The sequence below is a fragment of the Portunus trituberculatus genome, chromosome 50, assembly GCF_017591435.1.
Source record: "Portunus trituberculatus isolate SZX2019 chromosome 50, ASM1759143v1, whole genome shotgun sequence".
Taxonomy (NCBI): Eukaryota; Metazoa; Arthropoda; class Malacostraca; order Decapoda; family Portunidae; genus Portunus; species Portunus trituberculatus.
The window spans coordinates 21,694,402-21,838,580 of NC_059304.1; the positions used below are offsets into that span (position 1 = coordinate 21,694,402).

The window sequence follows — 144,179 nt, forward strand, 5'->3', positions numbered from 1 at the left end:
TCTTCTTCTTCTTCTTCTTCTTCATTATCATGTTTTGATTTTTTTTTCTTTTCTTTCTTTACGTCGATGCCTATAGCGCCTGTAGGCTCACTTGAAGAGTGTGTAGGAAGCGCTGTTCAGCTTCCGCCGATTAGTGGCGCAGGCAATTTTATTTATAGTGGTACCCATATCAGGGCCCATATCACCACCCATGTAGGTAACTTTAAACCACTCGACAAATGGCAAAGTGTTTAAGGCGGTACGTGGTGGGATTCGAACCTACGCGTGAACATCAGCCCGATCCCACGCTCACCACCTTATTCACTATCGGGAAGACAAAATTTATCGTGTTACTGCTACAAGCTTTTCAAATTTATAGACATTTACTTTTTTTTCTCCTTTTTTTCTACTGCAATAGTGAGACGGATTTTTACCTTCATTTTTAGGTGTGATTACGTGATTTTATTTGCATTAGGAAGGGTCTATGGAGGTCAGATGATTAATGGCCACACTTTTCACTATTTCATTTCCCCACATAAGTTTCTCAAGCTGTATCAAATCACCTAACAGTAACCAGAATGAATACAAAAACACGGCACTGTGCTGAAGGGGCAAGATATTCATGCACTGCTGTAACAATGAACAAATTTTCCTCCCCCTCCTAGACAGTTTTCATTATCACCTAGATGTTTTTTTAATACAACTACATATTGTCTTACTTTCTCTTTCTGTCTGTCTTTCTTTCCTTCCTTCTTTTTTTGTTAGTTCTGTGATTTTGGAAACAATTTATCCTCACACTGACAAACAATTCTTACCAACACCTACAGTACAACTTTTACACTCATTGTCTTTTGTTAGAGTTGGAACATTTACGTAGCCAGGTCAGTACTAAAGGGAGAACAATGAATAATGAGTTCAACCTTGGTGGAGTTACAATGACATAAAGAGATTGGAAGAAACTGGTCCTCAGGTAAAGTGGTAGATGAATGAAATAATCCCAGTGAGCAAGTTGTTAGTGCTGAGTCATTCCAGAGGCTTGAAAAGTAGAAGAAATTATGGCTTTTGATGGGAGGTAGAAGGAGATAAGCAAGTTTCGTGCAAGGACTGACACGTGTAGGTCTGTTGGGTTCTTGCACCTTCCCTTATTACCTTTTTCTTTTATTCATCTCTTTGCATGTTCTTTCATACGTTTCTCTGCTAAACTCTGGAACTCCCTGCCTGCTTCTGTATTTACAACTTCTTATGACTTGACTTCATTTAAGAGGGAGATTTCAAGATAGTTACCCCTTTTTTCTCTCTCTCTCTCTCTCTCTCTCTCTCTCTCTCTCTCTCTCTCTCTCTCTCTCTCTCTCTCTCTCTCTCTCTCTCTCTCTCTCTCTCTCTCTTTTCTCTGTGTCTACGCAAATATCGTCTCAATTTTTCCATGTTGTAATTGTAGGTCGAGGACAGTCACCTCATTGTAAGGGTAGAGATCGCAACGTTTCTCTCTCTCTTTCTCTAACACTTTCTCGTTTTCTGTGTCGACGCAAACATCTCTATTTTTAGTGTCGTAAGTGTTGGCCTCTCACTGTAAGGGTGAAGATTGCGGTCGAGGCAGACAAGTGATGCGTTGGAATACTATGTGAAGGAAAGCAGAGAATGTGATTGTGATAGAGAGGAGGAGTGTGTGTTGAATGATTAATTTTCCTTTTTTATTTCGCTGCATCTTTGAAATTAATATAGAGAAATGTGTGTTAGATATTTTCTTTTTTTTTTTCCTTTTCCATTTCAACTGCAACGTCTTTTAAATTTATTGTTTATTTATTTTATTTGGAAAGTGAGTTGGCTTGACTGATTCTTTGTCTGTTAGTCTCTTATTTGGTTAGTTTGTTGGGACGGTAGAAAGGTTGTCAGTTAGTTCATTAGTTGATTCGTGAGTTAGTTATTTGGTCTCTTCCTCTTCATCATTGATCTCCTCGTCCTTGTCCTCTTCCTCTTCGTCCTCCTTCTCTTCTTACTCCTCTTCCTCACGCTTCATGTTAAGACAATCTATTAATCCTCTCCTCTTCCTCATTCTCCCTTTTTCCTCCTCTCCTTCCTCCCACATTTTTCCCTTCCTCTTCCTCCTCATATCTAGAGTTACAACCTATCATTCCTCCTTTTCTCTCTCCTAACCTCCTCCTCCTCCTCCTCCTCCTCCTCCTCCTCCTCCTCCTCCTCCTCCTCCTCCTCCTCCTCCTCCTCGTAGTCATTCAGTGATGTGGGTTGGTAGGTGTCCAGTTAGCAATTTGATGAGTTCGTTACGTTGTTACTTGTGGAATGAATTGATTGTTTAGTTAAATAGTGAGTTCATTGATTAGGTAGTTGTTGCAATTGTTTAGTTTCTATGTATGTATTTCTCTTCAGATTTGATTATCTTATGCCATTATTTTGTATGTCTATTCACTATTCATACTTTACCTCTTATTTGTTCGTATTATTTCCCTATTAGATGTCCTTTTATTTTTGTTCTCCCTTCTTTGTTTTTATTAATCATTTTCTTCCTTACTACTAATCTACCTTCTTTATGACTCGCTGTTTGCCGCGTGGGAAAGTCATTATTTTATTACAACGTCATTATCTGCCTCCTCTTAAACTGCCTTTCCTTTCCATTCATCCATCCATCATTATTTCATTTATTCTTTTTTGTGTTAAGTATTTCCTTCCTTAATATTTATCTCTCCTCTCTTCTTGTGGAGGATGGGAGACAAATATGGAGAGGAAGAGGGGAAGAGATAGAGGAGAAAGGAAGAACGAAGGAAGAAATGAGACCAAAATGGAGGACGAAAGTTATTTGTCCTCCTCATATGCATCATTCCACCTTATCATCTTCACCACTTCATTCATAGCTGCATTTTCTCTCAGTCTTATTCGTCTTTCATTATTTTACTATTTAACATCTTCCTTTATCATTCATCTTTTGTATTACATTTATCTTACTCTATGCTAAGAAATAAGGCAACTTTTCGCTATAGTCTCCCTCATGAGGCTCAATCTTACTCGTCTAACATCAAGTACATTATTATTTAACTTTTTTTTTATTTTTCATCTCTTCATTTACTTTCATCTCACTCTATGCTAAGAAAAAAGGCAACTTCATAACTGCATTTTCTCTCAATCTTGTTTTGTCTTTCATTAATTATTGTACTATTTAACATTTTCCTTTAACATTCATCTTTTCCTTTCCTCTCATTTCACTCTATGCTAAAAAATATAATGACTTTTCACTATAATTTCCCTCACAAGCTAACTATACACCACTTCATTTTTTCTTAATCATATTCGTCTTTCATTAATTATTTTACTTTTTAACATTTTCCTTTACAATTCATCTTTTTTATTACTTTCATCTCACTCTTTGCTAAGAAATAACAGCTTTTCACTATAGTCTCCCTCACCATACACCACTTCATAACTGCATTTCCGCTCAGTCTTATTTGTCTTTCATTAATTATTGTACTATTTAACATTTTTCGTTATTATTCATCTTTTTTGTTACCTTCATCTCACTCAATGCTAAGAAATATAATGACTTTTCACTATAATCTCCCTCACAAGCTAACTATACACCACTTCATTTTTTCTCAATCTTTCATTAATTACTTTACTGTTCAACATTTTTCTCTATTATTCATCTCTTCTATTAATTTTCTATCACTCTGTGCTAAGAAATGTGATGACTTTTCACTACAGACTCCCTTACAATACGTGGTGAGATGCTATGCTACACCACACACATGAGCTCCTTGCCAACTACACCACCTTAACTCTTTCAATACTAGGACACATTTTACCCTGAGTTTTGGGTATGATTGGACGATTTTTATTTACATTAGGAAGGGTTTATGGAGGTCAGAAGATTAATGGCCTGAGTCTTCACTATTTTAAGCCCCACATGAGTTTCTGAAGCTGTATAGAATCATTAGATAGTAAGCAGAATGAATATGGAAACGTGTCATAGCACCTCCTCTCTCTCTCACTCCACCACTTGGGAGGCGAACGAAGCAGCAACCAAGTCTTTGTTTACACTCAGAGCGGCGGCGTGTACATGAAGTTCTCTGGCTCGTTCTCCTTTCCCTCCTCTTCCCGCCTCGCTCTCCTCCGCCTACACTCCCGTAATAATGACATAACAGCGTCTTTTTTGCATAACAAGGAGGAAAATGCAGTGTTGTAAAGAAGGTTCCAGCGTCGTGACTTTCCTGTGTTTCGTCATGTTTGTTTTGTTTTGTATTTAGTCTTGATTGTTATAATGAGAAGGTATTTGTGGTGTGTGTGTGTGTGTGTGTGTGTGTGTGTGTGTGTGTGTGTGTGTGTGTGTGTGTGTGTGTGTGTGTGTGTGTGAGAGAGAGAGAGAGAGAGAGAGAGAGAGAGAGAGAGAGATTAAATGACATAATAACAAAAGAATGCGAATAAAACAGAAAAAAAAAAAGTGCGAGGGATGAATAAAGGAAAAAGAGAACAAGAACAAGAAGAAGAAGAAGAAGAAGAAGAAGAAAAGATGATGATGATGAAGAAAATCAACAAAGAAAAGTTAAAGAAAAAAATACAGATTGTAAATTCCAGGAAGATAAAAAAAAAAAGGAAAGCAAAAAAAGATATAATGACACATCAACTAATACTTACTTTTTATTGCATTTTTTTTTCTTTCGTTTTTCCTCTTGTTACTTTCTCCTTTTTCCAGTTTTGGCGGGCCTCGAGGCTACATTGTATTCAGAAGCACCAACAAAAGAAGGAGGAAAAAATGAATAAAATGAGGAACAATACGTAAGAAATAAATGACACGGAGATGAAGAAAGGAAATTGGTGAAAGGAGAGGATTTTAAGAGATAATACATGATAAAAATGATGAAAGAAAAATTGTGGGAGAGAAGAGGGAAAGAAGGGAGAGGTGAAGGGAGAGAAAGGGAGGAAGGGGATGAAGAGGTAAGTTAAGAAGAGGAGAAAAGGAAGGAGGAAAAACAAACATGATGAAGAGAGAGGTGAGAACAGGAAACGAGATGAGACTGGTGGTAATAGTGGTGGTGGTGGTGGTGGTGGTGGTGATAGTGTTGGTGGGGGGGGATGGCAATGATAATGGTGAGAGTTGTGGTGAGTAAGTGGGAGAAGATAGAATAATAATGAAGTAGGAAAAGAAAATAATGACTGTCATCATGAGAGAGAGAGAGAGAGAGAGTGTGTGTGTGTGTGTGTGTGTGTGTGTGTGTGTGTGTGTGTGTGTGTGTGTGTGTGTGTGTGTGTGTGTTGCTGGTGCGGGCGGTGATGAGTAGGGTGTTGCGGCATTGGGCGGTGTAGGGAGGGAGGATAGCAACACAAGGCTTCAGGAGACATGTCTTTATTGGCGCCGCCTCCGTCAGGTGTGGTGGCGTGCTGCGCACACCGGCAGGACTGCAGACCCCAGCCCAGCCTTTCCCTCCCACATTCTGTCCCTGTGTGGGCTGCTTCCTCCACGGCACCATGTCCAGCCTCCACACAGACACACGCATGCACGCACGGCACGCCCTCGCCGCTGTAGCCACTCCCGCCAGTGTTGCGCTGCATGGTGGCGGCACGCGAGCACCATGGCGGCTCACTGGAGTGTGACTCGGACCATTATCTGCCGTGGAGTGGACCAGCGCCACTGTTTACCTGGCCAGTCCGACTGACCGCTGGCGGCTGCTGGTGACGTAAGGTGTGCTCACAAACAGGTTACAACACTTAGAGTGTACTCATACTCAAAACTAAAGGAAAGTATTGGAAAGTTGGTGGATGAGAGTGTGGCGGGCGTTGTGAGGCCTGCGAGGCGAGGCGCCAGGCCATGGTGGGAGGAGAAGTGTGGCCCGCCCACCGCCTCGCTCCTCAACAACACAAGTGCCCAGTGGTGAGCAGGAATGGACTCGCTAGTAGTACTCCACAACCCTCCGTCAGGCCGCCGCCGCCACCCCCGCACACGCCACGCGATGCATGCTACGAAATACTGACTGAAATACTGATTCGATACTTTGATTCTGTTTAGAAATACACGTAGCCACCACCACCACCACCACCACCACCACACCCAGAACAGAGTAGTAATGGCGTGCAGCCACGACGCTGGGTGGGCTCATGGGTAACCGCCGCGCCCCGTGATGCCCGGCGCCGTGTGAGTCTCGTAGAGGCAGGAGTAAAGGCCGAGGGTCCCCCATGGTGCGGGAGGCGAGGCATTGGAGTGAGTGGAGGGAAGCCTCAGCCGAGCAGTACTGATGTGCTCTTTTTTTGTCACTTACGGCTATTATTATTCTAATGCATCACCTATTTCCTATCGCGTCACACTCAGTGCTGACCTGACGCGCCGCCTTAACAGTAGACACAATGACTGATTCTCCGTGAGCCGCGCAATACCGCGCACCTTCCCGAGCGGCGACATCACGCGGGCCAGGGGGAATTGTGGCAGACTTGAGTGAAAGGCACCATACCTCACACAAACACTCACACACACACACACACACACACACACACACACACACACACACACACACACACACACACACACACACACACAGCTGCGTGCCGTCTCAGAGGCGCGGCAGCAGTGTGTGGTGAGGGTGTCGCCTGGCACACACTCCTTTTGGGATACTCCTCTATACCTAATCTTGATTATCACTAACTATTTCGATGAGCATTCTGGACCCACGTGCTCTGAGGGGCTAGGGGTTGGGTGGTGGTGGCGGTTTATGCACAGGGAAGAGGTGCGGCGGGTTTAAGGCGCGGGCGTGACTCATTCCTCAGCCGGGTTGTTGGCGAGGCACCGAGGGTTGTCTGTGTTAGTCACGCACGGGCCACGTTTGGAGGGTGAGACCCGGGAGCGAAGCGCAGGCGGGGACACAACGCTGCTCGTCTTAGGGTCACTGGCGCCGCCAGGCTGGTGCACCGGACGGGCGGCAGCATGACTGGGGGGAACTAATTTGCAGCAACGTGAATATTTGGGTAGCCTTGAAAACTGAAGCTTAGCAATCACGTGATGAGGAGAATTTGCTTTCTAACAACCAGGTAACGCTGCAGCAGTACGCGGTGGTGCGGTGCAGGCAGCCAGGCGTGAGCGGCACTGGCGTGGGCATCATGTCCAGGGCGGTAGTGTGGCGGGGGAGGGCGGGGCTGGACGGCGGGCAAGGCGGTGGGAGGCTGGCACGCCGCGCCACCCACGCGTGGCCCCCTGCCTGGCGCGTAGCTCCGGTGACTGGTTGGTTCTCTCTGGCCTTAATCTAAGTTACAAAAACCTCAGACACAAGCTTCATCATAAATATAACTAAGTTACATTTGATTGAACGTCTTAACTAAACAATTGTCGTATAAAAATATGAGCCATCAGGTGAGGCGAAGCAGAGCGTGGCCTGGCCCAGCCACACGCAAGGCGCCGGGCAGACCACAGGGCGCTGCTGGCGGCGCCTCCCTCTGTACAACGATGGCTCGGGATGCACGGCCTCCTCCTCCCTCACGTACTGGTTTGTGTGTCCGGGATACAATGTAAGGTGGTGCGCTATGGAGGTTACTGTTTGGGCGAGAGACAGGACATCAGGTTTGTGAAAGCATAACATACTAATCTGGCAGGCATGCAGGTCCTAGGCGCCTAGGAGCGTGGCGGCGTTATTCCTTGTACTGCGGCGACTCCTCTTGCATGGCCGCCAGGGCGTGGGCAGTGTTGAAAGCCGCCATGTTAGAGGCGAGGTGGGACTGTCCAGGGAAGCCGCCGTACGCCGCCCGGAACATTACGTCCGAGCTGTTGAAGAACTGCGACTTGGGCTGCGGGAAGACACAGAACGGCGATCAGTGCACCGCCAGTGATCCAGCCATGTACTGTACACACTACACACTACACACTACACACTCTCAGCAGCTGCATAACAGTTACGGAAAGTGTTGGCTAACCTCATGAATTGAAACATTAGAGTAAATTTTTTTTTTTTTTTTTTTACGGTAAAGTCTATAGCGCCTGTAGGCACACTTGAAGAGTGTATGGGAAGCGCTGTTCAGCTTCCGCCCATTAGTGGCGCAGGCAGTATTCAGCAAAACTGTCAAAACTAAAATCAATAGTGATGATCATAGAGCTGGTAATCCTGATAGGTTCTCGTCCACCATGTTTCGTGCACGAGTCTACAACTATTGCATATTTACAGCTTTGTGAAACATGGAGACTACAAGCTGGGTCAGTGAGGCGCGAGGCGGAGACACACAAACATTGATACAGATAACAATGACAAGAACAGTTTTGAGACAAGAAATAATAACCTGGATGCGAGAACTAACCCCCAATCGAAGACGACACGTGCAGGTAACACATGAGAAGAGATGAATGAGTGAGGTGCGTGTGAGAAGAGGAACAGATGACAGGCGGAGAGAAAAGCCGAGGAGACGCCGCAGCGGAGAACCGAACACTCGCCGACGAGAAGAAGGAAAGTTTGCCTGCTGAAGTTGGCACAGTGACGTGACTCAATAGGAGAACTTGGAAGGTCTTTGTGCTGCAGTGAACGAAGGAGGAGAAGGAAGAAGAAAAAGAGGAGAAGAAGGAGGAGAAGAAATAGACATAATCCCTTTTTAATCTATATATGACTCATTTTGATTTTTAATGTAAAATTAGAGACGTAGTAGGAGAAATAAAATGAAAAGCAGAAAAGAAAGAAAGAAAAGCATACATAGAAATTACCCTCAGTCACCAAAAGGAAAGAAAGGAAGACAGACAAAAAAAAATGAGGGAAACAGAGAACACTAATACTCATGGAGGTAATGAACATATATAGACAAACCCATTACCTGCCCCTGCCGGAGAGCCACTCAGCGTACAGATGGTGACGTGAGAGCATGTATAAAGTGACACCTTACGCACTTACCTGTCTGTTCGGGAGCAGCGTGGCCTTGGGGGGATGAAGCCTGAGAGAGAGTGTGGGAGGCAGGGAACAAGAGTAGGAGGCGAGGAAGGGACTATCACACGCCAGTTAGCAGGTGCGTCTATATACAAACAAGGTAAGCGTGGAAGCCAGATTGTCGTCACTCATTTATTACAACACAGGGAAGGGGAAGAAAAAAAAAACAATGTACACTTGAATGGTTGTAACTCACACGTAAGTATGTAAAAAATAAACTCAATTGCTCTTTGCCGTTGACTTTACTACACTTATTTACACTTTTGTTCATATTTTGTCGGGAAATTTAAAGGATATCGTAAAGGTTCAGTCTGGGGAAATTATCTTCTATTTTTTTTTACAAAGCTTTAGCCACAGTGAGGGGAAAGGTGGTGAGGTTATGTCAACTGAGGAGGAGGAGGAGGAGGAGGAGGAAGAAGAGGGCGAGGACGAGCAGGAGGAAGAGGAAAGTAAAAGAAGTCTAAACATTAGGTGACCTTGCTGGCCTTATAAGGAGGAGAAAGACAGGATGGAGGGAAGAGTAGGAAAAATTGTACAGTGGCGCAACAGAAAGAGAGAGAGAGAGAGAGAGAGAGAGAGAGAGAGAGAGAGAGAGAGAGAGAGAGAGAGAGAGAGAGACGTACAAACAGACACTGGTAGACAGACAGACAGACAAAAAGAAAGGAAAACAGAAAGAAATAAACAGAGAGACAGACAAGCAGATAGAAACAAACAGACAACACAAAAAAATCAATATATGAGAGAAAAATAGATAAAAAGGACATGAAAACCAAAGGAGAGGAAAACAGAGAGGAGGAAAGACCCGCCAAGATTTTCCCCCCATAAGAGAGGAAAAAAAAAGCCGTATTCTATGATGGGGCGAGGCAGGCTTTTCTTGGAGGAGGTGGGGTGGGGGGAGGAGGAGAGAGGAAGTGGTGGAGGCGGTGGTGGCGAATGGAAAGATGCTGCTGTGGCTGTGGCTTGGGTAGTGGTGGTGGTGGTGGTGGTGGCTGGGGTGGTCACTTATCACTGGTGCTGTGGGGGAAGACGTGCGCCACAACGTTATATTACTCCTGACGAAGTACTGGTTTGGTTTGGTTTAGTTAATGGTTCTTGTACTTCAGTTAACGCTCTCCTCCTTCAGATAAACCTTTCCGCCTTCAGATAAACCTTTCCTTCTTCAGATAAACCTTTCCTCCTTCAGATAAACCTTTCCTCCTTCAGATAAACCTTTCCCCCTTCAGATAAACCTTTTCTTTTTCATTTATCGCCTTCCTTCCTTCATTCATCGCATCCATTCTACAGTTAAGCTTTCCCTCCTTTAGCTAAGCTTTTCCTTCTTCATTTATCGCCTTCCTTCATTCATTCATTGCATCCATTCTTCAGTTAAGCTTTCTCTCCTTCAGTTAGGCTTTCCTTCCTTCAGTTAACGCCTTCCTTCCTTCAGTCAAGCCTTTCCGTCTTAACCCCTTCAGTAGTGAGACGCATTTTTACATTGATTTTTGGGTATGATTTTATTTGCATTAGGAAGGGTGTATGGAGGTCAAAAGATTACTGGCCAGAATCTTTGCTATTGTAATCCCAACATGTTTCTGAAGCTGTATGAAATCACCAAAATAGTAACTAAAATATGAAAACACATCACGGTACTGAAGAGATTAGTTTTTCGCTTCTCCTCCTCAGCTATCGCCTCCTTCCTTCAATTAATACTTCTACTCATCCTTCATACTACCTGTCTTACCTCCGTCACCTCGCTATACAACTCCTGACGAAGAGGAAAGAAGAGTGACTTGTTGTGTTTGATGCCCCGCCTTGCTTTTGTCACTTCATGGCGTTACTGATTCATAAGTAGCAATATTTATCTTATGGAATCTTCTTTTTCTTCTTTTTTTATTTCTTCAGTGCTTGTTATTCAGTTGGCTTTTTGTTCTACTCCTCTTTAGAAATTTTTTGATCAGTGTCTCTCTCTTACATTAAAACTTCCATTCTGTTATTCTAGTTAAAAAAAAAAGGAATATATATCTTATCTTTCTGTTTAATTTTACAAGACATCCCAATTAGAAAAGTGCATAACTCCTACTGATTCATTTTTTCTTATCATACTGTTATCAAAAGCAGGTCAAGTCAATTCATTCAAAAACCTTCGTGGCTTCGAATTGATTTTATCAGGTTATTATTTGAGAACCAGTGTAGTTATTCCTTCAAAAATCATTGCAACTTTCTCTATCAGCATGGCCTTGGTTTGTGAGACGTAGCAGTTAGAGTGAAGGGAGGCGCCGTGTCTGGTCTCGTAGGGGCGTCACGCGAGTCAGGTAGCGACAAACAAATAAAAGGATTAGTAAAAAATAGAGAGAAAAGGAAGGACGGGAGACGGCATTGCTCTCTTTGCTTTCACACGCAGAGGCACAGTGATGGTAATTGTGTTCTCACGAGTGGGTGGTAACAGGCACGATGGTAGCACACACACACACACACACACACACACACACACACACACACACACACACACACACACACACACACACACACACACACACACACACACACACACACACACACGTGACTCTGGGTGACTACAGTGAGGTTCAAATCTATCTTTTATCTCGATCACTGACACACAAAAAGAGAGAAAAAAAAAGATACAGATGAAAGTGAAGGAAGAAGAAAGACGTAGAAAAAAAAATGCCTCCTGAGATGCGTGTATGTGTGTTTGTGTGTGTGTCCGGCCGACTACTACTGCTGTGACGCTGATCTCTGCTGTGTCATTCCCTCCAATCACTTTTCTTATTCTTTCCCACCTCAATTATCTCTAAGATGAAGTAATGTCGGGGTCGGGGTCGGGGTAGGCACTGTGAGGGGACGTAGAGAGGCGGGAGGACGGAGGGGACGATGTTAGCTGGAGGTGGAATCAAGGCAGAAGAGAAAGCAGAAATCAGTGAGTCTTGTAGGAACAGGTTAAAGAAAAGCCAGGCTGTGTCTTCGTGGGATTATTATCATCGCTTCTCGTGACCTGGCAGCGGGGCGGGTGGCAGGGTGGGTGGCGGGACGGTGAGTGTTGGGTGTGGAAGCGTGAAAGGTCGCTCCCTGTGTACGTCTTATCATCATCTCCTCGCCACATTCCATAGGCTGAGTCCACCAGGTAAAGATGTTGGTAAGAAGGGAAGCTAGTCTGACGCTCGCTACTTCGCTTTTTCTTTCGTGTTTTTTCTCTGGTTTGTTGCGTTATGTGTTATGTTTTTCTTGTTTGTTTGCGTTGAATTTGATGTCTCGTTCTTCTCTCTCTCTCTCTCTCTCTCTCTCTCTCTCTCTCTCTCTCTCTCTCTCTCTCTCTCTCTCTCTCTCTCGTCCATTGACGCCTTCCTGCTTATTTCTTTTATTTCTCTTCCACGTGCCAAATATTCCAAGGCTTAAATCTGACGCCACGCTACCTTTTTCCTTCTTATTTTTTTTCATTCTTACTTTCTTTCTCTTGTTGCTTTATGTCGTCCTTACTTGCTATTATCTTTGTTTATTTGAGTCGACGCCTTTCATCGTGTGAGTGTGGCGAGTTTTAAGCCGTACTATTACTTATGTGTATTATTTCATAGTATATGGAGTACCTGGGTTTTTTTTTTATCATTTTCATTATTATTTAAGGTAGTTTCTTTCGCTGCGAATTGTGGGGATTTTCAGTGACGATAACTCCTTTCGATGTGCGAGTATTGTAAATCTTAAGTCACGTCGTTGTTGTTCTGTGTGTTGCGCAACGATAGCTATATGGGAAGTGCCTTTTCATTTACGCTAATGGGTGACTCGTAGTGACGATTATTTAACTTGTTACCTTTCCACGCGTGAGTTTAAGGAGCGTAAAAATATTCTACTTTTCTTCTTTTTTTTTTTTTTTGTGTGTGTGTGTGTATTACGTAAGGATATGTGTGGCCTCTGTATTCCCGGTAAGTGTTTTCTGACTTCCGCTGATTTGCAATGACGATATTTTGACTCGTTACCTTTCCACACACGAGGTTAAGGAGTGTAAAATCATCTTACTATTCTATTGTGTGTTACTGAGCGATATAATTTTACGGTAACTAGTCGTATTTTTTAACGTGTGTTGTGGAAATTTGCAATGACGATATTTTGGCTCGTTACCTTTCCTGCTATTCATTCTTTTGTGTATCAAGTAGCGATATCGTTAGATGTGGGGCCTCTTCATTTACAGTAACTATTGTCTGACTTGTGTTGTGGTGATTTATAACGACGATAATTTGAGTTCTCACTTTTCCACACGAGGTTGAGTATAAGACCATCCTAGTATTCTTTTGTATATTACGTAACGATATCCTTACATCGAGATCCTCTTAATTTTACGGTAAGTTTTCTAACGTGTGTTGTGGTGATTTGCAGTGACGGTAATTTGACTCTTTACCTTTCCACGCGTGAGGTTAAGGAGTGTTAAACCTTTCTACCATTCTTTTGTGCATTACGTAACGGTAGCCTTACTTGGAGACCCTCTTAATTTTACGGCAATGATTTTCTAACGTGTGTTGTGCTGATTTGCTATGACCAGAATTTGAGTTATTACCTTTTACATGTGAGTTTTAAGGGGTGTAAAGCCATCCTGCTATTCCATTCTGTATAGAGTAACGATATGTGGTGTCCTTTTTTCTACGGTAACTATTTTCTGTCTTGTCATGTGGTGATTTCCAATGACGATAAATCCTTTACAGCGACGATGACCACTTTACCGCAGGGATTACCGTCACACTCATCCCGCTGCTATTGTTGCGTGCAGTCGAGTGCATGAATCGCAATCACATTTCCTACCAGTATGATTAAGTCGAGGAGTGCGAGGCGGACTGACCGGAGAGGGCTGGAGGCAAAAACTGGCTCTTCCACTGTCACAACACCTGCTACTCCTGCTCCTGGTGGTTCTGATGGTGGTGGTGATGGTGATGCGCTTGTCTGGACTACTGTTTGTTTGTGTATTTGGTGTTGTTTTGTTCACAGCAACACGTGAAGGTTTAGAGGAGATGATTGGTTGCCTCGTCTAGTGTTTGGGTCAGGAAGTGTAGCAATTAATATGCCAAACTACACACACACACACACACACACACACACACACACACACACACACACACACACACACACACACACACACACACACACACACACACACACACACACACGTACATGAAGAGTGACATAAGTTAAAGAAGGCAGTCAAGATAACGTCACATTTACAAGGCGCCGTCCATGCACGTTTTTCCTCTCGTACTGATGGAAGATTTATCACTTTCTCTTTCTGTGGTTACGAGGAGGAGGAGGAGGAGGAGGAGGAGGAAGAGGAGGTATGCGTCTGGTAATGCCCCGCGACAAAAAACTCCCTCACTCTCACTTTCATCATCGTCATCATCTCTGTGCGCGGATTTATCTATCTACAAGCATCAAATAAGTGAATAACTCTCTCTTTCTCTCACTCCCTCATTCTTGCTCTTCATGTGTTTCATTATCACTGTATATACAAGGCCTACTATTTACAAGCAACAAGCAGGTCGCAGACACACACACACACACACACACACACACACACACACACACACACACACACACACACACACACACACACACACACACACACACACACACACACACACACACCATTAAAACTGTCTACAACCATCAAAATAAGCAACTCAGTCTTTCTTTCACACTCTGCTTCACGCACACTGCATATACAACACCTACTATATACAAGCAACAAGCATAATCCAACAACAACACTTAAAATCAAAGCACTACACAGCAACACATTTTCTGTCATACCTGCGGGGGAAGCGGGAACGGCTCACAACTTCCCATTTTCTGCCAATGTCGCTTCTTGGTACGGTAGAAGAAAACGAAGCCAGTGACGGTCGCGCAGAGAAGAACCAGCAGCGTTAGTACAGCGGCGATGACGGTAGAGGTGGGGGTGCACACGTAGTCGTCAGCCACGTATGTTTCTGCGGGGTTCGCGGTATATACGTGAGGGAGGGGCGAGGAGCGAGGGTGAAAGGGGAAGGAGGGGGGAGGGACGGGTATAGTGTGCAAGGATTAATGGTATTGGTGGATTTGTGAGTTTGTTTTGTTAGTTCTTAGGTTTGGTTAGTTCGTGGTGATGTGTGACTGACGGGATTGGATAAGTGTGTGTTTGTAGTAGTAACACGTACACACACACTTACGTACGTACACACACACACACACACACACACACACACACACACACACACACACACACACACACACACACACACACACACACACACACACACACACACACACACATTAAGCAACAGGTAATAAACGCAAACCAAAGTAACCATATAGCTCTTGTTTCTCTCTCTCTCTCTCTCTCTCTCTCTCTCTCTCTCTCTCTCTCTCTCTCTCTCTCTCTCTCTCTCTCTCTCTCTCTCTCTCTCTCTCTCTCTTTACACAACACTGGTTTTATTCCCCCATTCTTCTATAATGGCGAAAGACAAGAAATAACGGAGGATTTTTTTCCATAGTTCCTTTGTAACTTTTTCTTTGCCTCATTACCTAACTCTTGACCACGCCACGCCTCCCTCCAGTCCATAAAAAAAAGTAAATAAAGCTAAATGAAATACAAAAAACCCTCACACAACTATTTCAGATTACGAAATTTAAACGTTTTCTTTACGGATTAAAAACTCAAATGTACTTTTTTTTTTTTTTTTTTTATGTTAAATCAGTACCCTCTTAACCCCTTCAGTACTGGGACGCATTCTTACCTTGAGTTTTGGGTGTGATTAGATCATTTTATTGACATTAGGAAGGGTCTATGGAGGTCAGAAGATTAATGGCCACAGTCTTCACTATTTTAATCTCCGACATGAGTTTCTGAAGCTGTGTAAAATCACCAAATTGTAAGCAGAGTGAGTACGGAAACGCGTCCTGGTACAGAAGGGGTTAAATAAGTAAAAAAACACACACACAGGAAACACACACACACACACACACACACACACACACACACACACACACACACACACACACACACACACACACACACACACACACACACACACACACACACACACACACACGAACACAAACTACAACTCTATCATAATGCCCCCTCTTACTTAACAAAACGAAGCAAACAACACACAACACACAACACACACGTAAACACAATCCATTCCCTTCAGGAGCAGAACGCCCTTTGAGCACTCACCATCACGATACCGATGGCGTCCCCTCTCGTCCCATCCTTCTGGCATTGTGTCCTCTCCCACCACCAGCTGTAAGAGGAACCAGGGCGGGAATTAAGTGAAGGAGTGGGAGGCGAGAAGGAATGAGAGAGCGGACACTAGTGAAAGCATTGTGATGTTATGGAGAGGCATAAAAAAATGAAGAGATAAATAAAGGAGAGAGAATAAGGGAGAGAATAGGAGGCATAAAGACAAGGAGAATGAAGAGAGGATGAGGAAAGACAGGGATAAGATGCAAACAGAGAAAAAGGAATGAAGGGAGAGGAAACATAAAATAAGAGAGAATAAAGAGAGGAGGCAGAGGGAGAAAGAAAGTGATAGGGAGTATAAAAAGAGAGAGAATGAAGACAAATAGAAGCATGAAAAGGAGAAAGAAGAGAGAAGGAGAAAAAAAAGGGATATGGAAGAGAGGAAGAAGAGAATGAGAGAAAGAAAGGGCGTAAAAAAAGGAAAATGAAGAGAGAAGAGAGAAGAGAGAGAGAGAGAGAGAGAGAGAGAGAGAGAGAGAGAGAGAAGATAATTTGTTATTGAGGAGAGAACAGGTTTTGAAATGAAAGAAAAAAAATAAAAGTTAAGAAGGGCACAATGCTAGATTCTATTTTTGGAAGACATAATTGGGAGGTAGAAAGTGAAGAGGAGAGGAGAGGAAGGGAGAGGAGGGGAGAAGAGAGGAAGAAAGGGAAGAGGAGGAAGAATTAGAAGAAGCGGGTCACACACACACACACACACACACACACACATGGAAAGGAAAGGAACTGGAAAAGGAAGTGAAAGTTGTTGTTGTGCTTGCGTATATATTATAATTCATCTCTCTCTCTCTCTCTCTCTCTCTCTCTCTCTCTCTCTCTCTCTCTCTCTCTCTCTCTCTCTCTCTCTCTCTCTCTCTCTCTCTCTCTCTCTCTCTCTCTCTCTCTCTCTCTCTCTCTCTCTCTCTCTCTCTCTCTCTCTCATTCGTATACCTTCAGCGGCCGTCCTTGTGTTGGCTAGATTAAAAAGAGAGAGAAGGACAAGGAGCAAGAAATACATGGGTAGATTAAAAAGATTAATTAATTCACTACTTTTAGGGCTACTGACTCATTGGTATGCTATTGCGAGGCTTACAGTTAAGTTAGGTTAGGTTAGGTTGTATTAGGATGGGTTTAGCTATGTTGCGCTAGGTAAGGTAAGCTAAGGATAGGTTGGGTAAGGTAAGAGGAATATGTGGTTAGGTTAGGTTAGGTTAGGTTAGTTAAGATGTTGAAAAAAGTTTAGTTTCTTGGCAAATTCACGATTTTTATTAATTTATAGAAGAGATTGAATACTTCTAAAGAGAAAGTGTGCGTGTATTTGTGTGTGTGTGTGTGTGTGTGTGTGTGTGTGTGTGTGTGTGTGTGTGTGTGTGTGTGTGTGTGTGTGTGTGTGTGTGTGTGTGGACTACTTACAGACAAGGCCACAGGAATATCATCTGGCGTCTCCACATCAGGTTCCTTCTCGCTGGTGGAGTTTGTGGAGGCGGTGGAAGAGCTGGGACTGGGCGAGGTGGAGATGGTGGAGGCGCTGCTGCTGCTACTTCTGGATGTGGACTTGCCCGTGGTGGTGGTGGTGGTGGTCGTGGTTGTGGAGGTGGAAGAGGAAGATGAAACGGATCTCTTGGTGGTTCTGAAGTGGAGGAAGCGGTGTATTATATATATATATATATATATATATATATATATATATATATATATATATATATATATATATATATATATATATATATATATATATATAAGAGGGAAAATCGACCAAGAGCAAGAAAAACCGTGATTAAAAAAGAAAGGCCCACTCAGGTGCCAGTCCTCAAACAAGCTGAAAGAAATGTATTTAGTTGGGGACTCTGAGGATGGTATAGGAGGTGGTGGGGTGACATGTTAATAAGCAGAGTTTTGTTAATTGTGTGCGAAAAAATACACTAGAGATTAAATTGACGTATCAGTACTGGGACACATTTTTACCTTGAGATTTGTGTACGATTTAACCGTTTTATTGACGTTAGGAAGGATCTGTGGAGGTCAGAAGATTAATGGCCACAGTCTTCACTATTTTAATCCCCACATAAGTTTCTGAAGCTATTTAAAATCATCAAATATTAAGCAAAATGGATATGGTGATGCGTCATGGTACTGAAGAAATTAATAGTGAAGATTATGATAGTGATAATGAGGAAGGAAGTTTCAATGCAGGCACCACCACCACCACCACCACCACCACCACCGGAACGCAAGAAGGGCGGCGCGTGAGTGACAGGTAGCGGCAGTGAAAGTGACACGGTGGTAACAACACAGAGATAATGCACTTTGGGAAACAAGAAAGCGAGGGAGCGATGTGAGAAAAAAACTGGGGGAGAGAAATGAAAAGTTTATAACATAGGTAACGTTGTGGAGTTGATTTTACTTCTATGTTCCGGCCGAGTTTTTGCACAGCCAGACTTATTTATGTTGTTAACTTTAAGGGTGAATATAAGAGAGATAGAGTAGAGAAAACATTGAAACAACCGCCAGAAATAAAGCTTCACCCCTTTTACGCTGGGATACATTTTTACCTTGATATTTGTGTATGATTAGATTATTTTATTTGCATCATTAAAGGTCAATGGAGGTCAGGAGATTAATGGCCAAAGTCTTCACTATTCTAATCCCAGCATATATTTCTGAAGCTGTATAAAATCGCTAAAAATAGTAATAAGAATGAATATGAAAATGCGTCCTGGTACTGAAGAGATTAACATTAATTTTCATAAAGTTTTGCACCTCTCTTTTATTTCCTCAGCCGAAACACACTGTACGTTTCACCATAAAGAGAACCAGGTACGGAAATAGACTAGACTGTTTCAAATAAGAGAGAGAGAATAAAAAAAAGGTATGAAAAAGATCCACCGAAGTTAACCAATCCTTGAAGAACATTGTAAAAAAAAAAAAAAAAAAAAAAAAAAACTAACCATGAACATGAAAAAAGTCTTGAAACATCGCTTTTGAAAGACTGATCGACTGTTTACCTGCAATGTTGACTGACTAATTTTTGACACCACAACAAGAGATCCTAATGAATGAATCGGAGAGCAACATAAACACACAAACAGGAAGACAAAGAAGCAGAGATAGACAGACTGGCATACATAGAGAGGAACATAAACACATGAACAGGAAGACAGACAGATAGATAGAAAGGCATACATACTTGAGAGGCACGTCAACACTGCGAGGGGACGAGCCGAGGGTGAAGGTGAAGGAGCTGTCACTTGTACCGTCCGTTGACACCTCCACCACCATCTCCTGCTCATCCTGCTCCTGCTCCTCCTCCTCCTCCACCGTCATGTTGCCCACACTCCTCCGCCGACGCCCGTATGACACCACCCCGCCCCCGCACGGCACCTGTTGTTGGGGGGGTTGTTCTACGTTATATAAGGACACACACACACACACACACACACACACACACACACACACACACACACACACACACACACACACACACACACACTCTCTCTCTCTCTCTCTCTCTCTCTCTCTCTCTCTCTCTCTCTCTCTCTCTCTCTCTCTCTCTCTCTCTCTCTCTCTCTCTCTCTCTCTCTCTCTCTCTCTCGACCAATAATTGAGATATTTTTCCGTTTTATATTTATCTGTTGTATTTAATTTATATTCCATTCTTTTTACTTTCTTGTTAATTAGTTTTTTTCTCTATTTATTCACTTTTCACTCCATTTTTACTTTCTTTTTTTTGTGTATTATCATTACTATTTTCTCATATAACTACAATGTGTGTGTGTGTGTGTGTGTGTGTGTGTGTGTGTGTGTGTGTGTGTGTGTGTGTGTGTGTGTGTGTTTGCGTGTTTGTGCGATTCCCACCACGCACCGGCTCGCACGCGTCCTGGCAGAACCTGATGGTGGCCACGAAGTTGACGCGAGCTGTAGAGGGGAAGCGGAATGCCTTGAAGTCCCCGTAGAGGCTCTTGGTGCGCTCGTCCAGCTGCAGCTCCGGGAAGATGTTGGGGTAAGGCGGGCAGCTGCAGGGAGAGGGAAACCGTGACATTATCCCCTTCATTACTGGGACGCATTTTTATTAAGAGTTTTGGGTATGATTAGACGATTTTATTGACATTAGGAAGGGTCTATGGAGATCAGATTAATGGTCAAAGTCTTCACTATTTTAATCCCCACATAAGTTTCTGAAGCTGTATAAAATCACCAAATAGTAAGCAGAATAAGTATGAAAACGTGTCATGGTATTGAAGGGGTTAAGAACATGAGATTACAAGGGAAGCTGCAAAAAATGTGAGGTATAGACAGGTTCTTATTTGTTTCTATTTATCCACCCATTTTTTTTTTTTTTTTTATTCCTCTTCGGTTCTCGGTTTTCATTGGCAGTTTTGATTATTTAAGTCTACGTATGTAAATCTCCTGCTCTCAGGCATGTGTACGTTATTCCCATGTTTATTTATTGTTTTTCTTTTCTTCTCTACTTCTTTTATGTCGTTCACTTCCTTTCCTTCTTTATACTTCCCTATAATTTCATCTCCAGTCATCTCTATTCATATTCACTTACCTGTTTTCTGTCTTTTGTCCACTTTATACCTTCCCATTTACTTTCCACCTCTCCAATCCCTCCTTGCCCCGTCGCATCACCCGTATAGTCAGACACATCCCACGTTATTTCCTTCTTCCCCTTTCTTTCCTACTTCCCTTCATTCCGTCCCTCTCCCGTCCTTCTCTTCCCTTCTCTCCCTCGCTGTCATCCAATCCCCTTACACTCACAGACTTTATTGTTATTTTTCTTATCATTCACGAAACACTATGTACGAGAATCCAAAGTTTCGTTATGCAAATTCACAAACTCACCCAACGTTATCAATAAGCGTCATCAGCTCTCCGTTGTCCGTACGCGCCTCCAGGTTGCGGGCGAAGATAGCGAAGGCAGACGATTGTTCCATCTCGATCCTCAGTGTCAGCAGCTCGCCCAGGTCCACGTTGTTCGCCTCCTGCCCGTTGGCTCTATAGATGCGCATGCGAACTGTTGGAGTGGGCGCCGTGTTGCTAATGATGTCCGTCACGCCTCCAGGTCGGAACTGCGCGCTGGGGTGTGGTAGAGAGGGCGACAGGGTGAGTGATAGTGTCGTTGGTTGGTAAGGAAATAAGGCTAACATGCGGTAACAGACAGTCCACCAGTCACACCCTTGCAGACCATGATTGTGGCGACGAGCGATGCCTTACGATGTCAGGTGTGGGAAGAGTGACCGCCATGGTGTGTGAAGGGAGGCATGTTGTGTATGTGTGTGTGTGTGTGTGTGTGTGTGTGTGTGTGTGTGTGTGTGTGTGTGTATGTCCAAGAAAACCACGATACATCAAGGAAAAGGTAGAGGCAAGGAGAACATTTGAAATGCATGCACAAAACAAAACCGTAATAGTTATTTTGTGAGACGATAAGTGTGTGTGTGTGTGTGTGTGTGTGTGTGTGTGTGTGTGTGTGTGTGTGTGTGTGTGTGTGTGTGTGTGTGTGTGTGTGTGTGTTTCGTGAGGAAGAGGGAGGAGGAGGAGGAGCAAGGCAGGCCAGAGGAGGATCAGAAGGCGTCTCGGAGCCAACACAGCGGCGGACACTCGCTACAATAAAACCAAAAATTCAGGCTGGTCATGCGAGGAGAGGTGGGGCGAGTCCGCCTACCTGCTGTTGTTGGTGCCTCGCTTGTGGGCGCCCATGATGAAGTTGGTGACCACCTGGTGCTCCGCGCTGAGCAGCAGAGGAGACAAATTCAGAGTCAACTGGCGAATGTAACCTTTGGCGGGTCACGCGGTGCGCCACCCTACTCCCCCGTCAACCGGTCCCTTGTCACCCTGCCACCCATGTCTCCTGTGTTCCACCCCATGTCCAGCAGGTCTTCGTGGTCTTTTGGTGTTTGTCAAGCTTGTCATTACACTACCTGGTCATTATGTCTCATAATTATTAAAAAGTTATATTGCATTAAACTTTTAATTCTGAGTTCTACGACCACTGTCTGCCCACACTGCTATCACCCATTGTCACTGCCACTGCCATGGAGAGAAGGAAATGTTGTCTGGCCTTTGAGTCCCTCACTGTCAGGCTACAGAGCTTTGAGGAAGCAGAAAATAGTGAAAACAGAAGAGATAATCACCATCATTAGCAGCACAACATGTAGCAAACCAGCCTCAACCTTGTCAAGATGAAAACCAATCTGTACACAGCGAGTCACACCACCAGATGCAAGAGTTGTGGCTCATCACTACCACGGAATTAGGGTTGGAGCGCCAGGCCTCCCAGCCCCACACCACCACCCCTACCACTACTACCACCACTCACTTGATGTCGATGCCGCCACCTGTTCTGCTGTCGTCTGACCCCGGAGCGAAGCTGACGGTCTGGTCTCCTGCCTCGAAGGAGCACTCCACCTTGACGGTGCGGTCAGATTCCTGCATGATGAGCGGGTGTTGCTGCACCACCACCGTGTTCACGAACTTCCCGTCAGACTGCACAGCGAGACAAGAACAGAACAGTGAAATGGCAGTGGCACTGTTTGGCAGGCTGTGTACACTTCATGATCAGCGAGTAGGCACACACACACACACACACACACACACACACACACACACACACACACACACACACACACACACATATATATAAGAATTGAAGGCGACGCAAGTTAGTACATTGCACAAGGATGGTGAGGAGACCACGCTTGGCGTCTGTCCCGCGCAGCACACTCACCTCCTCTATGGTGCCACACGTGGAGCCCAGCGGCACCCTCAGGATCACCTGCGTCTGGCGGTTGCCCATCTCAAAGCACGCCTGGGCGTTACCCGTGGCGTACAAGCGACCCTTGAAAGGCGTGCCGAAGGAGAAGGTGACCAGCATGTCGGTGGGCGTGCAGTCTACCTTCACTGTGGGCGTGAGGGTCGCCATTAGTCATCAAGCACTTTCACATGTTTTTTTTTTCCTAAGCGGCTGTGGTAAAATCTAATTTCAAATTGATTTTTTGCCGCCCTGCCCTTGGCCCACCCACAAAAAAAGGCCAACATTTTTTTTGTAAAGTTTAAACGACGGTTCCGCTTCCCTACACTTTGGGCGTCATCAGGTGCCCAGCGCCGCACCACTTACCTGTCTTGCAGGCGCCCTTCTCGGAGTAAAAATAGTCCCTCTCGACCTGCAGGACGCCCTGGCCGCCGACGGTGAAAGTGTCGTCCGAGCTGAGCGAGCACTCCCTCCTGAAGGACTGAGGACAGAGAAAACATCACAGCCTGTCTGCAGCGCCCCACCCCTCCCCGCTCCGCCAGGCTTCCCTCTGCCGCCCTCACTGACTCACAACTCTTGCCTGCATCCTTCTCAGTGACTCACCTGGAAGTTAAAGCTGCGGCAGGTGAAGTCCCGCTCAGTGTCGCAGTACTTCTTGCACTCAGTGGTGTCGAACACGTTGGTGAAGTAGCGGTCGAAGTAAGGCAGGAAGCGACCCTCGTAGTTGGCGTAGTCACAGTTTGGCGGATCTACGGAGGAAAGGAGGAAGAGAATTGTTGGTTGCTTGACTCACTCACTCACTGAATGAATGGATGAATGAATTAACGAATGGATGAATGAATGGATGGATGAATAAATAAATAAATAAACAAGTGAGTGAACAACTAACCGACTGACTGACTGACTGATTGACTGATTGACTGAACCCCCACACACACACACCTGGAGCACACTGATTCTCAAGGAACTCCACATCGCGGGTCGCTGGATTGAAACTCTCCGGGTCAGTGCGTCTGGTCTCCGCCATCAGCCTGCACGTGCGCAGTCTGATGTTGTACGTGGCGGACCTGCGTGTGAGGGAACATTGGGGACTTAGTACTTAAGAGAGAGGGTGCATCTACCAGATATATATTCATCATTTTCCCGCGGACATCAAGGAAGGAGCAATGAGTCACCTGCAGGGGATGTTGGTGGCCCTGAGGCACTCCGCTTGGCACTCCTGGCGCGTGGGCACGTTGTTGAGGACCAGCCCGTTCACTTCTAGGTCGTAGCCCGGCACTCGCACAAACGCCCACGCCTTCCCGCAGGACCGCTCTGAGGGGAGGCACATGGAGACACTCTGAGGACACTTGTCATGACTCACTAAGGACACGAGGCACAGGAGAATTGTTCGTGTCTGGAGTCGCTGCTTCGGATGTTGAAATGGTTTGAGTTCTTTAAAATATGGCTGGTTTCTTCAAAATTATGCTCAAAACTTGCACCGAACAATTAACTTTAAAAGATTAGACACATCAAAAAATGGGAGGAAATACGTAAGCATTTCTTATAGTACAGGGAGACGTGGCAGCTTCTTGCAGTTTTCCATACATTCTTACATCCTTATCTTAACTTATAACTTTACAACCCGTAGCAATCTGATGGTTAATAAGCGACGCCGATGAAGTGAATATAGGTATTTCATATTCGTATAGGCCTAATGGCTTCTTGAAGACTGTTGTATTCTACGTCTTATGGTCTTGAGAATCCCAAGCAATCACATTACCATGGTGTCAGTAAGTGATAACAATGCAACCAGTGGAGGACAACTCACCCGGAATGCAGGTTTTCTCGAAGAAGGAGACGGTGGGCGCCGTGGTGAGCTTGTTGGGGTCGTTGTCAGTGCCGCGCTGGAGGGCGTAGCAGCGCTGGGCCGTGGAGGGCGATGTGTCTAGTGTGACGGCCAGGCAGCGGTCCCGGCGGCGGTCACACTCCTTCAAGCACTCGATGGTGATGCCCAGCTGGTCACGGGTGCGGATTTCTTCCCTGGGGGCGGGGGAGGAATGTTACAGCTGTGTGCGTTGCGAGGTGCAGGGTGGGCAGCGGGTGAGGAGCATGGCGCGTGGAGGCTATCCACTCACCGTGAAGCTCCTACCCCGCCCACACGCTGCTCAGGTCACATGTTCTCTGGTTCAGTGGCCTTGAGAGGAGAGTCAGGTCAATGGTTGGAGAGGACAATGTGTCTTGTTCCTCGCTCACTGGAGTCACTGGTGATGAGATGGCCTGATGCTGACTCTGTGTTAGTTGTGCTCCTCTCTACTTGATGGTGTTTACATGAGCTTGAAGTCAACTCTTTTTGAGGTTAACGGTTTTTGTTGTTCCTTAGTTTAATGGCGGCAGAAGTGTTTAAGCTACAAAATGCACTTTAGAGATGTGACCAGCAGTTTAAAGTAGCAAATTTAAGCCACGACGGAAGTAAATAATAAAAAAAACTGAAATTGAAGATTGATTTTGATATAATAGATTAAGTTTCTTTTCTTTCATTCTGATCGCACTCTGCTTCACGATCAGTTATCACTTTTACTTGGAAAATTTTATATAGAAGAAAACTGACTAAAAAAGACAATACCAAAACGTGATTTAATTTCCGTGTCCTGTAAGTGCCGATGGATGGCGTTAGTGTCGCCGCCTTACCTTACAAATCCAGGATATACCATTGCTTCTCTCTCTCTCTCTCTCTCTCTCTCTCTCTCTCTCTCTCTCTCTCTCTCTCTCTCTCTCTCTCTCTCTCTCTCTCTCTCTCTCTCTCTCTCTCTCTTCATTCGTGTTCATTTATTTATTTAGTGTTAGTAAAGCTCTTCAAGTTTCGTTCGAAGCCATGCCAGGAATTCTGTGTGGGTCGTGTTTGTCTTTCTCTTCCCACTCACTGGTTGTCTTCTCGGCGGTGGTGAGGCCGTTTGAGGATCGCTGGCATTGCTTTGTTAGTAGCCACGTATTTAATTTGTTTCATGGTTAAGGTTGTAAGGCTTTAGGAGGCTGACATGCAGTGGTACTAGGATGACTGCGCCGGCAGGGCTTTGGACTCAAGCAAGCACACACACACACACACACACACACACACACACACACACACACACACACACACACACACACACACACACACACACGAGATACGCGCCAAACAAAAAGCTGGAACATGCATTCATTTGCATAGTTGTAAAGTGTGTGTGTGTGTGTGTGTGTGTGTGTGTGTGTGTGTGTGTGTGTGTCGAGGTAAGTAAGTGGCAAGGATTTTCCTTTTGTAGTGAAGTGTATGTGGTAGGGTTCCACGTAACGTTGACATGTATACTTGCTGATCTTTCACAGTTCTGTTGAGTAAGAAAGTGTTTACTTTGCAGGATGAGGTGCGCCGCCGCGCCGCCAGGGTGAGTGTTGCAGGCTGTTCTCCATTGGGTTGTTGTGCTGTTGTCTTCCTCACTGTCTGGTGGAACTGTGACAATCTCAGTGTCGGCGTGAGTTTTGTGTCAATTGGTTCTTGAGAGTTCAAAGCGTCCCGCAGCGCAGACTGACGCCGGGCAGCCTGTGCTGGCAGGGCGCGGCATGCTGCACATCCCGTGACGGGACACTGTTAGTTGTTTGACTGACGCTGAGCCTCGCCGTCCTCACTGACCCATTACTCACTCTGGACCTTCACACCGGCGGTCTGATACAAGCACAGTACACTGGCCTACAGCTTGTTCACGACACCAGAGGGTACGTCTGATGTTGGGCGTGCATGATTAATTCAGCGTAACCATGTGTGAAGAATCACTTTGATATGATAATACCGGGAAGGAAACTCACTCGTAGACGAAGTGCGTTCCAGACAGTTTCCTTAACAATATCATGCAGTCTCAGCGGAAAGAAATAGCACCAAAGGCTGTTTCTTTCTCCACTGAGGGGAACACCGATCAACCCAACTGTTTGGAATGCACTTTATCTTCAAATGGTAGTTTTATCAGTCCAAGCACTTGTACACACGGGAGACTGTCAGCAGCCGGAAAGTTCATCCTGCTGGTACAGTTCTCCCAGCGGTGGGGAGGAGCGGGGCGGGGCGGGGCTCAGCGTCACGTGCAGGTTAGGTGAGTGAGGGGCGGCGAATGTGCCGAGGAGTCCTCCTACCCAGAGTGTGGTCGTGAGTCAGGCCGCGCCAAGACGTAGCTGGTGTAGGAACTCTCCCACGTGGCGGTGGCCTCAAAGGAAGCTTTCACGGTGCCGCGGCCGAAGAAGCCCACCACTGGGCCGGCTCCGGGGTGGCCGCCGCCCATCAAGTTGACGCCAGGCCTGTGAGGCACCACACACACACACACAAGGTTACTAACACACCCTGGCCAGTCAGTGAAATGTGATGGAGGGAGGTGGTGTGTCCCGTGGTGGTGTGCTGCCTCCGGTGTGTCAGGTGACGTGGCACGGGGTTAATGGAACGTTCCGCGCCACTCCGGGCCGGGAGGTGGACTTTAACCCTCACCTCCCTGGTGTTTGCTCGGAACACACCATATGACCAATTGTATATACTATAAAAAGGATGAACGCACACACACACACACACACACACACATACACACAGAGAGGTGTGCCCATTCTCAGTGGGCAAAAAATCCTGATAACAAAAAAAGAAAAAAAGATAAATAAAGGTGACCACCGCCCGCAACACAGGCTGCCTGGCGGCGGTGGTGGCGGCGGCTCCCAGGCCAACCAGTATACTCACCGCTGTCCTCGCAGGTCGACGCCCAGCACCTTGTCGTAGGTCGGGGTGAAGCGGCACTCGTTCACTGTCGGGGACACACTCATTAGTACACCTGCACATACATCTGGCTGCGCGCTGCCCGCCGCCTCCACTCAGCACTTCATCATGATTTGCTTGAAACTCAACTCAGAATTTCTCTTGTGTTTTAAATTTTGTTTGTTTCGATGAATGAGACGAGTTAAGAGTCCTGCAGTTGTGGAGGCGGCGGCAGTGTGGAAATATAGGGTCAAGATGGCGGCGGCGAGGCTGTGTTGCTTCACTATGACTAATAGACAGATTGTGGATGGCGATGATGAGTGAAAATAGGTAGGTAAGGTTCATGCAGGGACTGTTGCTATCCTTATTTTTTTATGTTTTTATCTTGTAGCAAGTCCGGCGCTGCAATGAACTTTGAGGCACTTCAAAGACATTTTCATCACGTAATCATGTATCGACTCGCTTCACACACTCGTCACGTACAACTCTAATGGCTGCGAGTAGTTTGGAAGATGAATTGAATTAACTGAAAGTTAGTATGTTTAATGCAACCTGAGCCAGAATGCCTTGGTTCAGCAGTGCCAACCTCGCCTCACCTGCCGCCACACGCCCACACCCACACACGCCAGCCGGAAGCTATACAAACATGTCATAGTTGTAATAGTTAGTGCGGTGCTGCAGACGCAGAGCGCGGCGTCACCTCAGGTGTTGTATGTACAGTTTGTTAACAGGTCAGCGTCTCACAAGCGTCACATTCATCTGTCTATTCATCTACGTGTTCATCTACGCGTTACCACTACAGCAGGAACATTGCGTCCACTACAGAGTCTCAAGCCTCCAGCGTGCCGTGAGTCTGGTCACACAGGTTGATGCGTTGGTGCAAGCTGTCAGCGGCTTCTGTGCAAGCCGTTTTTGGCTGAGTAAGCAGATAGAGCTGTTCAGTCAGGTGTCAGCGCGACAGGATGTCATAGCATTATAAGTAACAGATAAACGGCGACTTCTGCGAAGTGCCTGTACAGTAACTATTTTGTCCGTGATGGACAGTGGCTGCGTCATGCCAGTAGCAGCAGCAGCGGGATGCAGCTGCTGCGACCGTAGCGCGTCATCACAAGGCCTGGCGCGGGGCGATGCAGGGAACGAACTCATGACGCTCGTCGGGAAGAAGGGAGAAAAACACTAACTGTATCTAAAAAAAAAAAAAAAAAAAAAACTACTGGTAGTAAGATAAAAACTGGCGACGTGTGTACTACAACTAGCGAGCTGCACTGGCGGAAACGGCAGCCACGCTATCATGCGGGCCAGCGGCGTCGCGCAGGCTGACAAGCGGGTAGCACTGGCAGCAGCAGATAAAGGTCGTGCACAAGACAGTGCTGACCAACCTAAGGAAGGAGACTTAGTGTCCTCCTCGTCCTCAGGATCTGAAGTTAAAAATCTAAGATAAGAAAGTTGTTTTGAAAGATGGAGCTTGATATCACTAAGTGAGAGAGAGAGAGAGAGAGAGAGAGAGAGAGAGAGAGAGAGAGAGAGAGAGAGAGAGAGAAACAGCTGGCCTTAAGTGACATGTAGTGAGGTGAAGGGTGAGGCAGTGAGTGACTCGCTATCTACCACTTGTGTTGCCTGATACCAGACTGGTGCCTCGTCAGCCTCTCTGCCTGCAATGACACGCTTACAGAACTCAACACTACGTATTATTCAACAAAGCTCAAGTCTGCCTTGTGACGGGACTCGTGTGGTTGTCGCCGGTACACTCAGTAGCCAGTGAACACACTCCGTGGCTCCCCGTGGTGACCAGGGATCCGAGGCCCACCGTGTCTGTGTCCGGCAGCGCTTCAGGCTCACCAGGGGCAGGAGGGTCGCGGGGGCGGGCGATGGAAGGAGGACGCGCCTCGCCTACCACGTGTGGGTCGCACAGGAAAGCATGACGGCCTGAGCCCCGTGACGGATGGAAAAGCTCAATTATTCCTTCAACACTACGCGTCGTGGCGCTAGCGACAAACACACACTCTCTCTCACACGTCAACAGACAGATGTAACAAGGGGGAATCTACACCAATGCCTTAACAATTCCAGAACGTGAGTGGTGACGTGCGTGACCGTGACCGTGACAGTGATTGAGCTATATTGGCACTGAAATTTAAGGCTTATTAAGATCACATCGCGTCTGGAATTCCTAGGTGTCAGTGGACTACAAAACAGTCACTGTCATCTTGGTGTATGGAGACAGTCGTCATCCGCGTGACTCCTGAAGGCAACGAGGCCACGCTGGTGTAGCACAGAGACAAACAAAAGAGAAACGAGACGCGGCCGAGGTGGTCACATTTTAAACACAAAACTCGTCCGGCGACCAAGATGACAGTGTGGTACAGAACCTGCGTTGTGAACAAACCTCCTCCTGCACCAACACCACCACCACCACCACCAACGCTGCCTCCGCCGCTGTCTGTTGGAGAGACCGTAGGTGAGTCAGGGTGCCGCTGGGTGGGAAGTCTAGGGAGGGTGTCTAGGAATACGTGTGGGTGCTTACAGTGCAGTCAGTGTTAGTCATGTGTCACGGCGGACTGTAATGATCAGTCGTAGCACAAAGTCGCCCCAAAAATAATAACTTTGCACTATCAAAAATATTAAGAAAGCCCAGCCCAGTGTATCTTCAATTTGAATAATCTTTCTGGCACTTTTTCTTTAGGGGACTGGCACTTCAAGGGGACTCTTGTATACAAGCTAGTTGGCCTTAACCAGTCCCCTTATGTAAAAATAAAACGTTAGTGTGGGGACCAAGTGGGAGTGTCACGGTAGTGCTCCATGTGGGTCAACAAAGGTCAGATAGCACTATAGGTCATCTTAGGTCAGTGGTCAACAGAAACCAATTATTCTATATTAGGTGGTACCGCACGTAGGTCACTTCAGGGTCAGCAGGGTCAATAAGTGGCTATTCCTGGACAGCATTCCAGGTCGTGTCAGGGTCAGAGGTCAACAAGGGTCAATATAAGATAGATGAGTGACATGCACAGGTGGAAGTTTGCCTCCACATGACTCTTACTCACCTAGATCAGGCCCTGTTGCTCCACCGAAGTCTCTGTCACCTCCACCACCTCCTCCGAATCCAGTGCCAAAAACTCCACCACCTCCTCCACTTCCTCCACCAAACCCTGATCCACCTCCTGCTCCTCCACCGAACCCTGGCCTACCTGCTCCTCCACCAAAACCTGTTCCACTACCTCCACCGAAACCTGGTCTGCCTGCTCCTCCACCAAAGCCTGTTCCACTACCTCCACCGAACCCTGGTCTGCCTGCATCTCCTCCAAATCCACCTCCACTTCCTCCACCACCGAACCCTGGCCTACCTGCACCTCCACCAAAGCCTGATCCACCTCCTGTTCCACCGAATCCTGGCCTTCCTGCACCTCCACCAAAGTCTGTTCCACTACCTCCACCTCCGAACCCTGGTCTGCCTCCACTTCCTCCACCAAAGCCTGATCCACTACCTCCACCGAAACCTGGGCGACCAGCTCCTCCACTTCCTGTTCCACCAAAACCTGGTCTGCCTGCACCTCCACCGAAGCCTGATCCACTTCCTCCACTTCCAAAATCTGGTCTGCCTCCACTCCCGCCACCAAAGCCTGGTCCACTTCCTCCTCCACCGAAGCCTGGTCTGCCTCCACCAAAGCCTCCAAACCCTCCTCCACTTCCTCCACCAGTGCCTCCTATTCCTCCTCCACCTCCTCCAAAGCCAGACCCACCAACGCCACCACCACCACTGCCACCACCTCCGGATCCTCCCGCTCCACCAAAGCCACCTCCACCTCCACCTGCAGAGTAACAAAGCAGTCAGAAGCTTGCTCCTTGACACACTGAGCCGCTAATACCAATGCTACTTGTTTCTACTGAAGGCCTCTCCACACTGGGACACATTTGTAATACTTTGGAGAAATGCTTTGGAAATATTTGGTGATTTGGTGATATTTGAGAACATCCATCTGTTTACTCATCCACTCATCCACCTATCCATCCATCCACTCATTCACTCATTCGTAAATCCATGAAGCTTTTTTTTTATCGTTACCAGTTTGTTTTTGTTTTTTTCCTTTTTTCTTCATCTTCATGTGGAGAGGCCCTTGTGCTACTTAAGTCTGCTACTTTACTGTGTGGTGTAGTTCGTGGCTACTTACATCTGCTTACTTGCAATGATGTGAACCAAAAAACGTTACTTTACAGTGAGTTATGTTTTCTTTTTTTCTCCCAGTATTACTTCAATCACTCTTATCCCACACATCATCACTACCATACCATTACTGCTGCTGCTACTACTACTACTACTGCTGCTACTGCTACTACTACTACTGCTACTGCTACTGCTACTACTACTACTACTACTACTACTACTACTACTACTACTACTACTACCACTACTACTACTACTACTACTACCATTTCCGTGACCACACCACCACCACCACCACCACCACCACTGCCAACACTGAAAACCCTGATATAAGTAACCATCCCGTTCATGAAATGCAAATATGTGATGCAAATGAGGGCGATACGATGGCGTGCTTGGCCCCGTGTGTGTTTAGTTACTGCTGTTTATATGTACCGTTACTGAGTCCACTGTAGGCAAGGAAAGAGACCAGTGGGAAGGCAGAAGCTGACCAGTAAGCCCACAATACAGACCAGCAGACCCACACATTCCCCTTTACCCAAACCCCGCGGTCTCTGGAGTGAGGGGAGCAGCAAGGAACACAAAGGAATGCAAAGAAACGAAACAATAGCAGATTTGTTTCCCCTTACGAGGTTGTTGTGAGAAGTGTCCCCAGCTTCAGGAGGAACAGGAGGCTGCCACGTCACCCTCACAACACCCATGCTGCTTCTCTCACCCTCATCCTCACTCACTCTTATCTTTCCCTCTTCTGCTGCTGTCCCTTACTTGTCACCATCATCACCATCACTACCACCATTATCACTATCAAAATCAGTAACACGAAAAGCAAGAGATAGCAAGATATGAATGATAAGGTTGATGATAATATTAAGTGTTTCAAAATTGGGCCTTCTTTCAGTGGATCTTTTCTTTTTCTTTATATTTCTACTCATTTACCTTATGTCAGTGTCCCTCTTACATTAAATAAACATTGAAATTGCTGTTTATCTCCTTACCTAAGATTACTTCCTCTCTTCACCTCACATCATCTCACTAACCATTTTTCACCTCTGAACAATCCGCCACAAGTACTAATAATAATACTTACAGGACTACTCACTACCACTGGGACTTCTACAGCAACAGACAGACTCTTTTCAGTTCTCATCAACTCAACATTACCCTTCAGCATTTCAAACGTAGGATATCTCCCCATAAAAATAGTTCCCAATGATAAACAGCTTTAGATTTGTGTATTTGTGGAGGAATCTTTCGTGTTTACTAGATTGGAGTCTGTAGTAATCCCTCCTCCCCTCATCCCCTTCCCCCTCACACCTGTATCACCGTGTCAGCTCCCCATACCTGTGCTGAAGTCTCTGCACTGCTTCTCTGCAAACATGGCGCCTCGCATGAACTGGAAGGCGTTGTTTCCTGCGTCCGTGCCAGTGTCGCCGCTCAGGTAGCACTGGTTGGTCTGTGTGTTGCTCTGGGAAGGAAGGTGGGCAAGGTGGGCAGGTGATTATAGGGCAGGTGACTCAGTGGGTTAAGTGTCGACATGAATTATTGTTTTTTTCCTCCTTTTTTCTCCCTCACCTAAATTTCAATCACTCTATAATGGTTTGACTTTTCTCATTTTCTCCCTCGCATTCTTTCCTTCCTTTTTTATCTTTCCTTGCCTCTATTTTTTCACTTTATTCTCCTGTCTTCTCTTTTTTTCTTCATCTTTATCTTTATGCCTTCTTTCCTTCATTTCTTTTCCATCCTCGTGCTTTCTCACCCTCCCTATCTCTATCCCATCCTCCCTTCCTTCTTTCAGCCTTTCTTTCCATCACCCCATCTTCCCTTCCTTCCTTGCCTTCCCTCCTTTAGCTTTATTCTTAAGACCTTTCATTATCTCTATCCTTCTCTCTGTCTTTCCCTTCTTTCATTTCTTTTTTCCATCCTCATTCTTCACCCTTATTACCTCCCTCCCGTTTTCCCTTCCTTCAGCCTTTCCATCACTACATAATCCCTCTAAACCCTTCCTCTCTTCAGCCTCGTTTTCCCCCTCTGCACCCTGCCCCACCATCCCATTCCCTCACCATGCTCAGGAAGGAGTAGGAGCGACAGTTGAAGTCCTCCTCCAGATCACACGCCCTGCGGCAGGTGGCGTCTGTGAAGGCTGAGGTGGACTTGGTGGTGTAGATGAGGTAGCGGTCACGTTGGTTGTTGCCGTACACACAGTCGCGAGGCTCTGGCGGCGAGAGAAAGATCAGTGATGGCACAGACACGAACAGTCATGTTGAGAAAAGAAAATGGAGTAGGAATTGTGAGTTTGTGATGAGTTCGAGCAATGAATCTTTCAACGGGGAAATTTCAAGACGCTAGAAAAAGAAAGATGATGAGAGATAAAGAGTAGGAAATGTATGATTCGTAGAAATAAGAGATCTTTCAACACTGTGCTTTCAACTAACACGAGTCACTGTGTCATCTCGAACTTGCTTTTAAATGGTTGATACAGAATAGCCGTGTAAAAATTAAATAAATGAATAAACAGAAAATGAGAAAAGAGTAAAGATTGATAAGTACTGATAGGTTATAGTAAGAAAAATAAGACATAAGGAAAAAGAAATAAAGGAAAAAAGAATGGTTTAACCCCACGCACAACTCAGGAAAGTAACACCACGTACTGGGAGCGCACTGGTTCTCCATGTAGTCCACGTTGGGCGCGGCCTGGAAGGAGTTGCGAGCCGAGAACCGGTTGTGGATGGAGAGGCGACACACGCGGTTGGAGTACTCGTAACTGACGGAGCGACACACGAACCGCCGCTCCTCCAGACACCGCTCCATGCACTCCGACTTGCTGCGGGAGGAACAGATGGAGGCGCAGAGGGTGAGGCGGTGCGTGCTTATATTGCAAGGAAAAGAAGAAGATGGAGAAGGAAATAAAGGGAAAAAAATTGATAACGTGAAAAATTGGGAAAAATGTGTTTGAGATTCTGTAGGAAGGAAAGGAGAGGCAAAGGTGCAGTTGGTGTGTGTTTGTGTTATGAGTAAAAAACGAAAAAGAAAAAGAAGTAAAAATGATGTCAGAAGTAATGAAGTGTTGGGAAGAGTAATCTGAGAGGGCAAGACGATCTCTGCATATGAAAAATGTAAAAGATAAGGTTGAAATGAGTTTTAAAATGATAATATAAAAGAAGTGTATGCGCTTAGTTAGTTAGGTTTATCACATCTTTTAGCTTGGTTATTCAGAAATGTGTGTGTGAGTTGAATTATTGTGATTTTGAAAGGCTGACCAGTTAAATATAATGGCAGTTTGGAAATTAAACGTGATTGATAATAACTATGAATATTGTACGAGTAAATAACCATAGATTTCATAGACGAACTATGGAGGAATCACTTTCCTGCTTTTTTTTTTTTTGTGTGTGTGTGTGTGTGTGTGTGTGTGTGTGTGTGTGTGTGTGTGTGTGTGTGTGTGTGTGTGTGTGTGTGTTTCGGATGAGTGTGAACTGGTTATATATTATACAGCCTTTTGTTTTCTTTTTTTTCTAGCAGGAATTCAAAACAACGCTCCTGTTTGTCCTCTTACGTGATAAAAACTGCAAAAAAATGTGAACAACTGGCGGAAGTCCACGTATTAATAGGAAGGGAGAGAAAAAAAGACCTTGTCATCACACACACACACACACACACACACACGCGCGCGCGCGCGCCCGGTAGCTCAGTGGTTAGAGTGCTGGCTTAACAAGCCAGAGGACCGGGGTTCCATTCCCCGGCCGGGTGGAGATATTTGGGTGTGTCTCCTTTCACGTGTAGCCCATGTTCACCTAGCAGTGAGTAGGTACGGGATGTAAATCGAGGAGTTGTGACCTTGTTGTCCCGGTGTGTGGTGTGTGCCTGGTCTCAGGCCTATCCGAAGATCGGAAATAATGAGCTCTGAGCTCGTTCCGTAGGGTAACTCTGGCTGTCTCGTCAGAGACTGCAGCAGATTAAACAGTGAAACACACACACACACACACACACACACACACACACACACACACACACACACACACACACACACACACACACACACACACACCTGATGCCGTTCAATGTTTCTCGATCTCTGCCCACCAGCTCGAAGTTTGGTATCCTCTCGTAGGTCCACAGCAGGCCGCACCCGCCCCCTGGAGGAGAAAGGTAGCTTGAGCACAGCATACCATAGCATACCACAGCACGGCACAACACAGCACAACCAATAGCACAGCACAGAAAACCACAAAACAGCACAAACACCTCCAGCACCACCTTCACGAGCGCTGTAGCTTAATTCGGAAAACACAAAGGAACACAGAGGAAGGACAAACTTTAGATCTGTTTGGTGTTTTTTCCTTCACTACCTTACTTTTTTAATGTAAGGAGGGCACTGGTGTAGGGCAACAAAAAAAGGGAAGAAGTAAAAGCCCATTGAAAAGCTCCATGTCACTCACTTCTCAGACACATCCCTAACACCTTCAGTACCATGACGCGTTTTCATATTCATTGTGCTTACTATTTGGTGATTTTATACACTTCAGAAACTTATGTGGGAGTTTAAAGTAGTGATGGCTCTAGTCATTTATCTTCTGAACTCAATAAACCCTTCTTAACCCCTTCAGTACTGGGACACATTTTTACCTTTAGATTTGTGTACGATTAGACCATTCTATTGACATTAGAAGGGTCTATGGAGGTCAGAGGATTAATGGCCACAGTCTTCACTATTTTAATCCTCCACATGAGATTCTGAAGCTGCATAGAATTGCCAAATAATAAGGAGAATATATATGGAAACATGTCCTGGTACCGAAGGGGTTAAAGTAAATATAATTGTCTATTCGTATCCAAAAGTCATGGTAAAAATATGTCCAGGTACTAAAGGGGTTAAATGACACCTAAAGTTTGCCCTTCCACTACTACTACTACTACTTGTGTCTCAGTCGCTACATGAAGCTAGGAGGTGCGAGGGTCTGGCGTCACTCACTTCTCAGACACACAGCCTCGAAGTAGGCGGCGCCGCTGGACTGGCGAAGGTTCTGTGGTTTCTCAGAGGATCCCGTGTCCAGGGCATAGCATTCGAACCTGTTGTAGTCCAGATTGAAGGCCATGCAGCCGTCCGCGTTCTTGCAGGCGTCAGCACAGTTCTGGGTGATGCCTGTGGATAGATGACGATTGAGAGAGGCGAGGTAAGAGCCAGGTCTCATATTGCGTGTTATTGGTGGTCTTTTTTTTCCCATAATTCCCTGTATTTTTTTTTTTTTTTTTTTTTTGTAGGCTCGTATATTTATTCTTCTTTATGACAGTCTCCTTGGTAGCCTGGTAGCTTAGGAAAGATATACTGTTTAGCCTTCCTATCTCTCTTCTTTCATGTTGATCCGTGCAGAGAAGGTGGTGGTCTGAATGTTGGTTAAGAATGGCTGTGATGGTGAAGGAGTTAACAGGCGTGTTGGAGAAGTCATGTACATTATTAGAAGGTAAAAGGTTGCGTAGTTCTTCCTTTCTATTCTCTTTCATTTTTCTCTTTTGCATTTCTTTCTCCTTTTGTATCTCTTTTATTTTCACCATTTTCTTTATCTACCTACATTATTTTCATACATTTCTTCGTACTGTTTTATTTTATTCATTTATTTTACTCCTATTTTTTTATTACTTTACTTTGTAAGTAACTATTGAAGCGGGTACGAATCCCCGCCTGGCGCCAAACCTTATAGGAAGCGACGCCACACTCCACTACCTCTCTCACTCACTCACTCACTTACCTGGGACGAGGCTGGAGTTGAGGATGTTGGACTTGACCCCGGTAAGCTCGTAGCCCGTGACCTTCTCGTAGGTGAGGCTGCCTAGTCTGCACCGATCTACTGCGAAGGAAAATCCGCCTGGAGGAGGGTAGCACCAAACAGGCGGGACCCCCAAGGTCGGACCATTAGAGAGGTGGCGGTGCGTGGCGTGCGGGTGGGTGGGAGGGAAGCAAGGTGTTGAGGAAGGAGCTAAAAGGGGGAGTATTTCAGCCTCTCTGTCACCAGCATCAGCGCGCGAGGACCTTGAAGCGCACTACATATACACACAGCCTGCCACAGCTCAACTCTTACTGAAGCAGACGCGAGGTAGCGGCACGAGGTGTTAATGCAGCTGTTCTATTGATACTGCGATCCTCCCCCAAAAGCGACAACACTACGACTACTGCTGTTGTTACTGCTACTGCTACTACTCCTACTACTGCTACTAATCGTTAGCTTTTTTTCATTATTATTAATGGCAACTATTTTCTTTTTTTCCTACTGCAACTACTGAAGGTGGCTTAGTCTCTGCTACTCGTATGTCAAAGCAGTTCTAGTTTTCTTGTTTTTTTCAGATACTTTTTACGTTTGATCTTGTGGCTTTTCTTTGTTACAGTCGATGGTGTGTGTGTGTGTGTGTGTGTGTGTGTGTGTGTGTGTGTGTGTGTGTGTGTGTGTGTGTGTGTGTGTGTTTCAGTTCCTCTTCAATCAAACAGGAAAGTTACAATGAGTTCTTGAGGGTTCGTTGTTGTGTATGCGACGCTGTGATGTGATGTACTGATGGCTATATTATGAAAGCAGCGGTTATGTAGATAGAGCGGGAGCTATTTGTCTACGAGGGAGTGCTTGTAGTGGTGATGGTAGTGATAGTGGTGGTGGTGGTGGTGGTGGTGGTAAGCGGTGTGGTCTACGTCTCAAGTCCGACCCAAGAGTCATCACAGGGCCACACGGGCCGCCTCACCTCACTGCCCTCTAGGAGATAACACAGTCACTGCACTGGTGTCTCCCGCTACTCTCTATCCCAGCCAAGCCTGTGACAAAGTCTGGCTTTGCGAACACATACTGAATTTGAAACTCAGAAGTAAATTCAAACAAATAAAAAGTCAAATAATAAATCTCCATGTATACACACTACTTATTAAATGCTGAAGTTAAAATAACAATGAAGGAATGTGTGTAGTGACGTAAAGGTTTGCCAAGGAGAAAAGGAACATTGGTTTCTACGGCTGAATTTTTGGCGTCCTTGAAAATGTATAATTTTGACAAGAAGTAGAGACAAGGCAGCATCAAGATGGCCTAACGTACCTCCGCCAGGGCGAGGCCGCGGCCGCGGCCTGAAGGTGGTGGGGCGTATCGGGGGTAGCAGGTTCAACGTGGTGCCATCGGTTCCTCCCGTAGTACCATCGTCTTTACCACTACCGCTGCCGCCTCCGATGCTGCCACCGCCGTCACCTCCGCCACCGCCACCGCCACCGCTACCACCCCTGCAGTCTCTCTCAAAGTAGGTGGTGCCGGGTCTGTTTTGCAGGGCTGCAGTGCCTCCTCCGGACACTGGCCAGGGAAACATCACAGGAAGGATTTAATATCAACAAACAAGAACAAATCCCACACTAGTAAATTTAATTCTACCTAAATTGCATTCCTGAGACATTAAACTGTGAAATATGACATTAAATTTTGCTTTTATGTTCCCTTAGCGACCTTCAGTGAGCCAGCGTGCCGGCTGCCAGCAGCGCCGCAGGCCGTGGTGCTGCTTACCCTTATCGTCGCCGGAGATGAAGCACTGCGAGCCGGCGGGGTAGAAGGACAGCGAGCGACAGTTGAACTTGCGGTAGTTGGTGCAGGACCGCTGGCACTGCTGCTCCGACAGCACACTGCCGATGGTGTCGTCCAGGTAAACAGGGTAGGCGCCCTCTGTTTTGCGGTAAGGGCACCTGTCGTCCACTGCACAGAGGAGAAGGACACTTCCATTAATGGCAACATTTCTTGCTTCATTCACTCCATGCGGGGCACGTGAGACCATCTAGGCACGATGGAAAAGGCTGACGTCTTCACACACACACACACACACACACACACACACACACACACACACACACACACACACACACACACACACACACACACACACACACACACACACTTTAAGCCTGCTAGCATAGTGGCCCCGCCCCGCCACGTACCAGGAATGCACTGGTTCTCCAGGTACTCTGTGCTGGGAGAGGCAGCCTCCACGTAGCTGTCGGGGTTGGTGCGTCGGTCGCTGCGGCTTATGCGACACACTAGCTGCACTGAGTCGTACTCAGCAGACCTGCACAAAAAGCTAGTCTCCTGGAGGCACGCCTGCAGGAGGAGAGGTGTCAGCGTGTGTGACAATAAGGGTGTTGCTCCTGAGTTGCAGTTGTTACAGGAATTTTCATCCATGAAAAGGACAGATTATTCTGGGACATGCACGCACCCCAGTAATGGGTGGAAACCTCACCTCTATACAGTCGCGGCGACTCTGTACGAGAGTCTGCTGGCGGTCGTCGAGGCCCCTCAGCTCCATACCCGGCGCGCGTTCGAAGTGCCACACTCGGTCGATGCACTGCGGCGGCAACTTGGCTGAAGGAGAACACCAGCGTGAAAGACTCGCCATAAATGAATGTACAGGAATGTGCAGCAGGCAGCGCTCATGGACACAGTCATGGAGCAGCTTACATGAACGAATACTGTGTGTACTGTACAGTAACCACTATGTATGTACTATTGGGAAAACTGTAACCTGGTACAAGAAATGCATGAAAAAATTATTGAAAACTTTAGTATTTTGACAGTGTAGAAAAATCATAATTCTCAGGAGAAAAGATGACACAGTTTTGCGTTTTCATCACTTAGGCTTGCACCAGAGTACGGTTTTGTCAATAGTACAGTGCTTCAATCTCATAACAAAAGGTGGATCCACGGCTGGGGGCCCGGCTTATCTAGCAGACCCCTCACCTCGCACACATATCTTCTCGAAGTAACTCTTGCCCGGTGTGCTGATGATGTCCGTGTTGCGTCCCTGCGTGTTGCGGTCCAGCTGGAAGCACCGCCCCAGCACGTAGTCCACGGCGAAGGCTGGACACTCGCCGGAGTCTTCGCGGCAGCGGCTGGCGCACTTCTGTTGGTGCGAGAGGAAGGAAAGGAACGTCAAACAACTAAACACATCACTAAGCAGCACGAGCCTGGGGAAGATTGTCGTATGGAAAACCGTGCCATTTATTCAGATAATCATTGCGGCGATTGTTCATTGCAGATCATTCATTGCAGAGTGTGACTGGAGGAGGAGAAATTTTCTTGATGATGTGATCCTTAGTGCCTATTGCACCACATTACTCACAATCTCACCACGAGCATGTGTATTTGTACTTGAATTCATCTGTTCCTACCGTCACCATGCGAACATAACGCAAGTCACGATAAGCTCAGTGATGTCAGGCAGGCAAGCACTCATTCATACTTTCAGCGTCAAGGTTGCTAAGTGCTGACCTGATAAACTGTACTGACCTCGCTTAGTCCGCCGGGGCTCGTGTCAAGCTGGTAGGCTGATTCTCGCGCCGTCCGCACAGTCTGGCCCGTGATCTTCTCGTAGATGATGGTGCCCTGGTCCTGCTCGCACTGACCTGTGTGTGGCACGGAGAGAAGTGCGGTGTGAGTGGCGGGAGTGGCTGGGCGTACTCGTCTCAGCACCATACTCTAAAAACCCTTTGCGCCACAACTCCATTACATTCACAAGCCTCTAGGAGTCTAGTTGAAGTTTTCGAATGGTATATTTACGGTTCTAACGAAAGATTAACAAGATTTCTGCATTATTAACAAGAGAAACACTAAGTTCATAATTTCTATGGCCTTTCAAAATCCTCGAAATCGGAATAAGAGAGCAAAGCGTTTCTGAATTCCTGCCTCGGTCACATCTAGAGGCGAGTGTGGGAGAAAGACAAGGGCGCTGAGTGAAGACAGTGCGGAGTTGAGGCGTGAGTGATGGGTCATTGTCTTGTTAGTGGCTGGAATTAGATCTTGATGCTAAAAAAAAAAATAAATAAATAAACAAAAGGAAGGAAAGAAATGATAGTATAGTGGTATGACCTTGTGTGTGTGTGTGTGTGTGTGTGTGTGTGTGTGTGTGTGTGTGTGTGTGTGTGTGTGTGTGTGTGTGTGCATGTGCGTGTGCGTGTGTGTGTGAGTATACTCACTGACGGTGCACTGTTTCTCGCCGGTCAGCACGCCAGCCTTGAGCGGCAGCACCGTCTGATTGAGGGACACCGAGTCGTCCCCGGAGAGATAACACCTGCGGGAGGACACACCTGTTATTGTACTGTTCCTGAGAGAGAGAGAGAGAGAGAGAGAGAGAGAGAGAGAGAGAGAGAGAGAGAGATGGGGTTATTGGAAGGTGGTAGTAGTAGTAATAGTAGTGGTAGTAGTGGTAGTAGTAGTAGTAGTAGTAGTAGTAGTAGTAGTAGTAGTAGTAGTAGTAGTAGTAGTGGTAGTAGTAGCAATAACAGTGGTAGTGGTGGCAAAAGACGCACCTCTTCTCCTGTGGGTCGAAGGTGTAGGCGCGGCAGTTCATGATGCGCGTCGTGTCACACAGACTCTCACAGTCACTCTGGATGTTGGCGAACTCGAGGGCGTCCATGGACACCACCATCACCTCGTTCTGGACCACGTAGCGGCAGTCTGGCAGCGCTGAGGGAGGCACGGAGCAAAGTGTCAGGATGGCAATAACACTGCACCAGCAATCTAACAACGCTAAATACCACGCTTAATACATCTCTTCCAACTGCAGCCGCCTCTACTCACGCATCACACACTGGTTCTCCATGTAGTCGACGAAGGATCCTGGCGATGAAACAAAGTCCGCTGGTTTGGTCCTGCGGTCCTCGCGGCTCAGGCGGCACACCTTCTGCGTGATGTCGTACTCACAGGACCTGGTGGGGGGGAGGAGGTGAGGGAAGACAAAGAAATGAAGACAAGGGACGGAGGGAAGGATGTGTGTTGTGCCGGGTTGCGTAAATGGAAGGGGTATCGCGGCAGGGGAAGGGTTGCCATGGAAGGGACTTGCTAGGACGATGATCTGATGTTAAATACACCTGATGGAATTAAAAGATTATGACCGCTGGTAAGTGAGCGACAAACCGAGAAACACCTTTACGAATTTGCTTTATTATTCTTATCTAATACTTTCAGTTCAGTTAATTAATACTGCAGTCCGTCCTGCAAAAGTAACTACAAGGGAAAACCAGTCAAGATTTCCCAATCGACCACTATATTACTGAGACAAGCACACGTAGCATCAGATCCTTATAGCAACTTCAAACTGACTAACGCTACAGTTCACTCTGCGAAGGAAACTACAAGGCAAGACCAGCCAAGATTACCCAGTTCACCATTATATTACTGAGACAAGCACATGTGGCACCAGACCCTAACAGTAACCACAAACTGACTAACGCTACAGTCTACCCTGTAAAGGAAACTTCAAGGCAAGACTAGCCAAGATCATCCAGTAAAACACAGGGTCACTTCACAGAGACAAGCACACGTGTTATATCTTTGCAGCGCCACACACCTGCACACGAACTCCGTCTCGGCCAGGCACAGCTTGAGGCAGTCGGCGCGCTTGTCCACGTTCGGGAAGGTCTTGTTGTCGTGACCTTCAAGGAAGGAGTCCAACACTCGCTCGAAGGACCACAGCCTCTCCTGGCCACACAGCTGGTTGTAGTCCAGCTGCGGTGACCCTTCATGGAAGAATTAACATTATCATTGGTATTGTCTTCCACATGCGAAGGGCACTGGATGTGTTGTGTGGTGTGCCAGCCTTGTGTTGCTGCGATGGCAGTGTGGTGGTGGTGGAAATGAACCGACCAGCGTGCTGTAATTGTGTTGTTGTTACTTATTCAGCAGTCTTTGTGTGTGTGTGTGTGTGTGTGTGTGTGTGTGTGTGTGTGTGTGTGTGTGTGTGTGTGTGTGTGTGTGTAGTCCGTAGCGCGGGGCAACGCAGCTGCCATCTGCGGGCCCCATTAGTTGCCGTGAGGCCCACTATAAATCATGTTTTATATCCATATGTATAAATAGTAAAGTTAATTTGCCTGATTGAATGCCTGTGTATGTGCTTGTACGCATGTCAGTATGAAAGTGCGTGTGTGTGTGTGTGTGTGTGTGTGTGTGTGTGTGTGTGTGTGTGTGTGTGTGTGTAATTCACTGTTTGATCTGCTGCAGTCTCTGACGAGACAGCCAGACGTTACCCTACGGAACGAGCTCAGAGCTCATTATTTCCGATCTTGGGATAGGCCTGAGACCAGGCACACACCACACACCGGGACAACAAGGTCACAACTCCTCGATTTACATCCCGTACCTACTCACTGCTAGGTGAACAGGGGCTACACGTGAAAGGAGACACACCCAAATATCTCCACCCGGCCGGGGAATCGAACCCCGGTCATCTGTGTGAAGCCAGCGCTCTAACCACTGAGCTGTGTGTGTATGTGTGTGTGTGTGTGTGTGTGTGCGTGTGTGTGTGTGTGCGTGTGTATCAGTGAATGATTAATCACTGTATGGGAGATACATAGCAATGCATGTCAAAGAAGCCACCTCCACCAGGCCCGTGTCCCGAGACGCCACTCACCCCCCGTTAGGCAGATCTTCTCGAAGTAGTTGAACCCCGGCTTGGCCACCAGCGAGGAGCGGCGCCCCGAGGAACTCCGGTCATAGGCGACACACGTAGACTTTTCATATTCTGCGGAGGATGAGAGCACTGTGTTAGGAGAGACTGGAAGGAAGGAAGGGGCCACTCAGTCAACCAGATATAAACGCAACACTCTCTTTGAGCTCCACACACTGGCTTGCACCTCCGCTCACTAACACGTATTCAATCAGCTGTCCCTTTTCATAATCTGCGTGGGGTGAAGGTACTGAGATTGGCGGAGATGGTCATTACTCAGAACCAAAACTCTTCCTTCTTGAGCTCTACACGCGGCCTTGCATCCCAACACCTCCACCTCAACCAAAATGTCCCTTTTTTCCCCGTCCCTCGTCACCTTGCACGCGCCGCATCACCTCGCCCGCGTCCCCTCCCGTCACTCACGTCACTCACGTCACCAAGGAAGTTTTGCTCTGGTTTTTCGTTCCAGTTCGTCTCGCGTGGAGTGTGAGGAACGTCCCTATTTCCGGCCAGTCCCTAGTTGCCTCTTAGACTAAAGGGTGCGACACAGAACTGGCCTCAAATGAACTCAAATTGGTACTGCAACACATCAGCGACACGTTTTTCTTATTTTTTTGTATATGTGTGTGTGTGTGGCCTGTGTTGCTCTGAGATCTTAAGGAAGTAAAAGAAAGAGATCTTGTCTAATATTGAGAGAGAGAGAGAGAGAGAGAGAGAGAGAGAGAGAGAGAGAGAGAGAGAGAGACTTCTATGAATATCCCTTTCTGATAAAACTTCTCGCTCCAGAATAAATTAACTTTTTTTTACGCTATCACATCGTAATCGTACATATTTGTAAGATCCAGCCATGCCATCCACTCTAAAAGCTCACATCACTGTTATAAAAGAAGAGAAAACATATGCACAACTGCCCTTCCCTGACAAACACCTCGGTAAACACACGGCACATCAAACACCTCAAATCCACATCACTCTGTATATGAAAAGAAACACCCATACAACTCTCCCTTCTCTGACAAGTGCACCAAGTAAAAGAACTATGAATACAGACGCCTCTGGTCACGGAAGGGCGTAGCAAGCAGTCCCAATCTCACTTACCCACACTGAAGCCTTGACACTGCGGACTATCCTTGCAGAACCCGTTGCAGTCGCTCGTGATGGCAGCGTCCAGGTTGTTGAAGAGCGGCGTGGAGGGCTCATTGAAGGTCACCCCCACTGTCTTCTCCATCGTCAGAGTCCCGCCGAAACATTGGCCTAGAAAGAGTAGGGAAAGAGGGAACTGTTAACGCCAAGGCCAGTCATATATGTAAGTATTTCCTCTTGTTAGTGTTTTTATGTGTCCTGAAGGTTCTTATCAGCTAGTGTGTGTGTGTGTGTGTGTGTGTGTGTGTGTGTGTGTGTGTGTGTGTGTGTGTGTGTGTGTGTCGTGAAATGTAGCTAGCTAGTTGTCAAGGATTAGGTGTTTGAAAATTGCAGTGTTCGTGATGGAAAAATTGGAGTGAGAGGAGGACGAAGAGGAGGAGGAGGAGGAGGAGGAGGAGGAGAAAGAGAAGGAGGAGGAGGAGGAGGAGGAGGAGGAGAAATAGTAATAGTATTAGTTGTTGTAATAGCAGTAGTAATAAGGGTAGTGGTACTAACCGTAGTAAACACACACACACACACACACACACACACACACACACACACACACACACACACACACACACACACACACACACACACACACACACACAAACGGATGGGACACTCAGGCATTACGGAAGACAGAGCAGAACACAACAGGAATTGCCTTCACCCTCGACCCTCCTGCTGACGTTACAAGGACGCGGTGTTTTTATTTCAGGATGTCTCAGTAACGTGTCTTTTTAGTGACTCTCCCGTCCCCATCCCCCTCTTGACGCTACATCAGTGAGCTAAGCAAGGCACAAGGGCGTTTGGTGCAAAAGTGTTTGGTGCGTCACAGAATAGCGTCTCTTTTCGCCTCTAACTTACTTGCTAGTGAGAATGTTAACTAGAAATTGCTGTGTGATTGTTGTAGTGTTGATCTCTTTAGTGTGTTAAGTGTATCTCTACCTGTCTATGTATTATGTTGTCTATCTGTAACTGGCTCTATTTTGAACTGTCTGTCTGTGCATTACGCTCCTGTATGTTATGCTTGCTCCTGTGAACTGAACCAAAGGCTACACCAGTAACACATTAGCTGCTCCCTCAGGCCTCGATTACCCATCCGTTTGTCCTGGTCTTCATCAACTATTTTTCTTTTACCTATATATTCTCTCGGCTTGAAAGATTGTAATATAACTCTTTCACGCAAGAATTCACATCACTAAAAGCATCGGAAAAAAAATATACAAACACTTAATCCTTCCAGTACCATGACGCATTTTCATATTCATTCTGCTGACTATTTAGTGATTTTATACAGCTTCAGGAACCTATGTGGGGATTAAAATAGTGAAGATTCCAGCCATTAATCTTTTTACCTGCATTAGCCATTCTTAAGGTAAACAGAATAGTCTAATAATGGTAAAAATGCGTCCCAGTACTGAAAGAGTTAAAAGGAAGAATGAATGGATAAGAGAAACAGAATGAGTCGTTGTCAGTATGTATGGGAATGGGTGCAGAACAAAAAGGACTGTCTGAGAGTGATGTTTGAGTGAGGGAAGCAGAGATAAAAAGAACAAGATGTGCGTCAGCTTCTCCCCTCCCCCCAACACTCACCCGAGACGAGGGAAGGCAGCCCCACCAGCAGCAGCGGCAGCAGCGGCGGCGGCAGGAACTGTGAAGAGGAGAATAACATTAGTCAGACACAAACATATACCCTTATCACATCCTGCAATTCCTGACACACCAACGGAAGCTGCAGTAATTAAAAACCCTCAGCATAGTGCACCACCTTGCCTGAGCCTCACACCGGAACACTGCCATCACCACTACCACCACCACCACCGACTCACCGGAAGTCACCTGTGTACTGCAATTTAGTACTCTAATTATGCTTTTATTGGGGGAGATATGGGCATAACTATTCCATTACGTTGTAGATGTGGTCATGACTACTGAGTTACGCAGTCTGGCATCGCGGTGTTTGTGTCCAGCGTGCACTCACACCGCTATACTAACCGATGTGTGAGCAAAGATGTGTAGGCAAATGATTTTAACCATTCTGGCGGTGATTTTTACTCAGTGATCCATATGAAAGTCTAAAGAAATTACAAGCAATACATATGAAAAAAAAACTATCACTTCTTGAAACAGAGTAAATATTATTAGAAGAATGTAAACGTTACCAACCATCAGGATATTATTAAAAGATGATAAATGCTACTGTGTGGATGTTTGTTTGTTTTTTCTTTTAGTCGCCCCCATGAAATTGCAAACAAAATACATACATTACGACTAAAAGAACATTAATCGAGTCTCGAAACAGAATGGAATGTTAACGCCATCACATATCAAAGTACTTGCAGATTTTCACTATTCCGACGTGAAATTTACATACCAACATTGTTCTTTTTGTATATAGAAGCAAATTAAATGCAAAAAATAAAATAATCTTCTTGAAACAGGTAACTCTGAATCTTCACACGTGGGACTCAAAACGTTTCCAAAACCTTGAATTTCAGGATCATATCGTGTCAGCTCTTGGGCCCTGAAGCTTTCCTCCGTCACCAGCACCTGCAACGCCCTCACTCTCCCTCTTCCTCCACTGCCGCCGAACACACTTTCCACACTACAAAATTTCAAGTATTTAATGGGGCGTGGAAGTGAAACCATCCCAGGCAGCTCCCTTCTGTCATGTCCGCGCACCCCGCCCCGCTGCACAGCCCATATGCCGCCCCCGTTCCACCCGACAACCTCCCTGACCACGCCCTCCCCCCCAAACAGGACTCCCCCCAAACTCTCTATCTCAGATCTGCAGGAGTGTCAGAAAATAATAACTACTACTACTACTACTACTACTACTACTAATGGTGGTGGTGATGATAACACCTTACTACTTCTGCTACTGCTACTATACTGCTACTGTTATCCCTCCTCCTCCTCCTCCTCCTCCTCCTCCTAGTACTAGTACTAGTACTAGTACTAGTACCACCACCACCACCACCACCACTACTACTACTACTACTACTACTACTACTACTACTACTACTACTACTACTACTACTACTACTACTACTACTACCATCACCACCACCACCACTACGAGGACGCCTAACATCACCAATCCACCAGCAATGCATGATTAGCTTCGGTGCTTCAGCAGACCGAGACCGCGGCTTCGGAACATCGAGCACGGAGCATAGACGGCACTGGGAGGGGCGAGAGAGGAGCGGGAAGGGCGGATGGGGTTCTCTCAGTACGTTCACCCCTGCAGTAGTAACCTCGTGAGTGTGGGCAGCGTGTGTTGACCTCTGGGACCAAAAGTGTGCCCGTGGTGTCGCTTGAAGAGGAGGAGGAGGAGCTGTGGGTTCGAGTGTTGCCTGGCGAGTCTTTCCTCTGAGTATTCCTTCTCCTGAGTTTCAATGTACGTGGTTGTGATGAATATGTCATTCTAGATTTTTCTCAGGTACTTACATGTAGTGGAAACTTTAGTTATTTTGGGGATCAGTTTTCTTTTTTTCTTTTTCCTCTTCTAATTCTCAAAGTACGTGATTGTGATTCATTTATTTTTCTATTCTCAATTTTTGTCTTGGCTTTATTTTTTTTTTTTCAAGTGTTTGTATTTAGTGGATAGTTGTTTAGTTATGTTTTGTGCACAGTTTTCTACTTTATATTTTTTGTCTTCATGTCACGTTTGTCATTTGTTGTCTATATTTTTCTGTTGTCACAATGTTGTTTGGTTTTGGCTCTATCTCGTGGATGTGCTGATGGGTCAATGATCGTTCAAATTCCTCCCTTCCCTTCCCCTTCTTATTTTGGTGGTGATGGTAAGGGAGGCGCAACTCAATAAAATAAACTCGTTTTTAGAGATTAACTCAGTGAGGCACTCTGGAGGACACATGCAAGCTAGAATATAGTTTGAAAACACACCACTCGTAACTGATGAAGGAAATTATCAAATGAGGCGTTTTCTTTGTTATATTTCTCATTAAGATTGTCTAAAAACCACTCAAGCTTAAAAGAAACACAGTACCACATGAACACTTAAGAAATTTAAGAAAGCAGAATATCGAGGGAAGGACTGATCAATGTAGCGTTTCATGTTGCAACGATCACCACCTGCCCTTCCTTTCCCTCCCCTCCCTGCCAGCCTCTCACCCCCTCACCCGTTCAGTAACCAGGCTCCCTATCTCGAGGCCTCCGTGGTCAAGCTTTTTGGACTATGAAACCAGAAAAGGTGATTAAACACAACACATCCCCTGTTAGTCCCTCATCCACCTCTCTCTGTCTCTCCCATACACACCTCCCTTCCTTCCCTCTCCCTTCATCTCTCGTGCGGGCAGCCAGCGGACCCGAACATGCTGAGGTGACCCACTGCTCCCTATTGACTCACTATGTTATGAGGCTTACAAATTGATGGGTGTGTTCACGATTACTTAGCAATATGAAAGCCACTTGTGTGTGTTCATTAAGTGTTATTGTTATTTGAGATTGGGGAGAGGCTGTGTGTGTGTGTGTGTGTGTGTGTGTGTGTGTGTGTGTGTGTGTGTGTGTGTGTGTTTGTGGTTTTATTACTTTATTGCCACCACATCCGTCTCTACATACTACCGCCTCCTCCTCCTCCTCCTCAGTCAGACAATCACAGCCGTCATTAATCTTATTCCTCGCCATTAGACAGTGTGAGAGATACATGTCTTGTCATTGATCCCTCCTTCCCTCCCTCGCTTATTGTCTTCACTCCTTTCCCCTCCCCTCCTCTCTCTCTCTCTCTCTCTCTCTCTCTCTCTCTCTCTCTCTCTCTCTCTCTCTCTCTCTCTCTCTCTCTCTCTCTCTCTCTCTCTCTCTCTCTCTCTCTCTCTCTCTCTCTCTCTCTCTCTCTCTCTCTCTCTCTCTCTCTCTCTCTCTCTCTCTCTCTCTCTCTCTCTCTCTCTCTCTCTCTCCCTCTTCCTTCCTCTCCATCCTCTCTACTTTTCTATTTCCTTCTCTCTTTCACTACCATTTCCTTCTCCGTCTTGCTCAGTCTTTCCCTTCCTCCCTCTCCTCTTCCTCCTTTCCACTCTCCCTCTCTCCCTCTCTCCCCTCCCTAGCAATCAGCAGACGAACAGGTGTGTTATTGACTTCTCACCTGGCCTTATCAACTTCCTTCCTCTTTATCATAGTCCTCCCTTTGCTTCGTTCATTGTCACGTTTTCTTTCATTCGTTTTCGCTCTTGTTTTCTTTGGTTTTATTGATTATTTTTGCGTTATTTTTTTTTTTTTTTTAGTTTATTAATCTTTTTATATTATATTTTCATTTTTTTGTCTTTTTTTCTTTTTTTTTTTCTTTTTTATTCATTTATCATTTTATTCCTTTCATTTATTGTTTTTTTTTTACGTGTGTCATAGTCTTTGTTCTTCGCTTTTTTTTCCGTTTTGTTTTCTATTTTTTCTTTTCTTATGGACCACAGGATGCATAGAAATAATTATCGTGTGTGTGTGTGTGTGTGTGTGTGTGTTCGTTCGTTCCTACCTGAAATTATGTTTTACTGCGTGTTAAATTGTCCCTCCTCTTCATCTTCCTCTTCCTCTTCCTCTTCCTCCTTCTCCTCTGCCTCCTCCTCCACTACCACCTCCTCCACCTCCACGCCCCTTACTCATCTTCCTTCCCCCCCCATTTCCTTTTATAGCTCCTCCTCCTCCTCCTCCTCCTCCTCCATGTCACTTCGTATATTCTTCCTTGTCTTTGTTCTCTCTTTTCATGTATTTCCTGCTCTTTCTTATACCTCTGGCACGTGTGTGTGTGTGTGTGTGTGTGTGTGTGTGTGTGTGTGTGAAGCTGAACACTCACTCTTTCACAGATTACAAAAAAGTCTCATCGGAATTCACAAGTCTTCTGTTTTGGTGGACATATTTTTGTGAGAGTAAAGTAAAAAAATGTATAATATTAGTAATAACATTGCAGTCAGTCAGCCAGTAAGTTAAAAAAGGGAATAATACAAGAGTACTCAGTAAAGATAGGTAGGTTATAATAGTAGTAATGATAAATGCGCAGTCAGTTAGTTGTAAGAAAAATTATACAAAAAATTCAGGTGGCAGTGTTCCATAACTGTGTGAAATATACCAACTTACTTCCACCTATCATACCCGTCCATGAATTTGTCCTATCTTTTTCAAACCTCCCTAATGGCCACACTAACAGCCTGATTGCTGAGTCCGTTCCATTCATCTACCACTCTGAGAATCGATATCCTCCTGTCTCTTCCTTGAACCTAAATATTTGAAGCTTGAAGACAGGAGGGATGACAATAATGAATGTAGTAAAGAGAAGAAGCCTAATTTTTTAAAGCTTGAGGGCAGGAGGAATGATAAGAATATATTAATAAAGACAAAACGAAATTTAAGATATCTGAAGCTTAACCCGTTCAGTAACATGACACGTTTCCATATTCCTTCCTTGGCGATTGTATATAGGTTCAGAAACTCGTATGAGGATCAGAATATTGAAGACTGTGCCCACTAATCTTCTGACCTCCATATATCCTTCCTAATGTCAATAAAAAAAAATAATGCCAACAAAATCAAGATAAAAATGCTTCCCAGTACTGAAGGAGTTAAAGACAGGAGGAAAAATAAGAAAGCACGTAGTAAAGACCAAACGAAACCATAATTCTTGAAGCTTGAAGACAGGAAGGATGATGAGAATATATTAGTAGAGGCAAAACGAAACTAATACTACGCAAGAGTCTGCCGGGTTGACTGGGTGCGTGAGGGAGGAGCGCCAAGTGAGGAGCTGCAAGCCGCCCTTCCTGCTGGCGCGAATAAGACCTGTCCTGAAGACTCTAATTATACAGCCCCACCCACACATTCCTCGCTACCACCTGCAGGGACGTGTGTGTGTGCGTAGCTACAGGTCCCCGCCACACACGCATGCAGGCTTAGTGAGGGTCAGTGTTCGCCAGATCACCATAAGTCGTGATTTGTGAGCCTCTTGTCCCTCAGCACCACCTCTGTTTGCTCCCCTCATGGCTCGCCTTTCACCGTGATTTGACAGAAGGTTGAGCTGAGGCGAGTAGACTTTTGAACCTTTCCTTCATTCATTAGGCAAGGAAAACTCATTTGGTTGTGTATGAAGATGGGTGTTAAGTAAATTTCTTACCTTTCCATTATCAATATTTTTATGTAAGAAGAAATAACTGGCCAAAGGTAACATGATAAAAAGTCCACCAATTTGCCAGTCCCCTTGCAGGTCCGAATGTTAGCCAAAAAAAAAAAAAAAAGGGGGGATAAATGTCTTGAAATCTCCCTCTTAAATTAAGTCTAGTCATAAGAAGTTGGAAATACAGAAGCAGGCAGGGAGTTCCACAGCTTACTAGAGAAAGGAAGTTATTATGTAGGGCGTTAATGAGTTCAGGTGAGTGAGCTTAATGTCTCCCTTAACCCTTCCACTCACGATATGCAGGAAACACTCGTCACTAACCTTATCACTTACTGGCACTTGCTCATATCTAAATAACCCGAGTGAACTTTACTACGCATGAATAGATAAAGTAGATAAGTGAAGAGATAAACTACGTGTATTATAAAACTTCACTAAATATTCAATCACGCCTTTATTTGCATGTTGCCTTAGCCAATACGAGGGTTTCTGAGTCATTCACAAGGCTTCGCTACGGCAAGAATGATTCATCTCAAACTATTGTCATTGCCATCCCTAGTTGTCTCCCGTAACTGACTTGGCTTTATCAATGACGTATTTCTTTCCGCTGTCCGGGAGAATGAATGGATTGAATCGTGAACCAGTATTTCCTCCTCTTCCTTCTACACCACCACCACCACAAAGTTCTTTACCACCTCCTCCTCCATTTCCTCCCCCTCCTTCGACACCACCACCACCACAACCTTGCTTATCTCCTCCTCCTCTTCCTCCTCCTCATTCATCATTGTCTCCCTTTCAAACCAGTAAGAAAGCGAAGAGAATCACTAAACCTCACAATGCTCTCCTTTTTCCAGCCTTCACTTTTCTTTCCCCGCCGCGGTGAGGGGAGAGACGCGACCAGACAGGAAGATAGGGAGGAAATCTGCCCATAGCTCCTTTAATGGCTCATTCACGCCCCGCTGGTGATGGAGGGGAGGAAAGTATGGAGGAGAGGGGCTATTTAATCACCTTATGCTTATGTAGAGGAGAAAGAAGGTGGTGGTGGTGGTGGTGGTGGTGGTGTAGGTGGTAACATGTGCGCTCCCCTTATTGTAAAACACGCAGAGGGGAAAGAATCTAGATCTTCTCCATTACTTAAGTCTAATTAGATGACTCCGTTCTCATTTTCCCCTTCTCTTCCCCCTAACACTTTTCCCCCACCTCTTTCTCCTCCCTACCAAACATACACACACACACACACACACACACACACACACACACACACACACACACACACACACACACACACACACACACACAGCATATATATTTATGAAACTAGTTCTGTTCTCAACCTTTTATCCTGAGCTGTCACTTGTCATGCCTTCCCGGAGATATATTGTAGGAGGTGGAGGAAAAGGAGGAGGAGGAGGAGGAGGAGAAGGAGGAGGAGGAGGAGGAGGAGGAGGAGGAGGAGGAGGAGGAGGAGGAGGAGGAGGAAGAGGAAGAAGAAGAAGAGAGTAAAGTAAGCATTCTCAATCTTGACCTCTCCCTTGCTATCCTTTCTTGGACATAAACAGCAGAAGAATGAAAGACAAGGAGGAGGAAGAAGAGGAGGTAAAGGAGGCGTTCTCAATCATAACCTCTCCTTGCTATCCTTTCTTGGACATAAACACCGGGAGAATGAGAGACAAGGAGGAGGAGGAGGAGGAGGTGGCGTATAAAAGGCGTCTGACGGAGTAACACAGGCGTCGGCAAGCGAGTGAGTGACGGTGATTGCGCTATTGTGGCCGATACACGCAGGAACAGAGTAACTACAGGACGTGGTCTGTAGCCTTTGTCTTTTTTACGAGGCGTCATTAGCATCCGCCAACAAGCCATTCATTTTGCAAAGTTTTTTAAAGAGGCGGGTGAATGTACTGGCGGGATGAGTACTGGAGTGGGTGAGGTCTGGGCGAGGGCAGCGAGGAGGAGAGGATAAGGTAAGAGTAGGATGGGGCAATGACAGGGAGGGAGTGAGACCAGGAGGAGAGCAGAGCAGAGCGAGGGCAGGGTGTGGGTCGAGGACTGGGCGGTTCTGTTCTCGCTCATGATTTATGGAGGCAATTTCAGTGTGGTGCTTGTTCTTGTGCGTCGCGGCTACAGTGCGGTGACGACTCTCCTGATTTTAGTATTTTCGTTCTTCCTTCCTGCATCCTCTACGCTGTTTTTTTTTTTTTTCTCTCTCTATTTTCAACCTGCCTGTTACTGCTTTTCTTTGCCTTCTCATGAATCAGTTCCCACGTGTTTTTTTTTTTTTTTTTTTTTCGTATCGTTGTCATAATTTTGTTTATTTGCGCATCCTTCGTATTTTTCTCATGTCTGGTACAGGAAGCTTAGCAAGATGGTGGCAATGAGCTCAGTAGGAAGGAATATTATAACCAATCCAAACAGTACTAATTCAAATTGTTCGTATCCTGAATGTGATCTTTTAAATTCACCTGTATATACTTTTTGGTTAAAGGAGGCGGTTAGAGTTGAGGCGCCACTCCAAGCACCTGTCAGTCAGTTGTGGTGAATGAGCGGTTCTGTTCCTCACCTTCCTCTCGAGCGGAAACATTCACACTCACTTATTTCTACCATCCAGCCTCCACAGGACAGACTAGCCTGGGTGATGTCGATGGCAGATGATCCTCGATCGCCTACTCACCACCACCACCACCACCACCACGTCGCTGGTAAAGGTGACTCACGTTATGGGACACGAGGGTTGCTGCTGCTGCTTAATGACTTAAGTATTTTTGCAATTCAAGGGAACCAAGACTCTAGGGCAGTGCTCCTTTTATATATAGAAAGAATAAATGCGCTACCGGTTTGAGAGAGAGTTTTTAAAATTAGATAAAGAAATAAATGAATGTAAATCCCCATAATCCCACACACACACACACACACACACACACACACACACACACACACACACACACACACACACACACACACACACACACACACACACACACAGAGGGTGGGGTGCACGACCGAGGCGAGGCAGGCAATCAGTCACGCCCTGTCCTGCTGTGCACTGTGACACTCTCTTGCATGATTGAATGACGCTCAGACTCGCGCGCCGATGAGCTGCATTGTACATCGCCACCACGCCTGAATCACCACACACACACTCACACCCACACACCCACACACACATACCCTCCCTCCACACACACACACACCAAAGGACTCTACTCTGTCTCCGTGCAAAGCTATCCACGCGTGAAATGAAAGTTATGAGTTAATCCGTACTTTGTATTCACGTTCGCCCAGTCGTGTTATTATTTCCTGATGCCTTGAAAGTGGAATGTGTGTGTGTGTGTGTGTGTGTGTGTGTGTGTGTGTGTGTGTGTGTGTGTGTGTGTGTGTGTGTGTGTGTAGGGGGGGAGGGGTAACTGTTTGTGACACCTGTATGGTTGTGTTGAGCTGCGTACAGGTGTGTGTGTGTGTGTGTGTGTGTGTGTGTGTGTGTGTGTGTTTGTGTTTGTGTTTGTGTGTGTGTGTGTGCTTGTAATTATCTTGTGGCGTGTATAGGTGTGTATATGAATTGCACAATATATTAGATGGATAGATAGAGAGATAAATTTACTGACCACAGAATTGAATATCGAAAAAAAAAAATACTGCACACACACACACACACACACACACACACACACACACACACACACACACACACACACACACACACACACAAGCTATGGTGATTGACACGCAAGCCTTCTAGATTATAACGTAGCTTGTTTTTACTCCTTTTTGTTCAGTTTGAGATTATATGCATTCAAACCTGATGACGTTTATTTTACACAGGCGCATTTTGTACCGTCCTTAATTTGCAAGTGTCGCTCTTTCTACTTCAGTCACGCACAGGATTCACTGAACTTATGTATATGAACTGACTTAATCTTCTCTACGTTAATATTTACAACTCTACCAGTGGAGAGAGAGAGAGAGAGAGAGAGAGAGAGAGAGAGAGAGAGAGAGAGAGAAATTAACTTAGGGAGGAGGACACACAAGAGAGAGAGGGAGGGAAAGGGGAAGGGTGGAGAGAAAGGGGGTAGGGGGAGGAGAGGGAGGATTACTGAAGGCCGATGAACCTCACGGCGGGGATCGAGATAATAATGTTCCGAGAGAGAGAGAGAGAGAGAGAGAGAGAGAGAGAGAGAGAGAGAGAGACAGACAGACAGACAGACAGACAGCAGACAGATAGACAAAGAGGCGGACAGAGACAGGGAGAGACAGACAACGAGAGAAGAAAGAGAAAAAGAGAGAAATAGAGAGAAAAAAAAAAGCGGATACATGAGACAGGAAAAGGCTCGATACTAAAATAAACAAAACAAACAAACAAACAAACACACTGACACACAAATGAGCAAATACAGACAAACAGACAGAGAAAAAGACAAACATGCATACAAACTAACAAACACACACACACCGACAGAAAAAGACAGACAGACAACAAATAGACACACACAAACAGGAAGACACACAGACAGACAAGCAGAGAGAGAGAGAGAGAGAGAGAGAGAGAGAGAGGAGAGAGAGAAAAATGGACAGACAAACATAAACAGATAGGGAGTGAGATAAAGGAGGGAGAAGGATGAGGAAGAGAGAGGTAGGGAGGGAAAAATGATAAGTGAGGAAAAGAGAATAGAAGGAGGAGTAGGAAAAGGAGGGAAAGAAAGGTAAAGAAATAAGAATTGTGAAGATGATAATTGAGGAGAGGGAAGGAGGAAGGGAATGAGGAGGGAGGGAAGGAAGGAATGTAGAGAAGGAGGGAAAGGAGAGAAGAAGGGAAAGGAGGTGTGAAGCCACTAAGGCTGTCACACTAGCACTTTTCCGTCGATTAATGCGATTTCCGTCTATTTTTCACCGTTCCACATGAACTTATTGCATGAATTTGTCAGACGATAGGGATCGTTTCCGTCTGCAAATTTTCCGCCTTTGTTTACATACCAAGACCAAGACCACAAGATTTGCCGCGTCTCCTCAACCTGCTTCTACGTGCATTGGTTCTACCACTAACCATGAACGCATCCATGGACGCTTTTTGGCTTGTTTCATAATACACAGTAATACGTTCAGAGAGGCATATCTTTGCGCAGCGTGGCCTCCATGTTTGTGTTTACATTGTGTTGGCGGGAAAAAACTACGGAAAGTGACGACGAAACACCGTTTGTGTGTGACAGGCCGCAGCCAAAATATTGTCGATTTTTAAAACGACGGAAAAAGTTCTAGTGTGACACCGCCTTTACTGTAATGCTCGATGGAGGTGCTAAGAATAAAAAAAAAATTGTCACGGGGAAAAAGCAAAAACGAGAAATGGAAGAAAGATTAAGAAACTGATAATAAACATGAAGACACTCTCTCTCTCTCTCTCTCTCTCTCTCTCTCTCTCTCTCTCTCTCTCTCTCTCTCTCTCTCTCTCTCTCTCTCTCTCTCTCTCTCTCTCTCTCGTTTGTGTTTAATTTTCTTTTATTTTCATCTTCCTTCTTTATTTTTTTCTTTCGGCTTCTTATCTTTCTTACGTCACTTGCATTGTTCTGCCTTCTTATTATTCATCTTCATTATCTCTTCTTTATTAACACATTGTCCGTCAAAATCTCTCTCTCTCTCTCTCTCTCTCTCTCTCTCTCTCTCTCTCTCTCTCTCTCTCTCTCTCTCTCTCTCTCTCTCTCTCTCTCTCTCTCTCTCTCTCTCTCTCTCTCTCTCTCTCTCTCTCTCTCTCTCCCATCCCTCTATCCCATTACTTCAACCCATTTCCCTTTCCCCTCTCTACCCTCTCCCCTCCCTTCCCTTCCCCTACCCTCTTCTCCTTCCCTCTCTCCCCCAGGTCACCTACCAGGGCGGGAGCAACACGGAGTAACAAATGGATCCGCTTGCACAACTGATTCCTGTACTAATCCACTAATCTCAACTCTTTACCTGTCACGGCTCTCTTGTTTTGCTCACCCTGTACTTATTACTGAGTCACGGGAAGGCGCAGTGCATTAACAAGCCTATCCGCGCCTGTCATGTCATCCGGTACTCTTTTTATCGTCCTCTGGGTTCTCTATAGGTTGGAAATGGAGTGGAGTTATTAGGGATGCTGTGTTTTGGGTACTTTTCTTCCCCTTTGTTCTATATGGGTTGGAATTGGAGAGGAGTGTGAGGAAGGATGCTGTATTTTCGGTACTTTTCATGTGGTACTAGTCTTTGTTTATATCTTGCTTGATTGTGTTTGTTGCCATGTATTTTTATTTACTTTTTTGTGTGTATAGATTTGTCTTGTCCTCATTTTAAAGATTCCTATTGATCTGGTCTTTTTTTCGGGTCTCGTGGTCCTAAATGCATTGTGCTGTTATGGAAAGAGTACAAGGGTTAGTGCAGTTAGCCATCAGGCCTTCACGTGGTAATTCCTGCATGAAACGTTCTTGTCTATTCATATTTATCACCCCCCGTACATAAATTTATCCTTCAAAGCTTCAGGTTGACTGGAAACTAACGACCTGATTAAGAAGTAAGATCTATTTGTCTTCTTTTAAAGTTTTTAGCTGGGGGATGGACAGGTTGGTGGGAAAAACGAGGCAAGTTAGAGGGAAGAGAAGAGGAGGCCTGATGGAGGATGGGGGGAAGATTGGAGGAAAATAAAAAAAAAAGTAGATGTAATACCCGGCCAGTGGGACCCTCCAGCAGCTGAGTACAGGAACACTAGCAGCGCACCACAAGATTAGGTAGAGTCTTGTGTAGAGGCAGAGTGTAGAAAACAAGATAAAAAGAAAGGAAAGTAGGAGAGAAGAGTTAACCATCTTAAACAGTTGGATTTCTGTTTGCTACACCTTTCCTTAGTTAATAATCATCCTGAGCAATCTTTACTTGTTATTTCTCCATTTTTAATTTTAACGCCTTCAGTGTCATTATACGTTTTCATGTTTTCTTTTTACTACCTGGTGATTTTATACAGCTTCATAAACCTATGTGGCTATTAATTGTCTGTCCTCCATAGACACTTTCTAACGTCAATGAAATCGTCAAATCATATCCAAACCTCACGGTAAAAATGCATCCCAGTAAGGAAGGGGTTAAACTGTGTAGGAATTGTTGTATGTATTCTTTTAATGCTCTCCTTTTTGGTAGATGCTCAGAAAGAATCATTGATTAATTGTGGTGTTATTAATTGGATCGTATCGCAGTGAAACGGTTAAACTACCATATATATGCACCACCAATTTGTGTTTACCGACTGAATACAAAACACAACAAGATCCTGCTAAGTCCTGCGTAGAGGCGAGCTGGATGAAGAAATAATGGCAACTAGAACATTAGAGTGGAGAGCCTATGAAAATTCTGTACTTACACACCATCACTGAGTCCCCTTAGCAAATAAACATAGAAGAAACACAAGAGACACAGCGCCAGATCACGTAAAGAGCGTTGTGTTGCGATGCACTTCAGTTATTTAGCGACAGAAGCATCCAGGCCATCCATTCACCCGACATGACCTTTCATAAGTCCTAAAAAATCATATGTGTAATGAAACTCAAACGTCATTTCCTCATCCTCCACCAACCCAGATTTTTTTCGGAGCATGTAAGCACTAAGCAGTATTTGGAAAGTCATAAATAAGGTAATGTTATAGTATTGAGTTGGCGTGTTTCAAAGTGTGTGTGCCTTACATGACACAACGCCCAGGTACAGCCAGGTGACAAGTGAGCTGTGGGCGTGCAGGTGTACGGGCGGTGTAGGGTGGTGGGAGGAGATTAGCAAGGCCAGGGTGGGACAGGGGACGCATGAAGGGAGCGGTTTGTCCTTGGTAGAAGTGACTCCCGCCCACACACACCCTCTCTCTCCCTCACACCCACACCCGCCGTCCGCCTGTGTCCACTCTTGTTCCTGTGACCCTTTAACTCACTTTTTCCACTGTCATTTGTGTCGCCAGTGTTTACGATGTGCTTGTGGCCTTGAAAAGCAGCCAGTCACGCCGCGCCGAGGTCACCAAATTACGGACTTCTCGGGGAGTGGAGTGCCCGGGCGTGTGAGTAAGAGAGGGAGTAAGCGAGGCAGGCGGTCATGTACCCCTGTCACTAGCACTATAAATTCCCTGCCTTCTTCCGGTGCCCTTTTGCCTTTCAGACTTTTCCTCCCTTTTATGGTCTTACCTCAGCCTCCCGTCTTTTTTTTTTTCACTCTCCCTCTCTTAATTTTAATATCCTCATTCTCCCTTCCTGTATCCTCTCCGCCTTTTTTTTTTTTTTCTCTCTATTTTTAGCCTTCCTGTCACTGCTTTTCTATGCCTTCTCATATTTCAGTCAACACGTGTTTATATATATATATATATATATATATATATATATATATATATATATATATATATATATATATATATATATATATATCATTGTCATCATATCATTTATTTCATGCATCCTTTGTATTTTTTTCTCATAAGTCTCCGTTCCTTACATATCTTTATCATGCCTCCTTCTGCATTCCCTGTCTCGTCTGTCTCATCATCACAACCCTCTTACCTCCTTGCTCTTTTCCTCCCTATCTCCCATTACCTCACCTGTTCTTTCCCCCTTTTGTCTTATTATCCAGTTCTCTGAACTGCCTTTCCCAACTTCTATTTTTGCTCCTCATGACTGTGTTCTCTTCTACTTTTGTCCTTGATTCTTTACGTCACTTCATCTCTATACTTCTTTGACTTGCTCTCGTCTACCACTAAATAGCTGGGGGGGTTTTTTTCTCATTATCTCTTCGAATTACCAATTTTCCAGGTTCTAAGATACGCGCTAGCTCCTACACTACCTTATCGCCCTTTCCCTAGTTTTCATTACCGGTAAATTGTTTTCCTTCTTACTAATTCAGAAACAGAATTGGATAATCCCACTGTGTTTTTATCGAGGTGTTATCCATATTTCTTTCTGCTATTTTATTTTCCTTTCCTTTTCTTGTTATGTTTTGTTTTGTTTTATTATCACTGTATTATTGCCTTTTTTTTTATTAACTTCCATCTTCTGACCTACTTTCTTAGATATCCCTATTTTTTTTTTTTTTTTTTTTTTTTGTGTATTAATGGCGTATCTTCCTTTCGTCTTCACTATCCCATCTTAAACTCGCTTAGATTCCTAAATTAGACATCCACAATGTTCCTCACACTCCCAGACACTCACTGGCTCACCACTTCCATTTTTTTTTTTTTTTTTAACCTGTGACTCATTGTCTTTTCACTAAGAGACATGAAGACTCGCACAGATGCAGACTTAAAGATTCTGAGTGTGGTTGATGAATGGAACTGACTCAATTATCATGTTAGTGCTGAGTCAATAGTGATATTTAAAAGAAGATTAGACAAACTTATGGATGGGAATGATGGATGGAATTAAGTAACTTTGCTCATACAGGGACTGCCACGTGTAAGCCTGACAGCCTCTTGCAGCTTTCCTTGTTTTCTTATTTTCATAAGTTCAAACACTCGGACACTTACATTGCCTCTTCACCTTCATTCTTCCTACTTTTCCTGCCTTTTTATTAAACTGAGACACCCTGAACTGCTCATATTAGCTCCAAGTACCTACACTGATCATCACTCACTTGTTTTTCCCTTACTTGTAAAACCTTTTTATTAACTGAGACAATTGGAACTACTCAGACACCTACACTGCCTCATCACCCTCATTTTTCCTTACTTTTACTGTTTTCTACTGAGATATACAGAACTATTCGTATTCTAAGCTCCTCAGACACTTATTTTCCCTCCTCATCCTCGCCCGCCCGCCCCGACACGCACCACAACAGCACAACCTAACTCAGCCAAACCTCCGTAACAAACACACATATTCCACTGGACACTCCTCTTTTTTTCAACTCTTTTTCTCTCCATAGATCCTCGTGTTGCTTAATTCAGGAAGTGTGTGAGTCAACTGTCCCGCGGCCTCAAGGTTGGCATAACGGGACACACCTAAGGAACCACCTGCCGATAAATGGGATTGCTCGATTTATGTGCAGCGGTCATGCTTTCCAGGGTGGGGTTTGATTGCGTGGTGGTGGTGGTGGTGGTGGTGGTGGTGGTGGTGGTGGGTGAGTGTGTTAAAAAGCTGCTTAGTAAATTTCATCCAAGTTTGCTCCACCTATAAAGATTTCTCAGTAAAAGCAATGATAGTTTTCTACGATGAACTTTCACAACCCAGCTTAACTTTACTTGATAGTAAACTGACCTAATCTTAACCTAACCTAACCTGAACTAACTTAATCTAACCTGACCTAGCTTAACCAAACCATCGTGCTGTGGTGATCATTATGTAGATAGATGGTGAGTGAGTAATCCAACACTACCATCTCATCACTACCATCATCCATACTGACACTCACCATAACCACACCACACTCACCACCACCACCACCACCCATATGATCTCACCATTACACTCTGTCACCTAGCATTGCATCACCGCGGGGCTCTTACAGAAAGTGAGGCGGGAGACACAAGGCGGAAGCATATGATAAGATGAGAAAGATGAGACGCTTGTTATTTCTTTCGTGGTGGGGTCAAGGGCGCGGCCTCTGACGAACACCAGGGGAGAGTGAAGACGAGGAAGGGGGAAGGGGAGGGCAGGGCAGGGCGGACAGGTGGCTCACGAGGGGAATACCCGGAGCCCTGTGGTGGAGTATGGAGGAGGTGCGGAGGTGGGTGGGAGATACGAGAGGTGAGGGGCGGGGCGTGAGTGAGGGACGAGACCATCACTCGCTTAGCTTCCTGCTGGTGTCATTCGCGCTTCCTGTACCTTTGTTGTTTTTACGCCTGCATTTCAATATGTGGTATTTTAGCGCTTAGTACATTAAGGCCGAATGTTGCTTTATGGCCAGAGCGAGGCGGGAGTGATACGGGCGAGTTGGCACCTCTGGCATCCTCTGGTATCCTCTGGTATCCTCTGGCACCCTCCCCTCTCCTCTATCTCCCTCCCTTCCTCCCTCCTCCCTCCCGGCCATCGCTCCTGAGGCAGACGGGACAGGTGCAGGGAGGGGAGCAAGACGACTAACGAACCTGTCACTTCCCGTCCATGGAACAAAGTGCGTGAGGTGTTGAGTGGGTGTTGGTCGTAACGCCGAGACCAACAGCCACCACCACCACCACCACCACCACCACCACCACTGCAGCACCGCCTCTCCGCTGCTATGATACCTGGGTGTTTGACTGATTAAGACTCCCCTCCAGCTTAATGACGTGACCTTGTGTGTAGCTTGAAAACTGGCTGGTGAATGAGTGGTGTCTTTCGCGTGGTCACTCACTTATCCAGTCAACCAGTCAGTCAGAAAGTCACTAAGTCAGTCAGTCATTCACTCAGTCTTTCGATAGATCAGTCTTTATGCCAACTGGTTAGTCAGGAAATCGCGTAAGTAACTAATTAAAAAGTCAGTCAGTCAGTCACCCGTGCAGTGGTACCAGTCACATGTAGCAGATGAGGCGGGAGTGGAGTGTGTACTGTTTGTGTTACGTCTCTTCCTCACTACCCCTATCCTCCCCTCTCCCTCACATTCATTCCCATCCTTCCCTCCCCTTCCTCTCACCCCTTCCCCTCCCCCACCAGGCCTCTTCATGTTCTCATTATAACTTGCACTAATGAGCGGGATGGAATTTGCTCATTGTTTCTCTCTCTCTCTCTCTCTCTCTCTCTCTCTCTCTCTCTCTCTCTCTCTCTCTCTCTCTCTCTCTCTCTCTCTCTCTCTCTCTCTCTCTCTCTCTCTCTCTCTCTCTCTCTCTCTCTCTCTCTCTTGCAGTAGTAACAACGCGTAGTGGTTTCATTAATATCAAATCATGAGCACGAAAGAAATATTTTTTTGTTACTTTTTTTTCTTAGCGTCGCCACAATCATGAGATCCTGACGTACGTGATCTGGCTTCACGTGTCAATAATTCTACCTACTTACTGGTCACAATTAATTAGCATAATGACGCTGCTGTTTGCGGAAATTTCGTTGGCAGCAATAAAGCGATCCACACCTTCAATACGTCAATATTAAGCTTGATAAGAGGAAGTAGGAGCGATGTGGAACTAAAATATTCCTATTACTATATGGAAAATCATCTTGTCACTATCATTTCTGTTTCAATGCTAATATCAAACTAATCCACAAAAATCAATCTCGTTTTACAGAGATTTTGATGCTAACGTGTAAAATCCACAGAAAAAAAATAATTAATTGTATGGAGATTTCAATACTACTATAAAAACTATCCACGTTATCAACACATCAGTGATAAAAACGATAGACAGAAGGAAGATAACAGGAAAACAATGTCACAAAGATTATTTACATGACAGATTTCGAAGAGGTTCAAAAGAAATTTCAATGCAACTATAGAAAGTAATCTTCATAAATAGTTATTGTCAAAAGTTTGCCTTGCCTCAATGCTTTCAAGGGTGGTGAGGAGAGGCAGGAGGGCAGAGGGTGTCCAAGGCAGAGCTATGAGGGACGGAGCGGGGTGGAGGGAGGTTGAATTAATGCACCTGATACCAAAGGGAGGCAGGCGGGGAAAGGTCTGGCCATAACCTTTGATTTGTGGCGCATTGTGGCTCCGCGCGTAGCTTTTCATGAGAGAGAGAGAGAGAGAGAGAGAGAGAGAAATTTCACATTTGCTTTTCACTTTACAATTATAATTTAACTACTTTTCAATCTCTCTCTCTCTCTCTCTCTCTCTCTCTCTCTCTCTCTCTCTCTCTCTCTCTCTCTCTCGGGTGTGTGTGTGTGTGTGTGTTAGAGGGGGAGCTGGAGGATAAAGGGTGGGGGGAGACACAGCGCAGCATAATGTACAGAACCACCCGCCGCTGCTGAGGCCGTGACGAGCAGGAGGGGAAAGCGAAACTAACTGTACCATACACCGTCAGTACCTCAACACGAACACTATACTCCCGTACCACCCCACACCCAAACACCCATCCCTCCCACCCTCCCACCACCTCTACATGCGTCCATACACTCCCTAATCCCCTTCTTTCCTCACCCTACACGTTTCCCTACCAGCATGACTCCCCTACAAGTTCATTACGTTCATCTGTCATTCGTGTTCTGTCTCCCCTTCTTTCCATGCACGTCACTGCGCATTCCACCGCTCCCTCTCTCAGCGCATTGCCTCACCGCACTTCCTACGCCAGCTTTTTGTAATATCGGAAATGCGCATGCTCGTAAAACCCGCCCAGTGTGTTGCTATATATAACACACTTTCCACATCGCCAATAACTCGTAACCTGCAGCTTTGCATTTGTCTTAGGGAAGTCTAGGGTCCCGCCAAGCCTTGTTAGATGACTCCCAGGAACCCAAGAAGCCTCGTGTATCCTCGTGGTCAGCAGGGAAGGAATGTGTGTCTGTGTGTCAGTGTGCGTGTCAATGATTTCCACTGTGGTCTGGGTTTCCTCACTCGGTCTGAAGCCATTGATCTGCTGATAACCACTAAGGTGTAAGTTTGTCAGTATACCAGAACACTTATAGACTACTGTTGAGGGTTGGAGTAAACGAAACACAGGGGAAGCGAATGCAGTCTATTCTACGGACTTTTCGCTCATTCTTTTTTTTTACTATGTTTAGCCAATGGACTGAAATAATGAACATCTTAGGTAAAAAAGAAATACACAAGCAAGGTTTTGATGTTTTAGTTTTCTTTCACTTATCTCAGACTTAAAATGCGCGTGGTGTTTTTGCATCGTGTATCTGCTTCCTCTTCCCACGCTCTCTCTTCCTCTCCCACCACTTCCTTCTCTTCCTCCTCCTGGCAGCCTCACGCCCTGGTGCGATGAGCCACCCCGCATCCACGCCCCTCCGCTCCAGGCCCGTCACTCGGCATCCCTCCCACACCTCCCCTCTCACCCCATCTCGCCCCATCCTGTGCTCCTCGCCTCTCATGCTGGTCCATCTTGCCGTCCATCACGGACATGTCCTTTGAACCTGAGTCGCCCGCCTGCCCGTACTCTCGGCTCTCCTTCACCTCACTGGAGGTAGCGGGATGAAAATGATGCGCCCCGTAATTGGAGTGTCGTCTGGCCGCCCAGTCTGCGTACGTAGAGGCGCCTCAAAAAATGTCGGTAAGTAGTACAGTTACCCGAGGAAAGGAAAAACTTGTACTTAATTATGCTGGGAAATAGTTCACAAAAAGCGGCACGCAGCGACACCAGTCCAGTGACGTCACGGCGCGGGTGTCCGATTGCTCTCCGGAGCGAGCCTGATGATGGCACTGCTGCGTGCCTGGCTCATGTACACGTGGAATTGAGGCGCTGACTCTCAGGTGTGCAAAGGACGCAGCAGCACAAGTCCTTACCAGCGTCCTGCGAGGCTGAGCGTCTCGGATCGGCTCCTAACAGCGGCGCCTCACCGCGGAGTAAAGGAATCGGACGTGGCGTCCCTCGGGGCGGGGTTCCGGATACTTCCGTTGTTGAATCAGCGCTATGCTTTTATAGTGAGTTCCGGTGGTGTGTCGAGGGCCGCGCGGGGCGTGAGGTGTCCGCCGAGTGTGGCACCTTACGTGGCGGTGCCGCTCAGCCACGCTGCTCCTCGCCCTGCGTAACCAAAGTGGCAGCGGCAAGCAGCGGGGGCAGCCTGGGAGGAGGCGGCGTGTTAAGTACAGTGAAGCCCCTGACGCGGCGGGAAGACATGGGAGGGAGGAGCGCGCTGGGCCGCACGGCACGTCCGACATGGGAGGGTTTGACCTCAATCTGCCAGGCCGCGTCACACGTAATGATGACCCTCCGCGTCAGGTCCCTGGCCGCCGCTCTTAATTATCTGACGACATCCAATTTGTCTCCGCCTCTCACCTTCCCAGCGCAGCGAGGCGGCGCGGCGAACACTGAACGTAATCCAATTCTTATGCGAGTGACCGCCATACCTGTGTGTGTGCGTGTGTACATCCCAAGCCGCTGCCCCGCTCCATGTATGGCGTCATGGTGATCACCCGCTTGTTTCTCAGACAGTTTAGTTTTTAAGCGAGAACCTTGAGAGAGAGTGAGAGTAACGGCGCCGCCCCTTCACCACCGCGTCAGCCCTCCACTCTGCTGACCCAAGAGTTAGCTATGCAAAGGACACACAGACACGTCCAACTAAGAGAAAAAAATAGATAAACACTAAAGCAATTCATCACCCTTGATAAAACAATTTGCTGTCTGCGTGGTTAGTTGATGCAAATGCCGCTCACGAAACGAGCTGAAGCCGAGACGGACACAGCGAGGTGGAGGTGAATAGCAAACACCAACACGTCTTGACCCACGAACAAGATGTAACAAAACTGTCCCAACAAAGAATTAGAGAGAAACAAATCTTGATTTAAACGAAGAAAAAACTAAAAAGCAAAGCGACTAACACGAGAATAGTGAGGAGAAAGAAGCTACATTAGACTCAACAGGAGGCACACCAACCGACCATGATCGAAACTGAAAAACTACAATAGATAAATAAAACGAATACCTACAGAATGAACAAAACAACGGCAATAGAAAGCAATTAACTACAGAATAAGAAAAAAAAAAAAAAAGGTGCTTCATTAGACTCACCATGAAGCACAACAACCAACCACAATCTAAATCAAAGAGCTACAATAAAAAATAAAAAAATACCTACAGAATAAACAAAACAACGGCAATGGAAAACAATTAACTACAGAATAAAGATAAAAACAGATGCTTCATTGAACCCAACATGAAGCACAACACCTCAACACTAGCGCCCTTTATGAAACACAATGACTCACACTTCCGGCGGGGCAGCGATGGTGGGCGGGCGTGCAGGTCCTCATGTCATTGCGAAAGTGTGTATATGTGTGTGTGAATGTGTAGTGACCCCGCTAGCCCGCCTTTGTCCCAGATCCAGGGCTTGCCTCTACTCCAACCCGAGGCCGTGCAGTGTGGCGGCTCGCGGATATGAAAGTCTCGTTACTCTCGCGGGTTTACGTTTTCTGTTGTAGTATGAGAGTGAAGAAGATGGAGGAGGGTGAATATATTGGTGTGTACTCCGCTTAGTGCTGTGGAGAAAGTGGATTATGTGGTGGATTATGTTCTTGTTTTGTGGAGTTTTGTTTAGGTGGATTTTAATGTTTTTTTCTCTCTATTTATCTCTCAATTCTCTCTTTCTCTCTCTATATTTCTCCTCTCTCTATTATCTCTCTCTCTTCTTTCTCTCTCTATTCTCTCTCTCTCTCTCTCTCTCTCTCTCTCTCTCTCTCTCTCTCTCTCTCTCTCTCTCTCTCTCTCTCTCTCTCTCTCTCTCTCTCTCTCTCTCTCTCTCTCTCTCTCCTCAAATAAACAGGTTTGGTTTTCGAATACCACACTTTTTATCATGTGCTTGTACAGTAAATACGAGACCAAAAATAAATAGATGAATAAAAACTTCGTAAAAAAAAAAATTAAATATCTAGAACACACTCCACCACCCTCACCACCACTACTAACTACCTTCCACCTTTAACAACCTTCGTGAGTCGTGACAAGACCGGCATTGTGTTTTCCCGCCAGGTGTGTGAATAATGCAAGAGTAGTACCGGGGCGTTTGAATGATATCGTCCTGTGGTTCTGTTGCTATTGTACTGCCTGCTCCTATTGTTACGTCTGTCATCACTAGTACTGCTGCTGGCGTTCACTTGCTGGTGCTGTCATTAGTGTTGTCCTTGTCGTTGTTGTTTTTGACGTATAGGAAAGGTAAGAAAAAGAAGGGATTGAAAGATGTAGATGGAAAAGGAAAGAAAAGTGTTTGTTTTTCCTGTTGTATAAGTAAAAAGTTAAAGATTGGATGAAGGAGTAGGAATGAAAGTGAAAAAGGAAAGAAAAAGATAGGAAAGAAGATGTGCTTTTCATGATTCAGGAAAGGTAGAAAGTAGAAAAGAAAAGGGAAAGAAATGAGAGTAAAGGTGGAAAGAAAAGATAGAGAATCAAGATATAGAAGTAAAATTAGATAAGAAAGGTAGAGATAAATTATGAAGAAAAAGGAATGAAGGAAAATATGTAAATAAAGGGTTAGGTAGAGGAGATGAAGGAGGATTAAGGAAAGATGAGAAGGATGGGTGGAGTTGTGGGGATGGGAAATTATGAGAGGATGGTAGAAAATGATGAAGGGGAGGGAATAGTGTCAATTTAGAAAGGAAATGAGTGATATGGAAAAGAAAGGGAGGGAATTTAATGGAAGAGGAAGGGTGTGGATGGGAAGGAGAGAAAAGGGAAGAGAGAGAAAGAAAGGGAGGAGGATGAGAGAGAGGGAGAGGGAAAGGGAGGGAGAGGAAGGGTGTAAAGGGAAGCTGTAATGAGGTATCGCTCCATCTTTTTCCATCATACACTCACAGTCATCCATACCGTCACATCACCATCACTATCACCATCACCACTGAATAGACCCATACATTTTATACCCTCACACTATCACCATCACCACCATCACCATTATTTTCCCTCACTTTCTCCCTCACAGTCACCAAATACCTTTTAATCCATCTTTACTTCTTTTTAACCCAGTTCTTTGAATACTAATAGATACAACACACAGCGTCTCCTCGGCCCTCTGTCTGACACTGGCGAAGGTCGATGAGGACGCTGGCAAAAGAAAGGGAGAGGCTGACACACTAAAATGCTCGACCCGGTCAGTTTTTGGCCGCAGCGGAGACGAGGACGGTGAATTGTGACTGACAGGCGGACTTTTTGCTCCCGACACTCTGGGTTCATTGAAATCATAGTTAATAAATGTCACTTTTTGTGCAGCGTGTTGTGGCGGCGCGGTGAAGGTCGGCAGCAGGGGAAGTGTGGGAGAGGAAGAGTCGGAGGGGCAGCAGGGGCAGGGCTCAGAAAGGTTAGGATACGGCAAGGTTAGGAAATATGGAGTAGCAACAACAGTTAAGGGTTTACAAGTGGTGAATGTAGAAGAAAGAGGATCAGAGGCAAGGAACAGAAGGTGAACAGTGGATAAGAGTGTTAGGAAGGAGTGTTACGAAGGACATTTGTTAGAATTTGTATTATAGTGAATGTGGAGGGAGAAGATTCAGCAGGCAAGGAACAGAAGGTGGAAAATACTTTGAGTTTGGCAGTGAGAGTCTTAGGAAGGTGGAGTGCTACGAATGACATTAGTTAGGAAAATAGTGTGTGGATGGGAGATTCAGCAGGCGAGGAACAGAAGGTGGAGAGCAATACGAGTCTGGTAGTGAGAGTGTTAGGAAGGTATGAGGTAAAATGGGAGGTGAGTGGATAAGGAAACAGAAGGTGAAAAGCAGTATTATCCCTTTCTCCTATCTTTCTTTTGTCTCCATACTCTTTCTCTCGCTCCTTTTTTTTCTCCCCCATCTACACCTTCATCTTCCACTAAAAGTCCCTCCCATTCTTTTCCATATCACTCATTCCCTTCCAAATGAGTGCCAGGAATCCTATAGATGAAGCGACTGGATTAACATTTCTTAAATAACAAAGTTTAATGCAGAGATATGGAAATGCATTATGTTATAGTCAGCCATACGAAATTTGACTATGAGAAACCTCATTCACCATAAACCATTCAGAAAATCTTTTATTCAATCCCCATAACATTTTATAACACTGAATAGCTACAATAGAAAAAAGAAAATGGGAGAGAGACTTCATGTTTATACACCAGGATGAGGACACTGACTGACTGGCTGGCTGGGAGGGAGTGGGACGGGGAGGCACAGGCGAAATAGAGGCGGCCCTAGCACCATGACAAGCTTACTATAGCACGTCACGCCATCCTTTCCATCCTCTCGCGCTGTAAGGCAGCCACGTCACCCTGTTCCCCTCACGCTGTGCTGCGCCTCTGTGGCCCACCTGCCATTCTCCCATTCAGTCTCTTTCATTATGTCGTTCTACCTTCCATAGCACCGCCGTGTTTCTATTAATAAGGGTTAAATGATACAGTCTGACAGATAAACTAAGATCTAATCGTCAGTTTATCTCTGGCACTCATTGTAGCTTCTGTCATTTCACATATGTGCTTCTCCGTGAGTCACTTATTTAAGAACTCATTCACTTGTTTTAGTCATCTGTGTTTGCGTACACGTTTGGTGGTGCGTGGCGGCTGTGGTGTTGTGTGAGTGTCATGGTGGTGTACGTGGTGGCTGCTGTGATGCATGGGGTGACGTGTGATTGTATTTGTGGTGTAGTTATTCATAAGGTGTCACTGATACGATACTTCAGGTTGTTATTGGTTAAAGGCTTGATATAGATTGTGTTGGCTTTTCGTTGCTCACACTTGGCTCCTGTATTCACACACACACACACACACACACACACACACACACACACACACACACACACACACACACACACACACACACACACACACACACACACACGACAACCTCCAGCAGCGGAAACTCTTTACCGTTTACCTTGACGAGCAGGGAAGCTAAAAAAAATAATATATACATGAAAAGAGAGAGAGAGAGAGAGAGAGAGAGAGAGAGAGAGAACTACAAAAAAATAAATATATAACTGTAGCAGCAGGAACAAGAGCAGTAGTGACAGTGGCGTTAACGACGAGCACGACTAAACACACACACACACACACACACACACACACACACACACACACACACACACACACACACACACACGAATCGACATCGCTGTACTATTAATGGAGGCGTCACGTGGAGGGTCGGAATGCGCTGCCGCTGTCCTGTACTGCCATTCTGAACCATCTCGCTGTGGTCAATAAAACACACATGTCTGAGTCAATGGCCGCGCTGGTGAGGGGGCGGCAGACACACGCGTGAATAGCCAATAGGGTAATTAATTTTTTTGGTGAAATAAGGTGATTCCCCGCCATCAGTGTGTGTGTGTGTGTGTGTGTGTGTGTGTGTGTGTGTGTGTGTGTGTGTGTGTGTGTGTGTGTGTGTGTGTGTGTGTGTGTGTGTGTGTGTGTGTTCATCCGCCATTGCGTTACGGTGCATTTTACGAAAGACAAAGCGAGATAATACAAGATGAACGAGCGAGTTTCCTTCAAAATAACCTTCAATAAAACACACACACAGAGACAGACATTGACATTCACACTACTCCTACACATGATTAACGAGAGAGAATTTCCTACACATGATTAACGAGAGATTTCCCTCTTAAATAACCCTCACATAAAGAAAAACCACAACCACACACACACACACACACACACACACACACACACACACACACACACACACACACACACACACACACACACACACACACAAGCACACACAAGCACGCGTACATTAACATTGACATCACTCACACCATTCGTCTGTGTAGGCCATCAGAGCCACGCCATGACTCTAAACCATTACGCACTGACACTGACGAACACACGACCTCACACCCGCCACTCCGTCACAGGAACAACGAGAAAAGCGATATTTACCACGCAGCAAGTGACATGCTTAGACAGACAGACAGACAGGCAGGCAGATAGATAGATAAATAGATGAATAGATAAATAGATCAGAAATATACATTATGGATACAAAGCATAATACGTAAATCTGATGTTATTGATGATATTTGTTAGTTACCTTAAGGAGTTCAGTCGAATCTTTATGAAATTACTCTTAATCCCTTCAGTGCCATGACGCGTTTCCTTATTACTTCTGCTTACTATTTGATGATTTTATACAGCTTCAGAAACTCATTGGGAAACTAAAATACTGAAGACCTGGCCATTAATCTTCTGGCCTCCATAGATTCTTCCCACTATTAGTAAAATGGTCTAATCGTACACAAACCTCAAGGTAAAAATGTGTCCCAGTACTGAAGTGGTTAAAAGAAAAGCTTAAAACAGAGAAGATAATAATGCGTGCTTCTACAGTGTTAACAATGGCGCTACACCCTCCTCCCCACTGTACCGTGCGCTGAGGAGAGAGTGAGAGGGGCCAATAATCACCACGAAATCACAGGAAAGAGAGTACAGGGACATGAACGAGGCAGCACAACCTTACATACATACACACTCACACACACTTCAGGGAAACACAATAGGGTCTTTCACGCCGGGACCCAGATCCAAGACACGTTAAAACCTGCAAGAACCTCCTCATTATTTTTCTCTGCTCCTCCTTGTGGTTTCAGAAGGCATTAAAGTCAGGGAGAGAAGGGAGAGTTAAGTGACGAGGAAGGAAGGGGTAACGAGAAGGGAAGCGGCAGGGAATGAGAGATAGTGAGTTGGTTCCAGAAAAAATTGCCTGTTTTTCTCCTTTCTTTCCCTGACTCTAAGGAAGTGTTAAGGTGAAGGAACGGGAAGGAAAGTACCAAAAAAGTCCTCCCTATTGTCCTTTTTCATAATCTAAGGAAGCAGGGGAAGGAAGGAAGGAAGGAAGGTATTATCAAAGAAAGACTCCCCTTCTCTTTTCTTTTTCCTCTCATATTTTAACCCCTTAAGTACCATGACACGTTTCCATATTCATTCTGCTTACTATTTGGTGATTTTATACAGCTTCAGAAACTTAATTGGGTGACTAAAATAGTAAATACTGTGGCCATTGATCTTCTGACCTCCATACACCCTTGCTAATGTCAATAAAATGGTCTAATCGTATAGAAATCTTCAGGTAAAAATGTATTCCACTACTGAAGGGGTGAAGGGGAATGCACTTGAGGCGAGGAGAAGGAAAAGAAAATACTCAGAAACCTCCTCCATCCTTCCCTTCCTCCCCTCGCACTTTGAGGAAGCAGTGAAGGGATGGAAAAAAAAAGAGAGAAGGACAGGAAGGAAAGTGCGTGATGTGTGGCAGTGGCTTTCCCCTTCCCTTTCCCTCGCAGGTCAAGGAAACAGTGAGGGGAAGGAAAGGAAGAAAAGTGCGTGCTGTACTGTGTTGGTCTCTTGCGTCTCTAGGAATTCCAATCGTAGGAACACTTGCCTCTCTTCGTCCTTGTCCTTGTTCGTCATTGCCGCCTGTCACGCCTCTCCTTCCCTCCTTCTGTGATACTCCGTGATTTCTTTATTAAACTAGCAGACAGTTACCTATGCTCGCTGAAAAACGTTACCCCTTCGACTTTCTATGGCTGATTGACACTTGTTGCTCCGTGTGAGTCAACCAGGGTGACTTTAATGTGTGAGAGTAGTTATGTAGGCACTGAAAGGTTTGGATTTGTCAGTCTCTCCTTTCACTGTTACTAATATCTGTCGAATTATTCTGTAAACGTTTGTGTGTTCTCTTTACTTAAGGTTAGAGAGGAGCGGTAGCAGTGAAACGATGAAATATACGTCACTAAGATTTCTCTCTCTCTCTCTCTCTCTCTCTCTCTCTCTCTCTCTCTCTTTCTTCTCTCTCTCTCTCTCTCTCTCTCTCTCTCTCTCTCTCTCTCTCTCTCTCTCTCTCTCTCTCTCTCTCTCTCTCTCTCTCTCTCTCTCTCTCTCTCTCTCTCTCTCTCTCTCTCTCTCTCTCTCTCTCTCTCTCCTCCCTCCTTCTTTCCCTCACGTCACGTAAACACTCCCCAGAAGTCGGATCGATACAGCAGCGTTCCGCGGGGCGAGTGGTCATCCCCGCGGAACAAGCTGGTGGGCGGCGCCTCTGGTGACGCCTGCGGAACTCCCAAGATGACGGCTCTTCCGGCGCAGGGAGGGAGGCGAGTTGGAAGAGGAAGAAAGAGAGGGAAGATAGCAGGAAGAAAGGGATTTAAAGAGGAACTGAGAGAAAGTAGGAAGTTAAGGAGTTTTAGAAGGGATAAGAAATGAGAAGAGGGAATAGAAGAGGAAGAGAGTTATAGAGTGATTGAAAACACTAGTAGTAGGAAATATAGATGAAAGACAGGGCAAGAGAGAGAGAGAGAGAGAGGTGGTAAAGTCGCAAAAGAAAAAAGAGAAAGAGAAAAAAGAAAAAATGTGAGGAAAGAAAGAGATGATAAGAAAGGTAGGGAAGAGGAAGAAAAACAGGAAAAATACAATAGAAGAGAGGAAAGGTGAAGGAAATGAAGGAGGGTGAAAGATGAATGAAAGTGAGTGAGATTAGAAAAAAAAAAGTCAAGATGGAAAGAGGAAAGAGAATTCAAGAAAGTTAAGAACTGGAACAGGTGAGAAGAGCAAAGTTACTAAGGAAAGACTGAGTGAGCGAGTGAGAGAAGGGGAAGACGTAAACGGTGGAGAGGAGAGGAAGGAAGAAATAAGAGACGAAAAGAGTGAAATTATATAGAGTGAGGGAACAAAAGGGAAGAATAAAGTAAGAGAGAGAGAGAGAGAGAGAGAGAGAGAGAGAGAGAGACGAGCAAGGAGCAACGTAAGAACAAATGAGTGAGCGAAGGGAAAAGAGAGAAAGTAAGCGAGAGAAGAGACTATGAAGGCGAGGAAGGAACATTGAGCGTGAGTGAATGAGTGATGGAAGGGAAGTAGAGAAAGGGAGCGAGAGGAGAAAATAAGACCATAAGATGGATTGAAGCGAGGGAGGAACATTGGGTGAGAGAGTGAGTGAGGGACGAGGCCACGGCGATGCATTGTGTTCAGGAGTCAAGTTCAGGACCACAGAGAGTCATTACCAGAGGATCGATGTCTTGTGAATGCAGTACACGCTTTGCTCTCTCGCCACGACTGTATTCCAAGGCCAGAGATGATTAGCGGGGTTTTCAAGAGTGTTTCTCCAGTTAATAATGCAGAAATCTTGTCACTCTGCCTCTAGAACCGTAAAAACACCTTAAAATCGCTCTTCTCTCTCACCACGACTGTATTCCAAGGCCAGAGATGATTAGCGGGGTTTTCAAGAGTGTTTCTCCAGTTAATGATGTAGAAATCTTGTCACTGCTTCTAGAATCATAAAAACACCTTAAAATTCAAATTCAAATAAACCCTCTTGAAATAGTGGAGGTGAAGCACACAAGTGTTTGAGAATACGAGCTTTGGACTCGCGTTTGTAGTGTCGGTAGTGGTGGTGGTGGTTGTGGTGGTGGCGGTGATGGTGGTATTAGCAGTTATAGTCGTTTTTTTTCTCTTAACTCTCTATTTTTCTTCTTTTTTCGCTGCCTCATTGTTGTAGTTATTGTTGATGGCAGAGGCTGTGTTGTGGTTCTCTCCTAATCCAGCCGTACCCCGTTTTTCCAGGCGTGTTTTGCGAGGGTGCGTGGTGGGCGTGCGCGGCGAGGCGTGGCTGCATTGGCTCCATCAGGGAAGACCTTGAGCCTCGCCTGTTATTTCTCTGTGCAGCATTCAATTTGCTTTTCCCGCTATCAGCATGCGCCCCGCCCTCCATCCCTCCCCTTCCCCCTAGCCGCCCCGACCCACTTACTGCACGCTGCGTCCTTAACTAACAAACTATGATCACCCACTCATCCACTCCGCCCTGCACGTGCTCACCTCACTAACACACCAAACTGTTACTATCTACACCCTCCCGACGTGTCCCAATGCACCCGTGTCCCTGTCACATGTCCTAGAGCTCATGTGTCCTGTGATGGAGTGACAATTCCCCAACAAGTATTTCAAGACTCCCCTCACTCGCTCACTCACTCGCCTCACACTTCCTGCCTCTCCACGGACCATGACTCACGATCTTGTTCTTTAATTATTTGCATCATTGAGTAACGGTGATGTGTTGACGGTGCGTGGTCTGGTGGTGGTGTGGTGATGAGTGGCCACGATACATTGGTTAATCGTCTCATTTTTCTCTAATCCTGTGCATCATTGAATACCGTTGTGAAGTGGTGTTGCGCTCCTTTGGTAGTGAAGCAGTCAAAGGGAATGCGAAGTCTAACAGCGGGATGATGAGGTGAGGTTGTGATTTACTGATTTCATTACTGACTCACTGATATTGACAACGGAATAGCGATCATGCGGTGCTGCATATGAAATAGTTAGATATCACAATGTAACGGAGATTTGGAAATAAAGTGTTGGGAAAAAAGATTCGTGAGAGAGGTTGATTGTTGGAAAATGCGTGGGATCTTGTAGTAATGATGGAGGGACGCCGGGAGACCTTGCAGTGATGACGGAGGGAAGAAGAGCGACAAAGTGGAGGGGTCATGGCGTCCTGTGTCGCAACAAGGGTGGAGAGGAACCTTGGCTGGAGCACACGCAGGTGGCCAAGTGTGACGCCAAGTGAGCCTTTACGTAAGCCACAGTTTCCTCCGAGCGTCCCTCACTGGTACCATCACCACCACCACCACTGGCCGCTGGGTCTCGGTTTGGGACGAAAGTGCCTGTTGTCATATCTTGATGAAAACAATAGTCTATCCTTTCGCTGATTGTGCTGATTAAAAAAATAAGTTTAATACACAAAAAATTCATTATAGTATCAATAAGCTACACTTGGTTTTGAACTGTAACCCAAGTGTCCACTTCCTCAGACCGAGACCCAGCGGACGGTTTAGATTAGACGGACTATAGCAGCTCCGCAACACAAACAGCAAGTAGTTTATCTGCGGACTTTAATGAGTACTCTATTTAATCAAGGTGTTTCAAATCGACCTCCAATTCGGATTCTCTTTTATGATAAAGTTCCCGCAAAAATATTGGGGGTTTTTTTCTTCATTTTGTGAACTCTTGTGTCGGCTTCCACTTAAACCAAATGCGAAATAAAAAATACAAATAAAAGTGTGGTTATCTCTAACAGAAGTAAACAATGCGTAACTTATAGCCGAGAAAGAATGTGTATTGTTATATATGAACAGCGTTACCAAACATTCAAGCGTCCTGTCTCCGCTGCTTCTGACAGGCTCCAGTGGCAGTTATTGTGGCTTTCAAGGATGTTTTCGTGACTCTAGTGACAGTCTAAGGAGGATTCTACGCTGTCGATGAGGGAAACAAGAACATCGCTAACCATATTCGTAGCATCAGAAAAAAAAAACACTAATGAAACGTTTAGAAATACTACTATAAAGAAAACGATAGAGAAATACGGTCTTCATCCTGTGCGTTATCACCTCTCTCTCTCTCTCTCTCTCTCTCTCTCTCTCTCTCTCTCTCTCTCTCTCTCTCTCTCTCTCTCTCCTCTCCTCTCCTCTATTCTGCAATACTGTGACTCTCGACCTCTAGTTTTCTGATAGGCTTTGGTGGAAGTTGCAAAGATTTCCAGTGGCGTTTTCGCGACTCCAGGTATGCATGAACATACATACATTATCGATCGGAAACCCGATTTGTCATTTCCTTGGCCTTTGAAAATTGTCCTAATGAGAAAACGAAGTGAATTATGAGATTAATTATTCAGTGATGCTTTGCTCTCTCACCACGACCTATTTTCTAAGACCACAGAGATGATTGGCGGGGTTTTCAGGAGTGTTTCTCCAGTTAACAATGTAGAATCTTGTCACTCTGCCTCCAGAACTGTAAAACATGGTAAAAAAAAATCTCGTGTACATTTACAGAAACACTCTTGAAATAGTGGAGGTGAAGCACAGAGGTGTTGAGAATACGAGCATCAGTCAATCTCACACACACACACACACACACACACACACACACACACACACACACACACACACACACACACACACACATGACTCTCCACTCCTCGTCCCCGTGTTCCGTGCTGTCCTCGCCTTGATCCTTGTTTGATGGGCGTGAGGGAGTCAGGGTCGCGGTGCAGTCCTCCATGCGTGCTGCCCTGATTGGCTCGTCAGGGAAGCATACGCACCAGCCAGCAGGAAGAGTGGTATTATGGTATAGTTTAATGCATTATCGCCCCGCTATGTGTATTTGTGTGTATGAAATTGTGTGCTTGCGTGAATTTGGTGCGCTATTTTTTTTCTTTCACTCTTTTTTTCGATTTAAGCACTTTTCGCGTGAAGGTCATTGGTGTGAACGCTGGGAAAAAGTGATAGTGAAAAATAAATATTGTAGTGTGTGTGTGTGTGTGTGTGTGTGTGTGTGTGTGTGTGTGTGTGTGTGTGTGTGGGTGGTCGGGGACAGTGACTCCGGTGCAGAGAAGGGAAGGGCAGAAGCAGGCCATTAGTTTGGCCAGCCAGGCGTCATCCTTTCCCCTGACGCCCCTGCACCTCGTCCCGCCCCGCCCCACTCCGCCCAGACCAACCCCTTATCAATCATCCTGACTCTACAAGATAACAGTCACTCCCATCACCACACGTACAGAAAACGCCACTTCCTCCTCCTCCTCCTCCTCTTCCTCCTCCCCCTCGGCTGGAGGGATGGGTGGGTGGGGAGGAGCCTCCTGCTTTGCTGTCCTGTCTCTATCACTGGTAGTTAGGAAATAGCTTCAACAAACAGCCTAGTAAGGACCTTAGGGTCTGTTGCTGTTTGTCCTCCTTTGTATTTGTATATATTCCTTCTCCTACTCCTCCATAACATCAATCACCTATACCCACAGCCCTCTTCAGTTGACTGGCACCTCACCAACTATTGTTTCCTCAGGTTGCTATGTTGATATCCTTAAAACGGAAATAATTGGGAAGGAATATGAGCTCGTAAACAGTAGCAGACTGGAGTAGACTCAATAACGTCGCTGTTCATTCATTATTTTCTTCTCTTCTTCTTTTTGTTACAGTAGGTCAGTTTCTCTCTCTTACCTTAGAAAAAGAGAGATAAATGACATCAATGCTAACACACCCACCACACCACTCATCACTTTCCAACATATTCCCTTCCCATCTCCACCACACCTACTTCTTCAGATCACCGAAGATTAGAACAAGCAGTCTCAATAAATCTACTACTATTACTGTTATTTATCCTTCTTCTCGCATCCCAACCTCGTATCCTCCCACACCACCAAACATTCTGATACATTCCCTTTCACCTTTACTTTCTTTTAACCCCTTCAGTACTGGGACACATTTTCACCTTGAGAATTGTGTACGATTAGACCATATTATTAACATTAGGAAGGGTCTGTTGAGGTCACACGATTAATGGCCACAGTCTTCTCTATTTCAATATCCTACATAAACATTTGAAGCTGTATAATATCACTAAATAGTCAGTAGAATGAATATGGAAACGCGTCATGGTACTCAAGGGATTAATCCATGTGTTCTGTCACTGTTATCCTTACTCTCTCTTCCTGATGCGAATAACGAAGATGAAGGAACAATAACGTAAGACGGTAAGACTGGTGACGGTGATTCCCTCTCCCTCTTTCTCTTCCTCCACCACACTTGTACTTCATCCCGTGAATACCATGACGCATTTCCATTTCCATTCAGCTTACTATTTGGTGATTTTATACAGCTTCAGGAACTTATGGAGGGGATTAGAATAGTGAAGACTGTGGCCATTAATCTTCTGACCTCCATAGACCCTTCCTAATGTCAACGAAATGGTCTAATCGTACACAAATCTCAAGGTAAAAATGCGTCCCATTATTGAAGGGTTAAGATCACTATAACATGTGATAATCAACCTCATGAAGGACAATTGATCTGCTTCTGTTTGTTCTTTCCAGTCGTTATCGTATGCTTGTCGTTCTCCACTGTTAACTGCCATCATATATTCCTTTCCATCCCGCCGCTTCCCCAGGTGTATTGCCCGCCCACCGCTCCTCATACATGACTGGACGAGGCGCCTCCACCTTGCGACACCCTGAAGCTCATCGACCCGCCGTGATTGGCTCGGAAAGGGGAAGGGAGGGCGAGGTAGCGAGGGTTGGTGGCAGAGACAAGGGGAAGAGGAAGAAAAGAAGCTTCTATTAAACACTTCCGTCTCTCATTAAGATTATTTTCAAGGGGCGCTGAGGTGAATAGTCGCATTCTTATTGATGTTTTCCTCGGTGATTAAACAGGATATTTGTTAAACCATCACTGTAATCATAGGAGCTGCCTTGAAAACCACCATCACTGCCTCTAGACCTTTTTAGAGTAGTTGAAATGTGACGAAACGATTAAGAAGACCATTAGAGAGGGAGAGAACACTGAAAAAAAGATGAATTGAGCTGATTGAGGACAGGATGGGGAGTGGGAAGGAACAGTGGTGATGAAGGAAAGAGAGTAAAGGAAGGCATAATGGATGAAAGAAGGTTAGAGAATAGATAAATGAGTAAAGATGGAAATTAGGAGGAAAGAGAATAACAGGTAACTTTTCATTTCTTGTCCTCCTCCTCCTCCTCCTCCTCCTCCTCCTCCTCCTCCTCCTCCTCCTCCTCCTCCTCCTCTTCTCTTAATCTTATCTGTTTTATATCAGTAATCCAATATATTCTTGTTTATTCTTCCTCCTCCTCCTCCTATCAGTTTAATCTCCAAGTATCTGTCAATCATTCATATCCTCCTTTCCTGCTCCTCCTTTCTTTTATATCAGTAATCCTTTTTCTTCTTCCTGTTCCTGCTCCCACTCATCCCTCGTCCTCCACCCCAGCCCCTCACCATCCCTCCACTCTCAAGGCCGCTGGTGTTCCGGGAAGGTGGCGCGTCGTCCTTTCATTAACGCCTTCAGGAGTGTGGCCTCTTCTGGGAACACTGGACCACACGCTAAGACGTTCCGATACCTTACCTTGATTTTTCACAGGATCGAGAGGACGTCATCGGTGTTTGCAAGTGTGTTTATGGCTCCATTAATGGTAGCTTAACATGTATTCTGTTCTGTCGGTGAGGGAAAACGTGCCTAGTCGTTGATGTGGCATTTGAAAGTGGTGTTTTGTTAGAGTTTAAGCGTTTTGATGTAGAAAAGTTTGTTTATGTCTGTTTGACGTGAATGTTGTGTTCTGTTGTGGATAGGAAGGATATTCAATTGAGTAGCGGTTCTCATATGCCAAAACCAAGGCCATCGTCAGGAGGCAACGTGCTAGCCTTAATGAAATAGAGAAACGATATAGAAACAAGAGAAAATTAATAAAGGAAATGGTTAAGAGAGCGTGACTAATTTCCTCTCTGGCGTTTAAAATGATGTTGAATGAGAGGTTGTTAAGAGTTTTGATATTCATAAGCTTGTATCTCTGTTTAACTTGAATTGTGTGCTGTAAATATGAGAAAGGCTCATGAGAAGGCCCTTTATCATCTCAGTGGCCTTTGGAAATAGTTTAATTCAATGAGATCGTTTTGATGTAAGAGTGGCTCTGGTCTGGTAAGACAAAAAAAAAAAGTCTCTCTAAACATGACAATCCCTAAAAGAAAAGCATTATTAGAAATTCGAGAAGTTTATTAGTGTTTCGAAGTGCAGAGGCTTTTGTCTCGATGTGTGGTGGTGGTGGTGGTGGTGGTGGTGGTGGTGTGGTGGTGGTGGTGGCCTGTCGTGTGTAGAGAGGGACGCTCCACGCTTTGTTAAATGTCGGGTGGAGTCACAAGCTGTTCATCCCGTCAGCTCTCCCTCTCTCACTGGCTCTCATCTCTCTCTCTCTCTCTCTCTCTCTCTCTCTCTCTCTCTCTCTCTCTCTCTCTCTCTCTGTTCTGTTCATTATACCCAATCTAAATCTTTAAAGTCTTATTTTTTCCGTAAATTTCTTCATTTCCTCTATTTCTTGCCATTTATTTTACAGTTTGTTCTGGATCGCTTGAAAAATGAGGTTTACTTTATTAGTTGTCATTCTTTAATTTGTTGTTCTATATTGAATTGTTGTTATTTCACTTTTTTCAACCAAATTTTGTTTTTCTCGTTATGTCTCTTTATTCAACATTTCGTCTTCGCTTCAATAAAAAAAAAGCGGTAATTGGTCTGTAATATTTTTCTTCCTTTTTAGAAATCCATTATTTGAGAGAGAGAGAGAGAGAGAGAGAGAGAGAGAGAGAGAGAGAGAGAGAGAGAGAGAGAGAGAGAGAGAGGATATAACAGGACGATAGACAGGGATTGTGTTTCAGACATATGTACATACAGAAAGAATTTTAGTTCTAGACAGTTGTAAACCGAGACAGGCAGGTAAATGAACAAATCCAGACCATGACAAACAGACATACATACAGACAGACAGACAGACAGATGGGAAGACTGGCGACAGAGGAAGTGTTTAGTAAGGAGGAGAGAAAGACAAGACGAGACGAGAGTGTGAAGTAGATCATCAGGAAAAAAAAGACTATTCCCCCAACACACACACACACACACACACACACACACACACACACACACACACACACACACACACACTGCGATAATGGATGACTTAATTATTTCTTTCACGTCAGTGGGTGGAGAGAGAGAGAGAGAGAGAGAGAGAGAGAGAGAGAGAGAGAGAGAGAGAGAGAGAGAGAGAGAGAGAGAGAGACGGAAGTCATAAATAAAAGTCAGCATACCTTTAATCGAGAGAGAGCAATATTCGTGTTTTCAGCTCATCACTGTTCACTTTTCTCTCTCTCAACTTGGAAAATACGAACATTGAATTCCAAGACACGGATGAGAGCTTGGAAAGTCTAAAGACATGCTTGGAAATAAGAAAAATAAATAAATAAATAATTACTCTTCTTTCCATGCCCTTGTGGAATTATTACGAGCCACAGATACGTACTGACATTTCTTCGTCAGGCTGGTGGTCCTCGTCTTTAAGTTCCACCATGTCTCTTTCGTCGCTTTGATATTTTTGACCCCTCTAGTACTGGGACGCATTTTTACCTTGAGTTTTGGGTGTGATTAGACGATTTTGTTTATATTAGGAAGAGTCTATGGAAGTCAGAAGATTAATAGCCAGTCTTCACTATTTAGATCCCTCCACATAAATTTCTGAGGCTGTATAAAATCATTAAATAGTAAAGCAGAATAGATGTGAAAACGAGTCATAGTACTGAAGGGGATTAATAGTTTGAATCTGGTTAAGTTACATAAAGTTAAGGCTATGTTATGTTATGTTATGTTATGTTAGCTTGTGTAAGTAGAGGTTGGGTTAGTTTAAAGTAGGGTGTTTTTTCTATAATGTTTAATAAAAATAATAGATAGTTTGAAATTGGGTTAAGTCACGTAAAGTTAAGGCTATGTTATGTTATGTTATGTTATGTTTGTTAGCTTGTATAAGTAGAAGTTGGGTTAGTCTAAAGTAGGGTGTTTTTGTATAATGTCTAAAGCGAATATGTTCAGAAAATGACAAACATAGAACATTTAAAGATGTCTAAATTATTTAACTACTAACGAGAATATAACTCTTACCCGTAGGTTATATCAGGTTTAGTGAGGCTTGGTTAGGTTAATGGGTCAACGAGATGAGAAGGATGGAACATATGCAGGAGACTAAATTATTTAACTAGCAATGAGATTATGAGAGTTTCAGTAACACCTGACGATTTTACAGGCCAAGAGTGAAACTGTAGGCATTGGAAAGCCGGAACAGCACCATCACCCCAAGTGCCAGTGGTGTCCCTTAGTGCTCTAAATCTACACCAGTATTAGATATATTGAACAAGAGAGCTAGATTATAAAGGACTGAGATGGTATAAAAGATCATAAGAGATAGAATACGAAGGCTTGAGATAGCATAGAAGATTAGAAGAAGTAGATTACATAGGATTAGAATGGTATAGGAGATTAGAAGTAGATTAAGAAGGATTAGGATGCCACACAAGATTAATCTCTTCAGTACCAGGACGCGTTTTGATATTCATTTTAGTTACTATATGGTGATTTTATGCAGCTTCAGAAATATATGTTAGGATTAGAAAGTAAAGACTCTAGTTATTAATCTTGACCTCCATAAATCCTTCCTAATACAAATAAAATCGTCTAATCATACCCAAAAGTCAAGGTAAAAATGCGTCTCAGTATTGAAGGGGTTAAAGAGGCTTGATATTGGATAGAAGATTAGAAGTAGTAGTTTACAAAAGATAAGGATGGGAGTGGATATACGAAGATGAGGCATGAGATGTATAGGGAAAAATATTAGCGTGATTCACTTAACTTGAGGCGCCACAGTAGCAGATACAGTTAAAACATTGATGATTAACTCTACGCTGTGTTTGCCGCGGCTTTCGTTGCGCGGTGGCTGAGCGAGAGTGGGAGGGACAGTGAGTTAGCAGGCAAGGTGATTATGTAGGAAAACTCAGGAAATCATCGTCTTTGCATCTACTCTCCATATCGAAAAACGTAATTGCTATCGAGAACTTACTTTCCCGCCCACTTCTCTTTAGATAAACACAAAACAGGACTGGAAAACATGACTTACCTTTAACCTCGTCTTCATCTCGCCTCCAGCACGGTCACTCCCCTCCTCCTTCTCCTCTCTCTCTTTATCTCACACTTCTCGTTATCTTCTCCGGTGTTCCTCGCGCTCACGGAATCCCTCTCATGAAGGAGCCCCGCCGGCAGCACCACCACAACGCACACTGCAAAGTTCTACCGCCCTTCAGGTTCGTGCTAGAGAGCTGCGCGGGGTCAGCACATCCTCCCTCACCCGCTCGGTTCGAAATCTGGCGGGCGTGTGAGTGCTTCCCCTGAACGCCTCGGGGTAGAACTGGCGGCGCTGTCCCTCCCTCTCGCCTTTCACTTGTTGACGCGGCGCTGCACCCTCCCTCGTTGTCATGGAGACGCGCCCGCCAATCACGGCCCACACCTGCTGGCCTATGAACGGACACGGACAGTGGAGGTGGTGGTGGTGGTGGTGATGCGGTGTGGTGGGTTACGCCATGATGTGTGTACGTAGACAGAATGAGATTGCAGGAGAGAGAGAGAGAGAGAGAGAGAGAGAGAGAGAGAGAGAGACAACGATAGACGGAAATATTGTTTCAGACAGATGTACAGAAAGACAGAATTTGAGTTTTAGACAGTTGTAAATCGAGACAGGCAGATAAATTAACAAATCCAGACCATGACAGACAGACAGACAGAGAAACAGACAGACAGACAGACAGATGGAAAAACTGACGACAGAGGATTGAATTAATGAGAGAGAGAGAGAGAGAGAGAGAGAGAGAGGCAAGACGAGACGAGAGAGTGAAGTAGATCATCAAGAAAAAAACTACCCCTCCTCCCTCACACACACACACGCATACACACACACACACACACACACACACACACACACACACACACACACACACACACACACACACACACACACACACACACACACACACACACACACATCTAGGCATGAACAAAACAAACCTCTTCCTCAGTTTTTCTTCGTCCCTGAATTGATATGCTATTATACCACCGCAGGAATGAGCCCTCCTCCTCCTCCTCCTCCTCCTCCTCCTCCTCCTCCTCCTCCTCCTCCTCCTCCTCCTTGCTACTCGATGAACTTCATTGGGCGTGCAGGGCGGCGAGGGGGCGTCGAGGGGCGTACCAAGGGATGAGGATGGCGGCGGAAGCTTTACTGTGAGGTCACCGTTATGGGTTGTTATGTAAAACCACAGGTATTCTCTCTCTCTCTCTCTCTCTCTCTCTCTCTCTCTCTCTCTCTCTCTCTCTCTCTCTCTCTCTCTCATAAACACAATATCCAGTTTGAAGAGGACGGGAAATATGGGAGTGGGTGATGGATGATACTGATACATTTATTGGGCCTTTATGGGTACATTAAAATCAGTATGGTACAAAATGTGAGGAATTCCCTCGGTCCGTTGAGCTTAAGCTCTTTTACAGACCTATTTGAAATTCATGTTAGGCCGACGCGGTTAGTTGTGGAGGCCTAATTACTATACATATATTTACAAACAAGTAAATTTCTAAGATTTCCTAACTTAATTCCACTTCTACAACCAAATATACATCTACATAACACATATGTAATAAATGCAGTAATAAATACAGTAGTGGATGATAATGACAAATAGAATAATAGTAATAGAAACAATAGATAATGATAATAAATGATAACAAATAATAGTAAAAAAATAAATACAGTAACAGAGCAATGAAATATTAAAAAATGATATAATATAATAATAATAGTAATAATAATAATGATAATAGTAAACGTACAATAATAATAAAACAATTTACAATGAAACATTAATAATAATAATACATTAATAGATAATGAAATTATAATAATAATGAAAATTATACAAATAATAACAATCACATATTACAATAATAATAATAAATAATATAATATAATAATAATAATAATAATAATAATAATAATATTATAATAATAATAATAATAATAATAATACAGAGCAATAAATAAAAAGTCCCTAATATTTACTAAGGAAAATTTTTTTTATCCTATTCTTAAAAATTTGAGGTGATTTGATGTTTGTAAGTTGTTGTGGTAGCTGGTTCCACTCTTTGACACCTCTGGTTGTGACATATTGCTGTGCGTGGGATGTTCGACACAGCGGGAGCTTTAAATCATATGGTCTGCGGGTATTAGGGTTGTTAGACATGAAGTGGAATGTGTCGTCTGACTGTCGTGAATATAGCGACTTGTGAACAAAGATGTTAGTCTAGAGAGATATTATGTCGCTTAGTTTTAGTAATCTAAGGTCAATAAATAATGGGTTAGTATGGGCTGAACGATGACTAAATGACATGACTCGCAGTAGCTTCTTTTTTGCGACAAAAATATTGTCCATGATGGTACTGCCTGCTCCCCCACCAAATGGCACAACAATGAGAGAGAGAGAGAGAGAGAGAGAGAGAGAGAGAGAGAGAGAGAGAGAAAGATTCCACATAATGTCCTATCTCCATTTCTCTGCTTAGTTCGCCAATCGTTCATCCCTCACAGTAATTTTATTCCCCTTGACATTAATTCAGTGTTCCCGAGGTTATGCTCCCGCTTATCACCATGATGAGCCCTGGCTGCCTACTCTGATGCTGCTGGCTGGCTTAATTAGACAGCACCACGTTATTTGAGTCCTTCATCGTTTGGGTTAGTAAGTTACAGACACACAGACAGACAAATGGACAGGTAAAATAGGCAGACAGACTCGTAAAAAAGAAGGAAAAAAATGTCAGTACATAGTCTTTCCTTGTGTAGATTAGTAACTTACGGACAGACAGACAGACATACAGATGGACAGATGGACGAATAAATGTACTAAAAAAAAAAGGAGCATTTTGCCATCAAACACTGAAAATTCAAACAGATACACAGACAGACATACAGACACAAATTTAGATATACAAGCCATCAGGCAAACAAACAGACACACACACTGACAAGCCAAGCGGATAAACAAACATTTAGATAGAAAGACCATTAGACAACCAAACACACACACACACACACACACACACACACACACACACACACACACACACACACACACACACACACACACACACACACACACACACAGAGAGAGAGAGAGAGAGAGAGAGAGAGAGAGAGAGAGAGAGAGAGAGACAAAGACAGAGACAGAGACAGAGACGAGACAGACAGACAGACAATAGAAAAGACACACATAAACACACACAGACCAACAAAACTTTCAGACATCACAATAACCAAAAACCAACAAACTCTCACAACGTACCTATTCACCTGTACAACCTCTCACCTTCACCGTCTCCGTCGTGAGCTGCCTGGGCCGCTACGCTCCCCGCAGCCTGATTACAGCTAATGTGATTATACCTGCCGTGATTATAGGACCTGATGAAACACTTGGTGGGTCCTGCGGCGGCGTGGTGAGGGGAGAAGCCGAGGGACGCCAGTGGAGAGAGAAACACAGCTGCCCCTCGCAAGGTCTTCACAAGGGGAAACTCTGAAGGGGAAGCACGAGGAAGGGAGAACTCATAAGGGAGGAAGAGAGACACAAAGGGGGAAATTCAGAGGCTGGGAACGCGTGGGGTGGTGATATGGGTGGTGGTGGTGGTGGTGTTGGTGACTTCCTGGTGTGGGTGGGGATGTGGGTGTGGTATGTGGTTTGGTGTGGTCGTTGTGGTGGTGGTGGTGGTGGTAATGGTAGTGTTTTATAGTTACAGGAGTGTGAATGAGTAATGTTGATTGTCGTGGTGGTGGTGGTGATGATGGTAATGGTGGTAATGGTGTTTCTTCAACATATATGTAGATTTTCTAACCTAATCTACTAACCAAAACCAAACTGAACTAAACTAAAACTAAACCAACCAAACCTTCCTTCAACACATATCTCTTCTAACTTACCCTAACCAAACCTAACCTAATCAAACTAAACCAAACCAAGCTATATTTTTTCTAACCTAACATTGCCTTCCTTATCTAGCTCACCAAGCCAGCCAAACCTAACCCCACATAACATTCAGATCACTCCTTCAAAACTAACATATAGACAGATTAATTTCTTCTAACCTAACCTAACCTAACCAAATCTAACCTAACATTACCTTACCTTATCTAACTGACCAAGCTAGCCAAACCTAACCCAACATTCAGATCACTCCTTCAAAACTTACATATAACCAGATTAATTTTGGGTTTTGTTCGTCCCTGAGACTTTCCTGTAATTGGAAACCCTTTGTTGTCTCATTAGGGCGATCTTTATTATCCTCTGTAGCAAAGGGAAGCCACACTCACTTACCTTCGAATCTTCATTACCTAATAGACGATTATAACTCATCAATTAACGTAATATTACTCTTTATTTACGTCTTCATTCATCTGTTTCTCTACCATTACGTCTCACTGTGATGTATTTCAATAGGGCATTACGCTATATTATCAAATGCTTGTGATATTTTCAACTAAGGGACTGACGTGTGTGTGTTTCGTTACTTATGTTCTATTTAACGAGTCACTGTTGTTAGTGTAGTTTGTATGACTTCTGAAGGGCTGAATTTATACTCATTGTTTCATTTGGTCTTTGAATTAATGTGGTCTAAGGAAATTTATCTATCTATCTATTTGTCCATCCATCAATCCATCCATCGGTCTGTCTGTCTATCTATCTATTTTTTTTCTATTTATTTATCTATCTTTCTATTCATGTGTGTCTGTGTCTATCTATCTATCTATCTATCTATCTATCTATCTATCTGTGTCTATCTTTGTTTGTAAATATCTGTCTATCTGTCTATTTTGTCCGTCTATCTATCTATCTATCTATCTATCTCTGTCTATATGTCTATTTATCTATCTATCTATTTATCTATCTTTCTATCTATCCCTGTCTATGTGTGTGTGTGTGTGTGTGTGTGTGTGTGTGTGTGTGTGTGTGTAAGTAAGTAAAGCTTTATTGCTCATTAAAGTAAAGTTACATATGAGAATAAGTGTGTGTGTGTGTGTGTGTGTGTGTGTGTGTGTGTGTGTGTGTGTGTGTGTGTGTGTGTGTGTGTGTGTGTGTGTGTGTCCTTCATCAAGGCAGTGTCAAATTTGCTATGTATACAAAAAAATAAATAATGCTATACTTGTCTATATATTTTTGAAGGTTTAGTTGATGTTTTTTTTTTATTTACATATTTTTTTACAGATATATTTTATTTGTTATCATTACCACTATTATTACTCTTTTTACAGTATATATCCACACGTGATGTCAAACGATCGCTGCATATCCTCCCTGCCACGTTTTCCCCATTCAACTACGATTTTTTCTCTCTCTCTCTCCTTTTTTCTTACTATTATTATTCCTGAAGGTTATCGTCAGTTTATTTGCCTTTTTCCCTTGCATTCTCTCTCTCTCTCTCTCTCTCTCTCTCTCTCTCTCTCTCTCTCTCTCTCTCTCTCTCTCTCTCTCTCTCTCTCTCTCTCTCTTTCCTTTTTTTTAATCGTATTGTTTGTTCTTTGGTTCGTTTGGTTTGGGAATGTTTGTTTTTCTCCTTTGAATATTTTAATTTTAGTTTTTTCATTTTTTTGTTGTTTGATTTAAGTGCTCATAAAATTGGGATGTTACTTGTCTTGTCTTTATTTTTCTTTTCTTCTCTTCCTTAGTGAGAGAGAGAGAGAGAGAGAGAGAGAGAGAGAGAGAGAGAGAGAGAGAGATGGATAGCTAGATATACAGATTAAGAAAAAAAGCTGACAAATATGTAGAAATACTCGTAAATATTGTGTGTGTGTGTGTGTGTGTGTGTGTGTGTGTGTGTGTGTGTGTGTGTGTGTGTTATTACCTTTTTTTTCGTGTTTATTTATGAAGTTAAGGTGCAGTCTCTTTTTTACATTTCTATAAATATTCTCTTTTTTATTATTAATTGTTACTATTTTTCACTCATTTTCTCTCCTTTTATTTTCATTTACTTTATATTCTCATTGTCATCATCCTTTCTTTCGTTCTTTTTTCTCTCTCTCATACTTTATCTCTTTTGGATCTCTCTCTCTCTCTCTCTCTCTCTCTCTCTCTCTCTCTCTCTCTCTCTCTCTCTCTCTCTCTCTCTCTCTCTCTCTCTCTCTCTCTCTCTCTCTCTCTCTCTCTCTCTCTTGTTTGTTTGTTTGTTTGTTTTCACACTCTTCCCCTCCCCATTCATCAAATCCTCCCTGTCATTAGCACTCCCTCTTCCTCTCCCTTTCTTTTTGTCTCTTTCGTCCTCACACCCCATTCGTCCTGTTCCTCCTCTCCCCCCCCCGCCCTCCTGTGTCATCGCCTTCCGTCCCTCCCTTTTTCCATCCCTTTCTCTGTTCTCCTTCTCTTCTCTTTTCTCTTCTTTAATCTTCTGCTCTCATTTTTCTATCCCTTTTCTTTCATTACTTTTCTATTTTTTCTTCTCTTCGTTTCTCTTCTCATCGCTACTTTCCTCCTTCCTCTCCTTCATCCTCTTCTCTCTCCTCTCTCCTTTGTTCCCCTCCCACGCAGGAAGGACAAAGGAAGTGGGAGGGAAGAGAGGTAGGGAAGAGAGGGAGGAGAGGAGAGTCGCTTTGTTTTCATGTTTTCCATTTCCGTAGGTGAGGCTGAGAGTTCGCTAATTAATCCACAGGTGTTGTCAGGTAATTGCCCCGTGATGCGTCTGTGTGTCTGTGTGTTTGTCGCGTGACGCCTCTCGTGCCGTGGTCGATGCGCTGTCCTTTTCACTCCCCACCGCTCTAATGACATAACTGAGCGGCATTTAGCGGGTTTTCTTTCCCTCTCCTCCTCCTCCCTTCCTCCTGATCCCTTTCCTCCTCCAGTGTTTAGATTAATTTTGGTTTTTGGTTCTTTCTCTTCCTTCCTTCTTTCTTGTTCATTACCATCTTTGCTCCTTACATTCAATCTCTTTTCTGTCTCTCTTTCTCTCTTTGAGTTTATAATTAAGGCTAGTTTTTTTTTTAAATGTTCTGCCTTCTCACCACAACTATTTTCAAAGACTACGGAGATGTTTGTCAGTGTTTTGAAGACAGTTTCTCTTTTTGATAGTGTAGAAATGTTGATATATTACTGAAATTGTAAAAAAAAAACACCTAAAAAAAACAGTGCAGATTCAATTACAGCCTTTTGAACTAGAGAAGGCGCGGCGTATGAGTGTTTAGAGGTTGACAGTTATGCGTAGCTGCGCCTCAGGTTGTGTAACGCGGCACGAGTAAACGAAAAAAAACAACAGGAGCTAAAAAGAGACAAACTGTTAGATGGGTGAGTCAGTGGATGTAGTACTACTGTCCTTACACGCACGCATTTTTTGTAGACTAAATGTGTATCTGTAGATCTATTTGTTTGTCTTTTTTTCCACCTCTTTCGCTCTCTTAATTGCGTGTGTCATCCTCACTTCCTGCCCCGCCACTCAACGCCGCCACACGCACGCCCAGTATGAGTACGTACTTGTCTGCACGTGATGATTTTGTAGTACGTAGGTGTGTGGTGGTGGTGGTAGTGGTGAGATTGGTGTAGGTCATTGTGTGTATGTGTGTGTGTGTGTGTGTGTGTGTGTGTGTGTGTGTGTGTGTGTGTGTGTGTGTGTCCTTCTCATTACTCAGTGCAATCTTACCTAAATCTTGGTTGGGGGAGGGAGGAGCAAGGATTGTTTTTCTATCGCTGGACCTCCGAGGCTTACGTGGAGGTGGAGTCTACAGTATAGTCAGCCTGGTGCAGGACTATGTGGTGCAAACAACTCTGTGTCTGGGAAAGTGCCAGAAGTTGGTAGACTGTAAAGAAATCGTAAATATAAAGTTATCTAGTACTCTCACGCACTCCTTCTCTAAGATCTTCCCTTATATCTTATTAGTTTTCATAGATCTTTATCATTCCATTTGTTATCATATACGTTGCGTCTTACGATTTTCCAAAGAGATATATTACAATTGTCCAACGTTTGCCTTTTGAAATAGTTGAGTGTCCCGGGAGGGTTATTCTTCTCAGGGTTGTCTCACTGTCATCTTTCTGTTATCTCCCTGGTCTCCCCGAACAAGGCACGCCTCCAGGCTGGGGTTGACTAGGTGTCATTGTGGCGGTCTGCATTGCCCTGGCTTGGTGGAGTTGATATGCACAGCAGTTAAGCTCATTTGAGGCACATACCGCAGCGCTGGACAGGTGTGCGTCATGTTGTCTTGCACTGAATGGTGTTCTTCTCCATTTCCTCTCATGTAGGAAGTGTGTAATGTTTGGGCGTCTGGAAAAAAATATATAATCAAAAATGGAATATTAGATCTGCATTGCGACCAGCCTCTTCACACGCAAACAGTTTGTCACACGCAAATTATATGAGTGATGAACATTTTGGGGACAGATTGGAGTGATGACGGTGTGACGCGCTGCACCAAATTTTTTTGGGGACGGCGTCATTGAGGGACAACATCCGCGGTGCGTGGCGGCGACCTTGTGGTCCTCGGCGACGCTTTGTTTCTGGCAAAGCAGCGTGATGGGCGGGTCCTTGCCGCCTCCCCTCACCCTTCCTCCGCGGCACTCCGGAACTTAGGTGTGAGGACCCGCACTCTATTCCGCCGCCCTCTTCCGGTATATATACTTATTTATATTTTTCATATCATTTATAACTCCATTTTGTGCATGTATATGTGCATTACAGTCTGGGTGGAGCGCAGCAGATGAGTAGCAATCTATGCCTCCATTAACACAGTGGCGGTCTTGCCCAACACAGCAAGGACAGTCCCAGGCTCCCAGCACAGCCACTCCCGCCATGCTAGCCCATGGCGATGCTCTGCCCGGAAAAAAGCACGCGTGTCCTAATTCTTTGGTCAATCAGAGCCTCCTTGCTTCCTGACCACCGCCTGAAGCCATTACCCACAGCAGCCAGTCTTGATGTGCGTGAGCGCCTGCGTGACATGTGTGGTTATGTCTTACATAACTCCAGGATAATGACAGCTGATGTCATGTAGTGGTCACAGTGTAACACCACTGAACATTCAGGAACCGCGATCAGTGAGTCGCGGGCCGCGGCGGGTGAGTGCTGCGGTGACCCTGGCGGCGCCGGGCCAGTGAGCGGCGGCCTTGTGGGGCAGGCCAAGGCGCGCTGGTGCCGAGGAGCAGACTGCCAGGAGGGAAAATTACCGCAAAAAAATATTCACAAAATGAGTGGGAATGCTAACAGCAGTTCATGAGACTGACGTGACGTAATGGGGAAAAAATCAAGACAGGGAGTCACTGAGACCAACTAATGACATGAGCGGTAACGGGAAGCGAAAAAAAAAATAACAAAAAATTCTATAAACCAGATAATGACCTTAAAACTTTCCCTGTGGTTGAGGAAAGGGACGCTTCTCACGCAGGCCTCGTCGGTGTAAGGGGAGGCCGAGAATTGCACCACCAGGGGCGTGTGTTGTGTGGCGGCGAGGGGAAAGTTGGTCCACGCGCACGACACAGCCAAGCGACCGGCTCCTGATCAGATGAGATGAGGTGCGTTACGTTGTCTGCCACTAATTACCCCACGCCAAAAGCTACACCTGGGCACCGCTATCCACACAAGAGAGGAGACAGGAGGTGATATGGGGAAGAAAACAAAGAAAGACATGAAAGACTTGAAAGACAATTTGTCGAACAGCTGCATTAACAAACCTTAACAAACCTGACGCAATACACAAAGAAGAAAGAAAAACATGAAAATAAACACCCATCCAAAGTATATGTGTCGAAACAGTAGAGAGAGAGAGAGAGAGAGAGAGAGAGAGAGACATAAGGCGTACGCGTGGCATAATCTTTACAATAATAGTAGTAGTAGTAGTAGTAGTAGTAGTAGTAGTAGTAGTAGTAGTAGTAGTAGTAGTAGTAGTAGTAGTAGTAGTAGTAGTAGTAGTAGTAGTAGTAGTAATAGCAGTAGTAGCAGCAGTAGTACTAGCCGCAACAGCAGCAGCAACAACAACAGCATAAATAGTAAAATTGGAGAAGGAATATAGAACAAAAACATGCGGGCTAATATCAACGAATGTATGTAGTAGTTCTCCACCAGGCAGTGAAAAGTCTACGGCAAGAGCGTGCTACGTTTCACTAACTCTGCGGCAAACAATTCCCAGTTTTAAGAGTTGCTTTTCATGAATGCAGCGATATTATGTAATGTTTGCGTTACTTTCAATAACGTTTGCGGTTTATAAGATTATATCGAGGGTGTACATTGGTGTTTCAATGGATTACAAGAGTTTTTAAGGGTTTACATCGGTGTTTTAGAGGTTTTCAGGCGTGTTTTCATGATTTCAACGGCAGAGTATGAAGTTTGCTTTACTTATAAGAATGTTCAAGGGTATGCAAGGGTTTGCAGAGCTATTTGAAAAATTTGCAATGTCTGACATGAATTTATATCGCTGTTTACAGAGTTTTCAAAGAAAATTAAATAATTAAATTATTATTATCATTATTATTGTTGTTTTTATTATTATTATTATTATTGTTATTATTATTACCATTATTATCATTACTACTACTACTACTACTACTACTACTACTACTACTACTACTACTACTACTACTACTACCACTACTACCACTACTACTACTACTACTACTACTACTACTACTACTACTACTACTACTACTACTACTACTACTACTACTACTACTACTACTACTACTACTACTACTACTACTACTATTATTACCCACTTCTTCGCTTCTTCTGTCAGCCCCTCGCCCCTCCCTTGCAATCCTCGAGGTCACTTCTGAATTCCCCGCTGCCGGATGTTCAGTAAATAATCCCAGCACGTACCGCTTCGTGCTCGCATCGGACACCGTGGAGATGAGGACGGTCATTAGAGGAGTAATTACCGTGTCAGTCCTCGTTGCGCAGAGTCATCACCAATTATTCAAATCTGGGAGGTATTGCGGCGTGGTGGAGGCGGGAGTGATGCGTCCTTTCAGCGTGGGTGACGGGGAAGAGGCCAGGGGAACTCATTATGAAAGGAATCGTAGGAAATGCTTGAAATTTTTATTGAAAGCAGAGGGATTGTAATGGCAGGGATGACTTAAAGATAAGTCAAATTTGGTTGTTTTCACAGTGTATTGGTTGTTGTATGTTGATCCTTTCCTCTTGTGTTTTTCTTTTTTTCTCCATTTCCTTTTTTCCTCCGTTTCCTCCACTTTTCCTCCCCATCTTAGGGTATCAGAAAAACACATTAGGTTTCTTTTTTACGTTCATCTGATTGGTATACATACATCTACACGCCTTGCCGAGATTAAAAAGAAATGCAACTAGCCATAAAACACTACGCGTAGTAAACATTCATACAAGACTATCAGTGACAGACAATGGACATGAAAACGTAAGAAAACTGCAAAATAAGAGAACCTGTCACTTTTTTTTCAAACTTAACTACCTCTAAACTCAAACTTATTATTTCTTGTTCTGTCTAAGTAGTTTTGGTGTACTGAATATACCAAACTCAGTCTTCATCTCAGCGAATTTTCTGTATAGAGCAGGAGGGAGGAGAGGAGGAGAGAAGGCAGGACATAAACACGAAAGCCAATACAGACAAACCCCAACGTAAGATGAGGAGGTTGAGCTGTTTTGTAATCTTTGTGTGTCTTTGTCGTCTTGGGGAGGTTAGGAATCGTATTGTCATCAGCTTTGTTTATACTGGGCAGGTGAACTGTGTGATGGTAATGAGAGGAAGGATGAGGACAAGAACAGGAAGAATTAGGGTGATGGTGGTGGTAGTAGTAGTAGTAGTAGTAGTGGTGGTGGTGGTGGTGGTGGTGGTGATGGTGGCGGTGGTGGTAGTAGTAGCAGTGATAGAGGCAGCAATAGCAATAGTAGTTGTAGCATTAGTACAGCGTTTCCCAGCCTTTCCCGACCATAGCACCCCCTGTTGTCATGTCTAAGCAGTTCAGCACCCTAACTAATACCTTGTTATTAGAAGGATAAAAGAAAGTGAAGTGTGTGCATCACTTTCCAGCACTCCTTATAATTGATTGCAGCACCCCAGGTTGGGAAACGCTGCATTAGTAGGAGGAGTAGTCGTGGTAGTCATGATAACAATGATAATGATAATAATAATAATAATAATGATGATAATAATAATAATAATCAACAGTACACATTTCAGGGGTGACTTTTTTTTACCATAATTCTTTTTTGTGAGTTGTAATTCCGTTCTTTTTACCTCGTTGTTAAGATTCCACCTCGTCATTTCCTTCAAGTAATTCACGGACAGCACCAGCAGCACCAGCAGCAGATTTTCCTCCCCCCTGTCCTCTTTTTACCTCTTCTTTTTTCCTCCTTTTTTTCTCGTTTTTAATTCTTCCCGAAAACACTTCCTTTGCGCACCACCACCACTACCACCACCACCACTACCACCACCACTATTTCCTCCTCTTCTCCCTTCTTCTCCCATCCACCTTCACCATCATTCCTGTTCTATCTTTTCTTTCTCATCCGATATTTTGTCTCCTTCAGTCGTGTCTCCTTCCTCTTTCGCTATTGTTCCTTCCTTACATATCTCCTTTTATTTCCCTCTCTCTTTCTCTTTCTCTCTCTTGGTCCTTTCTCTCTCTCTCTATTACCATTATTCCTTCCTTAGATTATTCCCTCTCTCCTTTGTTTTCCTTCTCTTTTACTATCTATTATCACCATCTCTCTATCTCTCTATCTCTCTCTCTCTCTCTCTCTCTCTCTCTCTCTCTCTCTCTCTCTCTCTCTCTCTCTCTCTCTCTCTCTCTCTCTCTCTCTCTCTCTCTCTCTCTCTCTCTCTCTCTCACTACTATTATTATCATCATTCCCTCCTTACGTCATCCCTATTTCTCTCCCTTTCCCATCTCTTGTTTCTGTCCATTATTACTTATGTTCCATCCTTACAACTTTCCTCTCTTCCTCTCCCTTTCTTTCCTCCTCCCACAGTTTCGTTACGCTAATGTTTCCGCGCCTCACTAACCTTTTTTCCACTTCTTTTTCTCTTCCCCCCGTCAGAGGTGAGCGGGTGCCACGACCTTGACTGCCACAGGTGGAGGCGCTCACAGCTCGTCCTCCAGGTGATGGGCAACACCCGTCATTACACAAGAGACCAAAGAAAAAGAGGAGGACGAGAAAAAAAAAGATATTGAATTCCTGAAGAAGTAGATGACGAAGGGAAGACAACGCCTGCACCTCGCATTCCTCCTTGTAAATGTCCTGTGACGATGCTGCCTCCCTTCTTTTCTCTCTCTCTCTCTCTCTCTCTCTCTCTCTCTCTCTCTCTCTCTCTCTCTCTCTCTCTCTCTCTCTCTCTCTCTCTCTCTCTCTCTCTCTCTCTCTCTCTCTCTCTCTCTCTCTCTCTCTCTCTCTCTCTCTCCTTGTCTTCATTCCTTTCATTTCCATTTCGTAACTTTTTTGTCTCCTTTGTTATATCTCTCGGTTTTCTCTCGTTTTATTCTTCTTTTTCCTCTTCCTCCTTTTCTTCCTTGTTTTCCTTCTATTGTTTTTTTTTTCTTTTTATGTAAGATGGGTAATCGGCCAAGAGCAACAAAATAAAAAAAAAGTCCCACTGAGGTGCCGGGCCTTCAATAAAGCAAAAGGAGAGGGGAGTCCTTGGCTGGTATAGGAGTCTTTCTTTCAAATTCTAAAGCTTGAGTGGAGAATGGATGTGTGGAGAATGCATGTAATTTTGTCTGGAGGAAGATCACCCCCTGAACCAATGCTATTACACCTCACAGGGAGTAATTATCGTTTCAGCAGGTGTCTACTGCCTCCTCCTCTTTGCCTTTTTTACTTAGCATTTCTTAACTTCCTCCTATTCTCCTCTCGTCAACGATCTCCTCCTCTTCCTCTTTCTTCTCCTCCTTCTCGTCACCGTCCACTCATCTTCTTCCTCTCCTGTTCACTTTATCTTCCCGGATCTCCTCCTCTTCCTTTACATCATCGCCTTGAACTCTTCCTTTGTCTCCTCTTCCCTTGTTTCCTTAGATTTATTACCCTAAGTTCTCTGAAATTTACAACGCTCCTCCCTCCTCCTCCTCCTCCTCCTCCTCCTCCTCCTCCTCCTCCTCTTATTCCACCTTATTCTGTCAATCATGCCGTGTGTATGTGTGTGTGTGTGTGTGTGTGTGTGTGTGTGTGTGTGTGTGTGTGTGTGTGTGTGTGTGTGTGTGTAATTCACCTCGGTCGTCTGCTGGTCACCCAGCCAGTCTTCCCCATTACGGAGCGAGCTCAGAACTCATAGACCGATCTTCGGGTAGGACTGAGACCACAACACACTCCACACACCGAGAAAGCGAGGCCACAACCCCTCGAGTTATATCCGTACCTATTTACTGCTAGGTGAACAGGGGCCACACATTAAGAGGCTTGCCCATTTGCCTCGCCGCACCGGGACTCGAACCCGGCCCTCTCGATTGTGAGTCGAGCGTGCTAACCACTACACTAAGCGGTGTGTGTGTGTGTGTGTGTGTGTGTGTGTGTGTGTGTGTGTGTGTGTGTGTGTGTGTGTTATGGAAGGGGGGCCTGGGGGGTCGTCTTAAACATACTCTGCGCACCAGTTATGCTTCTAATCGTTATCTTTACCCTAATGGCTTCCCCCAATGACTGTTCTGCAAGTTTTTACCTCGGGAAATTGTATACGGCTCAGTCTTTACAACGGGGCGTCTTCTTTTTAGCTGTTATTTATGGTGGAGCATTGAAAGTGACTCGCGACTTACTTGATCATTCTTTCCTTTTTTCGTTGAGATGTGCGTGGTGGAGGTAGGGAGGAGCGTTTACGTATATAAGTGTGCGTTTTCTTCTTTATTATCTTTATTATTTTTCATTAGTGTTTTGTGACTGTAGTTTCTGTTCTTCTCACTAAAAAGTTCTTTATCTTTTTTTTCTCTTTCTCATTCTCTTCTTTACCCTCTCAAATGTGTTGGCGCATGTTTCTTCTCATTCTCTTCATTAAACAGTTCCTTTTTTTTTATTTAAGTGTGTGTGTAGTTATCTGTAGTTTTCCTGTTTTCTTCTTCTAACAGCGCCTCTATGTTTTTTATTCTCAGTGATACTACTTGTCTTGTCGTTCACTGTGGTCCATTGTTCTTCATCGTCTCGGGTTCTCGTGACGGGTGTCTTCAAGAGCCACAGAGATGGTCAGTCGAGTTGCCTTTTATCCCTTCGCAGCCAACCACAGAAAATTCTAGTCAAACTATTACTAGATTCATAGAAAAACACCCATGAACACTCCCGTAACTTCCACTGCATGCCGCCTGTTACGTGCAGTCAAGATAAAAAAAAAATAAACATAAATAAGCAGGCAAGGTCGCGTTAGACGTGATGCACCCTTGAAAATTCCGACTTCCACCACAGCCTGTCAAGTGCAAGCAAACTCAGGTAATGAAACTTGAAGCATGCGAAACCACAAGAGATGCATTCGTAAGCGAGAGTGTGAAGGCACCACCACCACCACCACTACCACCCCCACCACCGCCTCCGCCCTTGAACACCGACCATGGGAGGACCTTCACCGCGCAGTTTAAGGCGTGACTGCGCAATTCACGAGTTTCCTAAAGCCATTTGATCACTGCGGGAGCGATAGACACGTGCTGGACGCTATTCTTCCGATCCGGTGTGGCGCGGTTATGTCCTGTGTCCTGAGAGGCTTTGCTCTCTTCACTGTGACTGTTATTAAAGGCCACTGAGATATGAGTCACGTTCTCAAAAGTGGTTGTCCTGTTGATGATATGGCAATCTTTGTCATCTATCACTTGAATATCAAAATGTCTTTAGAAACCCGTGTCACTGTTGATAATGTAGAGAGCTATGTTGTCTGTCACTGGACTATTGAAAAATACTCTAAAATCCGATGTCACTGTTTTAACAATGTTGCAATCTTGTTAATCTGTCATTAGAATCATAAATAGACCCTGTTGATAATGTAGATATCTCCCTCATATTTCACTAGAACATTGAAAACACACCATCATAACTTTTAGCAATGTGGAAATCTTGTCAATCTGTCACTAGAATATCAAAAACACCCTGAAAAATAATCGTGTAATTTCAACTCAAGCCTTTCCAATTTGGTGGCGGTGCTGGCAGAAGTGTTTTAGAATACAGCCTACTGTCCTCGCCGTGTCAGGAAGCTGTATTCAATCCCCGCCAATGCACCGATCCTCCAGCAAGACCTTGGGGGATGCTGCGAGGGATTCCTGCACCGCTGTGGCTCTGTGGCTGCGTGGAGCGTGAGTAGAGCGTTCAGCAGGCCATGAAGAGGGTTCCACTTTCATGTTTCGTCCCATGTGTGTGTTTGAGGCTTCGTGGAGGCCTTCTTGTGTGGTGGTGGTGGTGGTGGTAGTAGTGGTGGTAGTGGTGGTAGTTGGAAGGGGAAGGAAGAGGATGGTGGTAATAGTATGAGCAGGAGGAGGACGAGGATAATAGTAGTAGTAGTAATAGTAGTAGTAATAGTAGTAGTAGTAGTAGTAGTAGTAGTAGTAGTAGTAGTAGATTATAGTAGTAGTAGTAGCAGTTCAAAGTGATTCGGTATAAGTCTTGTCGTTCTTAATTAAGCTTTATTGTTTCTTCTTTTCTTTCTTTTTTTTCTCAAGGACACCAGGAGTTTTTTTTTCTTTTCTTACACTGAAGAAAATAACGTAAAGAAAGTAATGTATTCATCCCCTCTCAGCCAGCCAGCCTTCCTTCCTCCTTCCCTCCACTCCACTCACTGCCACTCACTCAGCGTCCGTGTCCTTGCCGCCTCGCACTCCCACCACCCACGTACACCAATAAAGTCACATCAACGAACACAGCTTCATTTCACGTCCTTGTCAATGCAGCAACCCCAACACGCCTTGGCCCAGCGTCCTCTCTACCCCCACAGCCCGTCCCCCACTCCCCGCCTCATCACGGAGTCTGACATCGATAACTGGAAACAGGCTGCAGTGAAAGTTATTGGTGTTTTCAAGCTTTTTATAATTCTGGTGACAGTTAAACAAGAATTTTTTAACCGATAACTTAAAGCAAATTACAATAGAAGTTTTTTGGTGTTTTTTCAAGTTTGTTTCCTAATCTTTGCTAATAGTTTAACAAGGAGTATATATTTTTTACAGGCTGCAGTGAAAGTTTTTGACATTTTGAAGCGTGTTTCCGTCATTCAGTTTTAGATATAGAAGACGGGGTCAGGCCAAGTACTAAAAATAGGGTTGAAAAATGGCCCACTAAGTATGTCAATCGCTAAAGAAAGCAGAAAAATAACCAATATCAAAGAAATGTCTCGAAATATGAGAAAGCAAATCAGTGTAGAAGACAGAATTCCAACCTACTCCTAACACCTCCCTCCCACCTCTCCCATCCTCCTATTCGTGTGGCAGGAGGAGTGTTGTCTGCATGTTCTTTAAATAAGGTGTTCAGAGGAAGTCTTCCAGCGTAACATAACTCGTATCCTGTGGCCTTCCCTCCTCCTGGCTCCTCCCCCTCGCCGCCTTATCCATCACCTCCTCCCTCCCGACACCTGCTCTCGGTGATTATTATATGGCCGGAACTCGCGTCACGTAAGTATTCCTGTGTGTTCGCCTGTTGTCTCGACTTGGGCACATCAAACCATTAAACCCTTCAATAGTGAGAGACATTTTTACCTTCATTTTTGGGTATAATTAGGCGGTTTTATTTACATTTGGAAGGGTCTATGAAGGTCAGAAGATTAATAGCCAAAGTCTTCATTATTTTAATCCCCACTTAAGTTTCTGAAGCTGTATGAAATCACCAAATAGTAAGCAAAATGAATATAAAAACGTGCCCTGGTACTGAAGGGTTTAATTCTTGTTCCCCCATCATTTCACTCTGTTCAGCGTTCTCTGTGGCCAACTCTCCGTCACGGCAGCAGTATTGGAGTGAAAGTTGTCCTGATGAGTTCGTGAGTTTGTGTTAAATGTTTAGGACTTTATTGTATCCATCCACTTTATTGTTTAATGATTGATTGATTCTTAGTATTTTGCTTACTTATTCTTGCCTGTGTTGCATTACATTTTGATATCACCTTGTTTACCTTTCTTTTAACCAATTGAAAACGAAGATAGATAAATAAAGATATGAATAGGAATAGAGAAGTAGATGGATAGATAGACAGATAACACGCACAAACTACATCTCTATAGATACTTCATCATTAACAGTCCATCTTATCTCACATTCTCCTCTCTCTCTCTCCTCTCCCCTCTCCTTAACGCTCACAGCACCACGTGATCTACCTCATCAAAAATAACGTGGAAGAAGCGAACATGAAGACACCCAAACATACCAACACCTCGAAGTGCCTCTGCCTCCTCTCGCCCACCTCACTCACAGATTCCTCGCTTCGCCCTCCCTCCCCACGCTCGCCTCGCCCTTCCTCCATCTCAGGGAGGAAAACAAGTGATGGATTCCTGCAGGTGTGGCTTGACTAACTTCATCTTCTTGCTGCAGGTGAGGATGTGTATTTTGCTTCCAGTGCGAGTTATTGCCAGCTATCACCCACTCCATCCACCCAACGACCCAGCCACTCCACCCCCGCCGCCCACCAGCCACCCACCCACCCACACACCAAGGACGAGGGCACATATCCACGTCCAGTGTTTATTGTTGTGCCTCCATGCGAACGTCCTTGGATTTGTAAAGTGGAGTGTGTCATAAATATGCATGCACAAAAATGTAATAAAAACATCTTATAAGACCGCGCACACACACACACACACACACACACACACACACACACACACACACACACACACACACACACACACACACACACACCACTTCGCTCTAGAAAGAAGGAAGACAGATGTGGCTCTCTTAATTACGATAAATAGCAATAAATACCATCTCACAGGTATTAAAGTATTTGTCTGTCAGTTCAGAAGTGGTGGTAGTGGTGGTGGTGAAAGGATACACGAACATAAAGGAAGAGAACAGAATTTCAGTGAACTAGTGAGTTTGGAAAAAAGAATAGGTAAATAAGTCATAGGACACAATAGGAGGAGTATCGAGGGTCACAGAGATACGAGTGTATGAAATCATCTTGTTTATTACTGTAAGCTTGTGTGGTATATGGGAGCGCAAGATGGAGGAAACTGATACGTTAAAAGATGATGATAAATAAAACAGTAAAAATAACTAAAAACAATCACAAATCACTACATCGCCCCTTATCACGTCGGTAGTGTGTGTGTGTGTGTGTGTGTGTGTGTGTGTGTGTGTGTGTGTGTGTGTGTGTGTGTGTGTGTGTGTGTGTGTGTGTGTGTGTGTGTGTGTGTGTGTGTGTGTGTGTGTGTGTGTGTGTGTGTGTGTGTGTGTGTTGGTGACTGTGTGTGCACTGGTATACTGATGTGAGGACGGTGAGGTGATGATACCGCACCGTTTAGATGACGCATGTGACTTAATAGAGTGATATTAGGGGGTGAGAGAGACTGCCTGGGGCCATAATGGTGGTGTGTCAGGCGTACTGCGGTGACTGTGGTGGTGATGGTGACGGGAACTTAACCGCAACAAAGGGCACCTCGCAAATCGCCGACTTGTCGAGTCCCGTAAGCCTCAGCTCGTCACTCACACACACACACACACACACACACACACACACACACACACACACACATGCCCGGTAACTCAGTGGTTAGAGCGCTGGCTTCACAAGCCAGAGGACCGGGGTTCGATTCCCCGGCCGGGTGGAGATATTTGGGTGTGTCTCCTTTCACGTGTAGCCCCTGTTCACCTAGCAGTGACTAGGTACGGGATGTAAATCGAGGAGTTGTGACCTTGTTGTCCCGGTGTGTGGTGTGTGCCTGGTCTCAGGACCTATCCGAAGATCGGAAATAATGAGCTCTGAGCTCGTTCCGTAGGGTAACGTCTGGCTGTCTCGTCAGAGACTGCAGCAGCTCAAACAGTGAAACACACACACCGTGTCCTCCTGCATCTGACTCCGCGGCACGCTGGCCGGCTTGGCCCGGAGCGGCAAGCCAGTGGGAGCGGGGCTGAGGGGTGTTCCTGGGGCTGCAGCAGGCGGGCCGCGGGAAGAGGATAAGCCGAATGTTGCAACTGAACTGTTGTGGTCGAGTCACCGTGATCCAGGTCAGGACCCGCGACACGCCCTGGGTTGTGGTCACGGGATAATCACTTTGGCCGGACGTTCCCCCGCGGCCTCCCCTGCGACCCTAAAAAATACGTTCTGAAATCGAGTTCATTAAAATCTGATGGAAGAGTGAATGTTGCGGTGGTGACCTGTTGTGGCCAGCCTGCTGCTGCTTTGTTAGGTGGTACATGTACAAACCACAGCCTGGACCACAGCCTCTCACTAAGCCATGCGTCACTCTCCCTCAATTAATGGTCGACAGCAGAAAGCAGCCAATAATTCCGTCGCAGTTCTTTGATGCGTGTTGTAGCAGCCACGACTACCGGGCTGCCCTCACTTCTCCTCGTGGTACTCTAATCACCGGACGTGCTCGCGATATGAATACTTCAACAGTGTAGCCTATGCTACCACATCGATGAAGCTCAGTGTGTTGGTCCGGTGGTCCCTGCGACTCAGTTGAATGTTTGTTCTAGTTGACATAATCATCTCTGGAGGTCAATCTGCTGACTGAAAATAGTCACCTAATCACCTAGTTTTCTCCCTCACTTCCCTTCACTTCTAATTTCCCCTCATATATATATATATATATATATATATATATATATATATATATATATATATATATATATATATATATATATATATATATATATTGCATTTAATGTTTTTGTGTTAAGATTTTTTCCTCCACATGAGCAGCCTTGTGGTTGCCGTGAACCACTTCAGTGCATGAATGGGTCCACAGCCTTGCTTCTCTATGTTGTCCTATATTTGCTATGAATCCATGAACTCAAAGAGCATATCCTGTCAGGTATTATCCTACACCTGTGCCACAGCCAACACCTGGTGTTGAGCCACAGTGCTTACTGTCACCAATCTTTCTTTATGTACATATCATTATCCTCTACATCATTTCTTTATCTGATATGATAAAGAAAACATAACCAAAAAATAATGTTAAACAAAATAAACTTGCAAAATCACAGGGATTGTATAAAGATTTTTAATAAAACACATCAGTTTTCCACCAGTTTTAATAAAAATGGACAAGAACATTAAAGCACTCAAATTTTGTAGCTGTTTCAGTACAAGCAATGAGATGAGTTTAAATGGGCAAGCTAAAGTTTCTAAGCTGTCACATCGAAACTTTAAAACATGTACATATACAAAACACCTAATTAACAGCTCTCAAGTTCTGGCACCTAAAGAAAATGAAGAACAGATCCATTTGTTTGTTGCTATGATAGAAAATTCATAACATGTATTGTAAAAAAATATAGTAATGAAAGAGTGCATTGGTAATCTAGTTGAAGCTCAGTCCATGGCTGAATGGACTGACCTAATCTACAGAAAGTCATTCTTAGTGCCAACAATCTCAGAATCTTAATCATTCACACAACTCTCAAGACTGTGGTAAATGTACTATCCCAGAAATTCAAACTCCCACCCAGAGCCAATAAACCTATACAGATAAATATGTCAATAAATTACCATTGATTTTGAATGTGAGAAACACAAGTGAAACACAACAACAAGAAGTAATAAAACTCAACAATATACAAAGGAATCCTTGCTCTCTCTTTCTCCTTTTTAAAACGATCATAAAGAAACAAGCACAGAAAATCCGGGGAACTTATGATTAGTTCGGAAGAATTTAATACACCCAAGTTTAACCAGACAACTACACTTATACAACTCTCCGTACTTCAAAGAACTGCTTGAGGTAATACACTTGTCCAATGGTCATGGCCACCAGCACCAAGGCCTCAAACACCGACCACATCACCACCCGCGAGTTAGTGTTGTCATTGATGGAGCGGTGGATGCGTTCCCTCACCTCCATGTAGTCCTGCTCATGCTTCACCCCAGAGAGTGCCGCCGACAGCTCCTTGATCATGTCCTCCATCTTGTTCCCTCCAGCCTGCTCACCTGTGGATGGTTCCATTACAGTCTTAGTGCTTGGAAATGTATGGAGTGGACTTCTCATGGTTGCACTGTCTTGTTCTGAATCAAATATCTAAACTCATCTAAAGACTTCACAGTTATGTATGTGTGTGTGTGTGTGTTATTCTCCACTGTTGCCTCACCTGTGTTTTGTGTGTGTGTGTGTGTGTGTGTGTGTGTGTGTGTGTGTGTGTGTGTGTGTGTGTGTGTGTGTGTGTGTGTGTGTGTGTGTGTGTGTGTGTGTGTGTGTGTGTGTGTTTATAATTTGAAAGATGCATTCACCTACATGTTGGGTTTGGACTTAAACACAGTATCATAAGGTCTGCCATGGGGGTTATATAATCCTTTATGTGCCTCACATAGGAATTTGTACATGCTACATCAGTTTAATAAAATATTGCTTGAAGTAGCTCCCCACTTTCTACTTTTGCCAGAAGTAGCTATAGAACAGGAATAAGTGTTGATAGTAAGTTTTGCAAAGGCATACAGCTGGCAAATTCAGAAGAGCAGTAACCATGGAAATGGCATTAGAAGATCACATGAGCAATCAACCCACTTTACACATAAGAAAGGTGTATGGAAAGGGACTAAATGAGGATAGAAAGTCTTGTGCAAGGCTACAGAAAAAGAAAAGCAATATTTAGCAAATTCAAAAGAGTAGTCACTATGATAATGGCATTGGAAAAAATAAGATCTACAGAAGTACCATTATATACCAAAGAAGCTCAGTGCAACCCAGACCGTGAACAGCAGCAGCTGCAGTGGACCTCCTTCCAACATTGCTCACCTTCCTCAGCGTTGGGTGCATGGTGCTCAGCCTTGGTGTCATCGCCCACCTCCATCGTGAACATGACAATTTTGGGCGTCATAGTGGACATCTTGTTGGAGAAACAGTAGGTGTAGACGCCATCCATGCTGGCAGGGAAGGTGTACCTCCCATTGGACTCGCGCTCACCCTCATGGATGGTCTTCCCCTCGGGGTTGTAGATCTTGATGTCTATGTCAAGGAAGCCTCCCTCAGCAACCTCAAATGCCAGACCTGCAATGGTTGGAGAGTGTCACTGCTACAGAGCTGTGTCCAACTCACTATCAATGAAACCTGTGTGCTAAACAAGCTTCTCTTTCAGATATGGATGTCACAGATTTTCTGTTGCAAATCAGCCAGTGTTAAGGTTCTTCAAGTTATGTTAGCCTGTTTTGATTAAGTTTCTTTACATTAAATAATTTTGGTTCTTTGAGGGTTTTTTTTCCTTTCAGCCAATAATCATTTCTAATATGTTAAGAATGATAATCACAAATAAATCCAATAGAAAATGGGTCATTCTACAAGAAAAAAAATACACTGCCCTCAGCAGAGACTAACAGTTTAAAAATTTTAAACTCCAACTCCTTCATATTAATCAGTGTTTTGCTCCTATTAGTTTTAAATACTAATGTGGCAGCTTTATATTCTATTTCTCACAGAAAAATTATGACTCAGAAGTGGAGAGTGGGCTGGTTTGTTTCCATCTGACTCTACATTCTTCAATCGAACCAGATGCATGAACCTCTTAAATGTCAATGCCCTCGTGATGCTCTCCTCTTAGTACCGCATTTTTCACAAAGAACTCCTTTACTGGTTTACACCACCATTATTTTTTAAACCTTCTTATTTTGTCAATCTCAATTTTCTGTACTACTTCAGCTGTGGGAGAAGTGAGGGCTGCGGACACCGGTGGGAGAAAAAATAAAATCCGGTGGAAATACTTCGCAGATTTAGTGGAAACACACCATACCTCATCAGATAAGACTAAATAAAGTCATCCAGTGGAAAGAATCGTGCCTGTTTCAATAAATGCCTGGCATACAGTGGTGAGAGGGGTAGCCAACCCTCGCCAGCTGGCCCCACATGCCCCTCCCTGCCGTCCTGCCCACTACTTACCTAATTTTGTGCCCGCCGTCACCTTCTCGAAGAAACATTCTTCTGCATGGGCGTCCACGGTGATAAAATAGCCGTGTGCCCCAGTCAGGAGGGAGAGGCAGCCCAGCACGGCCAACAGGCACCCGGTCGTCATTTTGTTGTTGTTGTGAAGAGACACGTCGACCACTCGCCTATTTTACTATTTCTAATTTTCGTTATTCCTCCTTTATAAGTGTTTATACTTGCAAAATAATATATTTCTTGTTTTTTGATACTTAAATCACATGTATTAGTTTGTTATTGGTGAGAAATAAGGAAATAGGTGTATCTCTACTTTTTGTTTTCTGAATGCTTGTATTTTGCCATTTTCCAGCAAGAAGTGTGTAATATAAAAGTTCATTACTCATTTTAGAACTATACGGAAAATGCTGCTGATAACATTGCTCCATGGAAAAAGAGAACAAAAAATTTATATAGCAATATCTACTTCTGATATCTGCAATTATCACTAGTATTGATTTAAATATTTACAATAAAAAAATTAGATTACTTTTTTTCTTGTATCACTGCATATTCACCGATATGAACCTCACAATAATGACAAAATAGGCGAAATAAGAGAATAGCGCCGTCGCCCCCGCATCATGATGGCGGCCCCGGCAGTGTCCAGTCACTCTGCAATGAAGTCCTCCCACCTCGCCGCTCTCACCCCGGACTGGATGAACAATGAAGTCCTCACCGGTGTAAGTATTTCTATCCCACGTTCTTTCTCTTCAGTTAATGAGGCTGGCTAGTGGCGTAGTGTTGTGGGTGGAGAGAGTTGTTACATTGGCCTCGTCATCCCCGTCAGGCAGTGTTTGTGTTAGGCAGTGGTCTCCTCCTCGCTAGCTATGAAGTGCTGCTATAATATGTTGTAGTGACAGGTAGTGCGGCGGAGGTGTGGGTTCCAGGTGTGTTAGAGGTTTGTTGTGTGGAGCAAGGGAGGAGTGGGGAATGTCAAGGCACTGTCAACACAACCTGAATGAGTTGCCATTAGGATTCGCGGAATTATCATCTGTGTACTTGTGTTTGTCATATCTGGTCGTAAATAGTACTGCGGTTGTAGTCTCTCTCTCTCTCTCTCTCTCTCTCTCTCTCTCTCTCTCTCTCTCTCTCTCTCTCTCTCTCTCTCTCTCTCTCTCTCTCTCTCTCTCTCTTCTATATACGACATGAGACTTCTGCATATCTTCTCTCTTAGTTACAGGGCTGTTCTTGAGGAGGTTAGCTACGGCCAAACCATAAGCAGTCTTGAAAAGAATATAAAACCTTGCTAAGATATAGAGAAAATACCTTGAAGAAAATAATAACTACAGAGCTTGCCATCACTTTTAATGATATATATATATATATATATATATATATATATATATATATATATATATATATATATATATATATTTGTAATTTGTATGGATTAAGGAGTACCGCCCAAGAGCAACAAAGTCAATGAGAAAAGGTAATGGCCTTGTATTATTCCGTCACCTTATTTTCCAATAGTTTTCTTTACAAAAACCCATTGTACACATTCAATACAGCTGTGTAAAGGGACAGAAAAATGCCACCAACTTTCTGGGGAGCAGGCAGCCACACTGATCGGACGTGTGTCTCCTCCGTCTTCCCTGGTGCGCCCCTCAGCTTCTCATGGCTCGTGGTGGTGGTTCTCAGCCACCACCTTCCACTGTTGTAAACCCATCTACTGGTGCTGTAGGTCGGGGTGGTGCTACTGGTGACGCAGTTGGTGTTAATAACCAATTATGTGATGGTGGTTCTACCTCGTATACTAAGCCCCAAACCACTGCGCTCCCTAGCGGTACCTCAGGTGATGTTATGTGCTGGTTCTACCTGTCAGAGTTCACTTGATGATTCTTGTATTGGCTATGATAGGAATTGTAACAACTGGTTTTGTTCTACCTCCATGTGTCTCAGTATTCCTGAGCCTCTTGTAGCCAGTATCAAACAGTATGGCTGTGATTCTATTGCTTATATTTGTACTGACTGTCGTTCATCCAGTCGTAGTAATGGTGCTGGTGGCCAAAACAACACTGCCTTTAGTTAACTCCTACAAACAGTTAAGAAACTATGTGAAACAGTACAAACACTTTCCTCCCAAGTATCATCCATGCAACAACACACTTGTACATCCTACTCCACACAATCAACAGAACAAACAAACAGACAGATAATAAGAGAGGAGATCAGAGAAATGAGGGAGAGAGAAAAAAGAGTAACATCAATTATTGTTAGAGGCATAGATGCCACCACTGATGATGACTTTGGGGCAGCCTTTGACCCCATAGTTAACCACCTTATTGGCAGATCACTAACCTTATCAAGTGTTGACTGTATAAACAGAGAGAAGAAACTATTCCGTATTAAGATTGACGACAATACAGCACGAAGGACTCTATTACAGAATGCTAAAGACCTCAAAAACTCAAGGTACAGTCACATTTACATAAACAGAGACTTGACATACGTGCAACGCAAAGAATTAGCAGAACGTAGAGCTCAAGCAGCCTCAGCCAACACCACCGCAGCTGCTAATTTAAACTAGTGTTTCCCAGTCCAGCTTCAAGTCCAGTTCATGTCTGCTATAAGTCACTAATTATTTGTTTATTAATGTTAACAATCTACCAAACAAACTTAATTACATAACTAACATACTGACTAACCACAATGTAGACATATTTGCTGTTACAGAGACCTGGTTACTTCCTTCAATTACAAATGCCACACTTTCTGTTCAAGGCTACAACATAGTTCGCACAGACACTACAGGTACAATACATAAACATGGTGTAGCATTCCATGTAAGGAACACACTTGAGTTTGTCTCCATACCAGTTGTCTGTTCAAATGTACACGTTATTTACCTCATATCCCTTAAATTACACGTCATAGTTGTCTACAGACCACCTTCTTATTCACACTTAGAAAATGACCTCCTGGTTAACTTTCTTATGGCGTATTGTTTGAACAAAGATGTGGTTATCTTGGGGGATTTTAACCTACCAGCTGTTGACTGGACTTTGAAGGAAGCAATGTACAAAAATTATAACATTTCTACTCAACATTTTATGAATTGTTTCATATCTCTTGGCCTTAAGCAATGGGTTAATTTCTCAACTTTTTACCCATCGGGTAACACACTAGATTTAGTATTTACATCTGAGCTTGATAGAGTGGGAACTATTACCTCACTCTGCCCTATGCCTGGATGTGGTCATGTTCCTATATTACTTGACTATTTCTTTTCTACTAACTCTGACTCTGCTACAGTTCCCACTAAGAGAGCATGGAACAAAGCAAAATATAATAAAATCAACACTTACCTTTCCAATGTTGACTGGGATTTTGAACTTGCTTATCTTTCATCTGATCTAATGTATGAAAAGTTTCTTGACATTGTCACACCTCTTATAGATTTCTATGTACCACTAAAGCCTTCCAAACCCACTTTTAAAACCTTCAAGCCTCCCCACCAGTTAAAAAGAGAGCGAAACAGATTATGGTCATCATACAAATTACAAAGGGCTACACATGGTCGTCGCTCCCCTCAAGCTCAAATTGCTTTAAATAATTTCAATCATGTTAATTCTCAATTCAGAAACTTCCACATTATTTCCCAAAAGAACATGAAGAGGCTCTTGTAAAAACTTGTGTCATAACCCTAAAGCTCTGCACCAGTATGTGCAAGAAAAAGTTTGTGCCCGACAGTAGGTCCTTTAAAGTTAACAGATGGATCATTAACTACTGACTGTTATCAGATGGCTGAGTTATTTGCTGACAGTTTTGCCTCTGTTTTTGAGAACAAAAACTTGTATCCTGCTCCTCACCAACATAGCGACTCCCAAATAGCACATATTGACATACAACAGGAAGACATTCGTCAGAAACTCTCTCTACTAGACCCTAACTCCAGTATGGGCCCGGATGGTATTCACCCTCAACTGTTAAAGTCTTGCCCAAATCTAACTTTTCCACTCTTTCTTATTTTTAAGAAGTCAATGTCAACAGGCATACTTCCTAGGAAGTGGAAAGTATCTCAAATTACCCCTATTTTCAAAAAAGGCTCCCGCCATCAGCCGTTAAACTATAGACCAATAAGCCTAACATCAGTGTGTTGCAAGACTCTTGAACGCATAGTGGTTGACGGTCTTACAGAATATCTTAATAGTAATGGCATTTTATCTACAGACCAGTTTGGCTTCAGGAGTGGGAGATCAACTGAGGACCAACTACTGCTTACTTACAACTCTATCACATCATGGCTAGACAGTGGATATACAGTAGACTTAATTCTGTTTGATTTTTCTAAAGCATTTGATGTTGTCAACCACACTATTCTCCTACAAAAACTTTCCTGTCTAGGTATCTCTGGTGTCCTCCTACAGTGGATCAAAGACTTCCTCACTCAGCAAACAGTGTCTGTCTCTGTTACAGGCGTCCCAAGCAGTCACAAGTTGATCCCCAGTGGAGTACCCCAGGGTTCAGTTCTTGGTCCTTTACTTTTTATTATCTATGTAAACCACTTACCGTCTTACATAAAGAGTGATTGCAAAATATTTGCTGACGATCTAAAGATTTATCTGCCCATTCGTAACTTACTGCACACCCATACAGTTGTTGACATATGTAACTGCCAACGTGATATCAACTCATTATATATAGAATATCTAACTCCTGGGGGCTTTCTTTAAATATAGATAAGTGTGTCACACTGAGATTCAACAGAGGCACTTTTCCAGAGCAAGACATAGGCCCATATAACACCTACTCACTCATTAGTACAGATATACAAAAGGTTAATGCCCTCAAGGATCTTGGTGTACTGGTTGACACTTCTTTACGCTTCCACATGCACATAAAAACCAGTTAACAAGGCTGCAGGTCTGGCAGCAAATTTACTAAAAGCAACTATTTGTAGATCACAGAATTTCATGCTAAATCTTTTTATTACACATGTAAGACCACTACTAGAATACTGTTCATGCCTATGGAACACATGTTATCTTGGAGACCTAAAGATGCTAGAAAGTGTTCAGAGGTCGTGGACTCGACACATAGACGGAATGACTGGACTGTCCTACAAAGAGCGTTTGTTAGCTCTTGACCTCTACTCTGTACGTGGACGCCTTACTCGTGCTGACATAATAAAGTACTGGAAGATCTTCCACTCTGAGTGTTCTATCTCTCCCAAAGATTTATTCATCACAACACCACATGCACATACTCGTGGACACCGTTTTAAATTAGCTCACCAGTACAGTTCAGTGGATCTTAGATCTCGATTTTTCTCATTCCGGTGTGTCCGTTTATGGAATTTTTTGCCTGACCATGTTGTTGCTCTGAACTCACTGCCATCCTTCAAATCAGCCCTTCACAGTCATTTAGGCGACATTCTGTACGACTTTGTGGAGTAATATGCATACACACATGTGCTGCTGTTTGCTGCACAATAATATATCCTGCATTTCTGAACAGTTTCAATGGGTACACATTCCAGTCCACTCACAGTTTGTTACAATCATCCAGTAATCTACATCTTAAGTTGACTGGCGTACCCATTTTCCTAGCTACCTTTTTCCTACTCTTCGTTGTACTTTTTTGGTTTGGGAGCTAAGGGTGGCTAACCAGGTGAGTAACTAGGTGAGTGGTGGAAATGAGGGATTTTCAGGTGGGATGGAATGAAAATGAGTAATTTCCAGTAACTAAATTATCAGAATCAAGTCAAACACAGTAAATATGATGGTTAACCGTTGGAGTTTATGCTTAGGCATGATGGTTGAGGCACACAGACACTATACTCCAGTAGAGATTGCAGGAGCCAGTGAGTATTATGGTGGTGAGAGAATGACTGGATGTAAACAAACCAAAGTCTGAACTCGAGAGTGGGTTGTGGCGAGTCTTTTTTACAGTTCCCCATAAAAAAATTATTTCAAAAAATTATTTTGGCTGTTTTACATTTCCTAGTTTGTTTTATGGGGTTTTTTTTATGTGTTTTAAGTGAAAACAAGATGTTCTACTTAACATTTACACATAAATTCCCTCTTTATTTTATGAATTTTAGATAAAAAATATTTTTTTGGCCAAATTCGTCCGGGTATGTATGAAATCCGAGTATTTGGGGTCCGACTTCGTGAGGTATTACTGTATATATATATATATATATATATATATATATATATATATATATATATATATATATATATATATATATATATATATATATATTTTTTTTTTTTTTTTTTTTTTTCCTTCTCAATATAGCATTTATATTTATACAGTAGCTATATTCAATTTTTATTTAGGTAACTTTTTTTCTCATTTAATATAACTTACTGTTTTCATATAGTTTTATATAGATATAGTACATTTAATTTGTATTTAAATAACTTTTTTTAGTCTCAGTATTATTTTTATAACAGTATATATATGCTTTTATTTTATTTTTACTCAGATTTAATATAGTTAGATTTAACCAGCCTTGCCACAGGCCAGTCTCTTACCTGGAGAGGTGAGTGGTAGGTGTGCTCAACTACATTTAGGTTGAATTGTGTGGTGCATAGAATCCTGTCTCCCTCTAGAAATCAAGGAATTTTTCTTTTAGAAGAAAAATTATATTTGAAGTGACTATAGGTAAGCCAATGTTGGCCTTTCAGACTTCCATCATGGCAGTGGAGTTTGATGGTGGTGTGGTGGTGGGGGCCGACTCTCGCACCTCCATGGGTGTTTACGTCTCCAACCGCGTGACAGACAAGTTGACACGGGTCACTGACCACATCTACTGCTGTCGCTCTGGCTCAGCTGCCGACACCCAGGCCATTGCTGATATAGTGGCCTCTCACATGGAGCTCCTGGAGTGAGTTGTCTCAAGTGAAGTAATGTTGAAATATCTTTTGCAGAAGTTCCTCATACCTGTGATTTCCTTTAATGGTTTATTGCAGATGATCCTCATACCTTTGATTTCCTGTAATAGTTTACTCGTAGTATACAATACTGCTCAATGCAAAATGACATTGTCATCACTGATGAACCATTCACTTATGCCACTCACTATACCACTATGTAAAGTAACAAATGTAAAGCTTTGACTTGAAAATTTGTTGTCATATTCCAGACTTGTTTTAAGAGAAAATAGATGACTAGATTTTGATGCTAGCTAAATTTACAAAATATAAAAGCAGTGCAAGAACAATTTTGGAGTTTTACTCACTGTAGTTAGACACCAACTTTACACAGCCCTTCTCCAACTCCAGCCTCCCATCTGTCTAGTGAACACCAACAATCCAATTGTCCAGTAAACATCAGATACCAACAAACTAAGTCTTTTCTTGTTTCTTCCTGTCATGAGTCACCTGTGCTTTACTTCTGACTGCTCATTCATGTGCTGTGCTGGTGTGCATGCTAAATGGCATTGATTAGAAAATCTCACTGAGTGGTCTAGAAATTTACCCATGAGAAGAAAACACTTGTAAAGAATTTTTATTTTTATTATTTTTTATTGTTATTTATTTATTTACTTTTTATTTATTTATTTATTTTATTTATTTTATTTTATTTATTTTATTTATTTATTTATTTTTTTTTTTTCTTTTCTTTTTCTGTGGAATGCCATCTCACATAGATGACATAGGTATTGAAAAGAAACTTACACTTACACTTCTTGTGAATATGCAGAGTGAAGCTAGGGGATCCACCACGGGTTCAGATTGCAGCCAATACATTCAAAGAAATCTGCTACAACTACCGTGACCAGCTGATGGCCGGCATCATCGTGGCTGGATGGGACAAGGCCAAGGGGGGTCAGGTGAGTTGTCTTCAGATTAACACAGCAATCAGTAAGTACAGAGATTTCTCAGATTATACAAGGATATATATTCCTGAAGGGATCATGTATTGTAATTTTGCATAAAGTGAGTATGTTTACTGATCTAAACTGTACTGAAGGATTGCATGCAGCTGACATTAAGTTGAAGGATATGAGTTGTGGGATATCAGGCAGACTTATAAGATAGTTAGGTTTTAATATTACTTACTTGTATGTGTTTATGTAAAGCTGTACCATTGCGTGGCTTTGTATTGGATATGTTGGTGTTCACCAGTCATGCTCTACCGATTCCAAGCAGAGCTGGTCCCAGAACCAGTTCTGATGGTTCTACCCAGCCAAGGAACTGGTTCCTTGAATACATGAGTCCCTGCCCACCACAAAGGAATAGTGTGTTAGTGGGACACATGGGAAACACCTGGTGACACCTGGCAGTCCATCATGGAACTAAATCAGCCATACAACTTTATCTTAACATTGTGTTATTCTAAATAATCTATGTAATATGAAAAAATGACAAGTTTTTTTTTACCTTTTGTTATTCCAAAATCACATGCTCTAAATATGTTGAAATCAAGAAATCCTTGTACTACTATTGCACTAACAGAGTTGGAGCTGCCTTGAGAAAATAAGTGAAAGTAAACAAATCTAACTTGACATATTTATTATAATGATACAGTTTTCACCAGAGATTGGTAGTGACATTATATATATATATATATCATCAGATTTCCTAACCAAATACAAATGTACAACATAAGTTAAGACTGAAAAAAAATTGTTACAGCAGTGCAGTGCTTGCAGATGAGGTAACTGTGGGAACAAGATGAAGTGTGCTTGTACTTGTTATCTACCATTCGTTTGTATGTCATTATCCAGTTTATTGTAGCCAGACACTGGTGATTTGTTTCAGTTAAATCCTAAGGTTTGCCAGTGATATGTATACATATCAATAACATTTTCTGAGCTGCCATGATCACAAGGGAATGGCAAGTGTTTGCAGACAGATGCAGTGAAGGGAGGCTGGATTCCTCATCCATTGTAGGCTCCAGTGATCCCGTGAGCTTGCCAAGGTGTAATCCCACATGATTTTGTTAATGAGGGTGCAAACATTTGTTCAACATACAAGCAAAATAGTTGATAACAAGTACCTATACAATATTGCTTCTAACAAGGAATTCTGTCCCTAATTAGCAAAGAGGAAAGAGAACACAAAGAGAAAAGTTCAGTAAACAAGACTTGATTCACCATTCACTCAGTCTTATGAGTCAAATGTTCTTGTATTTATATGTACATGTATCTATATGCATCTCTATATTTCTATATCTATATATGTATTTAAAGTCATTCATTGAGGTTTCTGCTTATAGACAGTTTATACCTTATAGTGTTTATTAGTAATAATACTTTTTGTTCTCTGAAAGGTTTACACAATTCCTCTGGGAGGGATGATCGTCCGCCAGCCAGTAGCCATTGGAGGGTCTGGCAGCACCTACGTTTGGGGTCACATTGATGCTGCCTACAGACCAAACATGACTAAAGAGGAGACTGTGGATTTTGTTAAAAACAGTAAGTAATATTTAAATATTTCCTTTGCATGCTGTCAAGCATTTTCTCAACTCTACATATAAGTGTGGTCACTAAAAGAAAACACTATTTACCCCTAAAGGAATGGCAGTGGTGATTATTTGTCTCACTAGGACTGGCTCTCCTGTGCCAAATATGAAAAATAGCATTCAGCTTAAACTGCACTGGAGTGGATTAAATAATTTAGTCTTTTTACTCTGTAACAAAGCATTCCAGGTGTCTCTCTGTAGTGATTACGGAGACACTAAGTTGAAGAGAGAAGTTTGGAGGCAGTGAGTTATTTGCTTATCATGTATCTGTTTTGCCTGACTGGTTGGCTAGCACCTAATGAAAACACATGCCTTAATCTCTATTCATGTGTTGCTAAAACAGTTTTATGAAATTCCTGCCCCAGTTTACTCTCACTAAGATGTGTGAGTGGGTAATATTCATAACATCCAAGTGAGTAACTGTTGCCAGTCTTCACATAATAAAGCAACTACAGCCACCTCCAATCAGACCTTCAAGGGTTAAGATGTTTTCATCCAGGATTCCTTGATTAAAATCAAATAACTAGTTTAAATTTACTTTTATCAGAGTAAGAATACCAGTGTGTGTGTGTGTGTGTGTAATTCACCTCAGTCGTCTGCTGGTCACCCAGCCAGTCTTTCCCATTACGGAGCGAGCTCAGAGCTCATAAACCGAACTTCGGGTAGGACTGAGACCACATCACACACAACACACCGGGAAAGCGAGGCCACAACCCCTCGAGTTACATCCCGTACCTATTTACTGCTAGGTGAACAGGGGCCACACATTAAGAGGGTTGCCCATTTGCCTCGCCACTTTCCGGGACTCGAACCCAGTCCTCTGGATTGTGAGTTGAGCATGCTAACCACTACACTACGTGTGTGTGTGTGTGTGTGTGTTCATTACATTTATCAGAGTAAGAATATCATTGTGGTGTGTGTGTGTGTGTGTTATTGTGTGTTAACAATGTGTGTGTAATTTTTTCACCTTGGTCACCTGTTGGTCACCCAGCCAGTCGTTCTCATTACGGTGTGAGCTGAGCTCATTATTACCAATCTTCGGGTAGGACTGAGACCACACACACACAACACACCCGGGACAACGAAGTCACAACTCCTCAATTTACATCCTGTACCTACTCACTGCTAGGTGAACAGGAGCTGCACGTGAAAGGAGAAACACTCAAATTATCTCCACCCGACCGGGGAATCGAACCCTTGTTCTCAGGCTTGTGAAGCCAGCGCTCTAACCACTGTGTATTTACCTAGTTGTAGTTTTACAGGGCCTGGGCTTTATGCTCGTGTGGCCCTGTCTCCATATCTACACTTACCCAATCTGTGTGTGTGTGTGTGTAAATTAGTAAGTAGATTTACAAGTACAAGCGATCCCTGCTTAACGAAGGTGTTGCGTTCCTAAAAAACACTTCATTAAGCGAACCGATTATAACAAGTTTAACAAGTCATTATAATGTACACTGATGTATGTATGTACGTAACTTTATAATGTTGATCTTAAATTTATGAAGGGAGGGAGAGTGAAACGGGAAAGACACTAACCGGCAACCTGTGGAATGTAAACAAAGGTCATATCATTGTATCACATACAAAACTTATGTACCACATTTCCATAAGGCTTTCCATTTTATCCATTGTAGAGTCACGAGTTCAGGTGGTTCTTTTAGCTTGCAAGGAAGATATGGTCTCATCAGCCTTCTTAATAGAGTCTGCTGACTTGAAAATAGTAGAGACAGTAGTTGGTGTCAAGATGGTGGCGAGCATTCCTATAGTTTTCTCGCCTCTCGTGTCTGTGAATAATATCCCGCTTCACTTCAAGAGTAAGAGACTTCCTGGTCTTCTTAGGAACACTAGGCCACATTGCAGGGTGTTTTAGTGGTAAGTTGAGCGAGGGAAGACGAGCTGTTGCTGATGCTGTTAATGTTTTTAACAGGGGAGTGAGTTGTGTGTGTGTTGTCCACGAGGGCTTGATCTTGATCTTGATCTTGATTCTACAGGTGTCCCAGGATTTCTCCTGAGGCAGGCCTTAGTATCGGCAGCTCCTGGTGTGTTCAAGAGCCTGTCGGCTTGCGTGATACGGCAGGGCTTTCAAACTCGGAAAAAATTACCTGGATAATACTTCGTTAAAGCAAGTTTGGTGTTCGTTAAATGACCAGATGGTAGTAAAATTAAACCTTCGTTGTAAAGAAATTTCGTTGTGTGAACTTTCATTAAGTGGGGGTTGCCTGTATTGCTATATCAAACAATACAATTAGATCAATTCAAGCAAAGTATGACATAGCTATGGTCCATCAAGCCTGGGCTCCGTGATGGACAGATTAAGTAAATACAGGTAAACCCCGCTTAACAAAGGGATTACGTTCCCAAAAAACCCTTCGTTAAGTGAAACTTCGTTAAGCGAACTGATTATAACAAGTTTGGTTACGGTGGTAAGTTATTATTGTTTTGAACTAGGGGAGTGAATGGTGCATGTGTTGTCCACAAGAGGTGCTGGTGTATTCAAAAGCCTGTCAGGTTGCATGATACAGAGGGCTTTCAAACTTGGAAAAAATTACCTGGATAAAACTTCATTAAAGCAAGTTTGGTGTTCGTTAAATGAGCAGATGGTAGTAAAATGAAACCTTCGTTGTAGCGAAATTTTGTTGTGTGAACCTTCGTTAAGCGGGGTTTGCCTGTACTGTGTAAATGGTAAGAGAAGTTTGCTAACAAATGCTACTACATTATATCACACTGTGTATAACATTACATATACACAATAACAGTATAGCCTCAGAAGAATGATGATGATCTCTCTTGAGCACAGTGAGCAGGAACATCTTCAGGAAGCTGGAAGACAGTTCTAATTGATTTGGTTAAATCACATTTTTTCCTACTAAATTTGTTATTTTTAAAATCTCACCATATTGAAAGCTGAAAACCATGAACCTCATTTCCTACTGCAGTCATTGAATTAAGTGATGCTGTTTTCAAACTCTCCTCCCATTCATCCTCTCCCATTTTGCCATCCTTCATGTTTCTTCATCTAATAGTAATAGAAAATGCATAATAAAGACTTCAAAATCTTTCTTTACCAACTTTTAAATTTTTGATGAAGGGACATGATGGTTAAGTTGTGGGAGAAGAGGAATAATAGGAGTTAGATTGTTATAAAAACATGTTCCCATATCTCTCTCTCTCTCTCTCTCTCTCTCTCTCTCTCTCTCTCTCTCTCTCTCTCTCTCTCTCTCTCTCTCTCTCTCTCTCTCTCTCTCTCTGTGTGTGTGTGTAAAGTACTGATATTAGTACTTGTTTGTGTTTGAGGTAGTGACATTACAACTGCACAAGGTGTGTCTTACAAGGTATTGTATTACAGCGCTGACCTTGGCTCTGACAAGGGACGGCAGCAGCGGCGGGGTGGTGCGGGTTGCTATCATCACCAAGGATGGAGCTGAGCGCCGTGTGTTCCTCCACAATGAACTCCCTCAGTTCTATCAGGGATAGTTTGTTAAATGTTATTTGTCATTCTATATATAGGAGTACTTTAATCTTTTCTTTAACAGACCTCACCTATGAACCTTGTGAAGGATTACAGCTGCGTAAGCTACCATGCCAGCTTTGCTGATGATTTATCATTTGTACCAGGAATGAAGATGACAAACTGAAAATAACGGGTACCATCCCACAAAGTCATCCAAACTGTTCTCGTGTCAGCCTTAGTTCGTGACTTTCTCATCTGTCTTTGATACAGGTTACTTACACTTTTATGTACTGAAATTAAATAAATTATTCAGGCAAAATTGCACTTTTATTGACCATAATCAAGTTTAACTTAATTTGCCCTAAATTTTTATCAACTTTCCCTGTTGTTATTCTGAATACAAAAATACATTTCCATCACACTAAAACCAAGGTTTGGGTAGGATCAACCCAGGAGTTTTCTTGGCTGCAAGTAGTGAAACAGTTTTTCTACAACTGAAAGGAAAATCTTGTGCTATTTTCATAAAGAAAATAAATCTGTTCAAACTCTGGCTAGTGGCAACACTTAGGCCTACATGCCAAGGCCTCACAAGTCATGAGACTATATGACCTGGGATGGGTTGTGTGCTTCTGCCGCTCACATCCTGCACACCTTGCCAAGTGGTGTGGGAACAAATTAAGAATGCATTGTACGTTTTGTAAAATTTATAATCAACATTAACAAATATAAAGGAAAATACTATTAAGGATCATATTGTCTATCATTATTTCACTTACTCCATAAAATTTATAAATGTGTAACACTCATAAGTGTGTTTACACACACACACACACACACACACACACATGTAGCATGCTTGGTTCACAACAGAAGTCAGGGTTCATGTCTCAGTGTTTAATCCTTGTTCACTTAGCAGCAAGTAGAATAAATACAGGATGTAATCAAAGTGGTTATGGCTTCACTGTCCCAGTCTGTGGTGTGAGTGGGTTCAGTCCTACCTCAACACAGAGTTCTTTCCATATGATGAATGACTGGCTGTGCAACTTGCAGATGAGTAGAAAAATAATATGCATGGATGGGAGTCAAGTGAGGATGCAGTGAAGCCTGTCAAGCTATTATTCACCAACCACAACAGAAGAAAAATGAAAAATGGAAATGTAATGGATAAAAGAAGTCCTCGGCCTGACTCTAGCCAAACATTGGTTTTAGAGTGGTCCCACTATAACACATTATCGAGTGCAAAACAAACAAAAGAAGAAAAAAAACACTTACTAAATGTGTTTAGTTAAGAATTTGAAGAGCAGTGTGTGCTTTCCTTCATGACATCAGTAATGAGAGCATCCTGGTGCTGCGGCAAGATATAGCGACGGCTCTCCACAAGCAGACTGCACTCCCTGCCCAATTCTATCTTACCAAAGCTACAACAGAAATATTTTTTTAACTTTAAAATCCTCATTTTCCTTGGCCTGTGGCTCTGGGAGAAATATCTTATTAAATGGTTTTGTGCTTATATTGAGAGAATGTAGCTTTATAGACTAGTGGAAAAGGGCTAGTACAGCGAAAAGATATAAAATAACTTACCTCACAATAAATACTCTGTTGTAATTCAAAACAAGCTCTTTATCAAAGAGATGCTTGACTGCTGCTAACAGAAGGCGGTTATTGTAATCTGCATTAGACCAGCTATGCTGTTCAGCTGAAATTTAAGACTAAAAGTTTTACAATTTATAGCAGAAAGTAGTACAAAAATGATAAATACTGTATATAAAAATTCTCAACTTCTGTCTTTGTTTTATTTGAGATGATATCCATTGTCACTGAAGTTATAAAACTGATACTAACTTGTCACCTAGGCTTCATATCTTCCACAACTTCATACATGAATGGCTTATCAGGTACTCACTATGTCATCTCACAGTGATCTATAAACTATTAAATATTCAAATCCCTCATATATTCCAGTGAAAGGCTTACTTGTAACCTTGTATAATCTTTACAAGCTATTCAACTGAACCTGCTTTGCTTTACTTTGCACTGCAGCTGTAAGAAAAATAAGACAATCTTCACATTACAAATGCATAAATGCCAAATTTCCATCAAACAAAACAGGTTCACCTGAAGGAACACAAGTGGTAAGGATGGCACGGAAGTAATCCAAGATCTGAGTAGACACCACCAACACAATCTTCAAGGAAGGTGTGGAAATGATTTCTTGAAGCCAACATGAAGGATTACTCAATTTCTCTTGATTGCTGTTATCAAAGATGTCATACACCTAAAAAGTACAAATACAAACAAAACAAAATCAGAATCCAATACATGTAAATATTTAGCATGTACGTACTACCAAAAAACTGTGATGATCATAATCTTCTACCCTGAGATTATTACGAACTTGAACATATGAATACAACTTACACCTGGCCATGATCACTTATGATATACTTCAAACTATGCCATATGTAATGCAGATCCTGGATGTCACCTGGCAAATATGTTTCTTCAGCCTCGATATCAATTGTGTCACCCTGGCAATGTGAGGCTCACTGTCCTGGGTGTACAAGATGAGGACTGCTCCCAGTCTGTGCTTCCTTGCCCTCTCCAATGCTACTCCTGAATTTTCACACATGCCTCTCGACACTGACAAAATTGAAGGATAACATCAATCATGGAAAGAAATCATTACAATGTTACATATGTGAATAATTTCTCTATCAACGAAACAAAGCAAATGCTTGAGAGAATGATCCACTGAAAATTCTTTCCATTATCTCATTCTTTCACAAGCATGATTCACACTTGATCACTAGCATGAAATGAAGATGTATTTGGTATTTTGACTTTTATACAAAAAAGGTATTGGCAAACACATAACTACTTCCATGAATATCAACATTATACTTACTAGCTACATTCTTCAGATACTTCCTGACAAAAAAACTCAGCAGTGTCATGCAGACAAGGAATACAACTCCCAGCACAACTCCAAGGGACACCATCCACCAGCTCAGTCTTCTGCCTACCACCCTGCAAGATTATCTATGACACTAAGGAGAGGATATGAATGAAAACCAAAGCAAATTTAAATCTGGATACCCATTTATAAGGAGTGTTGTCAAGAACAATTATCATGAAGTTTGTTCAGTACCAATAATCTGGTGATTTTGTACATGGCTGGTATAGAGTTACAATGTTCTCCAGGGATCTTGTGCAGTTCTGGCATGTTGTAAACTGCTGGACTTTTTTTTTACCTTTACCTTTGAAAATATATCAATCTCACACAAAAATTTATGAATCAAGAGAGTTCATGCCTTAATTTAATCGGTATTACCATTCTGAAGTTTTCAATGTTTTGGGGATTTGTGGATGACATCCAGAAGGCAATGTAAACATTTTTCCAGGTGCCCACACTTTGCAGATGCCAATGCTGTTTATTTCCAACTGTAAAACATAAAATAACAAGTCAAGACAAAGTTACTCATGGAGAATTCCTTAAGCAGATCTTCATGAAATTGGATCACTATTGTACGGACAAGATTTCCTTCTTTTTCCTCTGAACAGTTTGTATGAATGTCTTACCTTGAACCTGTAACAAGTATCCAACAGAAATTTCTCTTTTATTGATATAACACTGTGATTGCCTGTATCACTTATAACTTTCCTTTCAAAGCAATTCAAGTCCTCAAGGCACTCCAAGATGGTCAGGTTCCATGACTTCACACGTCTATCTGACTGGATGGCAAGGTGAAGACCACTGGTGCTGCAGTAACAAAAGATTATCACCATTACAACAAAAACAAAACTTGAGGCAATTTGTATTTAACAAACTTCATCTGAGAGTACTCACTCAAAGACATGTAAAGAAATATAGACATCAATTTCAACAGGAGGGGTATTCACAGGAGCAGAGCTGACCCCTCCAGCTCTGATTCTCTGACACTTGGCTGTAGGGCACAGATAACCCTCCGGCTGAAAAGTACAAGATATCATTACAACTATAGTAATTATTTTCCTTTACTCTTCAAAATTATAGATGATATTCAATGTAAATAAGAATGATGCCTATGCTAATATTGGTAATACAAATGAAAGAATTACTATTGACTACTGAGATTCATATTAGTATCTATACTTCAAATAGCATTTCAGATCAAGACAATAAATATTTAGTTCTTTAGCATATTAAGATGTTCCAGTACAATGAATCAATCAGTTTGTGGTCTAGTGAATGTGCAGCAGACATCAGTCTGGATGACTGGTAAATGAATGCATGTATCACAAATTACCATAATCTTGAATTGAATCTTCAGTTCATAATACCATAATGCTGTGTTAAGGCATTTCTTCCCACTATTGTCTTTACATTTCCTGTCATTTCAATTAGAATCAGTGAACAAAGAATGGCACAGATTGCTATCATTAAACCATGACATTACCAACATGGGAACTTCCCTCTTTCCTCCCCAGATGACAATGTATAAGCTATGTTCATATTTGATACTGTATCATACTATGATAGCCAAGATTTTTCAAACCTGCAACATGCAACAAATGCTCCATCATATTTAATAACAACACTCCAAAAGGTTGGCATATATTCCTGATAAGCAAACTCACCCTGTCAAAGGAAGCTCTTGCCAACCTGCGATTTTCATCACATTTCACGATGCTCACATTCCATTTCATCTTCCCTGAAATACCATACAAGAAAACATCACCAATAGGAGACATAGGGCCATGTTAATCCTGCCTCTACCCTCACTTTGCTATATGGTTTGGCAAGCTCGTGGTAGGCACAAACATATAAATATGAAAAAAAGTTTTCAAGACAGTGACTATCAACTGCACAAGAGAATCATGACAAATAATCAACATACCATCCCAGCATCGTGATTCATTAGTTAGAATAATCTTGAAATGGTACTGTGAGCTGGTCTCAAGACCACTAGTGTCCACTTCAATGTTTTGTACACAAGAGTTACCTGTGAGGAAGCCATAACATGAAGCAATTAACAGTGAGAAGAGGACGACACAAAACATAACTACTGTATATCTAACATTGGTATAAGTTAATATCTCATTAGGAGTTAAGAAACACTTCTATTGGTCATAAACTCTTCAGCAAAAAGCGGCACAAGGATCAAATTACAAACCTTTCTTTTTTCGTCCATCTACACAAAGGCATAGAGCAGCAGCTACCTTTTATTTTTCTTAGATCATGTGGTCTTTTCATGGGAATTTATGGGCTAAAGGGGATACTTTTTGAGGTACCTCCTATCTCAAACTCAACCTACACTCAGACCGTGGACAAGATTCGAACCCGTGCGCTTGGAGACCCCTCGGACCCCAAAACACACATGGTTCCACTGTACCACGGTACCCTACGGAACGAGCTCAGAGCTCATTATTTCCGATCTTCGGATAGGTCTGAGACCAGGCACACACCACACACCGGGACAACAAGGTCACAACTCCTCGATTTACATCCCGTACCTACTAACTGCTAGGTGAACAGGGGCTACACGTGAAAGGAGACACACCCAAATATCTCCACCTGGCCGGGGAATCGAATCCCGGTCCTCAGGCTTGTGAAGCCAGTGCTCTAACCACTGAGCTACCGTGTGTGTGTGTGTGTGTGTGTGTGTGTGTGTGTGTGTGTGTGTGTGTGTGTGTGTGTGTGTGTGTGTGTGTGTGTGTGTGTGTGTGTGTGTGTGTGTGTGTGTGTGATCTGTTTGATCTGCTGCAGTCTCTGACGAGACAGCAGACGTTACCCTACGGAACGAGCTCAGAGCTCATTATTTCCGATCTTCGGATAGGTCTGAGACCAGGCACACACCACACACCGGGACAACAAGGTCACAACTCCTCGATTTACATCCCGTACCTACTAACTGCTAGGTGAACAGGGGCTACACGTGAAAGGAGACACACCCAAATATCTCCACCTGGCCGGGGAATCGAACCCCGGTCCTCAGGCTTGTGAAGCCAGTGCTCTAACCACTGAGCTACCCATGTGTGTGTGTGTGTGTGTGTGTGTGTGTGTGTGTGTGTGTGTGTGTGTGTGTGTGTGTGTGTGTGTGTGTGTGTGTGTGTGTGTGTGTGTCTGTCTGTCTGTCTGTCTGTCTGTCTGTCTGTGTGTGTGTGTGTGTGTGTGTGTGTGTGTGTGTGTGTGTGTGTGTGTGTGTGTGTGTGTGTGTGTGTGTGTGTGTGTGTGTGTGTGTGTGTGTGTGTGTGTGTGTGTGTGTGTGTGTGTGTGTGTGTGTGTGTGTGTGTGTGTGTGTGTGTGTGTGTGTGTGTGTGTGTGTGTGTGTGTGTGTGTGTGTGTGTGTGTGTGTGTGTGTGTAAAGTCATATTTTTGAGAACAGGTTACCTCTCCTGGATGGCTTTTCCTGATGGGGAGTAGTTTCATGTCAGGGTGATGTACTGTACAATGGAGGCTTCCTCTGCCTCAGACTAAACACACCATGTGTTGTACTGTTCTCTCTCTCTCTCATTATAGAGGAGGTTGTTACATAGGGACTGGTACACAAATTGATGGCCACATAATGATCCATCTTTAGTTCCTTGCAACACTGGTAGAGCTAAGTGAATATGTACAGGATGATCACCACTAATCCAGTTCCATCACTAATCTGGCATTAATCTGAGCTAGTTTAATTTCAAATTTCCCAGGTCACTACCACTACTGTTTGTCAGCACCACTTCCAAACACAGAGGACCCATTCCAATTTGTTTCTCTCCGTTTATTACTAAACCTGCTCAGTAAATGAAAGAAATACTTCTCATTGTGTAGTACAAACACAGTACAAATGTACATACATTAGTATCAAAAAATAAGATTAAAATTCTGGTAAAAGACCATAGTGTGTCTGTGTGAGGCTTGTGCGAATTAAAGGGCATTAACTCTTAGCTCTTTATGACATCAAGGGACAGAAAGAAAAATGGCAGTCCTTTTGCTATCAGTATCAGCTGTACCAATATTGTCAGAAGACCCAGAAATGAAATTTTTATCAGTACAGCCACTCATATCAATCATCTTGTACAGATTCATGGGTATCTCAAAGGTAGATAAGGTGGTTAACTATATGGTTAGTGTAATCTAAGCTAACTTCTCTGTAAACAGCAATCATTAACTAATCCAGCAGCTTATATGATGCATTAGTGACAGTCAACCACTACTCAAGTGTTGATGGAATGCAAGGTTCAATAAAGCTTAATAAGCAAGATAAAAGTGAGGAGAGGTCGCAGTGCTGCACCAAACTGGTAAAGTCATAGAACAAAAACAATTGAAGGATTCCACCATGAGAAAACACAGGAAAAAAAAGGATAACTACAGCTTTTTTTTTTTTTTTTTTTTTTTTTTTTTACGTAGGGAAGAGGACCGGACAAGGGCAAAAAAAAAAAAAAAAAAAAAAAAAAAAAAAAAGGCCCACTTGAGTGCTGGCTCTCTAAAAAGTGGAATAGCATCAGCCAAAATTGGGGAGCAAATGCCTTGATACTTCCCTCTTAAAAGAAGACAAGTCGTAAAAATTCGGATATATAGATACACGGAGGGAGTTCCAGAGTTTACCAGTGAAAGGAATGAATGATTGAGAGTACTGGTTAACTCTTGCATTAGAAAGTTGGACGGAATAGGGATGAGAGGAAGAACAAAGCCTTGTGCAGTGAGGCCACAGGAGGAGGGGAGGCATGCAGTTAGTAAGATCAGTAGAAAAGTTAGCATGAAAATAGCGATAAAAGATAGAAAGAGATGCAACATTTCGGCCGTGAGAAAGAGGCTGAAGACAGTTAGTCAGAGGAGGGGAGTTGATGAGACGAAGAGCTTTCCATTCCACCCTATCAAGCAAAACTGTGTGGCTGGAACCCCTCCTAACATGCGAAGCTGTTTTAGCAAGAGATGAGATGTGAAGTTTCCACTTAAGATTATGAGCAAAGGACAGACCAAGGATATCCATCGTGGAAGAGGGAGACAGTTGAGTGTCATTGAATAGTTGTCTGGAAGATTAAACATCCAATTCTCCTTAGTACTGAGCTACTGCAACAACAAAATAATTGGACAAACCTTTAATCTCACGATCATCCTTACATATGAAGAAAGGTCTACTCTTCACTTTCTGGTGCACAGTAACAAGTGACCTTGGGACACTTACAGGTGGTGCTGCCACTTCTTCCTTCTCAGCTTCTGTAGTAATTGTTGATAAAAGATGTTTGTAAGACTTTATTGCAAAGTACAACCACACTTAAAATTTGTATCATTTTGTTTCCCTACATACCTAAATCTTTCACTGGATTATTCACCAAGAGAAACAATAACGGTTGAAGAACTCTAGTAACATTTTTCCTCCTTGTATTGGATATTAAACATGCCAACTTCTCTACACATGCATGAATTTATGTACTGTACAATAAGTAATATGTACGTCATACATAATATTATATTGACTTTATTTTATAACTTACCTTCTTTACCCATCCTGGAAAAATGAGCCAGCAAGCTGAAGCCCGTGTTCTGACCAAAACTCAGGTCTTTGGACACCCTCACATATTTGCTACTGGCGTCAGGTTCAGATGGCATGGTCTCCTTCAAAGTCTAGAAAGTCAAGTGGGGAAAGTTGTTGTTAAAAGACTACATAACAAAAAGATCTGCCTATCAATCACAAGAGCATACATACATAAAACACCTAAAGAAGTACTTCCACACACACACACACACACACACACACACACACACACACACACACACACACACACACACACACACACACGTGTGGCCCCATCTCCATATCTACACTTATCCAAATTCTCTTTAAAACTATGCACACTCGTTGCTGACACCATTTCCTCACTCATATTGTTCCAAGTCTCAACACATCTTTGCAGGAAACTATATTTTTAACATCTCTCAGACATCTTCCCTTCCTCAGTTTCTTACTATGCGATCTTGTGCTTCTGTCATATTCTTCTCTCAGGATTAGTTTCTCATTATCCACTTGATCCATTCCATTAATCAATTTATAAACTTGTATCAGATCCCCTCTCTCTCTTCTCTGTTCCAGGGTTGGTAGATCCATAGCTTTTAGTCTCTCTTCATAAGTCATCCCTTTAAATTCTGGAACCATTCTTGTGGCCATTTTTTGTAGTCTCTCCAATTTCCTTGTGTTTCTTTTTATGGGGGTCCACACAACTCCTGCATATTCCAATCTAGGTCTTATTTCAGTACTTATCAATTTCTTCATCATTTCTTTGTCCATATAGTGAAATGCTAATCCAATATTCCTTAGCAAATTATATGTCTCTCTGAAAATTCTATCAATATGGCTTACTGGTTGATTGTTTTCTTCCATCGTCACTCCTAAGTCCTTTTCCTTTTTTTTTTAAGTAAAAAAGGAAAAGGACTTGGGAGTGAGAAAAGAGAGAGAGGGGATCTGACACAAGTTTATAAATTGATTAACGGAATGGATCAAGTGGATAATGAGAAATTAATCCTGAGAGAAGAATATAACATTGAAGCACAAGATCACATAGTAAGAAACTGAGGAAGGGAAGATGTCTGAGAGATGTTAAAAAATATAGTTTCCCACAAGATGTGTGAGACTTGAAACAGTTTGAGTGAGGAAGTGGTGTCAGCAACGAGTGTGCATAGTTTTAAAGAAAAATTGGATAAGTGTAGATATGGAGATGGGGCCACACGAGCATAAAGCCCAGGCCCTGTAAAACTACAACTAGGTAAATACACACACACACACACACACACACACACACACACACACACACACACACACACACACACACACACACACACACACACACACACACATCCACAGGGTTTACACCTTACACAAGTTACAACTGGTCTGGTATTCTGGTTGTTGTTTGTCACTATGGCTCACATCACTTAAAAGATAAAGTGGCGGAGAGTACTGAGAGTAGAGACCCCCCCCAAGACATTCATCATACAAGTTTAGGGATGTGCTGAACAATGAACAGTCCTGCATTAGTTATTCAGTGATCCATTAACTTTTTTTATGATCATTTATGTTCCTGGAGGTTTCTAACAACTTCTCATAGAGGATAACATGTATCACCCAAGTGACCTGACACCCATTCTTCAGTGATAACCAAGAGAATAATTTATCCACATGTCAAATGAAAAGGAAGGTACTGGGAAAGCTCATACAGGACAGTCAACTCTTGACCTACATGGGTTTGAATAATGCAATTTTGATTTAACACAACTTGATATCTAAGGAGATACAATTAAATAATGCAATTTATTTGATTTAACTCAACTTGATGATGTCGTGCGCACCCAAACTTCTGGTGGGAACCGCACCAGATTGGGATCCAAGAAACTTCACGAGTGGAGCAATTTCCGAAGGCAAAATAGCATCCACGAACAACACATAGGGAGACAATGTTGTCATGGTAACGAGGTGTTACTGTCTCACATATATTTATGTCCACAAAACAACATTTCTATTAGCATTTCATAATCTTGACCATCGAGAAAGTATTGTTTTGTTATACACAAAGTGAAATCTTGCATGGAACATGGAAAAGAAAACAGGAAAAAAGGAGCCATTTGTGATCAGCAGCTTCTTCTTCTTCTTCTTCTTCTTCTTCTTCTTCTTCTTCTTCTTCTTGTGATCCTATTTACCTTGTCTGTTGCTTTCACAATATGTGTTTCTGCCCCTTTATTGCCTGTTATAATGTACATAATGCCTCTGTATTCATATACATGATGAACACAGAGGTATTACATTCATTATAACAGGCAGTAAAGGAACAGAAACAAATATTTGAAAGCAACAAGAAGAAGAAGAAGAAGAAGAAGAAGAAGAAGAAGAAGAAGAAGAAGAAGAAGAAGAAGAAGAAGAAGAAGAAGAAGAAGAAGAAGAAGAAGAAGAAGAAGAAGAAGAAGAAGAAGAAGAAGAAGAAGAAGAAGAAGAAGAAGAAGAAGAAGAAGAAGAAGAAGAAGAAGAAGAAGAAGAAGAAGAAGAAGAAGAAGAAGAAGAAGAAGAAGAAGAAGAAGAAGAAGAAGAAGAAGAAGAAGAAGAAGAAGAAGAAGAAGAAGAAGAAGAAGAAGAAGAAGAAGAAGAAGAAGAAGAAGAAGAAGAAGAAGAAGAAGAAGAAGAAGAAGAAGAAGAAGAAGAAGAAGAAGAAGAAGAAGAAGAAGAAGAAGAAGAAGAAGAAGAAGAAGAAGAAGAAGAAGAAGAAGAAGAAGAAGAAGAAGAAGAAGAAGAAGAAGAAGAAGAAGAAGAAGAAAGAAGAAGAAGAAGAAGAAGAAGAAGAAGAAGAAGAAGAAGAAGAAGAAGAAGAAGAAGAAGAAGAAGAAGAAGAAGAAGAAGAAGAAGAAGAAGAAGAAGAAGAAGAAGAAGAAGAAGAAGAAACGGCTGCTGCTGATTATATATGGCTTCTCTTTTCCTGCTTTCTTTTCCATGTTCCATGCAAGATTTCACAAGTGAAATGCCATTATGATGTTAGTTAGTGTCCTGTATGCTTAAGCAAATAACCCATTTATGCATCTTTCTGAAGTCAGGGTGTCTTGTATAATCACTCTCAGGTCTTTTCTTCACACCTTTTCATTATAATCTCTTCTCCCATTTTGCATTCCCATGTAGGTCTTCTATTACTTTCACCCATTTCCATCACATGGCATTTCCTGCTATTCAATTCTAATTTCCACTCTAGACTCCACTTCCAGATCTTATTAACATCTTTCTGTGATTCCATACAGTCTTTGATGTTCTTTACTACTCTCAAAAGTTTCACATAATCCACAAACAAATTTATGTAACTACTCAGACCCGCTTCTATATTGTTAATATATACTTGGAACATAATTTGTGCTAGCAATGAACCCTGTGGTACACCACAAGTGACTGTGCTCCAATTAGATGGGGTGTCTCTTATCATTGTCCTCATTTCCCTATCTGTTAGGTAGTCTGTCATCCATTTTAAAATATTTCCCTTTATTCCTCCAATGTGTTCTATTTTCCATAGGAATCTTCTATGTGGTACTCCATCGAAGGCCTTTTTAATGTCCAAATACACTGCATCAACCCATCCATCTTTCCCTCATACTTCATCTATTACTCTTGTATAAAAGCCTAATACATTTGTTATGCATAATCTTCCTTCTCTGAAACCGAATTGGGAGTTATTTATTATTTCATTCTCCTCCAGACATTCTAACCATTTTTTTAATAACAATTTCACAGATCTTTCCCACAACACTAGTCACTGACACTGGTCTATAATTTAGGAGCTCAGTCATTTTTCCTCCTTTGTATACTGGGACTATTTGCTCTTTACCACTCCCTTGGTACCTTCCCTTCCATCAGAGAGCTGTTGATCACATCCCAGGTTGGTTCCACCAGTTGTTCTCTGTATTTTCTCAGTGTCCATGTTGACACTCCATCTGGCCCCATTGCCTTTCTTACATCCACCCCTTCTAGCACTTTACTGATTTTTTGCTTATGCACCACAATGTTTCTTAATCCTTCTTGTGTCACTTCATTAAATACTGACTTATAGCTCTCATTCATTTCTTCTGTTGTTTCATATGTTCTGTTTCCCTTAACTAACTTCATGATGGTCACTCTGTTTGCCATTCATCCATTTATATACTTATAAAAAAGCTTGGGTTCCTCTTCATCTCTTCACTACTTCCTTTTCAAAATTTCTCTCCTCCCTTCTCATTCTAATGTATTCATTATGTTCCTCTTTATAATGCTTCCTATTTAATTTGTTTTGTTGCTTCCTTAATTTTTTCCAAGCTGCATCCTTACACTTTTTGGCTTTTGTACATATACCATTATACCACATGTGTTTGCTCTCCTTTACTCTGTACTTGGGAACATATCTCTTTATCCTTTCATTATGCTTACCTAGGAATATTTCTTACTTCTCTTGGACTGTCTTGCCTTGCATGGTTTCCTTCCATCCAATACTGCCAAAATAATTTCTTAGTCCTTTGAAATATGTCCCAGCGTGATTCAGTCTTTTTTCTTTGTGTCTCTGATTACATTTCAAAATTTTCTGATCTTCTAATTCAATTCATATAATAACATGATCACTTTTTTCAATTGCGCTTTGATATTTGATGGTTGGACAAGTCTCCGTTTTTTTTCTCTGAGGAACTCCACTGTAAACTCTTTTAAAATATAGCTGTTTTGTCTCTAATGACAGTTGTCATCTCCCTGTCCTTCAGAAAATCCTCAATCTATGCTAGCAATCTTTCTCCTATGTCTCCTTCTTCTCTGAGTTTCCACACAAGTTTTTGTCGAATATTTTCTTCAGATCCAAGTATGTAAATACAGTCAGCTCATCTATCCCTTTCTTGTACTATATCAGTAACACTTGAATAGAAACATAGTAAGTTAGTTGTAAATGATCATCCCTTCCAAAAGCCAAACTGTTTGTCACTTAACAAATTACTGGTCTCCAGATATTCCATCCATATTCTTTGACTGCCCTTTCAAACATCTTGGCCACCACACTTGTCAATGATACAGGTTTATAATTCAGTGGATCCTCCTCCTTATCACCTTTGTAAATTGGAACTATAGTAGCTCTTTTCCAGTCAGTAAAGATTTTGCCTTCTCTCAGTGAACAATTCACAATACTGTACATTCTGACACTAAACTCATTGCCACACTCCTTCAATATCCAGTTTGACATGCCATCCAGTCCATTTGCCTTTCATACATCTAATGCATTCAACATTTTATTCACTCCATCAACAAATATATGGATCTCATCCAAGGTGTTACCAATCATATTTGTCTCCTCACAGTCATTAAAAGCATCCTCCCTAGTGAAAACTTTCTGGAAACAGTTATTCATAAACCCTGCCATTTCTGCAAGCTTTATGTATTCCAGTTCATTCACTTCCAGCTTGCTTATCCCTATTAGGTTTCTTAATTTACTGTTCACATATTGGTAAAACAATTTCGGTTGGTCCTTACATTTTTCCATTACATCCTTCTCATAGTTTATTTTTACTTCTCTGCATAACCTGACATAATCATAATCTTTCCATAGGTTTGGTCTTCTTTTCTTTCTCCATTTATTCCAAATTCAGTCCCTCTTACTTTTTGTCCCCATACATCTCTTATCAAACCAATCACTTCTCATAATTTCTCTCCTATTCACTCTTGGCACATGTTGTCTTACCCCATCATCATAAATTTTAAGGAACAAGTCCCATTTTTGGTCAACTGTGGTTGCCTTGTCAAAGTCAAATTTCAAATTTCAATTTTTATTCAAATTCAAAATGTTTATTGAGCTTTTACAAAGAAATCTTAAACTTTTAGTGGACACGTTAAGTGATAAAGCTGGGTCACTAAATGAAAAAAAATTTTTGTTACTCCAATCCATGTGTGTAAAACATAGTCTCATGACTTTATAATCTGCCCTTTTATAATTTACCCTTCCAATTTTGTGACCTTCTTCACTTGTATACCTTAAGTCAGTTGTTCCCAAACTGGCAACAAATTACACCCCTGAGGGTAACTCAACAATTTTTCGGAAGTAATGGAGAGGTGACAGAAAAAAAAGCTATGAATACTAAAAATCAAGGAAGCATTGCAGTACCTGATATTAGGATTAATGTTAAGGGCATGCTGCAGTCGAGATCTGAAAAATTAGTAAAAAAAAAAAAAAAAAGTTATAGGATTTATGACTTGAAATCTTTAGAATATTATAAGCTACTGGTTATCTTTGATGTGTATGAATATGAACATGCTGTCGTGACTTCATGACGTCATGCATAGAGTTGCATTCAAAATATCATACAGACCTTATTTAATGTTTTATTTAAATATGCCTTGGCATGGACATACTTGACAGATGCATAAAGAAACAAAGGGAATGCTTTTTTCAATTTCTCCATATGTCATGAGATGTGGTTTTAAAAATTTTTGCATTTCATGATGTCATTGAAACAGCATAAAAAGCTATTATTTTGCCTCAAAAACTTTCTAATCACTTTAGGGAAAAACTGGTCAAACAATACGTTACCCTAATCCCTGTTAATAAGTACACCAAACTTCAAGTCAGTATATATAATGGTTGATTTTAAACAGTTTTTTATATCTCAAAAAATCATGTTTTGAGATACGGCTTTTTAAAGTTTTAACAGTTTAGCACCCACGCTATTTCTTTATCAAAATTAGTAGATTTATTATATATTGTGTGTTGAGCTACAAAGAAACTTCACACAAAGAATGATCTAATTATTCTTGGCCTTCATCCTGGTTTACATTAGGTTTCACAATTTTCTTACTGCATCATCAGCCTCATTATCCATTTTTTTTCTCTCACAAAATGCAAAAAACAATGGGATAACATCTGACTAGTACATGCACTATATCTCCCTCCTGCCACTGCACACAAGCAAGCAAAGTGAGGCTGACTTGCACACCTGGAGGTGGTCCCTGGTCAGCACTACTCTGAGACGTCTGCTTCCTGTCGTGTGTGTATTTACCTAGTTGTATTTACCTAGTTGTAGTTTTACAGGGCCTGGGCTTTATGCTCGTGTGGCCCCGTCTCCATATTTACACTTATCCAATCTTACTTTAAAAGTGTGCACACTCGTTGCAGACACTACTTCTTCATCTAAACTGTTCCACGTCTCAATACATCTCTGCGGGAAACTATATTTTTAATATCTCTCAGACATCTTCCTTTCTCAGCTTTTTACTATGCGATCTTGTGCTTGGTGTCATATTCTTCTCTCAGGATCAGTTTCTCATTATCCACTTGGTCCATTCCGTTGATCAATTTATAAACTTGTATCAGGTCTCCTCTCTCCTTCTTTGTTCCAAGGTTGGTAGATCCATAGCCTTTAGTCTCTCCTCATATGTCATCCCTTCAAGTTCTGGAACCATTCTTGTAGCCATTTTTTGTAGCCTCTCCAATTTCCTTATGTGTTTCTTTTATGAGGGGTCCACACTACTCCTGCATATTCCAATCTGGGTCTTATTATAGTATTTATCAATTTCTTCATCATTTCTTTGTCCATGTAGTGAAATGCTACTCCAATATTCCTCAGCAAATTATATGTTTCTCTAAAAATTCTATCAATATGGCTTACTGGTTGATTGTTTTCTTCCATCGTCACTCCTAAGTCCTTTTCCTTTTGACTTTCTCCAGTTCTACTCCATCTCCCATCTTATAGATTCCCACAGGTCGTCTTTCACTCTTTCCCATTTCCATGACATGGCTTTTGTTCACATTGAATTCCATTTCCCACTTCTTACTCCATTCCCAGATCTTATTTAGGTCTTCTTGCAGTATTTCACAATCCTCCTTTTGCTTTATAACTCTGCACAGTTTTGTATCATCCGCAAACAAATTTATGTAGCTGTTCACTCCTTCTGGCATGTCGTTAATATAAATGAGGAAAAGTATTGGTGCCAATACTGACCCCTGTGGCACTCCGCTTTCTACTGCTCTCCACTTGGACTTCATATCTTTAACTACTGTCCTTATTTCTCTCCCCCTCAAATAATTTTCTATCCATCTCAATGTGCTTCCTTTTAAGCCACCCTTCTCCTCTAACTTCCACAGTAATCTTGTGTGGCACTTTGTCAAACGCCTTTTTAAATCCAAATAGATGCAGTCAACCCATCCTCTCTCTCTTGTACTCTATCAACTATTCTAGAATAGAAACTCAATAAATTAGTTACACAAGACCGTCCTTTTCTAAAACCAAATTGGCTATTTGATATTAATTTGTTGTCTTCAAGGAACTCGATCCATTGTTTCTTTATTATTCTTTCACACATCTTGCATATTACACTAGTTAGTGATACCGGTCTGTAATTTAAAGGTTCTTCTTCCTTCCGCTCTTATATATGGGAACCACCTCAGCTCTTTTCCATTCTACTGGCACTGTTCCATTTTCTATTGAGCATTTTATGATGTTGTATATAGGACTTGCTAGTTCTTCCTACATTCTTTCAGTATTCTGCCTGAGACTTCATCCGGTCCCATTGCCTTCTCTTCATCCAGTTCCTTCATTAACTCTTTTATTTCAAGCTTGGTTACTTTAATCTCTTTCATATAGATTGTCTCTATTACCCTGTGGCCTCTCAAATTTGGATTCTTTAGTAAAGACCTCCTGGAATTTTTATTTAATAGTTCTGCCATACTTTTGGGTCTTCCACCATCCGTTCTCTCCTTTTAACCTTTCTATTGTTTCTTTTTGCCTAATTTTTCCATTTATGAATCTATAGAACAATTTTGGTTGCTCCTTACATTTTTCGACAATATCTTTTTCCAAGTTCTTTTCCTCTTCCTTCCTCACCTTAACATATTAATTTCTCGCTGCCTTGAAGTTTTCCTTGTTTGTTGGATTCTATTTCTCCTCCACCTTTTCCATGCTCCATCTCTTTTCTCCTTTGCCCTAGCACACACAATCTTTCTTTCCTTCTTCTTTTGGTCTATATTTTGGGACATATTCCCTGACTCCTGTTTTGTATATTTCCAAAAATAAGTTATATTTGTCTTGCATTGTCTCTGAGTTTTCCATCTCCTCCCAGTCTACGTTTTTAAAATAGTTCTTGAGATTCTCAATATCAGCCTTTCTGTAATTTAATCGGTCTCCTTTGTATGAATCGTCTCTATCTTCCTTTCCTCTTCTATATCTATTTCTAATATTGCATGGTCACTCTTTCCCAATGGGCACTTATATCTTATATTGTCATTAATTTGTATACCCCTTGTAAAAACTAGGTCCAATCTCGCCAGCTCGTCGTTTCCTCTGAATCTTGTGCATTCCTTTACTCTCTGGTCCATCATATTGTCTATCATTAGGTTCAAGAATCTTTCTCCCCAGGCTTCTTCCCCCATACCACTTTCATAATTTTCCCAGTCCACTTCTTTACAGTTGAAATCTCCTACTATTATCACTTTTCTCCTTTCTTTAATGCTTCTCATTAGACTCCTTATTGTGTCATCTATCATGTCTTTATATTCTTGATTGGTCCATGAATTTGTTTTTGGTGGCACATATGTTACAATGATTGTTAACTCTTTTTTATTAATATGCATCTTAATATACAATACTTCTGCTTTTCCTTCCCCCACACTTGGTTGATCACTATCTCCTTCCTTAACATTATCATGACTCCTCCTCCTCCTTTACCCCCTCTGTCTCTTCTCCATGCATTATACCTATTATCCAAATCTATTATGATTGCCTCATTTAGTTTTGTTTCAGCCAGGCATACAATATCTGGATTTTCTTTCCTCTTAATTTTAATTTACTTGATAAAACCCCGTTTGTGTTCGTATACATCAGTTTTAGTCTTTTGCCTTTATCATTTTTAGTTAAACTTGTTCCACTTTTTCTCTTCCTTCTCGTTTATATACCATTTCCTTATCCTGTCTCCTAGAATTCTCCAAAAAATGCCTTCTTCTCCTCTTCTGACCTTTCATTATTCTTTTCCCTTACTGCTGCTGCCAGTTCATTGTATCTCTTCCTTTCTTCCTCATTTCTATTTTTCTTTATATAGATATCCTTACAGCCTTCTGTTTCTCTAAGTTTTGTTGTTCTATATAATATTTCTTCTGTTGCTGCTTGTGATTTTAGTAATATTTTAATTGGTCTCGTTTTCCTTCTTGATATGGTCCCATTCTGTTTATTTCTTCTACTTCCTCTTCCAAGTTCTGCCTATCTTCGTCATTAAGATTCTTCAGTAGGTCTTTGACTGATTTCATTTCTTCTTTTCTCTTCTTGGTCTATATTTTATATTTTTTCTTTTATTCCAAATACGACTACACTCTTCTTTTTTCTGCAATTTCTCTAACTAGATTTTCTTTTGTCTTGAGGACTCCTATCATTTTGTTTGTCATATTTTCTTCTTTTCTTTAAGTTGTTCTTGAATCACCTCCTGAAAATCAGCCTTATCTTTCTTATCTTGGACTCTCCATGCTTGTACTTCTTTTTAATCACGTTCTGTACTCTTTCCTCTTCCTTGTTTACTAGATCTTTCAGCTTCTCCTTTTCTTTCTCGGCTTTACCAGTCCTTCTTCCATCTGCTTCTTGTAGTTAGCTACTTCCTTTTTTAGTTCTTCGTTTTCCGCTCTTAGCCTAGCTTCATTTTCTTCCACTTTTCTTATCCTTTCTCTCAGTCTTATAAACTCCATTTCCTGTTCTTTATTCTCTTTCATTTCCATCTTCTCCTTTATCAGTTTATCTACTTTACATTCAATATTTGACACTCTCTTAAGTAGTGAAGTTGTCGTATCGAACCCTTGAATCGCGTTCTCCTCACCGACATAGTCATCATCAGCCTCTTCTCTATTCTCATGTCTGCATTTGGATGGGATATCTTTTTCACTCATTATTCCTTACTAATTGATTTCATGGAGAAAAAAAAAAAAATGAGTCCACACTACCTGCCCAGGCCACTGTAAATACTATACAACAGGTGTAGTGAAGATCAGCTGATCATCGGAACTGCGCCAGTGCGTCCGCCTTCAATCGTGTCTCTCGAATGTGTGTGTGTGTGTGTGTGTGTGTGTGTGTGTGTGTGTGTGTGTGTGTGTGTGTGTGTATTTACCTAGTTGTAGTTTACCTAGTTCTAGTTTTACAGGGCCTGGGCTTTATGCTCGTGTGGCCCGTCTCCATATCTACACTTATCCAATCTTACTTTAAAAGTATGCAACACTCGTTGCAGACACTACTTCATTTAAACTGTTCCACATCTCAATACATCTTTGCAGGAAACTATATTTTTTAACATCTCTCAGACATCTTCCTTTTCTCAGCTTTTTATTATGCGATCTTGTGCTTCGGATGTCACATTCTTCTCTCAGGATCAGTTTCTCATTATCCACTTGGTCCATTCCGTTGATCAATTTAAAAACTTGTATCAGGTCTCCTCTCTCCCTTCTTTGTTCCAGGGTTGGTAGATCCATAGCCTTTAGTCTCTCCTATGTCATCCCTTCAAATTCTGGAACCATTCTTGTAGCCATTTTTTGTAGTCTCTCCAATTTTCTTATGTGTTTCTTTTTATGAGGGCTCCACACTACTCCTGCATATTCCAATCTGGGTCTTATTATAATACAGGCAACCCCCGTTTAACGAAGGTTCACACAACGAAATTTCGCTATAATGAAGGTTTCATTTTACTACCATCTGCTCGTTTAACGAATACAAAACTCACTTTAATGAAGTTTTATCCAGGTAATTTTTTTTCCAAATTTGAAAGCCCTACCATATCATGCAAGCTGACAGGCTTTTGAATACATCAGGAGCTGCTGGTGTACTAAGGCCTGCCTCAGGAGAAATCCTGAGACACCTGTAGAATAAAGATCAAGATCAAACCTCTCGTGGACAACACAGGCTCTGCCGATACAAGGGCCTGACTCAGAAGAAATTCTGTGTCACCTGTAGCATCAAGATCAAGATCAAGATCACACGCACCACTCACTGCCCAGTCAAAACATAACAGCGTCACCAGCAGCTCATCTTCCTTAGTTCAACTTACCACCAAAATGCCCTGCAATGTGGCCTAACATTCCTAAGAAGACCAGGAAGTGTCTTACTCTCAAGTGAAGCTTATTATTCACAGACAAGAGAAAGGCCAGAAAACTAATAACATTGCTTCCCACCATCTTGACTCCATCTACTGTCTACTATTTTCAAGTCAAGAGACTCTATTAAGAAGGCTAGTGAGACCTCATCTTCCTTCAAGCTAAAAGAACCACCAGAACTCGTGACTCTACAATAGATAAAATGGAAAGCCTTGTGGAAATGTGGTACATAAGTTTTGTATCGGTACCATGATCACTTTGTTTACATTCCACAGGTTGCCTTAGTGTATTTCCTTTCACTCTCCTCCCTTCATAAAGTTAAGATCATCAACATTATAAAGTTCTCATACATACATTAGTGTATTTTATAATGACTTAAATTAAACTACCTAAATGTTTAACTTCATAATTTTTACTCTCATTAAACCTTTTACTGTACTATGATGCACTCTTGCTTTGTTTACTCTCAATGGAAGTTCAAATCAGGGGTTAAACTTGTTATAATTGGTTCTTAACAAGTTTCGCTAAGTGTTTTTAGGAACATAACCCCTTCGTTAAACGAGAGTTGCCTGTACTTATCAATTTCTTCATCATTTCTTTGTCCATGTAGTGAAATGCTACTCCAATATTCCTTAGCAAATTATATGTTTCTCTAAAAATTCTATCAATATGGCCTTGATTGTTTTCTTCCATCGTCACTCCTAAATCCTTTTCCTTTTTTACTTTCCAGTTCTACTCCATCTCCCATCTTATAGATTCCCACGGGTCGTCTTTCGCTCTTTCCCATTTCCATGACATGGCTTTTGTTCACATTGAATTCCATTTCCCACTTTTTGCTCCATTCCCAGATCTTATTTAGGTCTTCTTGCAGTATTTCACAATCCTCCTTTTGCTTTATAACTCTGCACAGTTTCATATCATCTGCAAACAGATTTATGTAGCTGTTCACTCCTGGCATGTCACTAATATAAATGAGGAAAAGTATTGGTGCCAATACTGACCCTTGTGGCACTCCACTTTCTATTGCTTTCCACTTGGACTTCATATCTTTAACTACCGTCCTTATTTCTCTCTCTCTGTGTGTGTGTGTGTGTGTGTGTGTGTGTGTGTGTGTGTGTGTGTGTGTGTGTGTGTGTGTGTGTGTGTGTGTGTGTGTGTGTGTGTATTGTGTGTGTGTTGTATTCACCTAGTTGTAATTTTACAGGGCCTGGGTATCATACTTGTGTGTGCCCCGTCTCCATATCTACACACATCCAACTTTCCTTTAAAACTATGCACACTCCTCGCTGACACCACCTCCACACTCAAACCATTCCACACCTCCACACATCTTTGTGGGAAACTATATTTCTTCACATCCTTCAAGCATATTCCCTTGGCTATCTTTTTACTATGCGATCTTGTAGTTCTATTTAAGTTTTCCTCTCTCAACATCATTTGCTCATTATCCACTTCATCCAGTCCGT

General features: G+C 43.2%; 5 protein-coding genes, 1 long non-coding RNA gene and 1 other non-coding gene across 16 annotated transcripts in view; 3 read left to right on the forward strand and 4 right to left on the reverse strand.

The window, feature by feature from the left end:
• Positions 1-5,313: 5,313 nt before the first annotated feature.
• LOC123499645 lies at positions 5,314-85,669 on the reverse strand. Of its 8 annotated transcripts, none has more exons than XM_045247984.1 (38): positions 85,370-85,668; positions 46,918-46,975; positions 45,295-45,450; positions 44,161-44,271; positions 43,102-43,270; positions 42,333-42,460; positions 42,062-42,218; positions 41,729-41,823; positions 41,043-41,158; positions 40,494-40,656; positions 39,997-40,118; positions 39,698-39,857; positions 39,273-39,458; positions 38,820-39,065; positions 37,497-37,592; positions 36,722-36,892; positions 35,798-35,885; positions 34,401-34,573; positions 33,813-33,964; positions 33,094-33,217; positions 30,635-31,399; positions 29,980-30,033; positions 28,973-29,011; positions 27,579-27,642; positions 24,666-24,877; positions 24,031-24,169; positions 23,798-23,922; positions 23,459-23,604; positions 23,222-23,336; positions 22,832-23,004; positions 22,424-22,590; positions 20,950-21,183; positions 19,967-20,117; positions 19,292-19,485; positions 17,518-17,734; positions 16,060-16,126; positions 14,652-14,827; positions 5,314-7,752 (listed from the first exon to the last, which is right to left on the reverse strand). In XM_045247984.1, the coding sequence occupies exons 1-38, from the start codon at positions 85,385-85,387 to the stop codon at positions 7,597-7,599; spliced, it is 5,883 nt and encodes a 1,960-aa protein (XP_045103919.1). In that variant the 5' UTR covers positions 85,388-85,668; the 3' UTR covers positions 5,314-7,596. The 8 variants fall into 8 exon arrangements, with proteins under 8 accessions (XP_045103919.1, XP_045103917.1, XP_045103916.1 ...); XM_045247982.1 differs by having other exon boundaries at positions 37,497-37,595; XM_045247981.1 differs by having other exon boundaries at positions 37,497-37,613.
• Positions 35,427-35,500, forward strand: Trnav-aac. Its single transcript has one exon. It is a non-coding gene; the product is annotated as a tRNA-Val (tRNA).
• LOC123499651 lies at positions 48,436-103,790 on the forward strand. Its single transcript, XR_006673056.1, has 3 exons — positions 48,436-48,724; positions 98,317-98,508; positions 103,518-103,790. It is a non-coding gene; the product is annotated as an uncharacterized LOC123499651 (long non-coding RNA).
• A 2,614-nt stretch (positions 103,791-106,404) lies between these two features.
• Positions 106,405-109,409, reverse strand: LOC123499817 (transmembrane emp24 domain-containing protein 2-like). Its single transcript, XM_045248310.1, has 3 exons — positions 109,251-109,409; positions 108,117-108,368; positions 106,405-107,314 (listed from the first exon to the last, which is right to left on the reverse strand). The coding sequence occupies exons 1-3, from the start codon at positions 109,381-109,383 to the stop codon at positions 107,073-107,075; spliced, it is 627 nt and encodes a 208-aa protein (XP_045104245.1). The 5' UTR covers positions 109,384-109,409; the 3' UTR covers positions 106,405-107,072.
• A 412-nt stretch (positions 109,410-109,821) lies between these two features.
• LOC123499816 (proteasome subunit beta type-6-like) lies at positions 109,822-122,482 on the forward strand. The gene is made up of 5 exons (XM_045248309.1): positions 109,822-109,972; positions 115,931-116,130; positions 116,949-117,078; positions 118,521-118,665; positions 122,059-122,482. Exons 1-5 carry the CDS (start codon positions 109,874-109,876, stop codon positions 122,184-122,186), a joined length of 702 nt encoding a protein of 233 aa, XP_045104244.1. The 5' UTR covers positions 109,822-109,873; the 3' UTR covers positions 122,187-122,482.
• A 907-nt stretch (positions 122,483-123,389) lies between these two features.
• On the reverse strand, positions 123,390-127,357 carry LOC123499815. The gene is made up of 11 exons (XM_045248308.1): positions 127,317-127,357; positions 127,041-127,145; positions 126,781-126,854; positions 126,011-126,132; positions 125,743-125,923; positions 125,495-125,604; positions 125,069-125,190; positions 124,649-124,803; positions 124,279-124,438; positions 123,745-123,859; positions 123,390-123,581 (listed from the first exon to the last, which is right to left on the reverse strand). Exons 3-11 carry the CDS (start codon positions 126,847-126,849, stop codon positions 123,449-123,451), a joined length of 1,167 nt encoding a protein of 388 aa, XP_045104243.1. The 5' UTR covers positions 126,850-126,854; positions 127,041-127,145; positions 127,317-127,357; the 3' UTR covers positions 123,390-123,448.
• Positions 127,358-130,147: 2,790 nt separating this feature from the next.
• LOC123499821 (probable RNA-binding protein CG14230) overlaps positions 130,148-144,179 on the reverse strand; it is a 25,341-nt gene continuing 11,309 nt past the window's right edge. For 2 of the 3 annotated variants that reach the window (XM_045248324.1, XM_045248323.1), the window contains exons 6-7: positions 130,624-130,753; positions 130,153-130,345 (exon numbers count right to left, since the gene is read on the reverse strand). In XM_045248324.1, the coding sequence (XP_045104259.1) occupies positions 130,185-130,345; positions 130,624-130,753 (291 nt within the window). In that variant the 3' untranslated portion in view covers positions 130,153-130,184. Of the gene's footprint in view, positions 130,346-130,623; positions 130,754-144,179 lie in introns of all 3 variants that reach the window. The other variant, XM_045248322.1, reaches the window with a different exon arrangement.

Bases quoted from the DNA above. Each gene is read 5' to 3' on its own strand.
- LOC123499645 (XM_045247981.1), bottom strand. The intron at 40,657-41,042 runs GTCAGTACAGTT...TCGCACCAACAG, and splicing joins GCCCCGGCGGACTAAGCGAG to AAGTGCGCCAGCCGCTGCCG. The intron at 35,886-36,721 runs GTGAGTGACGCC...TTTCTCCTCCAG, and splicing joins CGAGGCTGTGTGTCTGAGAA to GGGGCGGGTGCGGCCTGCTG.
- LOC123499816 (XM_045248309.1), top strand. From the start codon at position 109,874: ATGATGGCGGCCCCGGCAGTGTCCAGTCACTCTGCAATGAAGTCCTCC. The intron at 109,973-115,930 runs GTAAGTATTTCT...TTGGCCTTTCAG, and splicing joins ACAATGAAGTCCTCACCGGT to ACTTCCATCATGGCAGTGGA. The intron at 117,079-118,520 runs GTGAGTTGTCTT...GTTCTCTGAAAG, and splicing joins ACAAGGCCAAGGGGGGTCAG to GTTTACACAATTCCTCTGGG.
- LOC123499815 (XM_045248308.1), bottom strand. From the start codon at position 126,849: ATGAAATGGAATGTGAGCATCGTGAAATGTGATGAAAATCGCAGGTTG. The intron at 126,133-126,780 runs GTGAGTTTGCTT...TGTACTTTTCAG, and splicing joins CAAGAGCTTCCTTTGACAGG to CCGGAGGGTTATCTGTGCCC. The intron at 125,191-125,494 runs GTAATACCGATT...ATAATCTTGCAG, and splicing joins ACATTGAAAACTTCAGAATG to GGTGGTAGGCAGAAGACTGA.
- LOC123499817 (XM_045248310.1), bottom strand. From the start codon at position 109,383: ATGACGACCGGGTGCCTGTTGGCCGTGCTGGGCTGCCTCTCCCTCCTG. The intron at 108,369-109,250 runs GTAAGTAGTGGG...CAACCATTGCAG, and splicing joins GACGGCGGGCACAAAATTAG to GTCTGGCATTTGAGGTTGCT. The intron at 107,315-108,116 runs GTGAGCAATGTT...AACCATCCACAG, and splicing joins TGCACCCAACGCTGAGGAAG to GTGAGCAGGCTGGAGGGAAC.